Raw genomic sequence first — 125751 nt, 5'->3', positions numbered from 1 at the left:
GGAAGACTGCACTGCAATCTTTTTCTATGTGCTTATAATATGAAGGTTTGCAGAGACAATCTTTTGACATTTATCCAAAGACACCCTAAAATGGTGCCCCATGTTAAAGTGTACTTAGTGTGACAAAAAAACAAAAATCCTTCTGAGGCAGCAGAAGTGTATTAAATATACTGTTGTATATTATGATTGTATAATGCCAGTGTCAGAAACAGACTCCATGAGGGTGGTATGAGGGCCCGACGTCCACAGGTGGGGGTTGTGCTTACAGCCCAACACCGTGTAGGACGTTTGGCATTTGCCAGAGAACACCAAGATTGGCAAATTCGCCACTGGCGCCCTGTGCTCTTCACAGATGAAAGCAGGTTCACACTGAGCACATGTGACAGACGTGACAGAGTCTGGAGACGCCGTGGAGAACGTTCTGCTGCCTGCAACATCCTCCAGCATGACCGGTTTGGCGGTGGGTCAGTCATGGTGTGGGGTGGCATTTCTTTGAGGGGCCGCACAGCCTTCCATGTGCTCGCCAGAGGTAGCCTGACTGCCATTAGGTACCGAGATGAGATCCTCAGACCCCCTGTGAGACCATATGCTGGTGCGGTTGGCCCTGGGTTCCTCCTAATGCAAGACAATTCTAGACCTCATGTGGCTGGAGTGTGTCAGCAGTTCCTGCAAGAGGAAGGCATTGATGCTATGGACCGTTCCCCAGACCTGAATCCAATTGAGCACATCTGGGACATCATGTCTCGCTCCATCCACCAACGCCACGTTGCACCACAGACTGTCCAGGAGTTGGCGGATGCTTTAGTCCAGGTCTGGGAGGAGATCCCTCAGGAGACCATCCGCCACCTCATCAGGAGCATGTCCAGGCGTTGTAGGGAGGTCATACAGGCACGTGGAGGCCACACACACTACTGAGCCTCATTTTGACTTGTTTTAAGGACATTACATCAAAGTTGGATCAGCCTGTAGTGTGGTTTTCCACTTTAATTTTGAGTGTGACTCCAAATCCAGACCTCCATGGGTTGATAAATTTGATTTCCATTTTTGTTTGATTTTGTTGTCAGCACATTCAACTATGTAAAGAAAAAAGTATTTAATAAGAATATTTCATTCATTCAGATCTAGAATGTGTTATTTTACTGTTCCCTTTATTTTTTTGAGCAGTGTATATATCATTGAGTTAATAAAGCTGCATACAAACATGGTCTCTTTTTTGTTTTCTTGAGTAAGGCAGCGCCAAAATGCAGGGTGTTTCAGCCTAGCTCAGCACTTTCTGTGGTGGTGGGGCAAGCCAACAGAAAATACAGAGCTGGCTCAGTGTTGGCTCAGTGTTCTGTCATTCATGGAAACACTACGTCACCGCCCAGTCTAAGAGTAGAGCTGGAAAATTTAAGCCCCTTGGGTGCTGCCATAGAGTTACATTAGAAGTTCCCATCCAAGAAGGCTCGTCATTGGCCACAGATAAAATGAAGTCAAATCACGTTAAATCTACAGTAGCTTTGATTGGACTGATCATGTCAACATCATACTTTAAAAATCTTAGCTAGCAGTCATCATCATGAATCAAGTCGACAATCTACTGGCAAATCCTTTTTAATCGTTGTCATATGAAGAGAAATTATAGATAAATCGTATCGGTGCTCATCGGCCATTGGACATAAACATTACACAACAAGTTGGAAATCGCAAATTCAACAATGAGTGGTTTGGAAGGAATCAGTGGCTAACTGCAAGCATTGCAAAACAATCATTAGCCTGCTCTTCAATGGAGTGGCTGGGTGGTCCCAAGTCTTAGATTAAGGGTCTCTTTTCCTAGTTTAAAATGAAAACATTCAACATTGTCCATTCTGTCAACGAAGCAAGATTTTTGCGTGCTCAAAACAACTGTTAACTTGGAACTGCAAAATCTGACTTTAGTGAGTTCAAGACAACTGGGAACTTGGAACTGCAAAATCTGACTTTAGTGAGTTTTAGACAACTGGGAACTTGGGAAAATGAGCTACGACTGGGATAATACGTTTTGAACATTCATCCAACTCGGAATTGTAAATCGGGAACTCTGGCCTCTTTCTAGAGCTACTACCTGAAGATCACTGACGTCATCATGATTCAACCTTTTATCAGAATTCTTTTTTCAGAGTTCCCAGTTGTCTTGAAAGCACCATAAATCCAGAGAATGCCAGACTTTGATGACAAAGTTTGATGACAAAATTTGCCCACGAAGGCCCGCCTCACCACCTTCCTGTTCAAGTGAGCACAGCAGAACAAGATGAGTCCAAAAATGTATTGTATGCTGCTGCATAAATTATGTAATATGCCAAGGAGATATGTATACTATAGCTAAGAAAGTAATACTAGTGTATGTTGTGTAGTAAGCTGTTAATAGCCCATGTGCCTCACATTAATAATTTGGTCTATTTTCACCTCGCCTACTGTTCTGACTTGGTGGTGCACATGTAGCCTATAGCCTGTTTTTTAGAAATGTAATCATCGAGTATTGTAAGAGCTTTCATTATCTGCTTATATGCCCCCTTTATTTATTATATGGTTCTGACTTGGTTCTGTACATGGAGAACACTGTAAAACGGCCCATGTTCTGAATTCTGTGGCTGTATATTTCAAAAGTGCTGAACAAATAGTTATATTGACTATGTCTGTCTTAGCTCGCTCATTAATGGTCTTAATTGAAATTACAGATTGCCTCTTATCCACTTGTCGTTCCCTTATGCCATAGTTAGTACATCTCAATTGTCAGTAGAAACTACATTTGTTTAAGCAAGTCAGCCATATCAGCTATGTTTTTTGCCAGACAAGGTTCCGCTGATAGCCAGGTGTAGCAGCGGTAAGGTGTTGGGACTGCTGTTGGGACTCTGCTGTTGGGACAGCTTTATGTAGGCCCTAACAGTTTGTGGTCACCGTTTGTCACCGTTATAGTGCAATTAATGTATTGTTTAGTGTTGTGTTGTGTAGTCGCTTTGCTGGCATGCATCCCACATTTTTTTTTTTTTTTGCCCAACCAAGATTTACATGCTAAAATCGCCACTGCTCGTCTATCATATCTACTGGACAGTGGTAATGGCAGTTCAAACTTCAAACACACAATTTCCCTCGCATCACCCAGAAAAGCTATATCTTTAAGCACATGTCTGAGCATGCAGACAACAGCATCACTGTTCTCTGACACTGGCTTGATTAGTAGAAATTAGACAGACCGGTCCAGTCAGCAGGAAGAAAGATTCTAGCATGTCTAAAAGTGCTAGAGACAAGCACAGTCAGCAACTGAATTCGACTGGCTAAGGAGATGGAATAACACAATCATGCAAATGTTTTAAAGGCCCATTGCAGCCGTTTTTATTTGAATATTACATTTATTCTTGGGTAACAATTAAAACCCTTACTGTAATAGATTTCCATTATAATGGGAAAACATAGCTTTTTAGTAACCTCTACGGGATTGCTGACCCCCCACGTGACAGTTGAGCTAAGGTGCGCTAATGTGATTAGCATGAGGTTGTAAGTAAGAAGAACATTTCCCAGGACATAGACATGTCTGATATGGGCAGAAAGCTTAAATTCTTGTTAATCTAACTGCACTGTCCAATTTACAGTAGCTATTACAGTGAAAGAATACCATGCGCCTAAACTGGAATAATACATGTTGGCCTTTCTCTTGCACTTCAAAGATGATGGAAAAAAAAAAAAGAAGAAAAAAAAGGAACGTTTTTTTATTTACATTTTTTAATTATCTTTTACCAGATCTAATGTGCTATATTCTCCTACATTAATTTCACATTTCCACAAACTTCAAAGTGTTTCCTTTCAAATGGTATCAAGAATATGCATATCCTTGCTTCAGGTCGTGAGCTACAGGCAGTAAGTTTTGGTTAAGTCATTTTAGGCAAAAATTGAAAAGAAGGGTCAATAGGGTCAAGAATTTGAATAGGGTCTGCCTCTAGCAGATACCTTCTCACACCACAGACGCTGTGAGACATATTAGATGAGACAGAATGTCAGGATGTGGAAAGGTGTCAGAGAGGATGGTGCATTACTGCCACAAACAGCACGTGTGGTAAAATGACATTTAGAATTCGAAGCTACTAGCTAGCGGCACAGACGAAAGAGGTTAGTCTTTAAAAAAAATATTTTCTAAATATTTTCTAGCTAGCACTACTAGCTAGCCGGTAGACAGACACATGCACAAATAGTGTTCTACCTGTGCAGTGTACAGTGTACCTTTGCCCTTCCAGTCGGTGGAGGTATAATTTCCTCAAAAATGTATCTTTTTTTTAATGTACATTTTTGGACGTTGCTCTCGTCATTAAATTCTCATCTATACTTCAGAACCAAAAAAGTTGCGTGTCTTGATCATTGGCGAACAAATGGAGGGCACACATATCCAGATTTGTGACCCGAAATAACTACTTTCCTCCAGTTTTGCCTGGCAAAAAAAATAGTAGGCCTACATTTATATTATCCATATAAAATACAGTTTAGCAATCTAGGTAACACTTTCTTTTAAGAGGGTACTATTACAGTGTAATTACACTGTAACAAGTATCGTATTTAACTGTAATGACTCATAGCTACAATGTAATAACAACATGTACCTGGTAGTATTTGCGGTCTGTAATTACAGAAGTGTAACAACAAATACTTGTTACAAAAAGGGCAGGTTTTCCACTAAATTCACCAACTTAGTGTTTCGCTTCTTCTCAGCTGCATCCGATACATTAACAACTGTGACAAAGGTTTTGATCCCTTGTGGATGTGCTGGGTGTATGAGAGATTATAGTCTATGCTCAATAGGTTCTAATTACTTAACCATGAATGTGCACTAAAATGAAGTGTATCTTGAGGGGTACTTACTTGTAACTAATGTGTGCTCATACAGTACATTACCCATCCTGACAACCTGGCCCTCATTTTAAACCATGTGGAAGTGAAATCCAAGTGGGAAAATAAACACACTAGTACACCACAGAGTACATGTAATATCTGCATAAGTACAATGTACTGTAGGTGTTACACAGGATTTGGCTAGTTAGAGTGAGGTTTATCTTGAGGGGCACTTACTTGTAATTATAGTGTACCGATAGCCAGTGGTGAAAAAAGTACCCAATTGTCATATTTGAGTAAAAGTAAAGATACCTTAATAGAAAATGACTAAAGTAAAAGTGTAAGTCACCCAGTAAAATACTCCTTGAGTAAAAGTCTGAAGGTACTTGGTTATATTAAGTATAAAAAGTATAAATCATTTCACATTCCTTATATTAAGCAAACTAGACAGCACAAATCAAAAATATGAATAATATTATAGATAACCTGGGGCACACTCAGACATCATTTACAAACAAAGCATTTGTGCTTGGTGTGTCCGCAAGACAAGAGGCAGTTGGGATGACCAGGGATGTTCTCTTGATAAGTGTGTGAATTGGACCATTTTCCTGTCCTGCTAAGCATTCGAAATGTAATGAGTACTTAGGGAAACAATACATGTACTATGCTTTGAAATAGTGGCTTATTCCTCATCTGGGATGACACTTCTATTAGACCTGTTTTTGTAAACTCAACCAAGTTAACCCAGATGGTATGCTTTATTTGGGGGGCAAGTGCTAGCAACAACATTGGTAGGAGATATATTTTTAACAGTGCACATTCATGGTTAAGTAATTCGAGCCTATTCAGCATAGGCTATAATCTCTCAGACACCCAGCGCATCCACAACCCAACCTTTGTCACAGTTAATGAATGAGATGCAGCGGAGAAGGAACAAAAAAATAAGTTGGTGAATTTTGTGGAACTCTGCCCATTTGTAACAAGCATTCGTTGTTACACTTCTGTAATTACAGACTGCAATTGCTACCAGTTACATGTTATTACACTGTAACTATGAGTTATTACAGTTAATTACAATACTTGTTACAGTGTAATTACACATGTAAGTATTACCGCAATCAATCAAACTGCTGACTTATCTTTGCCAGAACAACAGGCTACCTGCTCATTTGATTAATCATTTTCATATTTCAGATAGGCCTAGTTTGGATGGCTACTGGCTATACAGTATGTCTAAAGATAAGCAGCTGTAACATCGCACCACCTTCAATATTATGGGATGAAGATGTAACATATTCTGGCAAATTTATTACAATATTTATGAGGAAGAACAGGGCTACTCGGCTGGCAACGAGCACTTTCCAGGCAGTCTGCCCTCCAGAGTGATGACGTGGTGCAGACAGAACATGCTTTCCAGGCAGGCTGCCCTCCAGAGTGATGACGTGGTGCAGACAGAACATGCTTTCCAGGCAGGCTGCCCTCCAGAGTGATGACATGGTGCAGACAGAACATGCTTTCCAGGCAGTCTGCCCTCCAGAGTGATGACATGGTGCAGACAGAACATGCTTTCCAGGCAGCTGCCCTCCAGAGTGATGACGTGGTGCAGACAGAACATGCTTTCCAGGCAGTCTGCCCTCCAGAGTGATGACATGGTGCAGACAGAACATGCTTTCCAGGCAGTCTGCCCTCCAGAGTGATGACATGGTGCAGACAGAACATGCTTTCCAGGCAGTCTGCCCTCCAGAGTGATGACATGGTGCAGACAGAACATGCTTTCCAGGCAGTCTGCCCTCCAGAGTGATGACATGGTGCAGACAGAACATGCTTTCCAGGCAGTCTGCCCTCCAGAGTGATGACATGGTGCAGACAGAACATGCTTTCCAGGCAGTCTGCCCTCCAGAGTGATGACATGGTGCAGACAGAACATGCTTTCCAGGCAGTCTGCCCTCCAGAGTGATGACATGGTGCAGACAGAACATGCTTTCCAGGCAGTCTGCCCTCCAGAGTGATGACATGGTGCAGACAGAACATGCTTTCCAACCGATCCGGCAACCTCTGCAAACGGTAGGCCGTATGATTCTGCTTTGGGCTCCAGAGAAGTGAGATTGTATATCCCTAGTTGATATTGGCTACTAACATGACTTCAGCTCCAAATTCAGGTGTAAAACGCAGTTTGTTTATGTAGCCTATCTTGCGTTTTCCAAATATATCATAGTTTATGGCTGTAATGATTTGCGCAGCGATTGTGTGTGCACACGTCCATCTGCGTGCACGGGGGTCGCAAGTTTTGTACCACTCCTTTTTGGGGGTTACGGATCAAACATTTTGAAAACCACTGGGGTACATGATAGTGGTAACAAATGGCATTGCTTTGGTGTCACGTATACTCCCTCTCCAGCCTCTAGGTCATCAGGCTGCTGATTATCCCGCACATCTGTCACCATCGTCTCGTGCACCTGCGCCTCATTACACTCACCTGGACTCCATCACCTCCTTGATTATCTTCCCTATATGTGTCACTCCCCTTGGTTCTTTCCCCAGGTGTTATTGACTCTGTTTCCTGTCAGTGCGTTGTTTGTGTTTCGTGTTTATTGTTTGGTGTATTCATTAAAACACTCCCTGAACCTGCTTCCCGACTCTCACCGCACTCGTTACAGAATAACACCTCTCCTAAGGGAAGCATCAAGGAGTGTTTTTGTGTGTGTCACAGTGTAAATGACGTCGGGTCTGGGAGCCACTACAGGCCCTCATGCCTCAGCCGGATCGCCAGGCTCCCCTGCCTCAGCAGGCTCATCTGACTTTCATGCCGGATTGCCAGGCTCCCCTGCTTCCACCTGCTCGTCAGGTTCTCATGCCTCAGCCGGATCGCCAGGCTCCCCTGCCTCAGCCGGTCTGTCAGGTTCCAGAGCCCCAGCCGACTCAACAGGTTCCCGCGCACCGCTTCAGCAGGGGTGACTGGTCCGCTCCTGATCCCCGGGTTCGTCCCCTTTGTCGGAGTCTTGCGGCGGGAGCCGCGCGTCGGGGAGGGCCTCTCGGTCATCAGGCTGCTGATTATCCCGCACACCTGTCACCATCGTCAAGCACACCAGCTCCTCATGACACTCACCTGGACTCCATCACCTCCTTGATTATCTTCCCTATATCTGTCACTCACCTTGTGTAACGTCTCGTCGGAACGCATGGACCAAAGCGCAGCGGTGTTCATGATATTTTATTTCTCAAAAAACACTCAAAAAATAACAAAGTGAAAAACAGAAACAGTTCTATCAGGTGCAGACACTAAACAGAAAATAACTATCCACAAAACACAACGGAAAAGGACGATTTATATATGATCCCCAATCAGAGACAAAGATAGACAGCTGCCTCTGATTGGGAACCACACAAACATAGAAATAAAGAAACTAGAATGCCCACCCTAGTCACACCCTGGCCTAACCAAAATAGAGAATAAAAGCCTCTCTATGGCCAAGGCGTGATACCTTGGTTCTTTCCTCAGGTGTTAATGAATCTGTTTTCTGTCGGTGCGTTGTTTGTGTTTCGTGTTTTGTTTATTCATTAAAACACTCACTCCCTGTACTTGCTTCCCAACTCTCAGTGCACTCGTTACATTTGGGTTGGAGATAGTAACGGTAGGCTACAGTATTTCTTACAATCTTCTGTTTTGACTGGAATTGTGTTGGTCATTGTTACTAATACACCCAAAGTTTACATACACCTTAGCCAAATACATTTAAACTCAGTTTTTCACAATTCCTGACATTTAATCAGAGTGACAAATCCCTGTCTTAGGTCAGTTAGGATCACCACTTTATTTTAAGAATGTCAAATGTCAAAATAATAGTAGAGAGAATGATTTATTTCAGCTTTTATTTCTTTCATCACATTCCCAGTGGGCCAGAAGTTTACATACACTCAATTAGTATTTGGTAGCATTGCCTTTAAATTGTTTAACTTGGGTTAAACGTTTTGGGTAGCCTTCCACAAGCTTCCCACAATAAGTTGGATACATTTTGGCCAATTCCTCCTGACAGAGCTGGTGTAATTGAGTCAGGTTTGTAGGCCTCCTTGCTCGCACACGCTTTTCAGTTTTGCCCACACATTTTCTATAGGATTGAGGTCAGGGCTTTGTGTTGGCCACTCCAATACCTTGACTTTGTCCTTAAGCCATTTTGCCACAACTTTGGAAGTATACTTGTGGTCATTGTCCATTTGGAAGACCCATTTGCGACCAAGCTTTAACTTCCTGACTGATGTCTTGAGATGTTGCTTCAATATATCCACATAATTGTTCCTCATGATGCCATCTATTTTGCGAATTGCACCAGTCCCTCCTGCAGCAAAGCACCCCCACAACCTGATGCTGCCACCCCCGTGCTTCACGGTTGAGACCAATTTGTAAGTCGCTCTGGATAAGAGCGTCTGCTAAATGACTTAAATGTAAATGTAGATGGTGTTCATCGGCTTGCAAGCCTCCCCCTTTTCCTCCAAGCATAACGATGGTCATTATGGCCAAACAGTTCTATTTTTGTTTCATCCGACCAGAGGACATTTCTCCAAAAAGTATGATCTTTGTCCCCATGTGCAGTTGCAAACCATAGTCTTGCTTTTTTATTGTGGTTTTGGAGCAGTGGCTTCTTCCTTGCTGACTGGCCTTTCAGGTTATGTTGATATAGAACTGGTTTTACTGTGGATATACATACCTTTGTACCTGTTTCCACCAGCATCTTCACAAGGTCCTTTGCTGTTGTTCTGGGATATATTTGCACTTTTCGCACCAAAGTGCCTTCATCTCTAGGAGACAGAACTCGTCTCCTTCCTGAACGGTATGACGGCTGCGTGGTCCTATGGTGTTAATACTTGCGTACTATTGTTTGTACAGATGAACGTGGTACCTTCAGGCGTTTAGAAATTGCTCCCAATGATGAACCAGACTTGTGGAAGTCTACCATTTTTTTCCTGAGGTCTTGGCTGATTTCTTTTGATTTTCCCATGATGTCAAGCAAAGAGGCACTGAGTTTGAAGGTAGGCAGTGAAATACATCCACAGGTACACCTCCAATTGACTCAAATGATGTCAATTAGCCTATCAGAAGCTTCTAAAGCCATGACATAATTTTCTGGAATTTTCCAAGCTATTTAAAGGCACAGTCAACTTAGTGTATGTAAACTTCTGACCCACTGGAATTGTGATACCGTGAAATAATCTGTCTGTAAACAATTTTTGGAAAAATGACTTGTGTCATGCACAAAGTAGATGTCCTAACCAACTTACAAAACTATAGTTTGTTAACAAGAAATTTGTAGAGTGGTTGAAAAACGAGTTTTAATGACTCCAACCTAAGTGTATGTCAACTTCCGACTTCAACTGTATGTGCGTTGCACACTGACGCAAGTTCAGAACATACCAACTGAGACACAAAAATACCACCTGCGATGCATGCACTTTGTGATTCGCAGACCAGGCGGCTTCAGCGAGCATAATCTGCAGCTGGATACTTCTCAAGAATTTTGCTAGAACTGTCTGGGAGTGGTCTGAATGGGAGGGGGAAACTGAAAACTAGCTGTTATTGGCAGAGAGGTTTAGAACTCTCTTTGTTATTGGTCTATTAACCAATTTACCGCATGGTGATGTGACCATGGAAAGGCGAAACTTCCGTCCATGCAAACCTGTTGATTAGAAGGTCCTGTGTAGATAGTATTTACATCCAGCAACTATCAGGAAATAACACTGATAAAAATACACTTTTTTTTTACAGTGCTAGTTTCATCAGCTGTTGTACAATATGATATAAAAAACTGGCAATTTTTTGTTGTTGATTGCACTGTGCCTTTAACAAACAAACAGTTCCTTCTCATAAAGTCTGTTTGGGTGCCGTCAATTGGAATTGACCTACTTAGAAATAAACTTGGTTTAATGTTCAGCCTCATCAGGCTTCTTATCTGACACTAAGCATTCAAACGAATAAGGCTTGGCTGCTCTTCAAGGGACGGACCACTCTCTCATATCCTAATAGTTACAGCGTAAATACACTTGGATTTTAGGATCAAAAGATGATCCACTGAATGAAGCCCAGTTGAGTGGTTCCCATGGCATTTCAAGTTATCTGACTACCGAGCAGCAAGCAATGTAACCACCGACATCCAATCACATTCATGACATGAGAATGCTAAACAACACAAGACAACAGATGAAATGCTTCACAGCCTTGGATCATTTCCATCCTTTCAACTGAATGCCACATGTTTCTTCTTATTCAACTTGCAAATGTTCCCCAGCTCAGTTGCAAATTTGCCCACAATTGTTGGAAGTCTATATTCAAACATTCTTCAAGGAAAATGACAAAATCCGCTGGCTGTCACAGTAAGTCTAGCTAAAAGATGACATTTAGCACATCGACGTGTAAGAATAATAGTGTATTTCTCTCACATGCATGTGATTAAGGAATGAAGCTTATAGAGATGCCAAATATACAATTATCCTCCTATTCTGATTGCACTCTTCTCTCTCATACTGCCTGAGAGGCTGCTTTCTGGGCCTGACTGCTACACTAAGTATAAGCTATTAGGTCATTTTGTTTCTGAGAGTTATAGTATGATGTTAGTTATAGTTAGTGTGATATCATGGCTGCAGTGCAAACAGATCAAAATAAATGGTACTGGACATTACAGGCACATCAGAATGAATTATAAAAAATGGTTCTGATTATGTGCAGTACACATAACCCTGAAGCATATAGGATGCTGAAGGCCCATTGCAATGGATATTTTTTAATTTTTAAAACATTTAACCTGGAAAATTAGTTAAGAACAAATTCTTATTTACCATGACGTCCTACCCCGGCTAAACCCTGACGACGCTGGACCAATAGTGCACTGCCCTATCGAACTCTTCAAACCAGGGACTGTAGTGATGCCTCTCGCACTGAGATGCAGTGCCTTAGACCACTGCGCCACTCGGGAGATATGTGTAAGACTAATAACAACCACCCCTCTGATTTATTCAGATTTTCCCAGGTGAATGATGAGATTCCTCTTTGTCGCTGGGAGTTATAGTATCTGACCTTTATATTGTACTTTTAAGCCAACAAAACCTTGTGACACGCAGAATTCCGTTTCGATTCAAGGACATGGTAATTATGCCTACAGGATGCTATTCTATACTTCATTTTGTTTTTAAGCATGAACACTGACCCACATGTGAGCACAGGGAGGATTATCAGACATCATACTATAAAAAAAAACGATGGAGGGATTTGAAATGAATGCCCCTAAAAAGACAACAGATCTCATGTCTCAGTCAAGCATGGTACAACGATCCCTGATAATGCCTAGACACAATACACAGCCTATCCTCTTCATGCCTCTTGGCACATAAGGTCTCAGAAACCGTCACACTTAGAAAACATAAAAGTAACAAATTATCATTCCTGCAGGATAAAATGGTTGATTATTTTTCTCAAACAAATCCATTAAAATAGGGCCCCCACTTTACAGGAGTTTATCAAAGTGTCTATCCATCAGCTTCTTCCATCCTATCTAAGCCACAGCTCCTCCCTCACCTGGTGGATTGGTGGGGTGGGGACGACTGATGGAGGTTCTGACACACCATTATAACCTGGGTGGAGAACAACAAATACAGGCCATTGATTTATAGTAATGCTGCAGTTAGATCAGGCCAGCTGCCCAGCTGCATCCATTTGTAATGGGAGAGCCTGCCGAGCTGCTGGGACAGAAATCCAGTTAGTAATGGTAATGGCATACTGTAAGAGACTCCCAGACGCTGTCACTGTTCTGGTGGAAAACCAGGAGTACAGTCTGGTCTGGAGATGGCCTTTCTATGAAACACATCCTTGTTGATTCCTAGCATGAGCTGTAGCTCAGAGGCCATATGTGTCAGAGTACGAGTGCGGATTGAAAAAGTTATATTTTCCTAAGTGAGCAGCTGACAAAAATGTGTTTACACACAGCAGTATGTCACCTAAGATGTTGTTTTGACTAGACAAAAACTGTGCAGAATTAAGCCATGCTATTTTCTCTACTGTCTCTTCATTTTGTCTCGAAAATAAAGTACATTTGTAGACAGGCATTTTAGAAAAACAGATTGTTTAACTGTACTAGCTCTGTCTCCTTGGGAATGACCTTTCTGTCATTTAGAGTACATGGTGAAAGGTGGATGGATTGAGAGATGAAAGCCTACTCATGGCAGATACCCACTGGCAGAGGTGTACCTGTCACGCCCTGACCTTAGAGAACTGTTTTATTTCTCTATTTGGTTAGGTCAGGGTGTGATGTGGGGTGGGCATTCTATGTTTTGTATTTCTGTGTGTTTGGCCGAGTGCGGTTCCCAATCAGAGGCAGCTGTCTATCGTTGTCTCTGATTGGGAATCATACTTAGGCAGCCTGTTTTGCCACCTTAGTTGTGGGTAGTTGTCTTTGTTAGTGGCCTGTATAGCCCTAGTAAGCTTCACGTTTGGTGTTTCTTGTTTTGTTGGCCACATTCTTAATAAAGAAAAATGTACGCTTACCACGCTGTACCTTGGTCCGGTTATTTCCCTGACGATGTTCGTGACAGTACCAGAGTTCTCAATGGGTTCATTCTATTTTGACAGAGCTTGGGACAGAGAGGATAAGTGAAAAGACAGACTCTTAGCCTGGATTGACTTTGTTCTGAAACATCTCCTTTTTCTATTAGTCAGAGAACAGGGACCTTTAGCTCTGCCTGGGTGAAATGCCAAAAAGCACTTACTGTATGATTCCCAAAATGTAGAGGAGCTTTCAGCGACCAGGTCAACTGGGTTCCATAACACAAACATACAGTATTATGTCAATGGATTACCTATTGGACAAAGAAAATGGTCAGAATATAAAAATAACACAATTCAAACCAGTGTATGATAGGTAATATACATAAAACATAATTCAGGAAAAGGAAAATTCAGGAAAATTCTCAGCAGCAAAAGAGTGATCAAATTAAGATCCTACATCTGTAGGTAATGGCTACAGTATGAGAACTGTTTTGGATATCGTTTCCATTTGATGGCCAAGTAGAACATATGCAGCGCACATCACACACAGTAATATCCTTTAACAACCATGACCAGACCCTATTTCCCTTCCCCACCTCACACAGTAATATCCATTAACAACCATGACCAGACCCTATTTCCCTTCCCCCCCCCCACACAGTAATATCCCTTAACAACCATGACCAGACCCTATTTCCCTTCCCCACCTCACACAGTAATATCCCTTAACAACCATGACCAGACCCTATTTCCCTTCCCCACCTCACACAGTAATATCCCTTAACAACCATGACCAGACCCTATTTCCCTTCCCCCCCCTCACACAGTAATATCCCTTAACAACCATGACCAGACCCTATTTCCCTTCCCCCCCTCACACAGTAATATCCCTTAACAACCATGACCAGACCCTATTTCCCTTCCCCCCCTCACACAGTAATATCCCTTAACAACCATGACCAGACCCTATTTCCCTTCCCCACCTCACACAGTAATATCCCTTAACAACTATGACCAGACCCTATTTCCCTTCCCCACCTCACACAGTAATATCCCTTAACAACCATGACCAGACCCTATTTCCCTTCCCCACCTCACACAGTAATATCCCTTAACAACCATGACCAGACCCTATTTCCCTTCCCCACCTCACACAGTAATATCCCTTAACAACCATGACCAGACCCTATTTCCCTTCCCCACCTCACACAGTAATATCCCTTAACAACCATGACCAGACCCTATTTCCCTTCCCCCCCCTCACACAGTAATATCCCTTAACAACCATGACCAGACCCTATTTCCCTTCCCCCCCTCACACAGTAATATCCCTTAACAACCATGACCAGACCCTATTTCCCTTCCCCCCCTCACACAGTAATATCCCTTAACAACCATGACCAGACCCTATTTCCCTTCCCCACCTCACACAGTAATATCCCTTAACAACCATGACCAGACCCTATTTCCCTTCCCCACCTCACACAGTAATATCCCTTAACAACCATGACCAGACCCTATTTCCCTTCCCCACCTCACACAGTAATATCCCTTAACAACCATGACCAGACCCTATTTCCCTTCCCCCCCCTCACACAGTAATATCCCTTAACAACCATGACCAGACCCTATTTCCCTTCCCCACCTCACACAGTAATATCCCTTAACAACTATGACCAGACCCTATTTCCCTTCCCCCCCAGCTCAGTCAGCAGAGCACCGTGTGATTCCATTAGTTCCATCTTTGTCCCACCCCCCACACATGCGGTGACCTCACCCATTGAGACCAGCATGTCCAGAGATACAACCTCTCTTATCATCACCCAGTGCCTGGGCTTGCCTCCGCTGTACCCGTGCCCCACCATACCCTGGTCTGCACATTATGCCCAGAATCTATTCTACCACGCCCATAAATCTGCTCCTTTTATTCCTTGTCCCCAACGCTCTAGGCGACCAGTTTTGATAGCCTTTAGCCGCACCCTCATCCTACTACTCCTCTGTTCCTCGGGTGATGTGGAGGTAAACCCAGGCCCTGCATGTAAACAGTCACCCTCGTTTGTTGACTTCTGTGATCGAAAAAGCCTTGGCCTCATGCATGTCAACATCAGAAGCCTCCTCCCTAAGTTTGCCTTACTCACCGCTTTAGCACACTCTGCCAACCCTGATGTCCTTGCCGTGTCTGAATCCTGGCTTAGGAAGGCCACCAAAAACTCTGAGATTTCCATACCCAACTATAACACTTTCCGTCAAGATAGAACTGCCAAAGGGGGAGGAGTTGCAATCTACTGCAGAGATAGCCTGCAAAGTTCTGTCATACTTTCCAAGTCTATGCCCAAACAGTTCGAACTTCTAATTTTAAAAATTAATCTCTCCAGAAATAAGTCTCTCACTGTTGCCGCCTGCTACCGACCCCCCTCAGCTCCCAGCTGTGCCCTGGACACCATCTGTGAATTGATCGCTCCCCATCTAGCTTCAGAGTTTGTTCTGTTAGGTGACCTAAACTGGGATATGCTTAACACCCCGGCAGTCCTACAATCTAAGCTTGATGCCCTCAATCTCACACAAATCATCAAGGAACCCACCAGGTACAACCCTAAATCCGTAAACATGGGCACCCTAATAGACATTATCCTGACCAACTTGCCCTCCAAATACACCTCTGCTGTCTTCAATCAAGATCTCAGCGATCACTTCCTCATTGCCTGTATCCGCCACGGGTCCACGGTCAAACAACCACCCTCATCACTGTCAAACGCTCCCTGAAACACTTCTGCGAGCAGGCATTTCTAATCGACCTGGCCCGGGTACCCTGGAAGGATATTGACCTCATCCCGTCAGTTGAGGATGCCTGGTCATTCTTTAAAAGTTACTTCCTCACCATATTAGACAAGCATGCTCCGTTCAAAAATGCAGAACCAAGAACAGATATAGCCCTTGGTTCACTCCAGACCTGACTGCCCTCGACCAGCACAAAAACATCCTGTGGCGAACTGCAATAGCATCGAAGAGCCCCCGTGATATGCAACTGTTCAGGGAAGTCAGGAACCAATACACGCAGTCAGTCAGGAAAGCAAAGGCCAGCTTTTTCAAGCAGAAATTTGCATCCTGTAGCTCTAACTCCAAAAAGTTCTGGGATACTGTAAAGTCCATGGAAAACAAGAGCACCTCCTCCCAGCTGCCCACTGCACTGAGGCTAGATAACACGGTCACCACTGATAAGTCCGTGATAATCGAAAACTTCAACAAACATTTCTCAATGGCTGGCCATGCCTTCCACCTGGCGACTCCAACCTTGGCCAACAGCCCCGCCCCCCCCCGCTGCTACTCGCCCAAGCCTCCCCAGCTTCTCCTTTACCCATATCCAGATAGCAGATGTTCTGAAAGAGCTGGAAAACCTGGACCCATACAAATCAGCCGGGCTTGACAATCTGGACCCCCTATTTCTGAAACTGTCCGCCGCCATTGTCGCACCCCCTATTACCAGCCTGTTCAACCTCTCCTTCGTAACCATCTGAGATCCCCAAGGATTGGAAAGCTGCCGCTGTCATCCCCCTCTTCAAAGGGGGAGACACCCTGGACCCAAACTGTTACAGACCTATATCCATCCTGCCCTGCCTAGCTAAGGTCTTCGAAAGCCAAGTCAACAAACAGATCACTGACCATCTCGAATCCCACCGTACCTTCTCCGCTGTGCAATCCGGTTTCCGAGCCGGTCACAGGTGCACCTCAGCCACGCTCAAGGTACTAAACGATATCATAACCGCCATCGATAAAAGACATTACTGTGCAGCCGTCTTCATCGACCTGGCCAAGGCTTTCGACTCTGTCAATCACCATATTCTTATCGGCAGACTCAATAGCCTCGGTTTTTCTAATGACTGCCTTGCCTGGTTCACCAACTACTTTGCAGACAGAGTTCAGTGTGTCAAATCGGAGGGCATGTTGTCCGGTCCTCTGGCAGTCTCTATGGGGGTACCACAGGGTTCAATTCTCGGGCCGACTCTTTTCTCTTTTCTCTATACATCAATGATGTTGCTCTTGCTGCGGGCGATTCCCTGATCCACCTCTACGCAGACGATACCATTCTGTATACTTCCGGCCCTTCCCTGGACACTGTGCTATCTAACCTCCAAACGAGCTTCAATGCCATACAACACTCCTTCCGTGGCCTCCAACTGCTCTTAAATGCTAGTAAAACCAAATGCATGCTTTTCAACCGTTCGCTGCCTGCACCCGCACGCCCGACTAGCATCACCACCCTGGACGGTTCCGACCTAGAATATGTGGACATCTATAAGTACCTAGGTGTCTGGCTAGACTGCAAACTCTCCTTCCAGACTCATATCAAACATCTCCAATCCAAAATCAAATCTAGAGTCGGCTTTCTATTCCGGAACAAAGCCTCCTTCACTCACGCCGCCAAACTTACCCTAGTAAAACTGACTATCCTACCGATCCTCGACTTCGGCGATGTCATCTACAAAATAGCTTCCAATACTCTACTCAGCAAACTGGATGCAGTTTATCACAGTGCCATCCGTTTTGTTACTAAAGCACCTTATACGACCCACCACTGCGACCTGTATGCCCTAGTCGGCTGGCCCTCGCTACATGTTCGTCGTCAGACCCACTGGCTCCAGGTCATCTACAAGGCTATGGTAGGTAAAGTGCCGCCTTATCTCAGTTCACTGGTCACGATAGCTACACCCACCCGTAGCACGCGCTCCAGCAGGTGTATCTCACTGATCATCCCTAAAGCCAAAACCTCATTTGGACGCCTTTCCTTCCAGTTCTCTGCTGCCTGCGACTGGAACGAATTGCAAAAATCTCTGAAGTTGGAGACTTTTATCTCCCTCAACAACTTTAAAAATCTGCTATCCGAGCAGCTAACCGATCGCTGCAGCTGTACATAGTCCATCTGTAAACTACCCACCCAATTTACCTACCTCACCCCCATACTGCTTTTATTTATTTACTTTTCTGCTCTTTTGCACACCAGTATCTCTTCTTGCACATGATCATCTGATGATTTATCACTCCAGTGTTAATCTGCTAAATTGTAATTATTTGATTTATTGCCGACCTCATGCCTTTTGCACACATTGTATATAGATTCTCTTTTTCCTACCATGTTATTGACTTGTTTATTGTTTACTCCATGTGTAACTCTGTGTTGTTGTCTGTTCACACTGCTATGCTTTATCTTGGCCAGGTCGCAGTTGCAAATGAGAACTTGTTCTCAACTAGCCTACCTGGTTAAATAAAGGTGAAATAAAAAATAAAATAAAAATTAGTGGAGCTGGAGCAACTGAGACACGCTGTAACAACAGGTTCTGGAGCAACTGAGACACGCTGTAACAACAGGTTCTGGAGCGACTGAGACACGCTGTAACAGGTTCTGGAGCGACTGAGACACGCTGTAACAACAGGTTCTGGAGCAACTGAGACACCCTGTGACAACAGGTTCTGGAGCAACTGAGACACGCTGTAACAACAGGTTCTGGAGCAACTGAGACACGCTGTAATAACAGGTTCTGGAGCAACTGAGACACGGTGTAACAGGGTCTGGAGCGACTGAGACACGTTGTAACAACAGGTTCTGGAGCAACTGAGACACGCTGTAACAACAGGTTCTGGAGCGACTGAGACACGCTGTAACAACAGGTTCTGGAGCAACTGAGACACGCTGTAACAACAGGTTCTGGAGCAACTGAGACACGCTGTAACAACAGGTTCTGGAGCAACTGAGACACGCTGTGACAACAGGTTCTGGAGCGACTGAGACACGCTGTAACAACAGGTTCTGGAGCAACTGAGACACGCTGTAACAACAGGTTCGGGAGCAACTGAGACACGATGTAACAACAGGTTCTGGAGCGACTGAGACACGCTGTAACAACAGGTTCTGGAGCGACTGAGACACGCTGTAACAGGTTCTGGAGCGACTGAGACACGCTGTAACAACAGGTTCTGGAGCAACTGAGACACTCTGTAACAACAGGTTCTGGAGCAACTGAGACACGCTGTGACAACAGGTTCTGGAGCAACTGAGACACGCTGTGACAACAGGTTCTGGAGCAACTGAGACACGCTGTAACAACAGGTTCTGGAGCAACTGAGACATGCTGTGACAACAGGTTCTGGAGCAACAGAGACACGCTGTAATAACAGGTTCTGGAGCAACTGAGTCACGCTGTAACAACAGGTTCTGGAGCAACTGAGACACGCTGTAGCAACAGGTTCTGGAGCAACTGAGACACGCTGTAATAACAGGTTCTGGAGCAACTGAGACACGCTGTAACAACAGGTTCTGGAGCAACTGAGACACGCTGTAACAACAGGTTCTGGAGCGACTGAGACACGCTGTAACAACAGGTTCTGGAGCGACTGAGACACGCTGTAACAGGTTCTGGAGCGACTGAGACACGCTGTGACAACAGGTTCTGGAGCAACTGAGACACGCTGTAACAACAGGTTCTGGAGCAACTGAGACACGCTGTGACAACAGGTTCTGGAGCAACTGAGACACGCTGTAAAAACAGGTTCTGGAGCAACTGAGTCACGCTGTAACAACAGGTTCTGGAGCAACTGAGACACGCTGTAGCAACAGGTTCTGGAGCAACTGAGACATGCTGTAATAACAGGTTCTGGAGCAACTGAGACACGCTGTAACAACAGGTTCTGGAGCAACTGAGACACGCTCTAACAACAGGTTCTGGAGCAACTGAGACACGCTGTAATAACAGGTTCTGGAGCAACTGAGACACGCTGTAACAGGGTCTGGAGCGACTGAGACACACTGTAACAACAGGTTCTGGAGCAACTGAGACACGCTGTAACAACAGGTTCTGGAGCAACTGAGACACGCTGTAACAACAGGTTCTGGAGCAACTGAGTCACGCTGTAACAACAGGTTCTGGAGCGACTGATACACGCTGTAACAACAGGTGCTGGAGCAACTGAGAAACACGCTGTGACAATAGGTTCTGGAGCAACTGAGACTCGCTGTGACAATAGGTTCTGGAGCAACTGAGACACGCTGTGACAATAGGTTCTGGAGCAACTGAGACACGCTGTAACAACAGGTTCTGGAGCGACTGAGACACGCTGTAACAACAGGTTCTGGAGCAACTGAGACTCGCTGTGACAACAGGTTCTGGAGCAACTGAGTCACGCTGAAACAATAGGTTCTGGAGCAACTGAGACACGCTGTAACAGGGTCTGGAGCGACTGAGACACGCTGTAACAGGGTCTGGAGCGAGTGAGACACGCTGTAACAGGTTCTGGAGCGACTGAGACACGCTGTAACAACAGGTTCTGGAGCAACCGAGACACGCTGTGACAACAGGTTCTGGAGCAACTGAGACACGCTGTAACAACAGGTTCTGGAGCAACTGAGACACGCTGTAATAACAGGTTTTGGAGCAACTGAGACACGCTGTAACAGGGTCTGGAGCGACTGAGACACGCTGTAACAACAGGTTCTGGAGCAACTGAGACACGCTCTAACAACAGGTTCTGGAGCAACTGAGACACGCTGTAACAGGTTCTGGAGCAACTGAGACACGCTGTAACAACAGGTTCTGGAGCGACTGAGACACGCTATAACAACAGGTTCTGGAGCAACTGAGACACGCTGTGACAATAGGTTCTGGAGCAACTGAGACACGCTGTGACAATAGGTTCTGGAGCAACTGAGACACGCTGTGACAATAGGTTCTGGAGCAACTGAGACACGCTGTAACAACAGGTTCTGGAGCAACTGAGACACGCTGTGACAACAGGTTCTGGAGCGACTGAGACACGCTGTAACAACAGGTTCTGGAGCAACTGAGACACGCTGTAACAACAGGTTCTGGAGCAACTGAGACACGCTGTAACAACAGGTTCTGGAGCGACTGAGACACGCTGTAACAACAGGTTCTGGAGCGACTGAGACACGCTGTAACAGGTTCTGGAGCGACTGAGACACGCTGTAACAACAGGTTCTGGAGCAACTGAGACACGCTGTAACAACAGGTTCTGGAGCAACTGAGACACGCTGTAAAAACAGGTTCTGGAGCAACTGAGACATTCTGTAATAACAGGTTCTGGAGCAACTGAGTTACGCTGTAACAACAGGTTCTGGAGCAACTGAGACACGCTGTAGCAACAGGTTCTGGAGCAACTGAGACACGCTGTAACAGGGTCTGGAGCGACTGAGACACACTGTAACAACAGGTTCTGGAGCAACTGAGACACGCTGTAACAACAGGTTCTGGAGCAACTGAGACACGCTGTAACAACAGGTTCTGGAGCAACTGAGTCACGCTGTAACAATAGGTTCTGGAGCAACTGAGACACGCTGTAACAACAGGTTCTGGAGCAACTGAGACACGCTGTAATAACAGGTTCTGGAGCAACTGAGTCACGCTGTAACAACAGGTTCTGGAGCAACTGAGACACGCTGTAACAATAGGTTCTGGAGCAACTGAGACACGCTGTAACAACAGGTTCTGGAGCGACTGAGACACGCTGTAACAACAGGTTCTGGAGCAACTGAGACACGCTGTGACAATAGGTTCTGGAGCAACTGAGACACGCTGTGACAATAGGTTCTGGAGCAACTGAGACACGCTGTGACAATAGGTTCTGGAGCAACTGAGACACGCTGTAACAACAGGTTCTGGAGCGACTGAGACACGCTGTAACAACAGGTTCTGGAGCAACTGAGACTCGCTGTGACAACAGGTTCTGGAGCAACTGAGTCACGCTGTAACAATAGGTTCTGGAGCAACTGAGACACGCTGTAACAGGGTCTGGAGCGACTGAGACACGCTGTAACAACAGGTTCTGGAGCGACTGAGACACGCTGTAACAACAGGTTCTGGAGCAACTGAGACACGCTCTAACAACAGGTTCTGGAGCAACTGAGACACGCTGTAACAGGTTCTGGAGCAACTGAGACACGCTGTAACAACAGGTTCTGGAGCGACTGAGACACGCTATAACAACAGGTTCTGGAGCAACTGAGACACGCTGTGACAATAGGTTCTGGAGCAACTGAGACACGCTGTGACAATAGGTTCTGGAGCAACTGAGACACGCTGTGACAATAGGTTCTGGAGCAACTGAGACACGCTGTAACAACAGGTTCTGGAGCAACTGAGACACGCTGTGACAACAGGTTCTGGAGCGACTGAGACACGCTGTAACAACAGGTTCTGGAGCAACTGAGACACGCTGTAACAACAGGTTCTGGAGCAACTGAGACACGCTGTAACAACAGGTTCTGGAGCGACTGAGACACGCTGTAACAACAGGTTCTGGAGCGACTGAGACACGCTGTAACAGGTTCTGGAGCGACTGAGACACGCTGTAACAACAGGTTCTGGAGCAACTGAGACACGCTGTAACAACAGGTTCTGGAGCAACTGAGACACGCTGTAAAAACAGGTTCTGGAGCAACTGAGACATTCTGTAATAACAGGTTCTGGAGCAACTGAGTTACGCTGTAACAACAGGTTCTGGAGCAACTGAGACACGCTGTAGCAACAGGTTCTGGAGCAACTGAGACACGCTGTAACAGGGTCTGGAGCGACTGAGACACACTGTAACAACAGGTTCTGGAGCAACTGAGACACGCTGTAACAACAGGTTCTGGAGCAACTGAGACACGCTGTAACAACAGGTTCTGGAGCAACTGAGTCACGCTGTAACAATAGGTTCTGGAGCAACTGAGACACGCTGTAACAACAGGTTCTGGAGCAACTGAGACACGCTGTAATAACAGGTTCTGGAGCAACTGAGTCACGCTGTAACAACAGGTTCTGGAGCAACTGAGACACGCTGTAACAATAGGTTCTGGAGCAACTGAGACACGCTGTAACAACAGGTTCTGGAGCGACTGAGACACGCTGTAACAACAGGTTCTGGAGCAACTGAGACACGCTGTGACAATAGGTTCTGGAGCAACTGAGACACGCTGTGACAATAGGTTCTGGAGCAACTGAGACACGCTGTGACAATAGGTTCTGGAGCAACTGAGACACGCTGTAACAACAGGTTCTGGAGCGACTGAGACACGCTGTAACAACAGGTTCTGGAGCAACTGAGACTCGCTGTGACAACAGGTTCTGGAGCAACTGAGTCACGCTGTAACAATAGGTTCTGGAGCAACTGAGACACGCTGTAACAGGGTCTGGAGCGACTGAGACACGCTGTAACAACAGGTTCTGGAGCGACTGAGACACGCTGTAACAACAGGTTCTGGAGCAACTGAGTCACGCTGTAACAATAGGTTCTGGAGCAACTGAGACACGCTGTAACAGGGTCTGGAGCGACTGAGACACGCTGTAACAGGGTCTGGAGCGACTGAGACACGCTGTAACAGGTTCTGGAGCGACTGAGACACGCTGTAATAACAGGTTCTGGAGCAACCGAGACACGCTGTGACAACAGGTTCTGGAGCAACTGAGACACGCTGTAACAACAGGTTCTGGAGCAACTGAGACACGCTGTAATAACAGGTTTTGGAGCAACTGAGACACGCTGTAACAACAGGTTCTGGAGCAACTGAGACACGCTCTAACAACAGGTTCTGGAGCAACTGAGACACGCTGTAACAGGTTCTGGAGCAACTGAGACACGCTGTAACAACAGGTTCTGGAGCGACTGAGACACGCTGTAACAACAGGTTCTGGAGCAACTGAGACACGCTGTGACAATAGGTTCTGGAGCAACTGAGACACGCTGTGACAATAGGTTCTGGAGCAACTGAGACACGCTGTGACAATAGGTTCTGGAGCAACTGAGACACGCTGTAACAACAGGTTCTGGAACGACTGAGACACGCTGTAACAACAGGTTCTGGAGCAACTGAGACACGCTGTGACAACAGGTTCTGGAGCAACTGAGTCACGCTGTAACAATAGGTTCTGGAGCAACTGAGGCACGCTGTAACAGGGTCTGGAGCGACTGAGACACGCTGTAACAGGTTCTGGAGCGACTGAGACACGCTGTAACAACAGGTTCTGGAGCAACCGAGACACGCTGTGACAACAGGTTCTGGAGCAACTGACACACGCTGTAACAACAGGTTCTGGAGCAACTGAGACACGCTGTAATAACAGGTTCTGGAGCAACTGAGACACGCTGTAACAGGGTCTGGAGCGACTGAGACACCCTGTAACAACAGGTTCTGGAGCAACTGAGACACGCTGTAACAACAGGTTCTGGAGCAACCGAGACACGCTGTGACAACAGGTTCTGGAGCAACTGAGACACGCTGTAACAACAGGTTCTGGAGGAACTGAGACACGCTGTAACAGGGTCTGGAGCGACTGAGACACGCTGTAACAACAGGTTCTGGAGCAACTGAGACACGCTCTAACAACAGGTTCTGGAGCAACTGAGACACGCTGTAACAGGTTCTGGAGCAACTGAGACACGCTGTAACAACAGGTTCTGGAGCGACTGAGACAGGCTGTAACAACAGGTTCTGGAGCAACTGAGACACGCTGTGACAATTGGTTCTGGAGCAACTGAGACACGCTGTGACAATAGGTTCTGGAGCAACTGAGACACGCTGTGACAATAGGTTCTGGAGCAACTGAGACACGCTGTAACAACAGGTTCTGGAGTGACTGAGACACGCTGTAACAACAGGTTCTGGAGCAACTGAGACACGCTGTGACAACAGGTTCTGGAGCAACTGAGACACGCTGTAACAGGGTCTGGAGCGACTGAGACACGCTGTAACAGGTTCTGGAGGGACTGAGACACGCTGTAACAACAGGTTCTGGAGCAACCGAGACACGCTGTGACAACAGGTTCTGGAGCAACTGAGACACGCTGTAATAACAGGTTCTGGAGCGACTGAGACACGCTGTAACAGGGTCTGGAGCGACTGAGACACGCTGTAACAACAGGTTCTGGAGCAACTGAGACACGTTGTAACAACAGGTTCTGGAGCGACTGAGACACGCTGTAACAACAGGTTCTGGAGCGACTGAGACACGCTGTAACAGGTTCTGGAGCGACTGAGACACGCTGTAACAACAGGTTCTGGAGCAACTGAGACACGCTGTAACAACAGGTTCTGGAGCAACTGAGACACGCTGTGACAACAGGTTCTGGAGCGACTGAGACACGCTGTAATAACAGGTTCTGGAGCAACTGAGACACGCTGTAACAACAGGTTCTGGAGCAACTGAGACACGCTGTAACAGGGTCTGGAGCGACTGAGACACACTGTAACAACAGGTTCTGGAGCAACTGAGACACGCTCTAACAACAGGTTCTGGAGCAACTGAGACACGCTGTAACAACAGGTTCTGGAGCAACTGAGTCACGCTGTAACAACAGGTTCTGGAGCAACTGAGACACGCTGTAACAATAGGTTCTGGAGCAACTGAGACACGCTGTAACAACAGGTTCTGGAGCAACTGAGACACGCTGTAACAACAGGTTCTGGAGCAACTGAGTCACGCTGTAACAACAGGTTCTGGAGCAACTGAGACACGCTGTAACAATAGGTTCTGGAGCAACTGAGACACGCTGTAACAGCAGGTTCTGGAGCAACTGAGACACGCTGCAACAGGTTCTGGAGCGACTGAGACACGCTGTAACAACAGGTTCTGGAGCAACCGAGACACGCTGTAACAACAGGTTCTGGAGCAACTGAGACACGCTGTAACAACAGGTTCTGGAGCAACTGAGACACGCTGTAACAGGGTCTGGAGCGACTGAGACACGCTGTAACAACAGGTTCTGGAGCAACTGAGACACGCTGTAACAACAGGTTCTGGAGCAACTGAGACACGCTGTAACAACAGGTTCTGGAGCAACTGAGACACGCTGTAATAACAGGTTCTGGAGCGACTGAGACACGCTGTAACAGGGTCTGGAGCGACTGAGACACGCTGTAACAACAGGTTCTGGAGCAACTGAGACACGCTGTAACAACAGGTTCTGGAGCAACTGAGTCACGCTGTAACAATAGGTTCTGGAGCAACTGAGACACGCTGTAACAGGGTCTGGAGCGGCTGAGACACGCTGTAACAACAGGTTCTGGAGCAACTGAGACACGCTGTAATAACAGGTTCTGGAGCAACTGAGACACGCTGTAACAACAGGTTCTGGAGCAACTGAGACACGCTGTGACAACAGGTTCTGGAGCAACTGAGACACGCTGTAATAACAGGTTCTGGAGCAACTGAGTCACGCTGTAACAACAGGTTCTGGAGCAACTGAGACACGCTGTAACAATAGGTTCTGGAGCAACTGAGACACGCTGTAACAACAGGTTCTGGAGCAACTGAGACACGCTGTAACAACAGGTTCTGGAGCAACTGAGTCACGCTGTAACAACAGGTTCTGGAGCAACTGAGACACGCTGTAACAATAGGTTCTGGAGCAACTGAGACACGCTGTAACAACAGGTTCTGGAGCAACTGAGACACGCTGTAACAGGGTCTGGAGCGACTGAGACACGCTGTAACAGGGTCTGGAGCAACTGAGACACGCTGTAACAACAGGTTCTGGAGCAACTGAGACACGCTGTGACAACAGGTTCTGGAGCAACTGAGACACGCTGTGACAACAGGTTCTGGAGCAACTGAGTCACGCTGTAACAACAGGTTCTGGAGCAACTGAGACACGCTGTAACAACAGGTTCTGGAGCAACTGAGACACGCTGTAACAGGTTCTGGAGCGACTGAGACACGCTGTAACAACAGGTTCTGGAGCGACTGAGACACGCTGTAACAGGGTCTGGAGCGACTGAGACACGCTGTAACAACAGGTTCTGGAGCAACTGAGACACGCTGTAACAACAGGTTCTGGAGCAACTGAGACACGCTGTAATAACAGGTTCTGGAGCGACTGAGACACGCTGTAACAGGGTCTGGAGCGACTGAGACACGCTGTAACAACAGGTTCTGGAGCAACTGAGACACGCTGTAACAACAGGTTCTGGAGCAACTGAGTCACGCTGTAACAATAGGTTCTGGAGCAACTGAGACACGCTGTAACAGGGTCTGGAGCGACTGAGACACGCTGTAACAACAGGTTCTGGAGCAACTGAGACACGCTGTAACAACAGGTTCTGGAGCAACTGAGACACGCTGTAACAACAGGTTCTGGAGCAACTGAGACACGCTGTAACAGGGTCTGGAGCGACTGAGACACGCTGTAACAACAGGTTCTGGAGCAACTGAGACACGCTGTAATAACAGGTTCTGGAGCAACTGAGACACGCTGTAACAACAGGTTCTGGAGCGACTGAGACACGCTGTAACAACAGGTTCTGGAGCAACTGAGTCACGCTGTAACAATAGGTTCTGGAGCAACTGAGACACGCTGTAATAACAGGTTCTGGAGCAACTGAGACACGCTGTAACAACAGGTTCTGGAGCAACTGAGACACGCTGTAACAATAGGTTCTGGAGCAACTGAGACACGCTGTAACAACAGGTTCTGGAGCAACTGAGACACGCTGTAACAGGGTCTGGAGCGACTGAGACACGCTGTAACAGGGTCTGGAGCAACTGAGACACGCTGTAACAACAGGTTCTGGAGCAACTGAGACACGCTGTGACAACAGGTTCTGGAGCAACTGAGACACGCTGTGACAACAGGTTCTGGAGCAACTGAGTCACGCTGTAACAACAGGTTCTGGAGCAACTGAGACACGCTGTAACAACAGGTTCTGGAGCAACTGAGACACGCTGTAACAGGTTCTGGAGCGACTGAGACACGCTGTAACAACAGGTTCTGGAGCGACTGAGACACGCTGTAACAGGGTCTGGAGCGACTGAGACACGCTGTAACAACAGGTTCTGGAGCAACTGAGACACGCTGTAACAACAGGTTCTGGAGCAACTGAGACACGCTGTAATAACAGGTTCTGGAGCGACTGAGACACGCTGTAACAGGGTCTGGAGCGACTGAGACACGCTGTAACAACAGGTTCTGGAGCAACTGAGACACGCTGTAACAACAGGTTCTGGAGCAACTGAGTCACGCTGTAACAATAGGTTCTGGAGCAACTGAGACACGCTGTAACAGGGTCTGGAGCGACTGAGACACGCTGTAACAACAGGTTCTGGAGCAACTGAGACACGCTGTAACAACAGGTTCTGGAGCAACTGAGACACGCTGTAACAACAGGTTCTGGAGCAACTGAGACACGCTGTAACAGGGTCTGGAGCGACTGAGACACGCTGTAACAACAGGTTCTGGAGCAACTGAGACACGCTGTAATAACAGGTTCTGGAGCAACTGAGACACGCTGTAACAACAGGTTCTGGAGCGACTGAGACACGCTGTAACAACAGGTTCTGGAGCAACTGAGTCACGCTGTAACAATAGGTTCTGGAGCAACTGAGACACGCTGTAATAACAGGTTCTGGAGCAACTGAGACACGCTGTAACAACAGGTTCTGGAGCAACTGAGACACGCTGTAACAGGGTCTGGAGCAACTGAGACACGCTGTAACAACAGGTTCTGGAAAAGTCAGTCACAACCACAAATGAGATTTGGAAATAAGATGTCACAAAAATACAGACACTTAAAACTGCAAGCCATGAACTTTTATTTTCATCATTATCCCTTTTTGTTTGTTTAATATACTTGAAAGAGGAGGGGGTTAAATTCTCATTGGAAGACAGGAGGGTAAAGATGTACAAATCAATGTCCTCGGTGAACAGAAATGTACAACATTACATAATCATACTAACTGATCAAAAACATAATCATTAAAAATAACTTACAAATTGATGGGGAAAGCGCATTTAAGGCAATCGCTAGTTGGCTGAGTTTGCTCCAAAACAGTGTCAATCATTCTCCTACAGTGTAATGTAAGAGAAGTGGGACATGTACAGGTATGTAATGGGATGCTTTGGGTTCCTAGGCCTCCAGATAGGGCCGGGTGCGGGGGCTAGCGTGGCTGGGTGAGAGGTTGGACAGGGACATGTAGTTATATTGCAGGACCAGGACATAGTCAGGGTGAAAGGAGAGAAGCAGAACCAGCAGGTAGACATTTCGTCAACTTTCTCCTATTTCAGTTGGGAGATGGGGGTGGTGGGTTAGGAAGGTTAGAACCAACCCCTGTGGTGTCCATGGTGCTGAAAGGGGTGTTAGTAAAATACAGTAGAGCAAAACGGCATGTCATTGCTGAAAGAGGTACCGTATTCCTTTTCGTTTTACAGTATTCCTGATCGCTTTGCTGAGAAGACAATGACCACAATCAGCCAGAGCTGTTTAGGATGCAGGTAGGTAGCTGGGACATAGTGTTTACTGTTCATTTAAAGGGAGTGGTAATCGTCATTCAGTATAAACCATGAAACTCCTGCTGGTAGGCTACAATTGACCATCTTGAAAGAGTACAAAAGAGAGGGAATGTGAAAGGAAAAAGGGTGGAGGAGAATATCGATATTTCAATTATTTTAAGTTCAGTACAATTGAGGAAATAAAGTTCATTTGCAGCTGTCACCACAATAAACAGAGTGTTTCATATGTTGGAGTATTTAGAAACGGCTGAGTAGTTCTACTGTTCAAGCTGCAGAGGAGAAAGAGGTCATATTCACAGAAAGAAGAAAAGAGACTACAGGAAATCATCAAGACACATGTACATATCAACAAATCTATATATTACACAGCCATATAGAGGGTCTTTTTTCTCTGTGGAAATCTTGGTACATGGGGATCGACTGGGACTTTTGGTTTATTAAAAAAGGAAAGGAAGGAGAACCAGAGACCTAATTCCATTCTGTCCGCTGGTTTAAAAAAGTACAGTTAAAGTCTACAAACAGAAACCTTGGTCTTCTGTTGAAAAGAAGATCTGGTGGGTCAGTGTGTGAGCACATAGTGGATCCTCTCTCCCGTACTTCTCTCTCTCTGCCATCACCTGAGCTGTTTCAGCTGGTCTGAGACCAGAGGAGACACATTATCCTGGGTGTCCCATGTCCTGTGTCTCCTGGTCACAGAACAGTCAGTCAGTCACCATCAGAACAGTCTGTCACAATCAGAACAGTCAGTCAGTCACCATCAGAACAGTCCGTCACGATCAGAACAGTCAGTCAGTCACCATCAGAACAGTCCGTCACAATCAGAACAGTCAGTCAGTCACCATCAGAACAGTCCGTCACAATCAGAACAGTCAGTCAGTCACCATCAGAACAGTCCGTCACAATCAGAACAGTCAGTCTGTCACCATCAGAACAGTCAGTCAGTCACCATCAGAATAGTCAGTCACCATCAGATCAGAGTCACCATCAGAACAGTCAGTCAGTTACCATCAGAACAGTCAGTCAGTCACCATCAGAATAGTTAGTCACCATCAGATCAGTCAGTCCGTCACCATCAGAACAGTCAGTCAGTCACCATCAGATCAGCCAGTTACCATCAGAACAGTCAGTCCGTCTCCATCAGAACAGTCAGTCAGTCACCATCAGATCAGCCAGTAACCATCAGAACAGTCAGTCCGTCACCATCAGAACAGTTAGTCACCATCAGAACAGTCAGTCAGTCACCATCAGAACAGAGTCACCATCAGAACAGTCAGTCAGTCACCATCAGAATAGTTAGTCAGTCACCATCAGAACAGAGTCACCATCAGAACAGTCAGTCAGTCACCATCAGATCAGAGTCACCATCAGAACAGTCAGTCAGTCACCATCAGATCAGCCAGTTACCATCAGAACAGTCAGTAACCATCAGATCAGAGTCACCATCAGAACTGTCAGTAACCATCAGATCAGAGTCACCATCAGAACAGTCAGTCACCATCAGAACAGTCTGTCACCATCAGATCAGTCAGTCAGTCACCATCAGAATAGTCAGTCACCATCAGATCAGAGTCACCATCAGAATAGTTAGTCACCATCAGATCAGTCAGTCAGTCACCATCAGAACAGTCAGTCAGTCACCATCAGATCAGTCGGTCACAATCAGATCAGTCAGTCACCTTTAGAACAGTCAGTCACCATCAGATCAGTCAGTCACCATCAGATCAGTCATTCAGTCACCATCAGATCAGTCATTCAGTCACCATCAGATCAGTCAGTCACCACACTCACAGGCCCTGATCATGTCTCGTCACTCCTGTGAAGGGGTGCATTCACACATAAGAGCGTCCGATCAGGTTTATAAGAGAGAGAGGGAGAGAGTTGGAAGGACTGTGGTCTGGTGAGGCCTGTTGATGTAGCCTACAGCAGTCTTTCCTGTCCTCTTCCGTGTATAGTCTGGGGGTAGTCTGGGGCTAGTCGGGGGGTACTCTGGGGGTAGTCTGGGGCTAGTCGGGGGGTACTCTGGGGGTAGTCGGGGGGTAGTCTGGGGATAGTCGGGGGGTACTCTGGGGGGGTACTCTGGGGGTAGTCGGGGGGTAGTCTGGGGGTAGCCGGTATGTAGTCAGGGTGTAGTCTTGGAGTAGATGGATGGTGTAGCGTTCCCCTGCATGGCAGAGATAAGATCTCCTAGACTTTGGTTTCCTTTATGTCTTAAAAAGTGGGTTGATGTGTGTGCATGCGTGTGTGTTTCCAGTATGTTTGTATCAGCGTGTACAGTGTATATGACTGTTTACACGTGTGTGTGTATGTGTGTGCGTGTTTTCCGACTGAGGGTTCTGTTCCAGTTATCCCACTGAGTTGAGAGAAGCTCCATGGTCCAGGGTTCAGTCCAGTGCAGCATACATTATGTATATCCCCAGAGTGAGGTCCCAAATCAAACAGGTGTGAATTCCCAGCCATGTCCGACACACAACAGTTCCATATCCACTCACTGTTACAATATGAGTCACAAAGTCGACTCTCTTCTCCCCAAAATAAAACCCACTGCAGTCACAAACACAATCTCCAGGTTTCCACGCTGTCTGCAAACAGAGAAGAAAGAGACAACGATAGAAGAGTGTGAGATCAATCCAACAATGGTAGTGTGTACATTACAGCATTATCCATACGGAGGACTAAGAAGTGGCCGAGCAGCCGGCAGACCAAACAAAGCTTACATGCCAAGAACACAACGTCCCAGTCTGACAAAGGTTAGCACTAAATAATGCTCTTCTTCATAACTGTGAAGGAAAAATGGGTTGGCTTCAATGGAAAGGAAAAGTATTAGTTACATATAGCATGATTCCCTAAACAATGGAACTTCATGAATCACAACTGTGGAAAGACACGTTGGCTACACTACAAAGACGATTTCACTCATGACTATCACCGGTCCTGATGGTCGCTAGGGAGATGAAGAACAACAGAGGGAACAGATGAGTGCAGAGAGGAAGATGAGAAAATTCTCTTGAGTTTAGTGACCAGGCCAGACTCACCTCTGCTGCAGGAGATGTCACAGACATCAAGGCCAAAGGATAAAGGCAAGAGAAAAGAATAAGAACAGAAACAAAAACTATAGAGTGAGAGAGAGAAAGAGAGAGAGTGAGTGAGACAGCGAGAGAGAAAGAGAGAGAGCGAGAGAGAAAAAGAGAGGAGAGAGTCGGAAAAACAGAAGACATGTTAGTTACAAGCAGAAACAGAGGATGCTTAAGAAACACTGTCCTACTAGGTGGGGAACTATCAATTAATCAATGAATTGAACTTCATTTAAATACAGAGAAATCTAGTCCTGATATGACTAGACTCTATGGTGTCAGAGCATTGCCATTACAGAACTACAGTAAAGAGCCATTCTGAGTCATGTACAACTTGGTTCATATACAACTTTTAATTTATTTTATATTTAACCTTTATTTAACTAGGCAAGTCAGTTAAGAACAAATTCTTATTCACAATGACAGCCTACCTAACAACACTGGGCCAATTGTGCTCTGCCCTATGGGACTCCCAATGACAGCCGGTTGTGATACCTGGAATCGAACCAGGGTCTGTAGTGACACCTTTAGCACTGAGAGACCACTGCACTACTCGGGAGCCACTCAGGACTTTAACTCTAACAGGGCCGAGGTCCTGACTATATGCGTTGACCTGACCAAACTGCACATCCCCCTCTGCAACAATGGAAGCAAAACTACTGGCCACGCCTCATTATGTTTGGTTCATTAACTAGTCAGTGATGTGGGGTTCAGCGGGACAGAGGTCTGCCTGATGCTTGACTGTAAGGATACTATAAGGAGAAGACAGACTGAATGTCAGTCAAGTGGAAAGCCTTAGGGATAACAACACATTATCTTTCATCTTTTAACAGGCCCGTTCAGGTCACAGAAGCATCACAGGGGCTGAGTTCCTATTTCCTATATAGTGCACTACTTTTAACTAGGGTCCATAGGACTAGATCGGAAATAGTATGGCATTTGGGACTTAGTCATAGTCAGTTTATAGCCAACAGGGAGGAGAGAGCAAAACCTGTGTGACGGTAAATAACTCTGACGGCCATCTTACCTTCTCCTCCAGATCCTTAATTTGTCTCCTCTGAATGTCTGTCTTATCCTCCAGGTCTCGGATTCTCTGAAAATATTGTTGTTCCCTTAGTGAGTATATTCAATCTATTCAACAGTAACATTGCATGCTATAGCGGAACTAACTTTATGCCAAGCCAACACAAATATGCTCCATAAATCTATATTTTACATACACTTTTGAATCACTGCTAGCAATATAAATAAACTTTACAACAAACGTTAAGAAAACATATATGTATTGTACAGTCAGGTAAACATCAGTATTACAGTTTTGGTGTATGGTGTATCAGGGTTTCCTTGGAGCATCTGCCTGTGGCATGGTTTATTGAAAAATGAAATGCTTTCTGTAAAACCATGGGTGAGACAGGTATGCTGACAGCTCTGCCCTTGGAGAAGCCTGGTAAGGGGTTCAGCAGCTGCGTCTGTGAGAGGCTGGCACATGATGCTGCTACCCTCTGGAGTGGATCAGCCAGTGTAAACTGTAAATCAATGGAACATCGCCCCCTACAGTAGCATTTAGGAACTGCAGCAGCGGCATCATCTTTGTTCCACGTTACAGTAAATTACAATTAGGGTTGAACAACCTCTTGTTCATTCCAGAAAACATATGCTGTATTCTGTTAAATGTTGTAACTGCTTAGAGTAACAATGTCTGCCTTGTCCTTGGTTTAACCACCATAGAATTAGAAATTAGAATACCTTGGTGTAACCACCATAGAATTAGAAATTAGAATACCTTGGTGTAACCATCATTGAATTAGAAATTAGAATACCTTGGTGTAACCACCATATAATTGGAATACCTTGGTGTAACCATCATTGAATTAGAAATTAGAATACCTTGGTGTAACCACCATAGAATTAGAAATTAGAATACCTTGGTGTAGACACCATAGAATTAGAAATTAGAATACCGAGGTGTAGCCACCATTGAATTAGAAATGAGAATATCTTGGTGTAACCACCATAGAATTAGAATACCTTGGTGTAATCATCATAAAATTAGAAATTAGAAAACCTTGGTGTAACCACCATAGAATTAGAATACCTTGGTGTAATCATCATAAAATTAGAAATTAGAATACCTTGGTGTAATCATCATAGAATTAGAAATTAGAATACCTTAGTGTAACCACCATAGAATTAGAAATTAGAATACCTTGGTGTAACCACCATATAATTAGAATTAGAATACCTTGGTGTAATCATCATAGAATTAGAAATTAGAATACCTTAGTGTAACCACCATAGAATTAGAAATTAGAATACCTTGGTGTAACCATCATTAAATTAGAAATTAGAATACCTTGGTGTAACCACCATACAATTAGAAATTAGAATACCCTGGTCTAACCAACAGTTATCGACCCTGTCTGTGTGACTAAGACGTGTCCACTAACACAAAGCTTCAGGGCTGAAGTCTCAGACAAGGCGACTCATAGAGAAAACATATTTTCATCTGCAAGTCCAACAGACTGTCCTCATCTGTTGAGTCATGTCTCATGTTGAGTCATCAAAGGGAGTGTACTCATAATACATTTGAATGGATAATGGGTTTGATTCCCACTGGCGCCACCCATGAAAATGTACATGTATGAATACACTGTAAGTGGCTTTGGACAAAAGCGTCAGCTGAATGGCATATATTGTGTGACTGTATATTGTACCTGATGGGCCTGGTGGAGCAGCTCCATCCTCTCAGCCAGAACCTGACAGTCGAACTCTCTGCTCTTCCTTAGCATCTGTCTGCGTAGCTTCTCCACGGACGTACGTAGCTCGTCCTTCTGCATGTCACTCAGAGGCTCGCCGTACCCAATCACCTTGTCCTGCTGCAGCGCGTTGTAAAGAGTAGCCTCCAGCTCCTGGATTTGCTGTGGGTGGAGGTTGAGAGGGTAATTAGCCAAAGTGATGATAATATAATGTATGTAGATAACCATCATCTACAAGTCGGTACTGGCTAGGGGGGAGGTGTATGCATTGCACACAACAATCTATGTTACACTTACAGTATGTTCAAAGTTCACAATGGTGTATTTAAAGGCAGGATGTTGAATGAGGGGGAATGCAGCAGTTACCGTGTAGGCCTGATCCAGGGCTGACTTCCTGTAGTCCAGCTCCTCCTCCAGATAGCCTTTCTGCTTGCAGAACATCTCCTGTGGGGGACAGTGCTCTCTGGTCAGTGTTTTGATCTCAATACTGTGACTGAAGAAGTCAGTACCATCCTCAACAGTCCCTAACATCACATCAACAGGTAGTGATACAGGATAGTGTTGTCTATACACCTTATAGTTATTTGAGCATCTCTTCCACACAAACATGATATATTACACAACATGTGCCAGGCTTGTAATACTGTAGGCAATATTCAGAGACACACTCGTCTGCTTCTGCGAGATAACAACATACAACAAACGTCCTGCTTATGTCACAGTTACAAAGCTGGAATAGTGGAAACATCTCAGCGATATTGACAAGACTGGGAGGAAACCAGGAACACAGGAGAGTGAATATCTTGTGCACATACACTCTTCATTTACGTCATTGAGCAGAGGCTCTTATCCAGAGCAACATACAGAAGCAATTAGTGTCAAGTGCCTTGCCCAAGGGCACATCGGCAGATTTTTCACCTAGTTGGCTCGGGGATTCAAACCAGCGACCTTTCAGTTAGTTACTGGCCCAACTATCTTAACCACTAGGCTACCTGCTGCCCATAAACCATATAAGCAGCAATATGACATTTTAATTTCATGAAACGCAGTAAAAACGACTCAAGCCAAGCTAGCGTGACGTGACAGTGAGTGAGGGATGTGAATGGAGAAGGAACTCACCATCTCTAGCTCCAGGTCAATCATCTTCTGATGCAGCGCTGCCTCTGTTCCCTCAATCTGTTGTATCCACTAGGGGGAGACAAAGACAGCACAATGCACAACAATGACTTTGATAAGTAACAGTGCTATATGAATGGCTATGACATTGCTTACAAGTAACTTTGAACTAAGCAACAATATTTGTTATGTATTGGCATACCTTTTCAGCAAGAGATAGGACAGTGCTAGCTTGAATAATGGCCACTTGCTCCTCATTTCGCAAGTTCTGAATAAATAAATAAAATATAAGGTAAAACAATCTTGATTTTTAATAATTTGGCAAAGAAGGAGTGATTGGAAAACATTGGCAAAACATCAGTAACAACATATTATAGAGCCCTTTCCAACAGACTTACCCCATTATCACCCAGAATGTCTAGGAGCTTGATCAGGTCAGGTACACAGACATCCTGGGAAAGGATTGAAATAAACAATCAGCATCCTATTTCACCTGACATTGTTTAGCAGGAAGACAAAATATCACGTGTTATTTAAAAAAGAACTGACTTTGCTGAAAAAATACTTTGCTGAGGAAAAATGTACTTGATACGATTGTGATGTGTTGTTGTCTCACATAGCTATCTTAAGATGAATCACTAACTAAGTAGCTAGGATAAGAGCGTCTGCTAAATGACTAAAATGTCAAATGTTACAACGCTATCAGATATTATTGAGATGGGTTATACCTTCACTCCTTCCTTCATACAGTAGATCTGTAGGGCGCTGACACCCTCGGAGAACGGATGCATGCGGAGATGATTAAACGGAGGGGACTTTCGCTCACGCTCCTACAGGAGGAAAATTACATTTATTTCATCAGTTAAAAGCATTGGTTAAAAGGATGGAACCGACTTGGTGAAAAATCTGGCGATGTGCCCTTTCGACAAGGCACTTAAGCCTAATTTGCTCCAGGGGTGCCATACTACTATGACTGACCCTGTAAAACAACACATTTCCCTGCACCTATCCGTTGTATGTGACAATAAAACATATACGGTACCAGTTAAAAGTTTGGACACACCTACTCATTCAAGGGTTTTTCTTTATTTTGAAAAGAAGCAAACAAATGCTCAGCATATGTGGGAACTCCTTCAAGACTATTGGAAAAGCCTTCCTCATGAAGCTGTTTGACAGAATGCCAAGACTGTGCAAAGCTGTCATCAAGGCAAAGGGTGGCTATTTTGAAGAATCTCAAAAATAACATGATTTGATTTGGTTAATACTTTTTTGGTTACTATATAATTCCATGTGTTATTTCATAGTTTTGATGTCTTCACTATTATTTTACAATGTATAAAATAGCAAAAATAAAGAAAAATCCTGGAATGAGTAGGTGTATCTACACTTTTGACTGGTCCTGTATATATATTTTTATGATTGGACAAAGAAGACTGTGGAGGGATTCAGTGCAGGGATTTTTTCTGTTGTTCTATTCTTTATCCAGTAGATGGAAGCACCATCCTTTTTGGGGGTGCAGTATCTGCACTGCAGAACAGAATAGACAAAGCCCTGTGTCCTGAGCCTGTCTCAGCCTGGCCAGGAAAAAAACTGCAATTGATTAGCATGTTGGCAGAAGCAGCAAGCAGTGCTGGGCTGGGCTGTAGGTCTTGGGGCAGGAATTATCATGCTCTGCACGGCCAAGGCCTAGATGTGCTCAGAACAGAGAAAATAGCCTGCACAGTGTTTGTGTGTGTGTGTGTGTGTGTGTGTGTTGGGGCTGAGAAACACTGAGCTGAGAAACTGTAACACTGAATACAGAGGTTGTCCAAACATGCCTGAAGTAAAGTGTATAATGTGTCCCTCTCTGTTCTTATCAATTTAGTAAAACATCTATTGATGGGAATATTACAAACCCATTATATACATTTATCTAGTCCACCACTGATCTTAGACAATTTTATTTAAGTAAACAGCTGTGATTCCATTCAAATGTACAGTATGCTTCATTAACCTGCCATAACCAGGCCCACCTCTAGTTCCAGTATTCTGAATTCCAGGAGCTCATTCTGGTCCTTGGAGTCTTGCAGCTCCTGTTGCTGTCGACCACATTTTGCATCTAACTTCTCCACCTGCAGAAGACCAGATGGATAGCAGGAAGGTCAGAGCCTGCCAGTTGCAATGGACTTCCATACCTCTGCAATATCAAGTGGTGCACAGTGAATGTTCAGATCCAAAATGGCTACCATGCATCACCCTTCTCGGAAGTGCACATTAGTGGAGGGCGAGGTGAGTTGACTTTACTGCAGAAAGTAAAGTGCTTCCATGTGATGATGAATGGTGTAAATGCAATACTATTATAATATCAATGATATCATAGAAGGACAGACCTTTTCCAGCAGCTCCTGATTCCTCCTGAAGAACAGCTGTTTCTCCTCTACCCACTTGGAGTCCTGCCAGAGGAGAACCCAGTTTCAATGAGGGAAACATTCTCTTCTGTTACTTATAACCATGGAATTAGAATGAGTGTACCAATGAGTTTACCAGTCTATTTCGCTGGTTACAACGTACTGATGAGGCTTGTCTTATGAAATATCTAACATCTATATATAATAACAATATATTATAACATTATATAATGTATATATGCTCCCGTAGATCGATATCATACACCGAGTGTACAAAACATTAGGAACATCTTCCTAATATTGAGTTGCACCCCCACCCTTTCGCCCTTAGAACAGCCTCAATTCGTCAGGGCATGGACTATACAAGGTGTCAAAAGCGTTCCACAGGAATGATGGCCCATGTTGAGTCTAACGCCTCTCACAGTTGTGTCAAGTTGGCTGAATGCCCTTTGGGTGGTGGACCATACTAGTGTAACGGATGTGAAATGGCTAGCTAGTTAGCAGGTACGCGCTAGTAGCGTTTCAATCAGTTACGTCACTTGCTCTGAAACCTAGATGTAAGTGTTGCCCCTTGCTCTGCAAGGGCCGTGGCTTTTGTGGAGCGATGGGTAACGACGCTTCGTGGGTGACTGTTGTTGATGTGTGCAGAGGGTCCCTGGTTCGCGCCCGTGTCGGGGCGAGGGGACGGTTTAAAGTTATACTGTTACACTTGGTACACACAGGAAAATGTGCAGCGTAGCAGTTCTTGACACAAACCGGTGTGCCTGGGACCTACTACCACACCCCGTTCAAAGGCACTTAAATATTTTGTCTTGCCCATTCACTCTCTGAATGGCACACATACACAATCCATGTCTCAAGTGTCTGAAAGCTTAAAAATCCTTCTTTAACCTGTCTCCTCCCTGTCTCCTCCCTTTCATCTTAAGAGTTAACAAGTGACATCAATAAGGGATTATAGCTTTCACCTGGATTCACCTGGTCAGTCTATGTCATGGAAAGAGCAGGTGTTCCTAACGTTTTGTACACTCAGTGTAGCTATCCCATTATGGATAGCATTTAAGTTTGTTAACTGATCTGACCAACAGTGTATGAAATACTAGCGTCAATCACAACCCTATTCAAAATTGTTATTCTCTGTTGTGGGGCAACCGAATCAATACCATTCATTGGCATTTCCTCTTGGTCACCAAGATGAATCACTATTAAACAGTCCAACACTCTTTTTTTCACAGCCCTGTTACATTTGGTACTTGTAGTAGGTAAATAATTGCAAATAATAACAAAGGTCACGTACAGATCAAGCCATCCATGCGACTGGGACATTGTGTATAGCCTTTCTCTATGTCGTAGGACCCATCCCAAATGGCAGCCGTTTCCCTTTATAGTGTTCTACGCTGACCAAACAGAGCCCTGGACTCTGGTCAAGAGTAGTACACGATATAGGAAACAAGGGTTCCATTTGGGAAGCAACCCATGTCTTAGTGTTGGTCTGTATTGGGAGTAATGTCATTGGTCTGTATTGGGTGTAATGTCATTGGTCTGTATTGGAGGTAATGGCATTGGTCTGTATTGGGTGTAATGTCATTGGTCTGTATTGGGGGTAATGTCATTGATCTGTATTGGGGGTAATGTCATTGGTCTGTATTGGGAGTAATGTCATTGGTCTGTATTGGGAGTAATGTCATTGGTCTGTATTGGGAGTAATGTCATTGGTCTGTATTGGGTGTAATGTCATTGGTCTGTATTGGGAGTAATGTCATTGGTCTGTATTGGGAGTAATGTCATTGGTCTGTATTGGGAGTAATGTCATTGGTCTGTATTGGGAGTAATGTCATTGGTCTGTATTGGGAGTAATGTCATTGGTCTGTATTGGGAGTAATGTCATTGGTCTGTATTGGGAGTAATGTCATTGGTCTGTATTGGGAGTAATGTCATTGGTCTGTATTGGGAGTATTGTCATTGGTCTGTATTGGGAGTAATGTCATTGGTCTGTATTGGAGGTAATGGCATTGGTCTGTATTGGGGTTAATGTCATTGGTCTGTATTGGGTGTAATGGCATATTACATTTACATTTTACATTTTAGTCATTTAGCAGACGCTCTTATCCAGAGCGACTTACAGTAGAGTGCATACATTTTATTACATTTTACATACTGAGACAAGGATATCCCTACCGGCCAAACCCTCCCTAACCCGGACGACGCTATGCCAATTGTGCGCCGTCTCACTGTATTGGGGGTAATGTCATTGGTCTGTATTGGGGGTAATGTTATTGGTCTGTATTGGGGTTAATGTCATTGGTCTGTATTGGAGGTAATGGCATTGGTCTGTATTGGGGTTAAGGTCATTGATCTGTATTGGGGTTAATGTCATTGGTCTGCATTGGGGGTAATGTCATTGATCTATATTGGGGGTAATGTCATTGATCTATATTGGGGGTAATGTCATTGATCTGTATTGGGGGTAATGTCATTGATCTGTATTGGGGGTAATGTCATTGATCTGTATTGGGGTAATGTCATTTACCTGTCCTTTGTGGGCGAGCTCCTTCTCCAGGTCTTCTATCTTGGCCTTGTACCTGAGAATGTCTGCATGTAGCTGCTCTTGAGCCTGGGACACACAACAGTATCCACATTAACATCATCCACTGGATACAGCTGAATGTGACTGGTTGGTGTTGTTTTAGAACGCGTGAGCAGTGCTGCAGTTGTACTGGGGTATAGGTTCTTAATATTTTGTACATTTAGTCTAGAATGCATATGCAGTCTTATCAGCATTTTACTGAATACAGAAACCAATCTGGCATGACCCCATCCCTATTGTCCCAGATGATACAAAATACAATCTTATGTGGGTGCTATTTTACTGAACATTAAAGCGTATATCAGCATGAGGTGAAACAGTGCCACTGTTCGCCTCAGCTCATTTTTTATTGTCTTTGTTTTGTTGATGAAACGGAGGAGGAGCATCCAGCATTGTGGTAAAATAATCATCTACAGTAGATAGTTTTCTGTTCTGTCGCTCGTGCAAATTATGTCTGAGGGGAAAAACAGTGTTCGCTGTTTGAAGTAACTACTTTGTTGTTGTAATATCACAACCGGACGAGGCAGTTTCACCAAGAACACATTCCAGCTTTAATGGCAGTGATATTTAACTGAATATTAATGGCAATGATATTTACGTTACATTTTTTTTGTGTGTTTTAATTTTATTTAACCTGGCAAGTTAGTTAAGAACAAATTCTTATTTACAATGACAGCCTACACAGGTAACATTAATGGCGGTGATATTTAAGTTAACATTAATGGCAGTGATATTTAAGTTAACATTAATGGCGGTGATATTTAAGTTAACATTAATGGCAGAGATGTTTAAGTTAACATTAATGGCAGTGATATTTAAGTTAACATTAATGGCAGTAATATTTTAGTTAACATTAATGGCAGTAATATTTAAATTAACATTAATGGCATATTTAAGTTAACATTAATGGCAGTGATATTTAAGTTAACATTAATGGCAGTGGCACTGTACCTTAGCTTCTATCTCAGCATCCAGAAGGCCTCCTTGATGTTCCTGCAGCAGGGCGTATGCCCTCTGTAAGGCCTGGTACTCTCTGGTCAGCTGCCTGAAGCGCAGCTCCGACTCCTCATTGACCAGTCCCTGTGACCATGAACAGACCCCAGGGTTAGAGAGAAGACATTGGGAGAAAAGCCAGGAAGTGTCACGCCTGCTCCCGCTCCCCCTCTCTGGCGCCAAACAGACCATCATTACGCACATTGTCACCATCGTTACGAGCATCAGCGTTTCATGGGACTCACCTGTACTCTATTACCTTATTGATTGCCTTCCCTATATCTGTCACTTCCTCAGTTTCTTCCCCGTGTCTGCATTAATGTTATGTTTTTCATGTCCAGATGCTGCCCTGTCCTGTTTCATGTCTGTTTATTACTTAAATGTTCACTCCCTGTACTTGCTTCTCGTCTCCAAGTGTCTGTCCTTACAGGAAGAGGAATTATGGATAGAGAGATTAGAAACACATTGGTTCAGGGAAAGTAGATGCTGATGTGCTGCTGGTGCTTGTGCAAAGGTTATTGATCACTTATCGTAAATAAAGTTCCTTCCCCACCCAGGGGCTGTGTCGATTTCCTGTGAAATGAACAGGTCTCACCTCATCCAGGTCTTCATCAGGAGTGGCTGGAGTGCGGTCCATGCGAAACGAAGCCACGGAGGACGTCTCTGAGTCCATGGATTCCTCATCGTATCCAAAGAAGGTGTCCACTACAATGTGTCTCTGTGTAGAGAGAGATCACAGGATTGTGGGGAAATAGATATTTCCCAAGGCAGATGAATGTATTATTGTACTGATCTTTTTTATTGTGTTGTCATGTGAAGAAAAAACTCTACCTTTATTGGTCTGTTGCTTCGTTTATGCCTCTTCTTCCGCAATAGTTTTTCCCTATCCTGAAACATATCGGGCATGTCGGAACAGTTAGAGCTATCCGGGAATTCTTGGGACCTCCCTACCATAAACCCTAACCTTAACCTTAACCCCTACCCTAAACCTAACCCTAACTATTACCCTTACCTAACCTTAACCATAACCCTAACCTTAACCCTTACCTTTTTAAATGTAAACTTCAATGGGGTGATGTCAGAGTTGGGACGTCCCAAGGACACCGTTTAGACTTTTCCATTTAAGAACTACCAACAAACAAACATACAACTTCAGCAACCATGGATACATTTCCTGAGATCAGCCAATTGTTTCTGTCAAAGAGCAAAAGAGTCAGATACTGTTTCCACCAGTTTTCCAGATACTGTGTTTCCACCAGTTCTCCAGATACTATGTGTCCACCAGTTCTCCAGATACTATGTTTCCACCAGTTCTCCAGATACTATGTTTCCACCAGTTCTCCAGATACTATGTGTCTACCAGTTCTCCAGATACTGTGTGTCCACCAGTTCCCCAGATACTATGTGTCCACCAGTTCTCCAGATACTGTGTGTCCACCAGTTCTCCAGATACTGTGTGTCTACCAGTTCTCCAGATAATGTGTCCACCAGTTCTCCAGATACTGTGTTTCCACCAGTTCTCCAGATACTGTGTTTCCACCAGTTCTCTAGATACTATGTGTCCACCAGTTCTCCAGATAATGTGTCCACCAGTTCTCCAGATACTATGTTTCCACCAGTTCTCCAGATAATGTGTCCACCAGTTCTCCAGATACTGTGTTTCCACCAGTTCTCCAGATACTGTATGTCCACCAGTTCTCCAGATACTGTGTGTCCACCAGTTCTCCAGATACTATGTGTCCACCAGTTCTCCAGATACTGTGTGTCCACCAGTTCTCCAGATACTGTGTGTCCACCAGTTCTCCAGATACTGTGTGTCCACCAGTTCTCCAGATACTGTGTGTCCACCAGTTCTCCAGATACTGTGTGTCCCCCAGTTCTCCAGATACTGTGTTTCCACCAGTTCTCCAGATACTGTGTGTCCACCAGTTCTCCAGATACTATGTTTCCACCAGTTCTCCAGATACTATGTGTCCACCAGTTCTCCAGATACTATGTGTCCACCAGTTCTCCAGATACTATGTGTCCACCAGTTCTCCAGATACTATGTTTCCACCAGTTCTCCAGATACTGTGTGTCCACCAGTTCTCTTGTGTTTTGTTTAGTCAGTACTAAAATTGTCTCCTGTGACATATTGTTAACACAAAGTAAATGCTAGATGGTCAGTGTACACAAGATTTGGTTCTGGGCTCCACAGAGATTAGTAAGTAAATCAACACCCTGGATCATTTTAGAAGTGGATGCCTATTTGTAAAATGTACTATTTGACTAAATGTATTTGTATGTTCTTTACATTGTAAATAAAACCTTGAATATCCCAAAATAAACTTTGTAAAAAAATATATACATTGGGGAACTCAAATTTGTAAAAGGAGAACTCACTCTTGTCAGCTCGTCAATCATGCTTTGTTGCTCCAGCACCTGCAGCTTGAGGAACTCAATTTCCTGGTCATCATGCGCCTGGTCCAGATCATTCAGAGACTTGCAGTTGGCTTTCTTCAGTGGCAGGTGGGAGCTGATCTTCTCCTTCTACAGAAACAAAAAAGACCTTTGTGAGTGGAACAAGTTGTAGTTGAGTTTAACAACACTCTATATTGCTCAGTATGGGCTCGTCATTAATAAAGTAGATTTGTGGTGGTTGTTAGGGCACTGAGGCCAAAGCTGCAAGATCATGGACTTCTAAATCCACAAGACTAATGCAGACTGTACTTTGATAAGGACTGTAATCATAGCCAATGTGTTGCAGACAGTCTTCATAAACACTGAGCTATTGAGGCATGCTTGTATTATTATTATTATTATTATTATTGTCATTTACAAAATAGCCCCCAACACTCTACTCAGACTACATCCAGTTTGCTATCACATTTGCCATCAATGCTCCATATAGGACACATCACTGCACTCTATAGTCCTCTGTAAACTGGTCATCCCTGTATGTGCCATCTGTTTACCACCAAAGCCCCATATTCTACCCACCACTGCGACCTGTATGCTCTCGCTGGCTGGCCCTCACTACATATCCGTCGCCAAACCCACTGGCTCCAGGTCATCTATAAGTCCTTGCTAGGTAAAGCCCCGCCTTATCTCAGCTCACTGGTCACAATAGCAACATCCACCCGTAGCAGGCGCTCCAGCAGGTATATTGCACTGGTCATCCCCAAAGCCAACACTTCCTTTGGCCGCCTTTCCTTCCAGTTCTCTGCTGCCAATGACTGGAATGAATTGCAAAAATCTCTGAAGCTGGAGTCTTATATCTCCCTCTCTAACTTTAAGCATCAGCTGTCAGAGCAGCTTACCGATCACTGTACCTGTACACAGCCAATCTGTAAATAGCACACCAAACTACCTCATCCCCAAATTATTACTTACCCTCTTGCACCCCAGTATCTCTACTTGCACATTCATCATCTGCACATATATCAGACAAGTATTACTGCTAAATTGTAATTATTTTTGCCTCTAGGGCCTATTTATTTCCTACCTCACTACTCTTCTACATTTGCACAAACTGTACATAGATTTTTCTATTTACCTTTTCTATTGTGTTATTGACTGTACGTTTGTTTATGTGTAACTCTGTGTTGTTGTTTTTGTCGCACTGCTATGCTTTATCTTGGCCAGGTCGCAGTTGTAAATTAGAACTCAACTGGCCTACCTGGTTAAATAAAGGTAAAATTAAAAAAATTAAAATTGTACTAAACTATTGGAGCCCTAATTGTGTTGAGATCTGTGCGATGATTCCACTCACTATAGAAATATAATTACTAGAATGGGGATTCCCAATTTAAGACAATGGTCTGTAGTTCTATTTCTATGCCACTCACCATCTCCAGGTTCTCCTTGGCCAGGCCTTTGAGTTTCTCTTCCATGCGCTGCAGGGTCTGGCTGAGGTCATCATTCCTCTTATTCAGCACCTTGTTCTTTTCCAGCATGGGCTTGCACTGCTTCTCAGACTCCCGCACACGCTTCAGCTGAGAGGGTGAGAGAGAGAGAAAAGAGAGAGAAAAGAGAGAAAGAGAGAGAGAAAATAGAGAGAGAGGAGACAGAAAGACAGACAGACAGACAGAGAGAGAAAAGAGAGAGCGAGAGGAAGAGAGAGGAGAGGGAGAGAGAGGAGACAGACAGAGTGAGATAGCGACAGGGAGCGATAGATGGCAATGAAGATAGAATAGAAGTGGAACCAAGGGAGATGGAGGCATGAAGAGTTTCGCTCAGTCCAGTGTGTCAACATGGCAGGGGTCTAGACTAGGTACTGTATTTGTAAATTATTTACAGGTGTTTTGCCGGGTGCATTCATTGTATGTTTAATGAATAGAGATTAAGGAGGATTGTTATCCTTCAGTGACAGAGGATCAAGGATGCATCCCAAATGGAACCCTATTGCCTACACCCTCTGGGCCCTGGTCAGAACTAAATAGGGAGCCATTTGGAATGCACCCAAGATGTGATACATTGCCAGGCTCTCTGCCAGGTAGGGAGAATTCAGAGTGACCAGATCATACCAGTTCATTCCTCTCATCCACCAGCAGTGAGTTGCGGTCCTCCAGCTTGCGGATGGTGGAGTTGAGGTCAGCCATGCGCCTCTGGTTCCTGCGCATGTCCTGGGTTGTTCAAACAGAACGCATGGCGTGTTACGACACACTACATTCACTATACCACAAAAATGCATTCGGGTGAATTATATGGATTATTGTGAATTATACACAAATGCATTATTGTGAATAGTTGTATAATATCAATTATTTCAATGACATACATGTTGGGGACAGATTTGTTAGGAAAATACAAATTTATAGGACATTTATTTCTGGAGTTTACTTATAAGGTAATTATTTACACATCTCTTTAGAAAAAAAAGACAAAGACAAATAGTTTTCTGTCATGTGGTGATTTTCAAGCAGACCATGACTAATCCAGAATGTGAGACTGCATTAAAACCTCACAGACTTCTTGACTGACCAGCAGGCTTCTTGACTGATCAGCAGGCTTCTTGACTGACCAGCAGGCTTCTTGACTGACCAGCAGGCTTCTTGACTGACCAGCAGGCTTCTTGACAGACCAGCAGGCTTCTTGACTGACCAGCATACTTCTTGACAGACCAGCAGGCTTCTTGACTGACCAGCAGGCTTCTTGACTGACCAGCATACTTCTTGACTGACCAGCAGGCTTCTTGACTGACCAGCAGGCTTCTTGACTGACCAGCATACTTCTTGACTGACCAGCAGGCTTCTTGACAGACCAGCAGGCTTCTTGACTGATCAGCAGGCTTCTTGACTGACCAGCAGGCTTCTTGACTGACCAGCAGGCTTCTTGACTGACCAGCAGGCTTCTTGACTGACCAGCATACTTCTTGACTGACCAGCAGGCTTCTTGACAGACCAGCAGGCTTCTTGACTGATCAGCAGGCTTCTTGACTGACCAGCAGGCTTCTTGACTGACCAGCAGGCTTCTTGACTGACCAGCTATCTTCAGATACAACGGCCTTCAGATCCCGTCATGTTACCGCATGTGGATGATGGTATTACAATTCCAGACTTATTTCATATTTTTCTGACCACTTGTTTATGTCATTTGTCTCAGGCTTTTTCCGCATAAACGACACAGGCTGCTTCTATACATAACCTATACAGTAGGCAATAGGTAATTGGAGTGTGGCAATTAGCTATACTGTACATAAATTAGCATAGGCCTATTTTACCTCTCATTATGGGTTAATTGTCCGATTAATTTCAAAGCCATTTATTTTGGAATGGTTTCATTATTACATTTCTATAATCTACAGGCTGCATTTGTACCATTTCCAGGTTCCCCTCTGCCTTTCTATGTCGTACCGGGCTGCCACAGTGTTCTGCCCCATCCCCAGCCCGTCCGGGGATCTCTCTCTTGGGGCTGCCCAGGTTACACTCTGCCTCCTTGACCAGGAACAGCTGGTCGTCCAGGGCATCCTTCTGCATCTGCAGCTTCTGCAGCAAGCCAATGGCATTCTCAAACTCCTTCTCCAGAGAGAAGATGGTGCGCTCTTTAGACTTGATCTCATCCACCTGAAGGAAGGAATAGGAAACAGGAAACTCGGTGACACAAAAAGACGGACAGGACAGACGGAACGACAGACATGTGCACAGTTCTAAGAGTATAATTTGAAGGTATGATGTATCATACTGTATGTGTCACACCCTGATCTGTTTAACCTGTCTTTTTGCTTGTCTCCACCTCTCTCCAGGTGTCGCTCATCTTCCCCATTATCCCCAGTGTATTTATACCTGTGTTCTCTGTTTGTATGTTGCCAGTTCGTTTTGTTCGTCAAGCCTACCAGCGTTTTCCCCTTGCTCCTGTCTTTTTCTAGTTCCTGTTTTCTAGTTTTCCTGGTTTTGACCATTCTGCCTGCCCTGACCCTGAGCCTGCCATCCTGTACCTTGTCACACCCTCCTGGATTATTGACCTCTGCCTGCCCTTGACCTGTCATTTTGCCTGCCCCCTGTTCTAGTAATAAACTTTTGTTACTTTGACACTGTCTGCATCTGGGTCTTCCCTGAAACGTGATAGTATATATCAAATTGTATCATGTGAAAGTCTGACTGGAAAGAACGTGACAGAGTCTGACCTTTGCCAAGGTAAAAGGGCTACTCCTTGCTAAATGATTGCTTTGGAACAAAGTCATAACCTTGGCAAAATTTGATTCGATGCCAACTAGCTTTGATAAGGATCATGATAATTAGCTACAAATGTAGGATCTTAATTTGATCACCTTGTTGCAGGAGAACCATGCAATGCAGAAAATGTAAAACTTGTAGTGTATCTGAGGTTAAAAAAGGCTTCTGAAGTTTGTAATTTCAGACTTGATTTTTCCTTATGAAGAATCAGCCCCTCTCCCCACAGGTGTGATTACTACCTCTGAGGGTTTAGAGCTTGAGGTAGTCACCTCATACAAGTACTTGGGAGTATGGCTAGATGGTATACTGTCCTTCTCTCAGCACATATCAAAGCTGCAGGCTAAAGTTAAATCTAGACTTGGTTTTGTCTATCGTAATCGCTCCTCTTTCACCCCAAACTAACCCTGATTCAGATGACCATCTTACCCATGCTAGATTACGGAGACATCATTTATAGAAAAGGTAGGTAAGGGTGCTCTCAAGTGGCTAGATGTTCTTTACCATTCGGCCATCAGATTTGCCATCAATGCTCCATATAGGACACATCACTGCACTCTATAGTCCTCTGTAAACTGGTCATCCCTGTATACCCGTCGCAAAACCCACTGGTTCATGCTTATTTATAAAACTCTCTTATGCCTCACTCCCCCCTATCTGAGATATCTACTGCAGCCCTCATCCTCCACATAAAACACCCATTCTGCCAGTCACATTCTGTTAAAGGTCCCCAAAGCGCACAAATCCCTGTGTCGCTCCTCTTTTCAGTTCGCTGCATCTAGCGACTGGAACGAGCTGCAACTAACACTTAAACTGGACAGTTTTATCTCAATCCCTTCATTCAGACTCAATCATGGACACTCTTACTGACAGTTGTGGCTGCTTTGCGTGATGTATTGTTGTCGCTACCTTCTTGCCCTTGGTGCTGTTGTCTGTACCCAATAATGTTTGTACCATGTTTTGTGCTGCTGCCATGTTGTGTTGCTACCATCTTGTTGTCATGTTATGTTGCTACCATGCTGTGTTGTCATGTGTTGCTGCCTTGCTATGTTGTTGTCTTAGGTCTCTCTTTAAGTAGTGTTGTGTTGTCACTCTTGTCGTGATGTGTGTTTTGTCCTATATTTATATATATTTAATATTTTTATTTTTAATCTCACCCCCGTCCCCACAGGAGGCCTTTTGCCTTTTGGTGGGCCATCATTGTAAATAAGAATTTGTTCTTAACTGACTTGCCTAGTTCAATAAAGGTTAAATAAATAAAAAAGAATGGAGCAATGAGAAAGAACAGCTACGGCTACATCTAGTGTTCAGCCAGACATGCATTCCGGAGATCAGACCATCTGCAAACCCTCAGCCAGTATTCACCAGTCTGCGGATGTCCCTCTCGCTGTCCCACTTGATCTTGGAAATCTGCTCTTGGTGAATCTGGTGCTCGGAGCGCAGGTCCCCAGCCTTCATCTTATCTGCTTGGATCATGGTGCTGAGCGCCTCGTCTGTCTGCTTCTTGGTCTGCTTGAGCTCGGAGATCTCCTGCAGCAGCTTGACCCTCTCCACGTCGAAGAAGCGTCGCGCCTCCTCTTTGGCCTCCAGGGTCAATGCTGTGCGCACCTTCTCTCCGCTGCCGTCCCGCATGGCACTCAGCGCCGCCTTGAGCCGCTGGTTCTCCTGGTCCTTGATCTTGGCGGTGCGGGCCTGCTCCTGCTCGTGCTGGCGGACCAGGTTCTCTCTGAGCGCCTGGAGCTCCTTCTGCTTCTCCTCGTGCCATTTGGCTCGCTGCTCTGTCAGCGTGGCCGTGTGCCGGTGCTGCTCCTGCTCCCGGATGCGCTTGCACTCCTGCACCTTCTCACGCTCCAACTTACTCACCTAGCCCCCGGGGAGAGAGGAATAGGAGACAAAGAGAACTGGGTTACACTACAAAGGCATGTCATAGAGAGAACTACATACAGCCCGGAGGCAATTCTCTTGATCTAGCACCGGTTAAGTTGATAAAGTGATTAACCCTAAAATCACCAACAGGGGTCAATTTTGACCCAAGGGGTAAAGAAATGTCATAATTTCAAATAGATCCTTCTTAAATTGTTGGACTTTGTCAAGCAACTCATTACCAACAAAAAGCATGTGCCATCTGCAGTTGAAGACACTGTTATACACTGAGTGTACAAAACATTAGGAACACATTCCTAATATTGATTGCAGCCCCACCCTTTCACCCTCAGAACAGCCTCAATTAGTCAGGGCATGGATTCTACAAGGGGTCAAAAGCATTCCACGGGGATACTGGACCATGTTGCCTCTAATGCTTCCCACAGTTGCGTCAAGTTGGCTGGATGTCCTTTGGATGGTGGACCATTTTTGATATACACGGGAAACTGTTGAGTGTGAAAAACCCAGCAGCATTGCCGTTCTTGACACAAACTGGTGCGCCTGGCACCTACTACCATACCCCATTCAAAGGCACTTAAATATTTTGTCTTGGCCATTTACCCTCTGAATGGCACACATACACAATCCATGTCTCAACTGTCTCAAGGCTTAAAAATCCTTCTTTAACCTGTCTCCTCCCCTTCATCTACACTGATTGAAGTGGATATAACAACTGACATCAATAAAGGATCATAGCTTTCACCTGGATTCACCTGGTCAGTTTATCTCATGGGAAGAGCAGGCATTCATAATGTTTTGTACACTCAGTGTAGGTGTATAAGAAGGGAAGATGTACATGTGATGTAGTGTTCCAACGTGGCCTACCTTGCATTTCTCTTGATGAAGTTCTATTTGAATGTCAGTCAGTTTGGACCTGAGATCTTCGTTAGCTGCCTGTAAAGCAGAGATGAGCGCTTCGGGCTTCTCGCCCTTAGTGCGTCCCTTCTTTGCCATTGAGTCAAATATTACAGCTGCTCCAATGCTTTCATTGAGACTTCATAGAAACGAACAGAGGCCCTCCTGTGGTTTCCAGTTCTTCCTCTTCCTCATGATCTTAGTAGACAGAAGAGCTGTGTGTAGAGAGGAATAAGATACATTTTAGACAACTGTCATTGAAGGATCAGGAAGATAATCTCAATTTAAGCGTTTACATACAGTGGCAAGAAAAAGTATATGAACCCTTTGGAATCATCTGGATTTCTGCATAAATTAGACCTGAGCTTCATCTAAGTCACAACAACAGACAAACACAGTCTGCTTAAACTAATAACACACAAATTATTGTATTTTTCTTGTCTATATTGAATACATAATTTAAACATTCACAGTGTAGGTTGGAAAAAGTATGTGAACCCCAAGGCTAATGACTTCTCCAAAAGCTAATTGGAGTCAGGTGTCAGCTAACCTGGAGTCCAATCATTGAGACGAGATTGGAGATGTTGGTTAAAGCTGCCCTGCCCTATAAAAAACATTCACAAAATGTGAGTTTGCTATTCACAAGAAGCATTGCCTGATGTGAACTATGCCTTGAACAAAAGACATCACAGAAGACCCAAGTTTAAGAATTGTTGACTTACATAAAGCTGGAAAGGGTTACAAAAGTATCTCTAAAAACCTTGATGTTCATCAGTCCACAGTAAGAAAAAGTGTCTATGAATGGAGAAAGTTCAGCACTGTTGCTACTCTCCCTAGGAGTGGCCGTCCTGCAAAGATGACTGCAAGAATACAGCGCAGAATGCTCAATGAGGTTAAGAAGAATCCTAGAGTGTCAGCTAAAGACTTTCAGAAATCTCTAGAAGATGCTAACATCTCTGTTGACGACTCTACAATACGTAAAACACTAAACAAGAATGGTATTCATGGGAGGACACAATGGAAGAAGCCACTGGTATCCAAAAAAAAACATTGCTGCACGTCTGAAGTTCGCAAAAGAGCATCTGGATGTTCCACAGCGCTACTGGCAAAATATTCTATGGACAGATTAAACTAAAGTTGAGTTGTTTGCAAAGAACACACAACTCTATGTGTGGTGAAAAAAAGGCACAGCACACCAACATCAAAACCTCATCCCAACTGTAAAGTATGGTGAAGGGAGCTGCTTTGTTGCCTCAGGGCCTGGACAGCTTGCAATTAACGACATAAAAATTAGTTTCCAAGTTTATCAAGACATTTTGCAGGAGAATGTAAGGCTATCTGTCCGCCAATTGAAGCTCGACAGAAGTTGGGTGATGCAACAGGACAACGACCCAAAACACAGAAGTAAATCAACAACAGAATGGATTCAACAGAAGAAAATACGCCTTCTGGAGTCCTAACCTCAACCCGATTGAGATGCTGTTGTGGCATGATCTCAAGAGAGCGGTTCACACCAGACATCCCAAGAATATTGCTGAACTGAAACAGTTTGTAAAGAGGAGTGGTCCAATATTCCTCCTGGCCGTTGTGCAGGTCTGATCCTCAACCTGGGTTGCACATTTTGGGGAATATTTAGAAGAGGAAACTTTTCGTGGGAAATAACGGGAATATATGGGAATTAACGGGAATATATGGGGATTAACCGAAATATATGCAAATAAATATTAATACCATTTAAATGTAGAAGTTTTTTGCATTGTATGTACAGTGGAAGTCGGAAGTCATTAAAACTCATTTTTCAACCACTTCACAAATGTCTTGTTAACAGACTATAGTTTTGGCAAGTAGGTTAGGACATCTACTTTCTGCATGACACAAGTAATTTTTCCAACAATTGTTTACAGACAGATTATTTCACTTATAATTCACTGTATCACAATTCCAGTGGGTCAGAAGTTTACATACACTAAGTTGACTGTGCCTTTAAACAGCTTGGAAAATTACAGAAATTGATGTCAGGGCTTTAGAAGCTTCTGATAGGCTAATTGACATCATTTGAGTCAATTGGAGGTGTACCTGTGGATGTATTTCAAGGCCTACCTTCAAACTCAGTGCCTCTTTGCTTGACATCATGGGAAAATAAAAATAAATCATCCTTGGGAGCGATTTCCAAACGCCTGAAGGTACCACGTTCATCTGTACAAATAATAGTACACAAGAATAAACACCATAGGACCACGCAGCCGTCATACCTCTCAGGAAGGAGACGCGTTCTGTCTCCTAGAGATGAACGTACTCTGGTGCAAAAAGTGCAAATCAATCCCTGAACAACAGCAAAGGACCTTGTGAAGATGCTGGAGGAAACAGGTACAAAAGTATCTATATCCACAGTAAAACGAGTCCACCATCAACATAACCTGAAAGGCCGCTCAGCAAGGAAGAAGCCACTGCTCCAAAACCACAATAAAAAAAAGCCAGACTATGGTTTGCAACTGCACATGGGGACAAAGATCGTACTTTTTGGAGAAATGTCCTCTGGTCTGATGAAACAAAAATAGAACTGTTTGGCCATAATGACTATCGTTATGTTTGGATGTTAAAAGGGGGATGCTTGCAAGCCGAGGAAACACCATCCCAACCGTGAAGCACGGGGTGGCAGCATCATGTTGTGGGGTGCTTTGCTGCAGGAGGGACTGGTGCACTTCACGAAATAGATGGCATCATGACGGAGGAAAATTATGTGGATATATTGAAGCAACATCTCAAGACATCAGTCAGGAAGTTAAAGCTTGGTCGCAAATGGGTCTTCAAATGGACAATGACCCCAAGCATACTTCCAAAGTTGTGGCACAATGGCATAAGGACAACAAAGTCAAGGTATTGGAGTGGCCATTGTGGGCAGAACAGAAAAGGCGTGTGCGAGCAAGGAGGCCGACAAATCTGACTCAGTTACACCAGCTCTGTCAGTAGAACTGGGCCAAAATTCTCCCAACTCATTGTGGGAAGCTTGTGGAAGGCTACCCGAAACGTTTGACCCAAGTTAAACAATTTAAAGGCAATTCTACCAAATACTAATTGAGTGTATGTAAACTTCTGACCCACTGGGAATGTGATGAAAGAAATAAAAGCTGAAATAAATCATTCTCTCCACTATTATTCTGGCATTTCACATTCTTAAAATAAAGTGGTGATCCTAACTTACCTAAGACAGGGAATTTTTACTAGGGTTAAATGTCAGGAATTGTGAAAAACTGAGTTTAAATGAATTTGGCTCAGGTTTATGTAAACTTCCGACTTCAACTGTATTTACCATATCATACGGAGACAGAAACATAAACCTTTTACCTTATCATAAGTAGACATAATTGCAAATGATTAAATCCTTCCAATAGAAATTTTTAAAAACTATTTAGTTATGAATTGAACTTTAATTAAATGAGTTGATTCTTCACATGGGATGGTTTCACTGAACACCAAAAGAAAAGGAATATTGAATGATCCCCAATGATCCATCGCATCTTCTAAAAACGTTTTCAACATACATCTGTAAAATGATAGTCTAGAAACTAAAGCTTTGGTTGTCTTCCTCTCAGGCTTCTCTGTCTTCTCCCTGGACCTCCTCAATGTCCACTTCTTGAACATCAGACTCTGAGGCCTCATCTTCACTGTCACTTTCCAACCTTGTTGAGGATGGCTCGTTGTAAGGCTCAAAAATCCTCAAATTTGCAGGGATGGCCACCAATTTTTCAACCCTTGTTTTGGTCAGCCTGTTGCATGCTTTGATGCGTGTGTTCCCAAACAAGGACCAGTTGGCTGATGTTTGTGGGATTTGGAGGATGATGGAGGCAACAGGGGAAAGAGCCTCAGATCCACAAAGTCCAGATAAAAATGTATGACCAATTTATATAGAAGTCCAGGGTTCACATACTTTTTCTGCCATTGTACATTGATTATTCAAGCATGATAGTAAAGCAATTAATTGCATGGTGCTAGTAGAGCCAGTATTGGCAGTAGCTATGGTTTAGGAGTGGCTCATTGAGTTAGACAAGTCAGGCCGCTGCATAGTGTGTAAACCTACGTGTAAAAATTGACCATGTTTTCAATTGACCAGGTTTTCATCCTCACAGATGCTGACTACAGATGGTACACATTGTAAGCCAGTGGTTTTCCAAATGTTACAACCCATTTCACAGATGCAGACCAGTGGACAGACAAATCATTGAACATCAGGATATGAAATATCCATTAAATTCACAACATCAAAGCAGGCCACGATACACTGGCAACTGTTTGAGGCAGTGTTGCCAGCAATGGTTGCTGCAACTATTTTACATAAAAAATTAGCAACTTTTTATTATGCTGGGAATCTTGATCAACAGCGCCACTAAGGGGACATTTTTGGGAATCCTCCAATCAGAGCGCCGATATTGGTCATGTGATCAGTGTGCTGTTCCAAAATATTTAGGAAAACATGGCAACCATTTTTGAAGAGAAAATCAACTCCCATGTTGGAGTTAAATGGGACAAACATGCTAATTTGCTAGCTAGCTAGCAATGTATATTTTACATTTAGTTTTTTAGTTTTTGATAGTGTTTTGAATGCTTAACTAGCTGGCTAGCTGGACGAATACCATTTAAACTTCCTAAATTAGAATTGGGAAGTGAAAAGTTATCTGAATCTAGTTATCCTTATGTCTGCATTGACTTGACAGGCACTAAGGTTGAGTGGATGCCCAGGGCAGGGACAACATCTATTTGTTGATTGCTTGTTAGCTGATAAATTCCAGTAGCCCACAGATGTGTCACTCAACATGCAACAACAAGCTATAGGAGAGATGAGTAAATAAATGGGGGAAATAGAGTTTTGAGTGTTGGGGAAGCTATGAAAACGTAGTTTAATTAATTACTTAATCATTGGAAGAAATTAAGCTACACTAAAGCTACCTTTAAGAAAAATATTGTTCAAGCCTCCCGAGTGGCGCAACAGTCTAAGGAACTGCATCGCAACGGGCTGTGATCGGGAGTCCCATAGGGCGGTGCACAATTGGCCCAGCGTTGTCCGAGTTATTGGAGGGTTTGGCCGGGGGGGGGGTTTACTTGGCTCATCATGCTCTAGCGACTCCTTGTGGTGGTCCGGGCGCCTGCATTGCTGACCCCGGCAGTCAATTGAACAGTGTTTCCTCTGACACATTAGCGCAGGTGGCTTCCGGGTTAAGCGGGCGGGTGTTAAGAAGCACGGTTTGGCATTTCAGAGGTTTGGCATTTCAGAGGACACACGTACCGAGCCTGTTGAGGAGTTGCAGCGATGAGACAAGATCGAAATTGGGGAGAAAAAGGGATAAAAATATATATATATATATATATATATATATATATATATATATATATATATATATATATATATATATAAATATATATATATATATATATATATAAACTCAGCAAATAAATAAACGTCCTCTCACTGTCAACTATGTTTATTTTCAGCAAACTTAACATGTGTGAACATAACAAGATTCAACAACTGAGACATAAACTGAACAAGTTCCACAGACATGTGTCCAACAGAAATTGAATAATGTGTCCCTGAACAAAGTGGGGGTCAAAATCTAAAGTAACAGTCAGTATCTGGTGTGGCCATGCACAGAACGAGCAGTATGGCTGGTGGCATTGTCATGCTGGAGGGTCATGTCAAGATGAGCCTGCAGGAAGGGTACCACATGAGGGAGGAGGATGTCTTCCCTGTAACGCACAGCTTTGAGATTGCCTGAAATGACAACAAGCTCAGTCCGATGATGCTGTGACACACCGCCCCCAACACTCAAAACTCTATAATGGTGGAATACTTATTTTCCACCATAATTTGCAAATAAATTCATTAAAAATCCTACAATGTATTTTTCTGGATTTTTTCCCCTCATTTTTGTCTGTCATAGTTGAAGTATACCTATGATGAAAATTACAGGCCTCTCTCATCTTTTTAAGTGGGAGAACTTGCACAATTGGTGGCTGACTAAATACTTTTTTGCCCCACTGTATATGTTGCTCATTGCTCATCATTGCTCCAGTGTCTCATACCCCACTCAGTTGCCAGCTAAATTGCTTGGGCAATATTGACAAAAAAAATGTGCAGTGGATCATCAAATCAAATCAAATGTATTTATTTATATAGCCCTTCTTACATCAGCTGATATCTCAAAGTGCTGTACAGAAACCCAGCCTAAAACCCCAAACAGCAAGCAATGCAGGTGTAGAAGCACGGTGGCTAGGAAAAACTCCTAGAAAGGCCAAAACGTAGGAAGAAACCTAGAGAGGAACCAGGCTATGAGGGGTGGCCAGTCCTCTTCTGGCTGTGCCGGGTGGAGATTATAACAGAACATGGCCAAGATGTTCAAATGTTCATAAATGACCAGCATGGTCAAATAATAATAATCACAGTAGTTGTCGAGGGTGCAACAGGTTAGCACCTCATTAGCTTTAGAGGGTAATGTTATGAACAATCACTGCTGAAACAAACAGTTTTTCTAACTGTACTAATGTCCTACTCATCCCAATTTGAAGTACTGTGCACATATTACTGTATACATGTTGTTAGGTAAGAGAAAGGGTTTTGTTGGCGGGTGTTAGAGTAGAGCTTGGGGGAGGCATAGCCACAGCACCCCCTGAAAAATCAGACATTATATAATTTAAAAAATTATCATTTAGTTTTTTTCTTCACAAAAGTAGTGCAGTGGGCCTTTACTAATCCTGTACTAGTGGACCGATATAGCTGTCTGTAGCGCGGACAAAAAAAATAATCGCAGCATCCCCACCCCCAAACACCTTCCTATGGGTATAGGGGGAAGGGCAGAATACAGTGGGGCACAGCATTGTGCTGCTGTGTGTTTGCATAAGGAGATATGCCAGTGGTCTGATATGATTGGCTGAGGCTAAAGACCATGGCAGAGGGAGATGTTGGAGTTTGGAGGCAGTCCTGGGCATCCATTGAAAGAATGGCCAAGCGTAACCTAGCAACATGTTTGTGAACTACAGCTATCTCCTACGCACATCAAGCCAAGGAGAGAAGACAGAAGAACCTCCCCCACATCAGGAGAAATATTAAAGACAGCCTCTGACTCACTAGCAGCAATCTCTCTTTGTTAAGGAGGTGGAGAATCCCTCTCATACTTTTTAGGACGCTTTATTGACAGATTAGAAATAGTGAGAGAGAGGTGAAGAGACACAGTGATTGAATCCCACTCTTCAACGGGGAGTCACAAATGTTACCACTAGACCACGGCCCCGAACTTAGCAGCAGTCTCTTACAAAGACTGTAGAACCCATGCTCTGTAATTTCAGCCACTGTTCACACACACACTGCTATAGCTTCCTTGAATAAAAGATCCTCATTATCAGAGGCAGTGTGACATATAACAATGATTTAAACATCACACTAAGATTTCAGATGAAGATAGTAGAGTCATGTTTCTTCCACCTGCGCTTATCAGTCGCTAGGCTTTTTAAGTGCTTTCACTTAAAGTGTTGCTTCAGTGTTGCTTGTGGTCGCTGTCCATGGACCATGGGTGCTTTTTAGAAATAGGCTACAGTTCATATCTTTTTTTGGCAGAGTGTGAATATGCAGACGAAATCGCAAGAGAATACGGCTCATCCACCATTCAAAAGAAAAGCAACATAAACGACCCTCTGGAGTCTTTATGACCTTTCTCATAGCAAGTTAGTCTGGTATGGCTCTTTCTGGTCTGGACCATTTGATCCTACAAGAAAAATGAAGACATGGCTAGGATAACTGTGGGTCCATGCCACATCAGAACGGCAAAAGGCCTAATGCAATCTAATTGCATGAGGGGAGTCTTCCTAGATGTTGTGTCTGAAACCATGAAGAAATCTTAATTCTGAATACAATGTGGTATACATCAGGGGTGCAGCTTTGGTTTTAGCAGTGGGGGGGGGGGACAGACAGATAAACACTCCAAATAGCCTATACGACTGCTCAGATGCGTCCGCATGGTCCTAAAGCACACCGTTGCCTCGTTTTGTACCACATTCCAATCATAAAACTGGGGGGGGGGGGGGGACAAAAATGTGTGGGGGGGGGGGGGGGGGCATGGCCGGAAATTGTGAATAAGAGTGAATAAGTAAATTCAGAGCATTTGTCTCTTGGATCGTTTAGAGCGCACACTGGACGCTCTGGCCAAGGAGTAGGGTTGATCTGAGAATTCTGACATCACATCGGCAGTCAAGCACCCAAAATAACTGGCTAAAGTTGGCTAGCTTGCTATCTACTTCCAGATACAAATGAGAGAACATCTCACTCTGACCATTTTACTCACCCTAGCAGAGCTGGTTAGGCTGTTTTCATGTTGTCTAGAGCGTTGGTGATTGTAACTGTGCTGCTGGCAAGGATTTAATTACGTTTTTTAATTTTTTAATTTTTTGCTCGTTTTTTGCTGTTGAATATGACACCGGTCATATTCAATGGGCGCGTTCGTAAATTCATCTGTTATTCTGTGCTCTGGCACACTCAGACAAAAATACTCTGAAATCAGAGTAGATAGCCAGAGTGAATTTAAGAATGCACCCATAGATTCATGGGCACTCTGTTTCTTCATAGCACTTCTGGATGAGGGCAGGAAAGCAATGGACATGAGTGATGAACAGGTTACTCACAGAGCATAGTGACACTGAACAGACCTCTCCTACCTAACAAACTCATGATAGTGGAAAATCACAGAGAACTGGTCTCATTCTATACTGAAATGTAAAACTAATGCAATGACGCTCAACAAAATGGTATTGAAATGAATGCTGACAGACACTACAATGTCCAATTGTACTGTGGCTGGAAAATGACTGTCTGTGAAGGGCTGTCTGGCTTCAATGCCCTCAGTGACAGTCTTATACAAACTCCAGATTTACCTTTTATTTTAAATAATTTATTTTGTATTTAACCTTTATTTAACTATATTTAACACATCAACATTTATAACATTTACATAATACACATTTGGTGTAATTAAATAACATGGGTTTGGTCACATCGACTACTGAATTGAAAACGATTTATAGGTTTTTAGGTAACAATCAATATCACAACAATGTGTGAAAATGTGTTAGCCTAAGCTATTCCACAATAAAACACTAAAAACTAAGGAAAGAGGAAATAAATTCTACAGACATTTGTGCTAGTCAAAGGCCTGCTCAACTCTTGGGACTGGCCGTCTTTGAATCTGACAGATTCCTTCAGTGTAGCTGGTCCTGTGGTGTTATGTGTTGTGATGATGGGGATGGTGGTCATGGTGTGTGTGCTTGTGTTCGTTCGCTTGTACGCCTAAGAATGTGTGTGTGTGACATGGTGAAGTGGTAATGAGAACAGTGGTGGTGGTGGTGGTGGTGGGAGTAGCATGAGGTTTGATCAGGGGTGTCCTAAATGCTCTAAATCCCGTAATACTCCTCTGGAGCTTGCACAAGTACCCCTTCGTGTCGTCACGCCAATTGAGATGTAAGGGCCAGGCTTTTCAGGCAGTGCCCGGAGGGCCTGCTGCTGTCTGTTAAGCACCAGAAGACATGGAACATGGCTCAGGCAGACACTCCCCCCTTCACCCCATCCCAATACCCTCGTCCTCCTCCTCAAAAAGTAAAATTAACCCATGCAGGGGGTGGGGGGAGTGCTTTCATGGCAGTCTTTGATAAGGAAAGCTCATTAGGATTGGACGGGAGGGTAGAGGGGTTACATCCACTCAAAGGACCCTCAGATCACAGTAGCACAGGGCAACCAGGCCTTACTAAAAGATGTTGAGTGTCTGCCGTATCCTCGTTTGGAACCTCTCTAGAGGAATCAACACTTTGTGTTTACTAGAAATAGACACCAACACATCAAGCACCAATTCAATTTGATAAGCGCTGGTTTGAAGAATAGAATGGAATCTAATTTTATAAGAGCAGTTAACTCAAGTGAAGTTTTTGTCATTTTTGTGCAAAAATAGTTTTTCATCGTGATTAGTCTGAAATCGTTCAAAATTCACTGAAAACATCCAAAATAAATCATCTATACGGCCAAAAACAACAATGCGATGTCAAAAAATTGACATTGAGGTTAAAGATAGTTTGCTTTACCTGATTTTGCTATCCATTACTGATTTTGCTATCCATTAAATATTTTGCTATCCATTACTGATTTTGCTATCCATTAAATATTTTGCTATCCATTACTGATTTTGCTATCCATTAAATATTTTGCTATCCATTACTGATTTTGCTATCCATTACTGATTTTGCTATCCATTACTGATTTTGCTAACCATTATGTCAATATTCTTGTTGCTTTTTGTATCGTTTTTTGTAAATTACAGCTCAATTTGAGCAAATTCAGAATTAATCGTGATTAATCACAGCAAATCCTGCAATTAACTCGATAATTTGTTTTTATTGTTTGACAGATCAAAATTGTATACAGTACAGGGCAAAAGTCTACTTTGTTTAGGTCTACCTATTATGTCATTGTGGCAATGGTAGTGTTATTAGAGTGTTTTGTGTAACATCATTTGTTATTAGGCCTCCCGGGTGGCGCAGTGGTACTGCATCTCAGTGCAAGCTGTGCCACCAGAGACTCTGGGTTCGCGCCCAGGCTCTGTCGTAGCCGGCTGTGACCGGGAGGTCCGTGGGGCGACGCACAATTGGCCTGTCCGGGTTAGGGAGGGTTTGGCCGGTAGGGATATCCTTGTCTCATCGTGCACTAGCGACTCCTGTGGCGGGCCGGGCACAGTGCACGCTAACCAGGTCGCCAGGTGCATGGTGTTTCCTCCGACACATTGGTGCAGCTGGCTTCCGGGTTGGAGGCGCGCTGTGTTAAGAAGCAGTGCGGCTTGGTTGGGTTGTGTTTCGGAGGACGCATGGCTTTCGACCTTCGTCTCTTTCACATCCGTTACACTCACCCCCCTTTCAACCTCCTCCTTTTCCGCAGCAACCAGTGATCCGGGTCAACAGTATAACTTTAAACCGTCCCCTCGCCCCGACACGAGCGCGAACCAGGGACCCTCTGCACACATCAACAACTGACACCCACGAAGCGTCGTTACCCATCGCTCCACAAAAGCCGCGGCCCTTGCAGAGCAAGGGGCAACCCTACTTAATGTCTCAGAGCAAGTGACGTAACTGATTGAAATGCTACTAGCGCGCACCCGCTAACTAGCTAGCCATTTCACATCCGTTACACATGGCTTTCGACCTTCGTCTCTCCCGAGCCCGTATGGGAGTTGTAGTGATGAGACAAGATAGTAACTACTAACAATTGGATACCACGAAATTGGGGAGAAAAGGGAAAAAAATTAAAATCATAATAATAATAATTTGTTATTAGAGTATTTTGTTTAGCTGTGCTGTTTTGTTTGGATGACATCCAGGCTCTTTGGTAACACTACCGGGCTATGTAACAACAGGAAGCATTGTGTAATCCACAGAAGGTCAGAGATTACAGAAACCTTCAACAAACATAACAGCAACACCTCATATGAAACTGCCCATCCTGTGTAAAAAAATAACCCTTACGTCAAAACACAGTTTTTAACTTTTAGTACACACACTCTGAGCAGGTACAGTATATCTTTCAGCCTGTCCACTGCTCCAAATGTACCCCCTTCCTCCTGTCTCTCTCTACTTGCCTCCCAGTCCTCCTACCTCCCTTCCTGCCTCCCAGTACTCTTACTTCCCTCCCGCCCTCTCAGTTCTTATCCCTCTCTCCCTGTCTCCCAGCCTTCCTACCTCCTTCCCTCTTTCCTCCCTCCCTGCCTTACAAACCCAGTTGTGTGGAGGATAGCCTTAATAATTCATCTGGAAGGAGGAGTTATGGCATCAGAGTTGTCCTGTTCTCTCCAACACAACAATGAGCTGTACAGTACCACTGTTAAATACGCCACAGTGGAAGCGCTCTTCACTATGGATGAACTGAGGATGAGACATGATAATAAGGCCTAAGCCTCAACTTGCCCTAGGTATCAAATACAATTGTACAAGATTTCCTTTATGGTATTGGAAAATGACTGGCATGCTGAAGAGTAGATTATATATACTGCAATTGTCCTGTACTGCAAAGCTATTATTATTTCTTAGAATACACCTTTTGTCTCACCAACCTGAAGATATAATATAATAACATTATTTGTCCTGTTAAAGTATTTGAATGATTACAGGAACCAGTACTGGTCGAGTACATTTTCAGGTGAATCACTGTAGATGTTGAACATAATATAATGTTCCTAGAAGCCTATTTATATTTATTCATTTAAACTGAGTTCATCTTTCATACTTAATTAAAGAACATTCATACATCATTACTTATTGTTGATATCATTTCAAGGGATTGATAGCAGTTCATATGACTTTGGTCCTGGAATTTAGCTGGCAAGAAGCTGTCTATGGAAATTGCTAGTTAATAACTTCAACCAACTATTTAGTCAGCCTTTTTTTTGTTGCCAAGGTTGTATTCAATGTTTTCCCTGCACCAGAGTCAGAATCAGGGCCACTGGCTTCAAATTGTACTGAGGGATTGGACATTCAACATTATTTTTAGTGGACCTCATAGAAATCAATCTATATAGTTGTTAAACCATAAATATTCCCCATGGACTGGTCCATGCTGTGACCAAGACCTGGCACATGTTGGGATGATGGTGGGTACTACTACAGCCCATGCACTAGCAGACTACAACTGGACACAGCTGTCTCTCCTGTTACACAACACTATACATGAGCACTAATGCGGTATTAACCCAGAAACTGCCCATGTTAGAGGGATGCTGCGGTAGACTGCAATCGGCCAGAACCAGGGGCGGGGTAAAATTAAGCTGTAGGCTACATATAAATATGATTATTGACCCGTTCCACTTTTGGTGCTGGGACATAATCCAATGCTTTTTTTTTCATATACATGGGTTTTGTCCCAATTATTTATCCTTCCTCCCAAAGTGTGCACTTGTTCACATATCCTCTCTGACTTAAAAGGAATGACTGGTAAAATAAATACAGTGGAAACTCCCACCTGCCCATGCCTCCACCAAACCAAAGTTTTTAGATTTATGGAAAGAAGTGAATAAGTGCACACTTCAGGAGAAATTAGATATTATTGGGACACACACAGTATAACTTTTATACATTGAGTATACAAAACATTAGGAACACCTTCCTAATATTGAGTTGCACCCTCTTTTGCACTCTGAACAGCCTCAATTCGCCGGAGAATGGACTCTACAAGGTGTTGAAAGCATTCCACAGGGATGCTGGCCAATGTTGACTCCAATGCTTCCCACAGTAGGTAATGCTTCCCCAAGGCTAATGGACACTGAGAAAGTGGAGAAGGCAGTGAGGTTCCCGCGACCAGAGTGGCCCGTTTCCCAGCCGCTCTGATGCATGGATTCCTATGCTGTTGAAGTAGAGGGGGCACACAAAGCACACTGGCATCATGGCCCACTTTATAGTCTCCACGGAGACATCAAACCTGTGTTGCTACCGGATTCTCCAGACGCTGCTTAGCCGCTGCCCGCCAGTCATAAAGAAAGATGTTCTGTGTTAGCATGCCCTTTTACTGATTTCCATCTCTAGTGGAAATTGTTGCCAGTGTGTTACATTGTGTTGGGTACTAATGTCATGTTTGTTTTTGGTAGATTTCTAAGCACCATTGCTGTTTGATGCCAGTTCATTTGTGGCAATAATTAGTAAATGCTACTCCTAGCCTCAGGACTTCCATTTAGCAAATTGCTACAAATGTCTTTCTGTCTATTCGCAAGGCTTTGGCACATGTCCAATTTCATCTTCCGCTCAAAACAAATACAAGGTTCGCTGTATTTGCCAATGCATAACTTTTTCAGATTGCATGTTGCTGGAATGTAATTCACTCCTAATGCCAGGCCTAGACAGCTCGGATTTTGGTTTGTTCCAAATTGCCCCTGTCGTGCTATGCCCATGTAATTTCCAGACAGGGAGGGAATACAACATTTTGTGTCACATTTCTTAAGAGAATTAGGGTTATGCAATCTTTGCAGATGGTGCAGTTGGGCAGTTCCAGTTCCAGTTTCAGTGCTGGCTATGCCAGAGGATCTGATTCCAGTGCTGGCTATGCCAGAGGATCTGATTCCAGTGCTGGCTATGCCAGAGGATCTGATTCCAGTGCTGGCTATGCCAGAGGATCTGATTCCAGTGCTGGCTATGCCAGAGGATCTGATTCCAGTGCTGGCTATGCCAGAGGACCTGATTCCAGTGCTGGCTATGCCAGAGAACCTGATTCCAGTGCTGGCTATGCCAGAGGACCTGATTCCAGTGCTGGCTATGCCAGAGAACCTGATTCCAGTGCTGGCTATGCCAGAGGATCTGATTCCAGTGCTGGCTATGCCAAAGGACCTGATTCCAGTGCTGGCTATGCCAGAGGATCTGATTCCAGTGCTGGCTATGCCAGAGGATCTGATTCCAGTGCTGGCTATGCCAGAGGATCTGATTCCAGTGCTGGCTATGCCAGAGGATCTGATTCCAGTGCTGGCTATGCCAGAGGACCTGATTCCAGTGCTGGCTATGCCAGAGGACCTGATTCCAGTGCTGGCTATGCCAGAGGACCTGATTCCAGTGCTGGCTATGCCAGAGGACCTGATTCCAGTGCTGGCTATGCCAGAGGACCTGATTCCAGTGCTGGCTATGCCAGAGGACCTGAGGTTTAATCACTCTGCATGGCAGTGAAAGTTATCCTTCCTGACTGGACATAGATCTTTCTATTTTTCTTTTATTTTGTGCTATTGACTAGGTTTGTTTATGTGTAACTCTGTGTTGTTGTTTTTGTCACACTGCTATGCTTTATCTTGGCCAGGTCGCAGTTGTAAATGAGAACTTGTTCTCAACTGGCCTACCTGGTTAAATAAAGGTGAAATAAAAATAATAATAATAATAAATAGCAAAAACCAAGCCATTAGGTTGAAGGAATTGTGTCGAGGCACAATCCCCATCATGCCGTGGGGATGTTTTTCAACAGCAGGTACTGGGAGACTAGTCAAGATCAAGGGAAAGTTGAACAGTACAAAGTACAGAGCTATCCTTGATGAAAACCTGCTCCAGAGCGCTCAGGACCTCAGACTGGGGCAAAGTTACACCTCCAACCGGAGAACGACCCTAAGCACATAGCCAAGACAATGCAAGAGTGGCTTCAGGAAAAGTCTCTGAATGTCCTTGAGTGGCCTAGCCAGAGCCCGGACTTGAACCCAATCGAACATCTCTGGAGAGACCTGAAAATAGCTGTGTCGCAACGCTCCCCATTCAACCTGACTGAGTTTGAGAGGATCTGCAGAGAAGAATGGGAGAAACTCCCCAAACACAGGTGTGCCAAGCTTGTAGCGTCATACCCAAGAAGACTCAAGGCTGTAATCGCCGTCAAATGTACTTCAACAAAGTACTGAGTAGGGGTCTGAATACTTACAGTTCCAGTCAAAAGTTTGGACACACCTAATCATTTCAGGGTTTGTCTTTATTTTCACTATTTTCTACATTGTAGAATAATAGTGAAGACATAAAAACTATGAAATAACACATATGGAATCATGTAGTAACCAAAAAAGTGTTAAACAAATCAAAATATATTTTAGATTTTAGATTCTTCAAAGTAGCCACCCTTTGCCTTGATGACAGCTTTGCACACTCTTGGCATCTCTCAACCAGCTTCATGAGGTAGTCACCTGGAATGCATTTCAATGAACAGGTGTGCCTTGTTAAAAGTTAATTTGACAAATTACCAAACGTAGAGGACAAGTATTTGACAGTCAGAAAACCAAAGCTTTTAGTTGTTTTAACTTACCAAAGTTTGTAACCTGGATGCCTTAATATTTTAAACTCTGTCAACTGTATGATTGTAACACGTGATATTATTCCAATGAGTTTCACCCCCAAAATAAATTGAAGTAATTTTCAGTTGCTTTAGTTTGTTTGACTTCTTGGTTGTGAATTTCTAAGTTGAGTAACCATATAGATCTTAGCTGATTCAACTTGATTTCATAAGTTAAGACAATTTGATATGTTGTAGTTATCTAAAGTGATTTTTTTGTCAACACAACTGATATGTTGCTTCAGTTGATCTGACTTTATTGTTGTGAATTTCTAAGTTGAGAAAACACATCGTTTTTTGCTAAATCAACTTGATTTAATACGTTTTCACATTTTGAGTGTGTTGAAGTCAATTCAACTTAAAACATTTTGTTAACTCATCAAATTTAGTTGACATGGGCAAGTAGAATGATTAATTTTGACTGAATCTCAATAAATGTTTTAAAGTGCAGGCAATGGCATCTAGCATTTAATACCAGCACCCCTCTGGTTGAAAGCTCACTTCCCAACAGATGTTTTGCATCGGACCCGGGATTCGAAATGGCAACCCTCCAGTTGCTGGCTCTCCTCTCTAACCGCTAGTCTACCTGCCAATAACCCAATAACTGCCAATGGTTTGTAATAATACATCTAGGCCTCCATGCATGCCCTCTGGTAGGCCTACCTTGTCATATTGGTGTGTTGTGTGTAAATAGTTGACACAGTTATTATAAGCGTCTTCATTCAGATTAGAGAAATAAGCAAGAAAAATATTTGGTTTTAAGTTTTGCAGTTAGATGGTGTTTTTTTATGGTAACTAATTGTTATTATGGCTATTACACACTATGTTGAATATGGGCCTATGTGCTGGCCTATGAATATCAAACACAACAATAAGCATACCAGATGGCCCGGGACAGGTAAATGATGGCGACAACAGCACTAAGTGTTAGCAATATGCTATTGCTAGTGAAAAATAGCAATTCACAGCTGGTTTTTCAACAACCGATGAGGATTTATCCAACATATGTCCATTGGCAGATATCAGTTACAGTAACTAACAGAAAGACAGGTGTTGCAGACGCGTCGTCTAAATTCATCGTTTAAAATGGCCCTGACCATAACATGCCAGCCAGCAGCAATTTCCTCGTAATATTTGAAGGGCTGCATCTGTATGCGTCCTAATGCACAGGCCAAGATTGTTACTTCCCGACCATACAGTTCTTTCCGACCGTCACAAACCTCAGTGCTTCCGACAGATACGTTTAAATACTTAACAATTATCTAATACATTCATTGTGAAATGCATAAGATGACATATGTCTAATAATAGATTGACGCAATGCAATGTCCTGACAGACGCTTGACGATAACGACAGTAATAACACAAATATGACGCTTGCTCTTCCTGAGAATTCCTATCAACCTGCTGTAAAAACATATCTCTCTCCTATCGCTCTCTCTTATTTATAGCTGGTCCAACATTTAAAATAACAACTTAACATTTCAATAGAAACTAAGCGTTCTTACCGTGTAATTAATCTCCACAATGTATTAAGGCCTAAGGTTTTTATACCCGTCCCCATGGCCCTTGGTTTTTTCTCCGCTACTGATCAGCATCAGCAGCCTTACAATGAATCGAGAGCGATGATGCTACGAGACCCCGCCCTCCTTCCCGTACAGCGAGAACGAGCTCCCCGACTTCAGCACCCGGGAACTGCAGTGTCTGTAACTCCACCATTTATAAACTCCGGTTCTGTGGGCTACTTGCCATACCCGAAGAGAAGGCTTGTACACAAGATATACACGGACCTAGTCTCAGTTTCTTTCTTCTTTACCTCCTCTCTATCCCCCGTTCACGGGAACGGTGTCAACCACTCATAGACAAAAGGATGACAAGCAGCCAGAAGCTCTTTCGTCGCAGTGGAGTCAGCCATCACTGTCTATTTCAGATAGGGCGTTAGGCAAATAAACAATGTAAATGGCAAGGCTAGGCCATTTATTGAGGATGAAGACACAGCCTTCCGTTCACTACATAGATAGCCTAGTAGGCCTGCTTGGCCACACAAAATAAATATCCCACCTACCTGTAAAATATAATATGCTAAAAGTGACTAAAAGTTACTTTTAAAAATGTAACAACATAAATCAATCAGTGTCATAGTTACATGTAGATGCCCACTGGGTACACACTGGTTGAATCAAAGTTGTTTCCACGTCATTGTTGAACCAAGGTGGAACAGACATTGAATTGAAGTCTGTGCCCAGTGGGTGGTATGCTGCTATTCTGCTAAAAACATAATTCTGGGAACATGTGAGAGTTTTCCCCTACAATGATGAACTAAATATGACATTGATTTAGTAATGATTCACAAGAAGTCGTGATGGGTTATGTGGCCTAGTCAGGACACAGATGTAGCCTACAGTACTTTATGCTCCTCAACATCCCACTGGGCACAGACATCAATTCAACGTCTATTCCACGTTGGTTCAGTTATTTAATTCAACAGGCACTCGCACATCTGAGCTATCTTTTTTGCAGGTGCATGGTAACAGTTGAATAAAATGAGAAAAATAGGAACTTGATAGTATCACTGCTTTTCAAGCTCTGACGAAGGCTGTGATGCCGATACGTAAAGCTTATAAAAGAGCAGTGATACTATTAAGCGCAGTGTGCTGGTTCCTTCTTTTTTGTCATTTTATTCAGTTGTTTATTTGAAATGATGTGTAAACAATGTTGAAAAATGTAAAAATGTCCAAAAAATGTAAACATAGTAAAGCACTGTCAATACCACCAATCAGCATCTGTAATAATGAGGATATGGGTTGATTCGTCAGTGACTGTAACACTACAGAGGAAGAGTTCAACAGACCCCCAATGACAACGGACTGCCACCCCATGGCAGCTTTCTGAACAGCTAATAGTCCACTCCAATTAGGCTGCAGGAAATGTGAAATCTCACATATTACCAGTGCTTGATTTGGGAGTCTTTTTTCAAGTCAGTCCATTAGACTATGTTCCAAATGACATTATGCTATAGAGACTTCTTATTATTCACTGTTAATGGTTCATACACTTTTTGACTGATGTAATTTCATGACTTTTCCATGACTTCCCATGACTTTTAAACAAATTTCCATGACCAATAATTGGTGGTGTCTCTATGTAGCCTACATGAAAATGCCCGGATAAATGTGGTATTGATGCGAGAAGGCTGCTGGTCTACTATCTCCTGCCATTGTGCCCTCGATCAAGGCACTTAACCCCCTACAAAGTAAAATAACTGCACTGTTAGGCTACTGCATAAAACACGTGGTCAATCCTCCATCTGGAGAGCTACTGGGAGTGCAGGCTTTTGATCCAACCCTGAAACACCCAAGTCGTCTGCCTATCAAGGTCCTGCTGAGCAGCTGATGTTTAGGCTATAATGTGTGTATGAGCGGGAACCCAATTACAAATATTGGGTTCTATGTGCATGTATATAGCCTACTATAATATATATTCCCTGTGTTATAGACAGGATGCCCCTCCCCCCACCTTTAAGTTTTTATTTCCTTTGCCATTTTTCTTTTGTTGAGAGGGGGGTTACAGGTACAATTTTCATGACAATACACACTTAGTTTATACTCTTCCCTTTTTTGTGTCCTGCATAAAATAATTGTCTACATTTGCTTGAATTAATAACATTTTTCAATTGACATTGTGTATGTTGCTTCAAGGGCCTTTGCCTCCTATGATAAGTGAATAAACAAACACAAGATTAGATGTACAAATGCATATATTATATCAAGAGCCCCGAAAAAAGAGCAAATGGAACACATAAATGTGATGATGTAAAACAATGTTACTAATAAAACAACTGAACCCACCATGCAAGTGATCCATAAACTGATTCCCACCCTGGTGCAAAAGTTTGTCCTCATTTGTGGGTTTCTTGGGGTTTGGAGTGGATTTCCGGGACTGCAGCTACATACAGCGCCTTCAGAAAGTATTCACAGCCCTTGACTTTTTCCACATTTACTTGTGTTAAAGCCTGAATTTTTCACTGGCCTACACACAATTCCCCATAATGTCAAAGTGGAATTATGTTTTTCCAGATTTTTACCAATTAATAAAAAATGAAATGTCTTCAGTCAATGTATTCAACCCCTTTGTTATGGCAAGCCTGTCATGTCCTGACCATAGAGAGCCCTTATTTTCTATGGTAGAGTAGGTCAGGGTGTGACTGGGGGGTTTTCTAGTTATTATTTTCTATGTGGGGTTCTAGTTTAGTTTTTCTATGTTGGTGTTTGGTATGATTCCTAATTAGAGGCAGCTGGCTATCGTTGTCTCTAATTGGGGATCATATTTAAGTAGCATTTTTTCCACCTGTGTTTTATGGGATATTGTTTTGAGTTAGTGCACGTAGCAACTCTGTAGTCAAGGTTAGTTTTTTGTTTATTTGTTTTTGTCTTTGCTAAGTTTCACTTTCTAATAAATTATGTGGAACTCAACATCCGCTGTGCCTTGGTCCGATAATTATTACGACGATCGTGACAAAGCCTGAATACGTTCAGGAGTAAAAATGCGCTTAACAAGTCATATTAAGTTGCCTTGACTCACTCTGTGTGCACTAATAGTGTTAAATAACATATTTTTTTAATGACTGCCTCATCTCTGTACGCCACACATACAATTATCTGTAAGGTCCCTCAGTCGAGCAGTGAATTTCAAACACAGATTCAACCACAAACACCAGGGAGGTTTTCCAATGCCTCGCAAAGAAGGGCACCTATTGGTAGATGGGTAAAAAAAATGAAAAACCAGACATTGAATATCCATTTGCGCATGGTGAAGATATTAATAACACTTTGGATAGTGTATCAATTCACCCAGTCACTACAAAGATACAGGTGTCCTTCCTAACTCAGTTGCTGGAGAGGAAGGAAACAACTCAGGGATTTCACCATGACGCCAATGGTGACTTTAAAACAATTACAGAGTTGTGGACACACTCTTTATAGACGGATAGCTCTTCCGAGACAGCTCCATAACACCATGGCTGTACTAAATTCTACGGGGACATCAGGTGACAGAAAAAAATTACGGGGACTGTAAAAATATCTGAACACTAATTTGAAATGCTCACACGTGCACACAATTACACTGGTGCTCTTCCATGCCGTCCCTAGGAGGGGTGCGTCACTTGAGTGCGTTGAGTCACTGACGTGATCTTCCTGTACGGGTTGGCGCCCCCCCTTGGGTTGTGCCGTGGCGGAGATCTTTGTGGGCTATACTTGGCCTTGTCTCAGGATGGTACGTTGGTGGTTAAAGATATCACTCTAGTGGTGTGGGGTCTTTGCTTTGGCAAAGTAGCTGGGGGTTTTATCCTACCTGTTTGGTCCTGTCCGGGGGTATCTTTGGACAGGGCCACAGTGTCTCCCGACCCCTCCTGTCTCAGCCTCCAGTATTTATGCTGCAGTAGTTTGCGTCGGGGGGCTAGGGTCAGTCTGTTATATCTGGACTATTTCTCCTGTCTTATCCGGTGTCCTGTGTGAATTTAAGTATGCTCTCTCTACTTCTCTCTCTCTTTCTCTCTCTCGGAGGACCTGAGGCCTAGGACCATGCCTGGCCTGATGACTCCTTGCTGTCCCCAGTCCACCTGGCCGTGCTGCTGCTCCAGTTTCAACTGTTCTGCCTGTGACTACAGAACCTTGACCTGTTCACTGGACGTGCTACGTGTCCCAGACCTGCTGTTTTCAACTCTCTAGAGACAGCAGGAGCGGTAGAGATTATGATCGGCTATGAAAAGCCAACTGACATTTACTCCTGAGGTGCTGACCTGTTGCACCCTCGACGACCACTGTGATTATTATTATTTGGCCCTGCTGGTCATCTATGAACATTTGAACATCTTGGCCATGTTCTGTTATAATCTCCACCCGGCACAGCCAGAAGAGGACTAGCCACCACTCATAGCCTGGTTCCTCTCTAGGTTTCTTCCTAGGTTCTGGCCTTTATAGGGAGTTTTTCCTAGCCACTGTGCTTCTACACCTGCATTGCTTGTTGTTTGGGGTTTTAGGCTGTGTTTCTGTACAGCACTTTGTGACATCAGCTGATGTAAGAATGGCTTTATAAATACATTTGATTGATTGGTATCAGCAACATACACTACATGACCAAACGTATGTGGACACCTTAGCTAATGTCAAAGTCAATATAGCTAATAGAATTAACACCTTAATAAACCTGCTACAATCATGCAGTACAGTGTAAGGTCAGCAAGCAGCTTAGCAGTTACACTGGCGGGCCCCGGTGGCAATAAATTAATAAAACCAAAAGCTTACCACTGTAGCGTTAATTTCCCTTCACTGGAACTAAGGGGCCTAGCTTGAACCATGAAAAACAGCCCCAGACTATTATTCCTCCTCCACCAAACTTTACAGTTGGCACTATGCATTAGGGCAGGTAGCGTTCTCCTGGCATTGGCCAAACCCAGATTCGTCCGTCGGACTGCCAGATGGTGAAGTGTGATTGATGACAAAACAAAGTAGCCTTCAGACCTGTGGAAGTTTTCTCTTTCAGGGTCCAGCTCCAACTGACAGGTTGAATACCATGTGCCTTTGTTTTATTTTTGAAGGGGTAAGGGGGTGATTCTATCAACCAATCAGACCTGTATGTAAATATATTCAAATTTATATCACCACGCCAACACAGTCAGACTGAACATTTCAGTGGCCCAAGGAGGCTCACTGAGATTTAGTAGACAAAGTGATAATTGAAAAATAAAATGAAAAGGACTGAATTGGGGCATTAATAAAAGACACTGTTTCTTGTGGTTCACATTTTCCATATTAAAAAAATGTCACAATCATACGGTGTAATAATTTAAGCAGTCTGTAAATACAAATGTAGTGGACAGAAAACAGTAAGTTCTCATAGGGTTGTGCTGTCAGCATGTGATTATGCATGTCATTTAAAAAAAAAAGAATAATGCAAAACAAACAACAAGTAAACAAAACAAGAAATTAGAGCCTTTAACGCCATATACCCACAGTATATTCACATATCCACCTCCTTTTATCTGCATAGGTACTGAAGAGCCAAGACTCAACTCATTGTTAAAAGCCAGAATGGATACCACAGTAGGTGTGTGTGTGTGTGTGTGAGTGTGAGTGTGAGTGTGAGTGTGAGTGTGAGAGAGAGAGAGAGAGAGAGAGATCAATAAAATGTTCAGGCACTGTAGGTAGAGTGTACACCTCCAGTCTGAGGTCAGTGGTGAGAGGTTCGGTTCAGTCCACTTCTGTCAGGCCACATGGCCTCCTAAACTCTTGACCTCGCTCATGGATCCATTTGTTGGACACTGGCAACACAGAGAAATATGAAATGTCAGTGCCAATCTCAATTCTCTCCAATGTGTGAGACTAAGGGCTCGGTTAAAACCTACTACTAACAGAAAGACTCAAAGCTTAAAGTTTTATTGTCACATGCACGATTACAGTGAAATTCCTTTCTTGCAAACTCTTTTCCCAACAATGCAGTAATCAATGTATGGTACTATAAAGTAAAGTAAAACTAAAACACACGATAAATAGATATAAGAACAGAGTTAGCTAACCAAGCAAACCAGATGACAGGTTTCAATACAACCTCACCAGATAAAATGAATGCTAGCTCATGTTAATGCTAACAAGTAGGCTTGTTTCAACTTTGATTTGCAAGCTAATGTTAGCTAACGTTAGCTAGCTATCATTCGAGGGCTGACTGTTCTCATAAAAGTGTATTGTGTAGTGCAAAAATAAATGAAGGATTCATCTATAGTGGTAATTCGTGTCATGTCTGACTACTGCAGTACTGCTTGTCATTGTGATAGCTAACAGTCAGCAACAAGCCCAGACAACCTAGCTAAACGTGGTGTCAGCAACCAGCGGTGATCAGCTGGCAGTTGCTTAGTAAAACTGGGCTGTGAAACTGGGCTCCGACCCAGCTCGAATTTAGCCCTAATTTGACCTTAATTCAAAGTGCCAGTGGAAATGGGGTTAAGGGCTCTGTTGAAACCTACTACTACCAGGAAGACTCCACTCACAGGTAAAGGCTTCCTATTATCAAAGTAAGTGTATGTGCCATCAGAAGTTTGTGAACAAAAACACTGCCGTAACATTGCTATGAAGGTTTGATTGCAGCCTACATGAGGGATATAATAGAGAAACACAAGGAAGACTGACTAGGAAGTAGTCAAAGAAACACATCAAATGACTGACACCAATAAACAGACTGAGATTAGAGAGGCTGTTTGTGTGTTAAGATTAAACTCTCCATCGGACTCACCCCATTTACTTCCTACTAACACAGGACAGGCCGCGTGTCTGGTCCTGTAGTCTCCCTCTCCACTCCTAAAGAGGTTGTACCAGAAGACTGCAGTTCCCTGTGGACACACATTGAGAAGACATACCCTGTTCAGTACATGTAAGTCACCACTGCATCAACGTAATGGCTCACTATAAGATAGTGTGGGCCCTCTCAACCAAGGCTAACATTGTATGATGGCTAAGGCTAGGAGATTTCTCTGACCGTGTGACCTGACCAATAGTTTTTCCTGGCCCCTAGTGCTGAGGGCTGTGCTTGAGAGCAGTTAAATTGTTTATATCTCACCTTTTTGGGATAGATAGCTGCTCCAAAGTCTGGGAACACAGTGGCTCCTCCAGCTTCAACATCACTCATCTGTCAGGGAAAAGACTGCCTTGTGAGCTGGCTTCACTAATACACTGAAGTACTCCAGCTAATACCATTTATTGTAGCCTACTTCTCTAAGGGATGTGTTCTGTATTTACATTCAACAATTTTATGTAACAGATGTAATCATACAAATTATAGTTTCCATGTTGTAAAAAAAATGTATCTGTAGCAATCCTAAAGATTACTGAAGATCTGAAGAAGGGTTTTGAAAGTCTTGAAGTCTTGAAACTATGACAACATTGTTTAATAACACTAAACATAACACCAAATCCATAATAACCAGTCATTCAACTAGACAGACGTGCAGTATAAAAAGTAGTCATCCAAAAGCGCTGTAGTTCTGCAAAGCATGGCATTCTACATCTATTTACACACTCACATCATATTTACAGTATTAGCATGGACCAATAAATGAGATAGCATGTTATGGTGTACTGTAGGGCAGGGGTGGGCAATTCCAGTCCTTGAGGGCCTGATTGCGTACAACACTGAAATTAACTGACAGACTCCAACGGTCAATTTACAGTGTTTGACAAACTTTTTTCCCACCACCATCTACTGTAGCAATGTTAGTGGCCGTGTCCGAATACCCATATTTGCATCCTAAATAGTAGGCCGTTTGGGTATGCGAAAAAATGAAGTTTAATAGTATGCAGTATTTTGAAATTCGAATATACAGTATACTATAAACGCCCGGATATCGTACTCATTTCGGCTTTGACAACAGCTGATCGATTATATAAATCAACGAATAGTGGGAAACAACGCAATCGCAGATGATGCATTCTCAGAGCTTTTAAACCAAATACTAAACCATCTTTTGATTTCTGAATCTGTCAGCACCAGGGATTCGGGATGTGGTTGCGTTATAGATGTCATGTTAATACGCCCTTTTGATAAGGAACATACAGTATGGATTGTTTTAGTTTTGTAGGCTAGGGTACCTATTTAATGATTTAATTTATGGATCAAGCCGTAGCAGCCATTTTGATCTCTTTCCCAATTATCTGTCACGCCCTGACCTTAGAGTTCCTTATTATTTTCTATGTTTGGTTAGGTCAGGGTGTGACTCGGGTGGGAAAGTCTATGTTTTCTATCTCTTTGTTTTTGGCCGTGTGTGGTTCCCAATCAGAGGCAGCTGTCTATCGTTGTCTCTGATTGGGGATCATATATTAGTTGTTATTTTCCTTTTGGGTTTTGTGGGATCTTGTTTTCTGTTTCGTGTTTTCTGCCTGACAGAACTGTGCCCTTTCGTTTTCACGTTTGTTATTTTGTTTGAGTGTTTTTGAAATAAAAGAATCATGAACACTTTCCACACTGCGCTTTGGTCCACTCTTCCTACCACCAACGAGAGCCATAACATTATCAGTGCTTTAGTTTATTATGTTGTTGTCCAGTGGTTGTGAATTTGCGATGCATCGGAATGCCTAAGTTTTTCTGTGCAATAGCCAATTTGATTTGAACATTTGAAAAGTTTTGGTGTGTGTCCTAGGCAATTTGATATAATGTTACAGCACTTTGGCTTCACTAATACATATGTTGAAATGGAACCAAGTTTCTGTCTTCAGTTCTTTTTAAATAGAATAGATGGGCAGTATATGGACTACTGTGGTAAATTGCCCCTACCCTGACTACAGCCCTCACCCTATCACCAACCACCATCCCCTGTCCAATCCCCCTCCAGCAGAGGCAGGACTCCAGCTCATTCACCATCTTTAAATACCCACACTTGTCACTAATCAGTGTGGCAGACCTAACCCTTTCAGTTTGCAAGTGTTTTGTTACAACACACCTTTTCTCTTGTAACCCTTTCCTTTGTGTATTTTGGATGTTTATGACCAAGTCATTTTGTTATTATTTCTTAATTTATACTATAATTTGATTTTGTACATTTACTGTATGATATATTCGTTTCCTTTAAGCATTTACTCATGTTTAAACCTATTGTGTACGTTTCTTCACCGTAATATTAATTTAATGTTATTGAGATTCATGTGTATATTTGTTTATCTTATTTATGTGAATCACTACCATGTATGTTTTTGTTACCTAGTTAACTATCCTTGTTAACCATCCCATTCTTACATACTCAACCTTATCCATCTTCATGATCTTCAATAATTCAACTGAAATAATAAACTGGGCAACAGCCCTTGGAACATCAAACTACGCCGCAACAACCACACTGTAAATGAGCTACAGGCATTTTTTTTCACACATCTCCATAAATCCATATGCTAAAAGAACACGCACTAAAACACCCAAGTCTTCTAATGCATGCATCCAGTGTATTTCCCCTATCCGGCACAGTGCCCAGCATCATGCAACATACTGTTGAACACTTCCTGCGGAACGAGGGAGAGCTCGGTTTCTTGTTTTGTAAAGTTTGTTGTTTTGAAAGTGTATTGAAAAGTTTCTTAGTAGCTAGTTAACTTTTTAGTTTGGATCCTGTGACACATTTGGCATCAGTTGCTGGGACTGCTACTCTCTGTTCAGTGATCCTGCTGACCAGGCCGAGTCTGAGGCGCTATTTGGCGTCGGCTAAATGGCTATCAAGCTAGAGGGTTTCTTGAGGGCTTGAATGAAGCCTGCGACGCGGTTAGCCATTGTGGCTGGGTCCGCGGATTGTCCCGGGTTTGTGGCTGTCTAGATCCCTGCTGTTTGTTGTGTTCAATCTTTCCTGTGACCTGCCCTGTCTGGAACTGCGAGGAGTAACAACATAACCTACGTTGCTAGCTACCATGACAAAGACCAAAGCCGGCGGGAGTACCGTTGAGGACAGTGGTGTCTCTCTATCACAGGTGAATGATCTTTTAAACGAACAAAAAGAGTTCTACAAGCAGTTGTTACAACAACAAGACAATAGCTTCAAGTGTTTTGTCCAAATAGTCATGAATTCTACTAATAAAAGAATGGACGACCTGACCAGAGAGGTCCAGGACCTGAAGAACAGTTTGTAGTTTTCTAAGGGTCTGCTTGATAAGTTGAAACAGGAGAACAGCAATCTTTAAGTAATTGAGAGAGGACATCCGTTCTGTGTGTGAATCCATGATAATAATTACGGATACATCTCGAGGGACAATCAAGGCGGAACAACATGGTTGTGGATGTAATTTCAGAATCTCCACATGAGACCTGGACAGTCTGAGGACAAAGTGAGGGAAATGATCTCTGAGAAATTGAAGATGGACCACCGACTGGAAGACGCCCACAGGACTGGAAAACCCACCACCAGCCCAGGTGACAGGCCAGGCCGATAGTGATCAAGTTCAAGGTTCAAGGACAAGGTAGCTGTTCTGGAAAGAGCCATGAACTTGAGAGGAATGTATATCTTCCTCAACGAGGACTATCCTAAAGCTGTGTGCCAGAAGAGGAAAGAACTGATCCCAGCCATGAAAGCTGCCAGAGCGCGTGGGGACATTACTTACATCCACTATGACAGGCTCATCTTCCACCCTCCCTCCCAGAAGCTTTTTTTCTCATGCTTTGTATGTTCTTTTCCATGTTATGTCTATCTCTGATAAGCTACCCAGGAAATGGCTGAAAATAGCCCATATTAATATATGTAGCCTTAGAAATAAGGTTGATGAAATCAATAACTTGCTAACATCAGATAACATTCATATACTAGCCATTTCTGAGACTTAGATACAGCAGTAGCAATACAAGGATATAACATCTATAGAAGAGACAGAAATGGTTATGGGGGAGGTGTTGCTGTATATATGCAGAGCCATATCCCTGTAATGCTAAGAGAATATCTTATGTCAAGTGTTATGGTTGCAGGTTCACTTGGCACATCTAAAGCCTTTTCTTTTGGGGTGTTTCTATAGGCCACCAAGTGCTAACAGTCTATCTAAATAATATGTCTGAAATGTTTGATAGTGTACGTGATGTAAACAGAGAGGTATACTTTCTTGGGGACCTGAAAATTGACTGGTTTTCATCAAGCTGTCCATCAAGCTGTCCTGGGGTGGCAGGTAGCCTAGTGATTAGAGCGTTGGGCTAGTAACCAAAAGGGTGGTGGATCGAATCCCTTGAGCTGACAAGGTAAAAATCTGTCGTTCTGCCCCTGAACAAGGCAGTTAACCCACTGTTCCTAGGCTGTCATTGTAAATAACAATTGTTCTTAACTGACTTGCCTGGTAAAAAAAAAAAAAAAAGAGGAAGCTTATCACTCTAACCAATGCCTATAATCTGGTTCAGGTTATTAATCAACCTACCAGGGTGTTTACAAACACTACAGGAACAAGCTCATCCACATGTATCGATCACATTTTTACTAATACTGTAGAACTTTGTTCTGAATTTGTATCTGTACCCATTGGATGCAGTGATCACAATATTGTGGCTATATCCAAGAAAGCCAAAGTTTCAAAAGCTGGGCCTAAAATAGTGTATAAGAGATCATACAGAATATTTAGCTGTTACTCTTATGTGAATGTTAAAAATATTTGTTGGTCTGATGTGATTAATAAGGAGCACAAACACTGCACTTGATGAATTTATGAAATTGCTTCTTACAATTATTGATAAACATGGACCTGTTAAGAAAATGACTCTTAGAACTGTTAAGGTTCCATGGATAGATGAGGAATTGAAAAACTGTATGGTTGAAAGAGATGGGGCAAAAAGAGTGGCTAATAAGTCTGGCTGCACATCTGACTAGCTGACTTAATGCAAATTGAGAAATTATGTGACTAATCATCAACATGTATTGATCACATTTTTACTAACGCTGCAGATATTTGCTTTAAAGCGGTATCCAAATCTATAGGATGTAGTGATCACAATATAATAGCCATATCTAGGAAAACCATAGTGCCAAAGTCTGGGCCTAATATAGTGTATAAGATGTCATACAATAAGTTTTGTAGTGATTCATATGTTGATGATGTAAAGAATATTTGTTGGTCTGCGGTGTGTAATGAGGAGCAACCAGAAGCTGCACTTAATGCATTTATGAAACTACTTATTCCAGTTACTTATAGCACGCACCCATTAAGAAAATGATTGTAAAAACTATTAAATGCCCTTGGATTGATGAGGAATTGAAAAATTGTATGGTTGGGAAGGAAAAGGGTATGGCAATTAAGTCTGGCAGCCCAACTGATTAGCAAACGTACTGCAAATTAAGAAACCATGTGACTAAACTAAATAAAAATAAACTACACTATGAAACAAAGATAAATTATATAAATAATGATAGTAAAAAGCTTAGGGGCACCTTTAATGACATTTTGGGGGAAAAAGCCAACTCGGCTCCTTCATTTATTGAATCAGATGGCTCATTCATCAAAAAGCCCACTGATATTGCAAACTACTTTAATGACTTTTTCATTGGCAAGATAAGCAAACTTAGGGATGACATACCAGCAACAAACGCTGACACTACACATCCATGTATATTGGACCAAATTATGAAAGACAAGAATTGTACTTTTGAATTCCGTAAAGTCAGTGTGGAAGAGGTGAAAAAATTATTGTTATCTATCAACCAGCCACCAGGGTCTGACAATCTAGATGGAAAATTACTGCAGATAATAGCAGATGATATTTGCTTCTCCTATTTGCCACATCTTTAATTTAAGCCTACTAGAGAGCGTGTGCCCTCAGGCCTGGAGGGAAGCTAAAGTCATTCTGCTACCCAAGAATAGTAAAGCCCCGTTTACTGGCTCAAATAGCCGACCAATCAGCCTTAGTAAAATTCTGGAAAAAATTGTGTTTGACCAGATACAATGCTATTTCACAGTAAAGAAATTGACAACAGAATTCCAGCATGCTTATAGGGAAGGACACTCAACAAGCACAGCACTTACATAAATGACTGATGATTGGCTGAGAGAAATTGATGATAGAATGATTGTGGGGAATGTCCTGTTAGACTTCAGTGCAGCTTTTGACATTATTGATCATAGCCTACTGCTGGAAAAACATATGTGTTATGGCTTCACACCCCCTGCTATAATGTGGATAAAGAGTTACTTGTCTAACAGAACACAGAGGGTGTTTTTTTAATGGAAGCCTCTCAAATATAATCCAGTTAGAATCAGGAATTCCCCAGGGTAGCTGTATAGGTCCCTTGCTTTTTTCAATTTTTTACTAACGACATGCCACTAAAGCCACAGTTTCCATGTATGCGGATGACTCAACACTATACACGTCAGCTACTACAGCGACTGAAATGACTGCAACTCAACAAAGAGCTGCAGTTAGTTTCAGAGTGGGTGGCAAGGAATAAGTTAGCCCTAAATATTTCTAAAACTAAAAGCATTGTATTTGGAACAAAACACTCACTAAACCCTAAACCTCAACTAAATCTTGCAATAAATAATGTGGAAATTGAGCAAGTTCAGATGACTAAACTGCTTGGCGTAACACTAGATTGTAAACTGTCAGGGTCAAAACATATTGATGCAGTAGTAGCTAAGATGGGGAGAAGTCTGTCTATAATAAAGTGATGCTCTACCTTCTTAACAACACTATCAACAAGGCAGGTCCTACAGGAAAATTGCAATTGGTTCAGAACAGGGCAGCAGGGCTGGCCCTTTAATGTACATAGAGAACTAATGTTAATTATATGCATGTCAATCTCTTCTGGCTGAAAGTGGAGGAGAGATTGACTTCATCACAACTTTTATTTATGAAAGGTATTGACATGTTGAATGCACCGAGCTGTCTGTCTAAACTACTGGCACACAGCTCGGACACCCATGCATACCCCACAAGACATGCCACCAGAGGTCTCTTCACAGTCCCCAAGTCCAGAACAGACTATGGGAGGCACACAGTACTACATAGAGCCATGACTACATGGAACTCTATTCCACATCAAGTTACTGACGCAAGCAGTAAAATTAGATTTAAAGAACAGATAAAAAATAAATAAAAAAACACCACACAGCGGGGACTGTGAAGCAACACAAACATTGGCACAGACACATGCACACACACACACACACATATGATAACATATGCACTATATATACACATGGATTTAGTAATGTAAATATGTGGTAGTGGTGGAGTAGTGGCCTGAGGGCACACAGTGTGTTGTGAAATCTGTGAATGTATTGTAATGTTTTAAAATTGTATAAACTGCCTTAATTTTGCTGGACCCCAGGAAGAGTAGCTGCTGCTTTGGCTAATGGGGATCCATAATAAATAAAAATACAAACTCAATGACAAAAAAGAAGAAACTATATTATTAAGCCAAGATCAATGATATTAAGAATGTTGGAAAACTTCAAATGAAATGATGGGCAGAAAGACACTAAAACACTAATAATGAGTTAGAATTTTGTAAAGTTACTGTGGAAAGATGATTGTTAATGATCAATAATGACAAACCTCCTGGCATTGACAACTTAGAGGGAAAGCTACTGATGGTAGGATGCAGTCTTGGATGGTAGCTGACTCTATAACCACTCTTATCTGTCATATCTTTAATCTGGGCCTAGAAGAAAGTATTTGACCTCAGGCCTGGAGGGAAGCCAAAGTAATTCCGCTACCCAAGAGTGGTAAAGCGGCCTTTACTGGTTCTAACAGCAGACCTTTAAGCTTGCTGCCAGCTCTTAGCAAACTGTTGGGAAGAATTGTGTTTGACCAAATACAGACTTTCAGAATGCTTATAGAGAAGGGTACTCAACATATACTGTACTTACATAAATTACTGATGATTGTTTGAAAGAAATTGATAATAAGATTATGAGAGCTCTACTGTTAGATTTCAGTGCAGCCTTTGAGATTATTGACCAAACGTATGTGTTATGGCTTTTCAACCGCTGCCATATCGTGGATTCAGAGCTATCTATCTAATAGAACTCAAAGGGTTTTCTTTAATGGAAGCTTCTCTAATGCCAAACACGTAAAGTGTGGTGTACCCCCGGGCAGATCTCTATGCCCTGTACTCTTTTCTATTTTTACTAATAATCTGCCTCTGGCATTAAACAAAACGTGTGTCCATGTATGCTGATGATTCAACCATATACGCATCAGCAACCACAGCTAATGAAGTCACTGAAACCCTTAACAAAGAGTTGCAGTCTGTTTTGGAATGGGTGGCCAGTAATAAACTGGTCCTGAACATCTCTAAAACTAAGAGCATTGCATTTGGTACAAATCATTCCCTAAGTTCTAGACCTCAGCTGAATCTGGTAATGAATGTTGTGGCTGTTGATCAAGTAGAGGATACTAAATTACTTGGCGTTACCTTAGATTGTAAACTGTCATGGTCAAAACATATAGATTCAATGGTTGTAAATATGGGGAGTCTGTCCGTAATAAAGAGATGCTCTGCTTTTTTAACACCACATTCCAAAAAGCAAGTCCTGCAGGCTCTAGTTTTGTCTTATCTTCATTATTGTCCAGTCGTGTGGTCGAGTGCTGCAAGGACAGACCTAGTTAAGCTGCAGCTGGCCCAGAACAGAGCAGCACATCTTGCTGTTCATTGTAATCAGAGGGCTGATATAAATACTATACATGTCAGTCTTTCTTGGCTAAGAGTTGAAGAGAGATTGACTGCATCACTATCTTTTTATTAGAAACATTGTTGAAAATCCCAAATGATTTGCATAGTCAACTTACACACAGCTCTGACACACACACTTACCCACAAACATGCCACCAGGGGTCTTTTCACAGTCCCCAAATCCAGGACAAATTCAAGAAAGTGTACAGTATTATATAGAGCCCTTATGGTATGGAACTCTGTTCCATCTCATATTGCTCAAATGAACAGAAAACCTGGTTTCAAAAAACAGATAAATTAACACCTCGTGGCACAACGCCTCTCCCCTATTTGACCTTGATAGTTTGTGTATGTATTGGTATTGATATGTAGGCTACGTGTGCCTTTAAAAATTAAAAAAGTTTAATTGATGTAGTTCTGTCCTTGAGCTTTTCTTGTCTATTAATGTTCTTTATTATGTCATGTTTCATGTTTTGTGTGGAAACCCAGGAAGAATAGCTGCTGCTTTTTGGGACATCATCTCTGTGTTTTAATGGACACCACCATGATAGCCCTAACTCAAACCAGCAGTTATAGCAAGATCAAGTATGTTTACCACCACAACTCCGATCAGTTTTTTACACTACGGTATAGTTGGCTGTGATAGTCTGGCTATAATGTGATAGTCTGGCTATAAACAGCCTGAGTAGGCCTATAACTCAATTTCTATTTTTTTCAGAGTTTAGAGAAAATAACTATTATCAGGCTGGTTAATGCGATGCATGTCTGTTGAATTTGAAAAAAATACACCCGCACTCAGTTCCGCCCCACCTACTCAGCCTGTCAGGAGTCGCTACTGCATTGCGGCCGTGGAATGCTGTATACTTTTCACTAACCGGTATATGATAAATAGTATGCGACGATGAGTACATAGTATGCAGTTTAAGTATGTAGCACACTAATATGTGTATTCGGACATGGCCAGTGATTTTATGAGTATGCGGTAACATTGATTGACATTCCATGTTTCTCAACCATTTGAAGTCCAATATTGAAATGGAGGTCATGGATCTGCGAAAAACAATTATGCAAAACAGAGAGCCACAAAGAAGAATCTAAGGGCTCTATTCAATCTGTTAAGGTAACTGCCGATTGAGCCGACATATGCAGCATTCAACGTGAATGCTGTCTCCGCTAAAGCGGGAACATTGCCTTTAAATTTCCGTCACGCTGTAATGTTGAATAGAGCCCTAAATTAGTAGCTGCTACTGTAAATTGACAGCAGCAACTGGATTCCCATACTTACGTAATTTAAAAAAGTAGCCACACGATTTCCAGTGCCTAATGTTTTGAAAGCATCAGGTTCCTCTTTCTATGAAGTAAAACACAAGTTGAATACACACAGAGACATGTACTTACGTAGTTCAGGAAGGTAGCAAGTCTATTTCCATCGACCATGATGTCCTGAGGACGCTGCAACAAATATTTATAACTTTTAACCCAGACTAAAATGGCTGTAGGATCCCGCCATTAAAGAAATCCTTTGTAACCAAATTTATTGTTAATATCTGTTTGACTGAATGTGGTTATTGAAAATCATTGGGATAAATTGACAAATTTCAAATTTCACAAAAATATGAGTAACAATTTAATATTTAGTATATTAAATATAATCTACTATTGAATCCTTTGATTATAGATTAGATTAACTGGATATATTTTCATATAGTCCAATTGCTACACTTCAACTGGGTGCCGCTAAGAAACAGTAGAGCCACTGTCTACCACTGGGTTGAGGACCTGAGCATCTTGCGTGCAGTCTGAAATCTTCCTGACGGAAGAAACATACTCACTGAATATAAAACCTGAGGTCCCCAAGGCTCAAAATGCAATCTTCATCATGCTGTGATCTGCATGCCAACAACTTCAAACCAGCTTCTGACGGTGTGTTGAATGTTTTTTTTTTGCACGATTCACTATTTCTTCTCAAATAAGTTAAACTTGAGAACTTTTTGGTGTGTACACATGTATTTGTTTACACGTGTATAAAATCTAAACTTAAATTGAGATTTTTCACTTCAATGTAAAAAAATGGCCTGGACTAAATTTGACAAAATTCAAATGAATTTGGTTGGAGGTAAGGATTCTTGTTTATGATGTTGTTTATCTCCCCTGTGGTAGGTTGCAGGTGCCTACAGGGTAAAAATAGCCATTCAACCAGTTTTGAATAGAGAAAACAGAACATTCTGCTCCGTTGCACTCCATTGTAAAATGCAAGGCTGCCAATATATCTGTACATACTGTTTCTAACTAGTCTTCCTCTACTAGGAATATGTCCTCTGAGTTGTTCTCCTTCTAGGAATATGCTCTTGGGGTTATGGACGTGGTTGAACTGTGACTCAACCCGTCATCTAGGTCTCCTTTGGCAATCTGCCATATAAGAATTCAGGGCCCCTCTTGGATACACACCACTCTATCTGTGCCACAAATGACACTGTATTCCCTTTACTCTATAGTGCACTACTTAAGGAATAGGTTGCCATTTGGGACGCAGCCTCTAGCAGTAGGTGAGAGCCAGAATCCCCCTAATTTTACAGGTCCACATTGACCTTAGACACTGTCTTGCATGTTGACAGCTAAATGTGCAGCGCTAATTTATTTTTAGGTCAACATATATTGTCATTGTAATGGAGAAAAACAACATAAGCAAGTGGCGTGTGGCTACACGTGTGAAAACGTACTTCTCTATAGATCACAGCAGGATAAACGATTACATGACTGTTGCATCCCTTCCCACTTTAGTCCCCGTCTAGAGGTTACCCTTACCCTGGAGAAATCAAAATGTGGCTCGTATTGTCCTCCGACCCCATAGTTAGCAATCTGTTTAGTGAGACAAAGAGTAGAAGCTAAGTTATTGGACAACCTCTGGGCCTCGTTTTTCAGAAGTTAACTGATCGGATTTCTTGAATCGGATAGGATTAAAGTCATAGAAATAGAATTAACAGAACGGGCGTCCCCATTCAAGTCAATGATACGCCTGTTCTATTCATTCTATTTCTATGCATTTAATCAAATCGGATCAGATAACTTTTGAAAAAATGGGAGCCTGAAGTTTACAACGACTCACACAAAACCGGATGACTGTTAAATGATCAGCTAAGTTTCACAAAGTGAAGAGGGGTATTCTAACATGATGCCCAATGTTGATATGAGTGTAACAGGTAGACTACAGTATACGCTTGTCTAACAGGACTATATGTATAGTTATCTATGTCTACCAGGTAGGCTCATTGCCGCAGGAAGTAGGGATGCTGAGGGGATTGCAGCACCATCTGATAAATTGAAATTAACGCCCCTGTCCCCCCCTCCCACGGCCATGGGTAGACTGTATGTATGTGATCGGTACCTGGAGTAATTCGGCAGTCTGCGTTGTCAGACCTGTGATGTCCTCTATCCTTTGGTTGACGCGTTCAATAACAGGGTCCTCTTCCCCCTCCAGCCACGCACTGAAGGACAAGACATCCACTGACTCAACCCAACAACATGACTCATTCATCTAGAGATGAGGCATGAATAAACATGATCTACATAATGACTCACCTTTTGGATACCCTGTAGTTTGCTGTGGTCAGAATGCCTGTTATGGGGTCTCTAACAGTAGCTCTTGCAAGCTATACAAAGACATACAGTATAAATTAATATTGACACCATTGTGTGTTTCTGAGACATTCTCTCTCTTATGATAAGATGTTTCAATACTACCACTGAGACATACGGTATAGTATTCCATTTACTAATAGAGACAATCTAAGGTTATAGTGGAACTGGCCCAGTTTGGCTGCTCCTCTCACCCTGGGCTTGGCCAGCTCCTTGATCTTCTCTATCTCCTGGTCTGACAGAGCGTTGAGGTAGCGGACGATGTGTGGGCTGTCCCACTCATCCTCCTCCTTCATGGGCTGGAGCAGCAGACGAGGGTTCCTGTTCCCGTCATGGTAGCGGCAGTACAGCCGGCTGCGCCTCTCAGTGGTCTGGATGGGGTGGAGAGTGGAATGGGTTGGGAGTGTGAGTTAAAGTGGAATTCACATCTCCTCTTCAAAACCCCGTTAAAGTTACCTCACATCTCCTCTCCAGTGCTTAATTTGTACATTCGGAGGTGCCGGAACGAAAAGGGAGATGAGAGAGGTGTGACCTGGGGGGTCCTGAGGTACCGGAACACCAGAAGAAACAAGAACTTTATAATAGAACATTGCATGCCTAGGGTGTAAGCCTAGAGTCTGAGAAAAATTGGGCCGTTTATTAATGCATTTTATGCACTTCTACAAATGTTAAATAATTGGAAACTTTAGCTGAATCTTTTTTAATAGAAATTATCGAAATGACAGGCTACTTTCACACTGACAAACTGAGAATCTGAGATAAAAACGTCCTTGTCTTGAATCCATCTGTAGCCTAGACCTAGCCTAGGTGTGTGGAGACACACATAATGTTCAATATGAGGAGGAAATTATAGTCCTAAAAAAGCTTTCCAGTTTCATTGACTCACCGAATGATACGTAGCTCACTCACCGGCGATGGCCGATGCGCTCGTGCCTAAAGCTTATATCGCTCTTGTTTAACTTTCGAAAACAATGCTCTTCACTCAATAGGCCTATTTGGAAGTTGATAACTATCTACAGTCAGATTAGTCATCTCTTTTCAGCAGGAACCATTTGCTTTCCAACTTGTGTTTTTGTATTCTACATACTGCAAAAGGCTTGTTTTGGCTGTATGCTGTTCACTGGCAGATGTGATTCCTGACTGTAGACTGTTACACACAATCTACAGATAAAAATAAAAATACTTTAAAGTACGACTTTAGTAGTTTTTGGGGGTATCTGTACTTTACTTTATTATTTCCCTTCTTTACAACTTTTACATCACTACATTCCTAAAGAGAACAATGTACTTTTTACTCCATACATTTTCCCTGACACCCAAAAGTATTTTTTACATTTTGAATGCTTAGCATTCAATGGTCCAATTCACACACTTATCAAGCGAACATCCCTGGTCTTTCCTATTGCTTCTGATCTGGTGGACTCACTAAACACACATGCTATATTTGTAAAATATGTCTAAGTGTTGGAGTGTGGCCCTGGCTATCCCTAAATAAAAAAGAAAATTATGCCGTCTGGTTTGCTTAATATAAGGAATTTGAAATGATTTATACTTTTACTTTTGATACTTAAGTATATTTTAGCAATTACATTTACTTTTGATACTTAAGTATATTTAAAACCAAATACTTTTAGACTTTTACTAAAGTAGTATTTTACTGGGTGACTCACTTTTACTTGAGTCATTTTCTATGAAGGTATCTTAACTTTTACTCAAGTATGACAATTGGGTACTTTTTACACCACTGACTCCAGCACTCCTTCTGCAACTACAGTGGCTTGCGAAAGTATTCATCCCCCCTTGGCATTTTTCCCATTTTGTTGCCTTACAACCTGGAATTAAAATAGATTTTTTGGGGGTTTGTATCATTTGATTTACACAACATGCCTACCACTTTGAAGATGCAAAATATGTTTTATTGTGAAACAAACAAGATATAAGACAAAAAAAAACTGAAAACTTGAGTGTGCATAACTATTCACCCCCCCAAAGGCAATACTTTGTAGAGCCACCTTTTGCAGCAATTACAGCTGCAAGTCTCTTGGGGTATGTCTCTATAAGCTTGGCACGTCTGGCCACTGGGATTTTTGCCCATTCTTCAAGGAAGAACTGCTCCAGCTCCTTCAAGTTGGATGGGTCGTACAGCAATCTTTAAGTCATATCACAGATTCTCAATTCATTCCAAGACATTTAAATGTTTCCCCTTGAACCACGCGAGTGTTGCTTTAGCAGTATGCTTAGGGTCATTGTCCTGCTGGAAGGTGAACCTCCGTCCCAGTCTCAAATCTCTGGAAGACTGAAACAGGTTTCCCCTCAAGATTTTCCCTGTATTTAGCGCCATCATTCCTTCAATTCTGACCAGTTTCCCAGTCCCTGCCGATGAAAAACATCCCAACAGCATGATGCTGCCACCACCATGCTTCACTGTGGGGATTGTATTCTCGGGGTGATGAGAGGTGTTGGGTTTGCGCCAGACATAGCGTTTCCTTGATGGCCAAAAAGCTCCATTTTAGGCTCATCTGACCAGAGTACCTTCTTCCATATGTTTGGTAAGTCTGCCACATGCCTTTTGGCAAACATCCAAACGTGTTTGCTTATTTTTTTCTTTAAGCAATGGATTTTTTTCTGGCCACTCTTCTGTAAAGCCCAGCTCTGTGGAGTGTGTGGCTTAAAGTGGTCCTATGAACAGATGCTCCATAGCGGAGATTGGAGTTTTGCAGCTCCTTCAGGGTTATCTTTGGTCTCTTTGTTTCCTCTCTGATTAATGCCCTCTTTGCTTGAACTGTGAGTTTTGGTGGGCGGCCCTCTCTTGGCAGGTTTGTTGTGGTGCCATATTCTTTCAATTTTTAATAATGGATTTAATGGTGCTCCGTGGGATGTTTAAAGTTTCAGATTTTTTTTTATAACCCAACTCTGATCGGTATTTCTCCACAACTTTGTCCCTGACCTGTTTGGATAGCTCCTTGGTCTTCATGGTGTCCCTTGCTTAGTGGTGTTGCAGACTCTGGGGCCTTTCAGAACAGGTATACTGAGATCATGTGACAGATCATGTGACACTTAGATTGTGCACAGGTGGACTTTATTTAACTAATTATGTGACTTCTGACAGTAATTGGTTGCATATCTTATTTAGTGGCTTGATAGGAAAGGGGGTGAATACATATGCACGCTCCACTTTTCCATTTTGAATTTTTTTTGAATTTTTTGAAACAAGTTCTTTTTTTCATTCCATTTCACCAATTTGGATTATTTTGTGTATGTCCATTACATGAAATCCAAATAAAAATCCCTTTAAATTACAGGTTGTAATGCAACAAAATAGGAAAAACGCCAAGAGGGATGAATACTTTTGCAAGGCACTGTATGTTTCTACTTGTATTTGCATTTATTATGGTTCCCATTAGCTGTTGCCAAAGCAGCAGCTACTCTTCCTGGGGTCCAGCAAAATGAAGGCAGTTTATACAATTTTAAAAACATTACAATACATTTACAGATTTCACAACACACTGTGTGCCCTCAGGCCCCTACTGGACCACATATATATAGTACTAAATCCATGTGTATGTATAGTGCATATGTTATTGTGTGTGTGTGTGTGTGTGTGTGTGTGTGTGTGTGTGTGTGTGTGTGTGTGTGTGTGTGTGTGTGTGTGTGTGTGTGTGTGTGTGTGTGTGTGTGTGTGTGTGTATGTGTGTGTATGTGTCTGTGCCAATGTGTTGCTTCACAGTCCCCGCTGTTCCAAAAGGTGTTTTTTTAATCTGTTTTTTAAATCTAATTTTACTGCTGGCATGAATTACTTGATGTGGAATAGAGTTCCATGTAGTCATGGCTCTATGTAGTACTGTGTGCCTCCCATAGTCTGTTCTGGACTTGGGGACTGTGAAGAGACCTCTGGTGGCATGTCTTGTGGGGTATGCATGGGTGTCAGAGCTGTGTGCTCGGTGCATTCCACTTGTCAATACCTCTCATAAATACAATTAGTGATGAAGTCAATCTCTCTTCCACTTTCAGCCAGGAGAGATTGACATGCATATAATTAATATTAGTTCTCTGTGTACATCCAAGTTCCAGCCGTGCTGCCCTGTTCTGAGCCAATTGCAATTTTTCTAAGTCCTTTTTTGTGGCACCTGACCACACGACTGAACAGTAGCCAAGGTGTGACAACACTAGGGCCAGTAGGACCTGCCTTGTTGATAGTGTTGTTAAGAAGGCAGAGCATCACTTTATTATAGACAGACTTCTCCCCATCTTAGCTACTACTGCATCAATACGTTTTGACCATGACAGTTTACAATCTAGTGTTACTCCAAGCAGTTTAGTCATCTCAACTTGCTCAATTTCCACATTATTTATTACAAGATTTAGTTGAGGTTTAGGGTTTAGTGAGTGTTTTGTTCCAAATACAATGCTTTAAGCTTTAAAATACTTAGGGCTAACTCATTCCTTGCCACCCACTCTGAAACTAACTGCAGCTCTTTGTTGAGTGTTGCAGTCATTTCAGTCGCTGTAGTAGCTGACGTGTGTAGTGTTGAGTCATCCGCATACATAGACACTCTGGCTTTAAAGTTAGTGGCATGTCATTAGTAAAAATTGAAAAAAGCAAGGGGCCTAAACAGCTACCCTGGAGAATTCCTGATTCTAACTGGATTATATTTGAGAGGCTTCCATTAAAGAACACCCTCTATGTTTTGTTAGACAAGTAACTCTTTATCCACAGGGGGTGTAAAGCCATAACACATACGTTTTTCCATCAGCAGACTATGATCGATAATGTCAAAAGCTGCACTGAAGTCTAACAAGACAGCCCCCACAATCATTTTATCATCAATGTCTCTCAGCTAATCATCAGTCATTTGTGTAAGTGCTGTGCTTGTTGAGTGTCCTTCCCTATAAGCATGCTGGAATTCTGTTTCTTTACTGTGAAATAGCATTGTATCTGGTCAATCACAGGTTTACTAAGGGTTGATGAAGATGCAAAGGTGGAGAGATGAATGTTGCAGGCTCATGTCTATCAGAGCAGAGAGATATCATAGAAAGGGAATCTCATTCCAGTTCTGTGAGAGATACAGGCGCACGCTTTTCTTACCACAGCAACGGTCACGCGTTGGTCTATAGGCTACAATGTTGCTCAAACCATGAATCAATTTTTAGAATATCAGGTACGTTTTCACATTATGTTTTTTAGGGGACAGGAGAATTAAAGAGGAGGCAACTTGAATTAACCCTGATTGCTTTTTTGGAAATTTGTACAATGCACATAGTGAAAATTATTTTTCATACCACGAGAGGTACCAGGTCCTGGAAAATGGCACCACCCGGACAGTTTATTCATCATGGCCCTCTCTCTAGATTGACATTATCAAGGCATAGCCATACAGATTGTAAATCTAACTTTTGGCCATTACCCCTAACCAACTGTCATAGGAGAGTCTTAGACAATTGGTCTCTTACCATTTTGACTCCCTCTCCCCTGCACAGGGCCTCGTAGATCTCCCTTTCAGGCAGGTAGTCATTGGGTCTCTTGTAGGTCCCCAGCTGGATGGGCTCCTCTGTGGCTGGCTCCTGGCCCTCCTGGTTCAGCTCGTTCAGCTGCTTGGACAGCAGCTTCTCAAAGTAACGCAGGTTTCCTCCTGCCCTCTGGTGGCTAGAGTCTGTAAGTACACCACAGGTCATGCAGTTACGCAGACTAACAGGACATGGGGAATATGAGGGAAATATATTAGAATCAGAATTAATTAATTGTGTGATTGCACAATTCGACAATGTGTAACTCTCATCATTGGTTTGAGTGAAAAACAACTGTCTCTCTCCTACATGCTACTAAAACATGTTTGTTTTTTTCAAGGATAAGAAATGCTGACATTGAATGTCTGAAATAAGATGCCCTCTTGTGGTCTTTAGAGTCAGTCAACTGCAGTTATTTCATAATTGCCATTACGTGTTATGAGATGAGAGGCAAGACTAGGGATTATATGGCAACATTGCATTCAGAAAGTATTCAGACCCCTTGACTTTTTCCACATTTTGTTACATTACAGCCTTATTCTAAAATTGATTGAATAGTTTTTTGCTCATCAATCTGTAGATACCCCACAATACCCCATAATGACAAAGCAAAAAAACTGAAATATTACATTTACTTAAGTATTCAGACCCTTTACTCAGTAAAGACCCTTTGCTCAGTACTTGTCTTGGCTATGTGCTTAGGGTCGTTGTCTTGTTGGAAGATTAACCTTCACCCCAGTCTGAGGTCCTGAGCGCTCTGGAATGGGTTTTCATCAAGGATCTCTCTGTCAATGTTCCGTTCATCTTTCCTTACTAGTCTCCTAGTCCCTGTCGCTGAAAAACATCCCCACAGTACGATGCTGCCACCACCATGTTTCACCATAGGGATGGTGCCAGGTTTCCTCCAGACATGACACTTGGCATTCAGGCCAAAGAGTTCAATCTTGGTTTCGTCAGAACAGAGAATCTTGTTTCTCATGGTCTGAGAGTCCATTAGGTGCCTTTTGGCAAACTCCAAGCAGGCTGTCATGTGCCTTTTACTGAGGAGTGGCTTCCGTCTGGCCACTCTACCATAAAGGCCTGATTGGTGGAGTGCTGCAGAGAGGGTTGTCCCTCTCGAAGGTTTTCCAATCTCCACAGAGGAACTCTGGAGCTCTGTCAGAGTGATCATCGGGTTCTTGGTCACCTCCCTGACCAAGGCCCTTCTCCCCCGATTGCTCATTTTGGCCGGGCGGCTAGCTCTAGGAAGAATCTTAGTGGTTCCAAACTTCTTGCATTTGAAGAATGATGGAGGCCACTGTGTTCTTGTGGACCTTCAATACTGCAGAAATGTTTTGGTACCCTTCCCCAGATCTGTGGCTCGACACAATCGATTCTCGGAGCTCTACGGACAATTCCTTCGACCTCATGGCTTGGTTTTTGCTCTGACATGCACTTTTAACTGTGGGACCTTATATAGACAGTTGTGTGCCTTTCCAAATCATGTCCAATCAATTGAATTTACCATAGGTGGACTCCAATCAAGTTGTAGAAACATCTCAAGGATGATCAATGGAAACAGGACGCACCTGAGCTCAATTTGGAGTCTCATAGAAAAGCGTCTGAATGCTTATGCAAATAAGGTATTTCTGTTTTTTATGCAAACATAAAAAAAAAAACTGTTTTTGATTTGTCATTATGGGGTATTTGTCACGACTTCTTCCGAAGTCGGTCCCTCTCCTTGTTCGGGCTGCGTTCGGCGGTCGATGTCACCGGTCTTCTAGCCATCCTCGATCCACCTTTCATTTTCCATTTGTTTTGTCTTGTCTTCCCACACACCTGGTTTCAATACCATCATTACATGTTGTGTATTCAACCCTCTGTTCCCCCCATGTCCTTGTCCGGAATTGTTTATTGTAGTGCTTGTGCACGTTATGCTGGTGTGTAATGGGTTTTGTTTACCCATTGATTTATAGTTCTGTTTATGGTGGTTTTGTTAATTAAACTGCGCCGTTGGAAATCAGTTTTTGCTCTCCTGCGCCTGACTGACTTCTCTGCCGCCAGTACGCACCCCCTACAGTATTGTGTGTAGATTGATGAGGAAAAAAATGAATTTAATCAATTTTAGAATAAGGCTGTAACGTAACAAAATGTGGAAAAAGTGAAGGGGTCTGAACACTTTCCTAATGCACTGTATTTTAGTTAGGTCAGTTACAGTTACCTTGACAAAAAACAATCTACTGACAACTCCCTACTATGGTATTTCCATTAATTTACTTCAAACGCTTTAAAGGGTTAAAAGTAGCCCTTTTTCAGCCACTTATCCTGCACTTTTCCTGCCACAAACACAAAAAACATACCAAATCTAGGGATAACTACACGGCAATATGTTATTCTAGCTAACTACAGTAGCTAATGTTACTCTTTTAAATCTGATTCTTTCCTTGGTAAATATGACAGCGCTGGTAGATTTTCCTAGTTGTTCGCCTCCGGGTTTGGTCCATTTAACTTCACATTCAAACAAAGTAACCAGATCGCCATAATTGCAGCCTTCAACACACAACATCACTGATGCAGTTCAAAATAGTAAACCATGACCACTCTCTTGGTTACACCCTGGAACTATGGAAGATGTATATGAGAGTTGGTGAGATGGTGATTATGTGAGAATGCATGAGAATATTAGATTATGTGAGGAATCTGTGTGAGAGAGTGAGAGTATACATAATTGATATAGTGAGAAATTGTGACAGAGAGTGAGAGTAAAAGAGATTGAGATAGTGAGAATATGAGCGAGAGAGTGAGAGTATAAGTAATTGACATAGTGAGAAATTGTGACAGAGAGTGAGAGTAAAAGAGATTGAGATAGTGAGAATATGTGAGAGAGAGTGAGAGTATAAGAGATGGAGATAGTGACATTGTGTGAGAGAGAGTGAGAGTATAAGAGGTTGAAATTGAGAGAGTGAGAGAGAAAGACATCTCCCGTGTTCTCAAACACCCCTAAAAATAAGCTCCTGGATATGAAACAAGTTCTGAAGATGTTTCAGTGGAATGTCGCGTGTGTGTCCTACCGATGGCCACTAGGCGGCGTGTCAGCTCGATGGCGCGGGACAGGTCTCCCATCTGGTAGACGGAGTAGCTGAGATAGTCCAGGACATCGGCCTTGGACACCACGTGCTCCTCCTCTGCATCCATCTGCCTGAGGGCCTGCTGCATCCACAGCACTGCGTGGTAGTAGTCTGCCTCATTGTAAGCTGTCTTCCCCATGTCATAACAGTCATCCACCGTCAGGATGGCGTTGTGGTGCATCCCTGCAGTTATAGTATAGTATAGTTAGGGTTGCAAAATTCCAGTAACTTTCCCAAAATTACCAGGTTTTCCAGAAGTCCCAGTTGGAAGATTCCTGGAATCAGGAGGGAATTAGCAGGAAATCTGTGAATCCTCCAAACAGGATTTCTGCAAAGTATTGGAATTTGGGGAAATGTTGCCACCCTTAGTATAGTGTAGTACAGTATAGTATTAATGCACCATTCTGTTCTTAGCACTTCATAACAACTTCCATGAATAAGACTGTCTATAACCAGTTTATGAACTGTTTATGAGGTTTACTCCATAAAATTGCTCCATAAATCCATAATGGTGCTGTGATACTGTAGATTATGTTTCTATTGCAGCAATACGAGGGTCATATCAAAACACTTTGCTTTGCAACCTTTTTCTGACAGAGTTGTCAGACTTGGTGGGGTAGAATACTAAGATAGGATGTACATTTGTCATAAAAAAAATATATACACAGTGAATGTGTGGCCAAAGCATCTGCTCTTGGTGTCAAGGCTGTTCTGTTTTAGCTTGCATTTCTGGAGAGGTTAGACATCTGTCTGGAAGAAATAGAAACCACTCTGCAGTAGCACTTAGCTTGTTCGAAGCGTTCTGGAAGGGCCAGGTTGAGATACGCTCAGCTCACACACTGTGATAACACATATGGAGGCTTCTAGAATCTTCCTTGGCAGCGTTGGAGCGATTTTATCTGTGTCTGCAGGGAGTCAGAGAGAGAATAACAACACTCCTTTTTTACCTGGCAGTTTGCCCCTGGCGAAACTCTCAGAGTCCAGTTTGTACGTGTCCTGGAGACGCATCAGTGCCTTGGCAGCACCCTTCTCATCCTCCTGGTCAGGGAAGTACTGCCTGTGTACTGTCATGTTGGAGATAAACTCTGAAGAGGGACCACAGTGATACATACACAGAGTGAAACAGTTAAATATTTTTCAAGTCTTGTGAGTCATCGAAAGCTTTGTCCCAAGTACCACTCTATTCATTTTATAGTGGACTACTTTTGATCAGGGCATATTTGAGCAAATTGACCAGGGCACATAAATAATAAATTGACCGACGTCGGTTCAATTATTTGAATTCCATTTTCTTCCTTTTTTCCCTGTGAGCTCGATGCTCAGTTTCTGTAGAAATAAATCAGATCAAGCCTGAACTGTGCGATGTAGTAGGGAGTTGTAGTTTCAAACAGGCCAATATTCTACATAGTTTAGAGCTGAAAACACGATAATTAACTACAATGACCATAATCCATTGCATGCCCGCTTAATTGTCCGTTCTGTGTGGAGTAGACACGGAGACAGAGAGAAGAGAGAATGTGCGAGAGGGATAGAAAGCAGTTGCTTCGCGAGGTATCTCTACCTGAAAATATATGATCTAAGTGATTAATAGTTGGTATTCAGCAATCATAAAAGTATGCCTTATTTACTTAAAAAAACTACTGAAATTGTAATTTTGTCAGACAGCATAGGCAGCAGCTCTATAGAGATGAGATGATGACTTGGAATAAAGTCATCAAATAAAACAAATATTTTATTAAAGTAAAGTCATATGAATAAATGATGGTTAATAAGTGATAAGCAGTAATGGGCAGTCACTATCATCACGGGACTTTTATAATTGTTTTATTCTATGTTGTTAGAAAATTCCCCCCACATAACGCATAGTGCCTTTACTGTCTAAAAAAAATACTGAAATCAAAAACAGTAATAATTTTAAGTAAATTCGAAATGAAACCGAACCGACCTCAAACAGCACTAATCGCTCAGCAATAATAGGGTGCCATTTGGGACGCATTCAAATAGTCAAAGGCACCAAGCACAGAACATCTGCAGTGGAGTTGCCTGGTGTGCAATGATATAATGTGTGATCTAGTGTGTGAGGTTCAGATAACTAGAGAATGTCAACTGTGATTCAAGTCACGTATAGCAATGGCTCTCAAACCTCTCCTCAGGGACCCCCAGACATTTCAATATTTTGTTGATTCACCTGATTCACCTAATCAAGGGTTTGCTGATTAGTCGACAAGTTGAATCAGGTGTGCTAGCTCTGGAATATATAAAATACATGGAACGGCTGGGGGTCACTGAGGAGAGGTTTGAGAACCACTGACGTATAGGCTAAGGGAGACTAGCTGATATAGTAACGGTATCTACAGGTATTTTTGTTGCCTCTAGCGATGGTTAGATAACAAACACACAGAGTGTGTTACGATCCAGCCCTAATATCAACAAATACACTGGACCTTCCATTTAGCCTCCTTCCAGACATCTGACAACACCAAGTTGGTGGGTCCACATTTACACACAGTTGCATGGCTGTGCATACAGCATGCAAAGACAAACATATAGGTAAGACAGAAGACAATTACACACACACACATGCACACACTGAAGACGTGAACAATGTAAACAGATACAGTTACAGCTGCACAGCCAGTGTTCTCTCTCAGCTCCACTCTACTCTGCAGATGTGGGGTTGGAGCATGATGGATCACAATTGGCCCCACACCCCTTTCTCCACAAGCCTCCACACACCCAAACAGAGAGAAGCTATATAGAAGCTGTAACCTCTCCCTCCCTCCATCCCTATCGTACCGTCTGAAGGGTCCTGCAGCACCAGGCTCTCCAGTTCGGACCACTCCGTGTTGAGTCTCTTCATCAGCTTGTAGGCGTTAACGGGGTGGGCCAGGTAGCCCTCCGGGTCTAAAGTGGAGGCACGCGTCAGCACGTCCAGCTTGTTGGCCCAGCTACAGCACATGGAGGGAAAGAGTCAGGTTCAGTCTAGTAGAAAAGTATCTCCAGTCGTGCTACAATCCGATCATTGATCATCTCTCAAACTGACCTATTCCATCTGTCAGTTAGGCATATTCTGGCAAATGAACATCATTGGAAAAAAAGGCTAAAAGGATTCTATGGTTACAGATTCTATGGTTACAGAGTCTATGGTTACAGAGTCTATGGTTACAGATTCTATGGTTACAGATTGTAGTGTTCACCTTTTCACAGCATGTAGTTTGGACTCCTCTGCTTTGATGTATTCTTTCAAGGACTGAACCAACTCCTTCTCTGTGTATATCAGGTCTGTCATTTGACCTAATAGAAGGTTTAAGGAAAAAAAGCAATTCTGTGAAGTTGAAAACTGAAGATGACCCATTCAATATCCTGAATCTTTTGTGTTAGAACTGTGTAATACACCTATGTTATAAACGTGTTAGGCAACCAGGTCGAGTCATTTCCCATGATCATCATTTCCTGAGAGAAAGTGGATGCAGAATGTGCTTCGGTTTAATGGTCCGTGAAATATTTAAGCTATTTTCTGAACAGTTTCCTACACAGACTTTAGTAAGTGAAAACGCAAAAAAATGCTCAACACGTAGCCTCCTCTGCTGAGATTGTATAGTATTATGTGTCCAACCACGCCGCATTCTAAATACCCATGTGTCTTTGAGGTAAGGGGGCGTGGATGCCACTGTATGCAGAAAACAATTCCATAGCAACGCTGGACAGTTTGGTGTGAGCTCAATGCGGTTGCCAGGAGGAGAGGGAAACAGCTTCACGGCACATTTGTATCTTAGTCTAATGGCTGCCAAACTAAGCAAAGTAAAGTAAATTACTACTTCAACTAACACTATACAGGCTGCTGGTGCTACTTGGAGTGAAATTAAGTTCAAAATGTTATTTCAGAAATTTGACTGAATAAGAACAACTTCTACTTGCTTAGTTACTAATATTTGTTGTATTGAGAAAATATGTTAATAAGGCTGCTTTAAACGATGTAAACTCTCCTAAGCTTTGTCTGACGCAGGCGCTTCCTTCCGTTGTCAGCTTTGCTGCTTTTATGTGGGTCAGATGTGAGAAGAGTTCAGGGACTTAGAAAATGTGTTCGAGATTTAAAAACATATTGACTTGCCATGTTCTTATGCTATCTGAGTGACTCAAACATTATAACAAAATCAATGTGGGTCCCATGCCATGACAAAATACTCCTAAATGCATCATCTTTGGCATTTTAGATTCTCCCTGACTGTCTAGCTTTAATTTGGTGATTGTTAGTTCTCAAAGATTCTTTATTTAAATACTATATAGGTCCATTATCTTTTCTGCATACTTTATATCTGCTTTAAGTTGTTTAAGTTTACACTTAAAAAGTTGTATTATTATTTGATTTTATTGTTTGGACTTAGGTGGTCAGAAAAAACATTTAGGCAGCCCACTCAATACTTTTCTACACAAAAAAAACCTGATGTCATGTCATACATATAAGGGTAATGCTATAGGCCTACTTATAGATTTGTAGTGGTAAAGGCATACAGTACAAAGGCGTAATGGTATAGGTATACAGTACATATAGGCTTACCTATAGAGGTGAAGACTTCAGCCTGTACGCTCCAGCAGCAGCAGACCAGGGCCAGGGAGAAGAGGGACGGGTATTTTCTCATTGTACTGGTAGACAAGACCTGCAATGACATCACACAATCACCTCAGTCAGTCATTCAATTCAATGTTATGTATGCCCTCAGGGGCAATTAAGAAAGGCAAGTCAGTTAGTCAATCAGGCATATCCTTCATTATCCACACAACAAATTACATTAGGCTTTCAGAGATGCAATATGAGATTTTTTTTAACTGGCAATGTTTCGATTATTTGAAAGTTGTCTGTGCAATAATGCTGTGTTTATAGTTTCCAACAGGCCTTTTCCTATTATGTGAGCCATTACTGGCCAGTTGTTACTTGGTAGGCCCTGTGCTGTCTGGCGTCTTGTCATCTGAGTCTAAAATGGCTGCAAAACCAAGGGCCTTCATTGGGGCTGGCCCACCACGTGCCTAATGAGAAAGGATGACTAATAGAGTGAATCTCAAAAGAATTTGCCTTGACTCATCATATCCGCTCTCCTCGCCTCCTAAAACACATCAGAGGGAATCTAGTAGAGCTTCGGAGTAGAAGACTGCTAAAAGGTCTGGTTACCAACTACAGTATGTCTGGAACTTGGGTTCATGGGGTCATGGGGTTAGGGAACAGGCAGAGTGTACTAGACGGCTGCTTCATTTGCTTCCCTAATGGTTAAGAAGCCCAAAAACCTGTCTGGCTCACAAATACAGAGGAATTACTTGGTTGAAAGAAGTACTGATTCGACCAAAGACAAAACAACATTTTCCACTTTCTCTCTCCTATATAAAACCCCAAATACTGTTGACATAGACACACACAAGACATACTTCAGAGAGAGAGAGATAGAGTTTACAGTGAGGTTATACGGGGTGTGAAGCAGCATTGTGAAGAGTGTTTCTAAACTCTCTCCAGCTGCTTCACCATATCATTTCTCATTTATGACTGTTTACTGACAGTCTAATAAATCACAGCTCACGCCACACTGTCTGGACCCCTTTCTTCTCCTTAATCCAGCTCTAATTTGGCATTACCACCAACAACAACGTCTAGTAAAATACAGTGTGATATCTAATTGTCAAACAGAGCTCATGAATCTGAAACATGCTAAAGGTGTTCCATGGAGAGGGGAAAAAAACTAGCTTAATCAATAACTGTTTGTGTCTAGTTTTGATTGAACAGTGAAAGCTATGACAACGGATTTAAAATTCTTAAATATTTGTGACTAGTCCTACATTATGCTTCCAATTGTTTATTACTATGCTATACTTTTAAAAGTGAAACACTGAAAAAGGAGGGCAGAATTGATAGATTTATACATATGCCATCATTTTGCAAATCATAGTTTTCATCAAAATTATACCAATCCATTGAGTCTTTCCAGATGATGAGTCCAATAATCATTTGGGTGATGTTATGAGCAGAGGGAGAGGAGGAGGAGGAGCAGAGATGGCTTCTAGCTAAAGCCTTCGGAAAGTAATTTGACCCTGAGCCTGCCTGCCGTTCTGTACGGTTGGCTCTGTTGCTGTAATAAACATTGTTACTTTGACACAGTCTGCATCTGGGTCTTACCTTATCCTGATATATATAAGGTCCCACAGTTGACAGTGCATGTCAGAGCAAAAACCATGCCAGGAGGTCGACAGGATTGTGTTGAAGCACAGATCTGGGGAAGGGTACCAAAACATTTCTGCAGCATTGAAGGTCCACAAGAACACAGTGGCCTCCATCATTCTTAAATGGAAGATGTTTGGAACCTCCTAAACTCTTCCCAGAGCTGGCCACCCGGCCAAATTGAGCAACCGGGGGAGAAGGGCCTTGGTCAGAGAGGTGACCACGACCCTGATGGTCACTCTGACAGAGCTCTAGAGTTCCTCTGTGGAGATGGGAGAACCTTCCAGAAGGACAACCATCTCTGCAGCACTCGACCAATCAGGCCTTTATGGTAGAGTGGCCAGTCGGAAGCCACTCCTCAGTAAAAAGGCACATTACAGCCCACTTGGAGTTTGCCAAAAGGCACCTAAAGACTCTCAGACATTGAGAAACGAGATTCTCTGTTCTGACGAAACCAAGATTTAAAAATATATATATATATATATTTAACCTTTATTTAACTAGGCAAGTCAGTTAAGAACAAGTTCTTAAGATTGAGGTCTTAGCCTGAATAACAAGGACATCTGGAGGAAACCTGGCACCATCCCTACAGTGAAACATGGTGGTGGCAGCATCATGCTGTGGGGATGTTTTTCAGCAGCAGGGACTGGAAGACTAGTCAGGATCGAGGCAAAGATGAACGGATCAAATTACACAGAGATCCTTGATGGAAACTTGCTCCAGAGCGCTCAGACTAGGGTGAAGGTTCACCTTCCAACAGGACAACGACCCTAAGCACACAGCCAAGACAATGCGGAAGTGGCTTCGGGAAAAGTCTCTGAATGTCCTTGAGTGGCCCGAAAGAGCCCGGACTTGAACCCAATCGAACATCTCTGGAGAGACCTGAAAATGGCTGTGCACGTTGGCTCCCCATCCAACCTGACAGAGCTTGAGAGGATCTGCAGAAAAGAATGGGAGAAACTCCCCAAATACCGGTGTGCCAAGCTTTTAGCATCATACCCAAGAAGACTCGATGCTGTAATCACTGCCAAAGGTGCATCAACAAAGTACTGAGCAAAGAGTCTGAATACTTATGTAACTGTGATATTTCTGTTTATAATTTTTTATTAGCAAACATTTCTAAAAACCTGTTTGTGCTTTGTCATTATGGGGTATTGTGTGTAGATTGATGAGGGGAAAAAACAATTGAATACATTTTAGAATAAGGCTGTAACATAACAAAATGTGGAAAGTCAAGGGATCTGAATACTTTCCAAAGACACTGTATATCTGTGATATAGGTTGTATCACATCCGGCTGTGATTGGGAGTCCCATAGAGCGGAGCACAATTGGCCCAGTGTCGTCTGGGTTTGGCCGGGGTATACTGTCATTGTAAATAAGAATTTGTTCTTAACTGTTCTTGCCTAGTTAAATAAAGGTTAAATTAAATAAATAATGACTAAATATCGGCATGGGTAAGTTTTGTCCCCCCCAAAAAACGGGATTGGTATCGGACCCCCAAAAAAAACATATCAGTAGGGCTCTAATTTATATACCAATCTAGCTACTGACTGTACATTATATTTATGTTTGCTTAACATTGACCAGAGGCTGGGATAAACTCACAGTGAAACTGTTGTTGTGTAAAAATAGATATTTTCTAGTTAATCTGGATAAATGATCTGATCAAGCATAAACACACACACCCTCCCCAGGTTGAGAACATGCTGAGACAACCCACCCAAGCCTCAGACTTCACCTTTCCAGATATCTGTCATTTCCTAACATTAACTCATTACTCACACAACACTGCTAAAACATACATCCCACAACACCTTTCACCTCAGGAGTAGTATTCCCTCAAATATTTTGGGGCGCTGAGCAAATTTCCGGTCTGCTGAGCGCAAACTTCAACGTTGTGAAAATTCTGTGCGTTTACTGTGAAAACTGAGGCTGTACCCCCTTTACATTACTGTATCAGACAGTGGTCAAGCAGGTTACTGTGGATGATGATAATGTAGACCTACCAGAGTGGCCTACCATCAAAAACAATGGAGAAAATGCATCCCTTAACATGGAAATAGCTGTTCAATCATTCAGCCTAAAGCAGCAGCCAACGTGTGGTGTTCAATGTAGTTCTACATCCCATGAGACTGAAAAAAACATGCAGGGCTGTTTATACACTTCCCATACCATTATTACAGAGAATCAGACAAATCATGCTACCCTGCCTATTGGCTACTTAGCTGATTCAAACCCGTCTCAAAAGTCAACACTGCCCCTTTAAGACAGAAAAAAGGTCTTTACCCTACTCGCCTTTCAAAGTTGTCTAGAAGTGTACACGTTTTGTGCTCTTGTAAGAAGCAATCACTCCCCCATTGCTGACTGCAAATTATCTATAACTGGGCTAATTACTCACAAACTAGCAAAGGATATGAACAAATGTGCACACATGGCTACATGCAGCTATCGCTTTGATATCTAAACAAATCAAATCAAATTGTATTTGTCACATGCGCCAAATACAACAGTGAAATGCTTACTTACAAGCCCTTAGCCAACGATGCAGTTTTAAGAAAATAGCTAAAAAATATAAATTTATAAAAAAAGTAAGAGATAAGAAAAACAAATAATTAAAGAGTAGCAGTGAATAACAATAGCGGGGCTATATACAGGGGTACCGGTACAGAGTCAATGTGCGGGGGCACCGGTGTCGAGATAATTGAAATAATTATGTACATGCAGGTAGGGTTGTTAAAGTGGCTATGCATAGATAATAACAGAGAGCAGTAGCAGTGTGTTTGTGTGTGGGGGGGGGGGGGTGCAAATAGTCTGGGTAGCCATTTGATTAGCCTCAAGCACATCTACTCACGACCGCTCATACAGTCCAGTTCAAAGTGAATTCCACAGATCCATATGGCAATGGTCTATTTGCATATAGGCGTGCTGCAGCTCTGATTGGTTATAGTGCACCGGTCTGTGTAGAGTACGGGCCTGAGTCGTGCCTGTCAATGCAATAGAAACCTACTCCGATGGGTTTGCATACTAAGTCTTGCATAGTTGTTTCGGGCACGTTGCATTGAAAGTGGCTAAAATTGCATTGATTTGATCACAATTCCCACAGTAAAGCAAACGTTGATAGTGTTACTTGTCACGCCCTAACCTTAGAGAGCCTTTTATTCTCAAATTTGGTTAGGTCGGGGTGTGACATGGGTGGGTACTCTAGTTTTATTATTTCTATGTTGGCCTGGTATGGTTCCCAATCAGAGGCAGCTGTCTATCGTTTTCTCTGATTGGGAATCATATTTAGGCAGCCTTTTCCCACTGGGTTTTTGTGGGATCTTGTTTGTGTATCGTTGCCTTGAGCACTGCATAGCTTCACGTTCGTTTTGTTCGTTATTGTTTTTTGCCGCTTCACGTAATAATGATGAACCCAAACCACGCTGCATTTTAATACGATTCTTACAACAACGCTCGTGACAGTTACCTATGGGGGAAAAGTTGAATATTGTTATTCTCTGCGCTGGCTGATAATTCTTCTGGATGGCAGTCTCCAGGGAGCTGCACGCCCCCGCACAGCTTAGAGGGAACAGGAGGCCAACCCGCTCACTCCCTTCCATCTCGTCAGCACACTGGTCAAAAATGTTTGCTAGGTGTTACTTGAGTTGAAAGGAGGAGATGTGTCCAAGAACAGAACTCTGAACCATTCCAGAGCTGTATTGGCTACCGAGTGACCTCTTCAATATGTATGATGAGCTGAGATCCAGTAAGTTTGATAAGTGTCCAGAGTTGACACAAGTTCAGGGCTAAGTGATTAAGATCCTCAATACATTCCAGGTCTTACTGTAACTGTTTGTTGTTTGTCAGCCTGAGCAATCTTTGACGTGAGCTCCACAATGAACTGCAAAGCATCCAATCAAGGACGCAGCAACACTGTCCAGCATTCAGCCTCATGTTGTCACTGCTAGCTCACCTCTATTTTGGCATTTCTCTGGATATCTGTTTATACAGTTTGACTCAAGCAGTGCAGGCACTCATTACACAAACTTGATCTAGCACCAAGCTCCCTCCTGGCTGTGTACACATATGGGCTCAAATAATTCCGGTGTTATATTGCAGTAACATTTACAGTTTGACATTTACATTTAGTTACACCACACACAGACATAAGCACACGCACACGCACACGCACTCACACACTCACATGCTCCCACAAGTAATGCTGTTCTTTAAACAGAATATTGAGATGTAAACCTACATTGTAGTAGAGTCTCTGTACACAGATAATGACATTGCAAATGAGATATGTCCCTCGCAAGTTTCTTCCCCCAATTAAATCGAATTTGTTTCTGGGGAATGATGACTTTGTTCCTTCGTCTTATTTGAGCAGTTCTCTCCGACAGTAGGGCTATAGAGGAGTAAATGACGTCAATGACGACTTTACTGAGTCTGATGGATTTTAGAGCAGAAAGGGTTCAAATCAGTCTGAAAATGTGTAGACATTTTCTTATTTCTCAAACGGATTGTTTTGGGATGTTTGCTTCTTAGTTTTCTCAGTTCTGTAACCTGCAAGGCTGCTTGCCATATCTGCAGCCAGAATGCACAAAGATGTACTAAAAGTAAGAGGTTCCACCTCGGGCAATATCAAATATGAATTGTAGTACTGTTATAACTAGGCGACTTAGCCTATTGCGGATCTTTCCATTGTTTCCCTGTTAAACAGATACATTGGATACGTGTATATTTGATTCACGGATCAAAGTTAAGTATCCAATAACCCTCCCCAGCATAAGGACAAAAATAACCCAGACCGGCTGTCTCAACGTCTGGAAATCACATCTTCTTGCTACTTCAAGCCGTTACAATGCCAGTGACGTAAGCCAAGACACCGACTTTTCTAGAAATCCCCGTCACTGGAACACTTCTGGGTCTCGTGAATGTAAATTGTTTTTCAAATCTCTCTATATTTTTTTTATGTTGAGAGAAAGATGTATATGTAATGTTATAAATACATATAGCTTATCTACCCCTCAAAAACATGAAGTTATAATGGCATTCTGCAATATTGGCTAAAACTTTTACAACTTTCTCTGTAAATCATGTTACATGTTTGCTGCATTATGCTACAGTTGCCAAACGAATTCGCAAAAGCGAGCAATTCACGATTTCATTAAATAATTCGGCAGAAATCCCAAGAATGTCCCATAAAACGGGGCAGTTGTTATTGACAACCATACACAGCATGTTCAAGTAATAACATGATGCGCGCCTCTGTGTGGATATTACATATTAGATCAAGTAAGATATCATGACAGTATGCATTTGGAACATTAAAATGTATATGAAATCTTACCGTTTCTTTCCCTTGTAATTGCAAGACTATCCTATACCTTTAACAGCAACAGAACATATATTCAAGACCGCCCGGGATAGGTGATTAGCACGAGTATTCTGAAAGCAGCACAAATGATGACGTCAGTTTTATGTGGTAATGACACCTTCAAAATAAAACGCCCTCATTTCAAAACAGTGCAACTCATTCAGATTATATGGAATTTTTATACATTTTTATGAGGGCTTTTTTAATCAATGGCCACAGGGGTGGTGGAGAACGAAGTGCTGCTGGGTATGTATGACACAGTCCCCCTCCAAAAATAACTCTATTTGGTTAGTAGAGACCCTACTGAGTATTTCCCACCCTACTTTAGCTGAGACAGGTAGAATAGTTTTCTCTTTACAAGCCAATAAGCATCAGTAATCTGTATTAACACCTTTACGCAGCACAAGAGAACCATTTAAGTTTTGCAGACTCTATTGAGTAATTCAAATACCATATATTTGTAAGTGTATTTAAAAGAAAATATCAACTACACAATAGCTTTCAACATACCAGTATTTGTGTAAACGTTCAAGTAAATGCTGGTATAAATACAATATATATTTTTAAATACGTCAATTTATCCTTTTAATCTTTTAAATGTGTTTTCAATGCTGTGAAAACCCGTTGTACTACACTAGAGTGCAAAACAATTGTGATATTACAAAGTTTAACATGTCTTTGCAGGGGGACTCTTGTTTTTTTTATATCGTCCACGATCGTGCTGCGAGCATAATATCCTGCTGCTAGGAGAACGGTAGTGTGACTAGCAGAGATGTTTTCCCCTGCCACGTACAGAACCTCCTCTCATCCGTAGAGAAGGTCAAAGACCTCCTACAAAATGCGCACATCATTCTGGGACCTTTCAACCCCACCGGTGGTATTAGCATTAATCAGACTAGGTATAGTTGACTACTGATGACAAACCGTAATAGAAGGGCTGTGGATACCATGACACACTTAATGCAAGGAAGGTCCTTATTACCAAAATTATACATTATAAGAAGGTAGCATACCTACAACCTAGCGCACAAAATGACGCCATCTGTGGAATGGTCCAAATTCCTTCTTGTAGGCTACTTTCCAGCACATGTCTGAAGCCAGCTTAACTGGAATGTTATGTAAATAATGAGTTGGTTCGAGCCGTTCGACACGTCTTGGAAGAGAAAATACATTTTGGGATATAGACTAGGCTACAGATGCAACCAACATTCATTCTGTTGTCTGGACTGAAGGTAATTACGGTAATATAATACATGCCCATCTGCACGTTTACACAGTCCAGTTTTTTTTTCTAAAGCACGAAAGTTCTACATCTTTCTGGAAACTCAAGACATTTCACCAGAACTCCTGCTTCACCCGGCCTAGTTTGCATTTTAGTCCTGTAAAGTGCCAATCTTTTAAGTAATTTGGTTATTCATGATTAATTGCTGACCACTCAGGAATGAAGTTAACAATTAGGCTACAAAGAACTGATTCCGATTTTGAGGTCAGTTTTGTGCATGCAGCTACAGCCTGTATGCCTACAATACAGCCTGTATGCCTACAAGCAACAAGCCTATTGATACATTTTGAATGAAAACCATAAAGGAAAATGCAACACTGTTGCATATAATCTGTCTAACTATAAATTGCGTACAAACTAGTAGACTCTTTCCATACTCATTATATTGACATTAGACCTTATACATCAGTAAATAGGTCTATATGTTAATATTAATTACAAGAGCCTGTAATCATCTAGTAATCTTGAGCAATAGCCCTTACGCATGTATGTTTATTTAATTCATCATTAAATGAACTACATTATAATGTTTATAGAAAGATTATTTGAAAGGAGACTCAAATTAAGTGTTGCCAAGCTTAGGGTTATTGCGCAGGTTAGGTTATTTCCTTATAAACACTTACTTGGGATGAATAAATGGCTCTGGATAAGAGTGTCTGCTAAATTACTCAAATGTGAATGTAATGAATATGTCATTTAAATCTGAATTTAAAGATGTGTTGTCTCCTGAACTACTTATAACCCTTGAAAAAGGGTTGTTGTCAAATACTATCCTTATTTATGGATACTTTAAACTCCACTTTTTGGTGAGTATATTGTATTTTCATTATTTTCTACTTTATGAACCACAGTATTGTTTCTGAACGTAAATCAACTCTTCAACAGTTCACCATTGAATTGAGGGGTCATGCTCCGTTTTTGAGAGAAATCAAAGATCATCCCGTATATTGACAAGATAGCCGAGTGACCGCTCTAAGAATGGAAATACATGTCCCGGGTCAAAGTTATTGAATGCAGGCGAGATCAGGTGGGACCATTCTAGCCAATGAGAGGGCAGATACAGGTGTGAACAACAGTCACAACTAAGTAATTTTTCTCAAATCAAATTGTATTTGTCACAAATTTGCACCAAATACAAGAGGTGTACATGTTACCATGAAATGCTTACTTACGAGCCCTTTCAAACAATGCAGAGTTAAAAAGTGTGTGTGTCAGTGGAGGCTGCTGAGGGGAGGACAGCTCATAATAATGGCTGGAATGGAATAGCGTCAAACACATGGAAAACAAGTTACCTTCGATCCACAGAGGCAAAAAGGACAATGTCGGAGTTTAATTCAATAAGACAAAAGCTGTGAAATGGAGAGTTGAAAATAAAGAGAAGGGAGGGACAGAAAAGGAATGTTTGTGGTAAAAGAGGATGATAGCAGTGCCGACCGACTATGTTATGTGTGATGATAGTGAGGTACTATACAAATTGCATTTTCTCCCTGGTCCTTAAACATCTTTGCTCCTTGAAAGAAGCAGAGATCCCTAACTAGATTGAATCATTCATTCTATCGATTTATGACATTATTCTGGTGAGCAAGGGTTTGTTTAGTCTTCTAGGGCCACATATAATGACAGAAGATTAGCTGCATGTTTCTAATTATAGACAAGTTGACTAACAAATAACTTACCAAAATGTTGGAAATTAAAAGCAGAAAAAATTATTATATACATACACACACGGACATACATACATACATACATACATACATATATATATATATATATATATATATATATATATATATATACACATACATACATACATACATACATACATACATACATATATAGTTGAAGTCAGAAGTTTACATACACCACCTTTAAACTCAGTTTTTCACAATTCCTAACATTTAATCTGAGTAAAAATTCCTTGTTTTAGGTCAGTTAGGATCACCACTTTTTATTTTAAGAATGTGAAATGTTAGAATAATAGTAGAGAGAACTAATTATTTCAGCTTTTATTTCTTTCATCACATTCCCAGTGGGTCAGAAGTTTACATACACTCAATTAGTATTTGGTAGCATTGCCTTTAAATTGTTTATCTTGGGTCAAACGTTTTGGGTAGCCTTCCACAAGCTTCCCACAATAAGTTGGGTACATTTTGGCCCATTCCTCCTGAAAGAGCTGGTGGAACTGAGTCAGGTTAGTTGGCCTCCTTGCTCGCACACACTTTTTCAGGTCTGCCCACAAATTCTCTATAGGATTGAGGTCAGGGCTTTGTGATGGCCACTCCAATACCTTGACTTTGTTATCCTTAAGCCATTTTGCCACAACTTTGTAAGCATGCTTGGGGTCATTGTCCATTTGGAAGACCCATTTGCGACCCAGCTTTAACTTCCTGACTGATGTCTTGAGATGTTGCTTCAATATATCCACATAATTTTCCTGCCTCATGATGCCATCTATTTTGTGAAGTGCACCAGTCCCTCCTGCAGCAAAGCACCCCCTCAACATGATGATGCCACCACCGTGCTTCACGGTTGGGATGGTGTTCTTCGGCTTGCAAGCCTCCCCCTTTTTCCTCCAAACATAACGATGGTCATTATGGCCAAACAGTTCTATTTTTATTTCATCAGACCAGAGGAAATTTCTCAAAAAAGTACTATCTTTGTCCCCATGGGCAGTTGCAAACCGTAGTCTGGCTTTTCATATGGAGGTTTTGGAGCAGTGGCTTCATCCTTGCTGAGTGGCCTTTCAGGTTATGTTGATATGGGACTTGTACCATGGTGTTTATACTTGCGTACTATTGTTTGTACAGATGAACGTGGTACCTTCAGGCGTTTGGAAATTGCTCCCAAGGATGAACCAGACTTGTTGAGGTCTACAATTTCTTTTCTGATGTTTTGGCTGATTTCTTTTGATAATCCCATGATGTCAAGCAAAGAGGCACTGAGTTAGAAGGTTGGCCTTGAAATACATCCACAGGTACACCTCCAAATGATGTCAATTAGCCTATCAGAAGCTTCTAAAGCCATGACATAATTTTCTGGAATTTTCCAAGCTGTTTAAAGGCACAGTCAATTTAGTGTATGTAAACTTCTGACCCACTGGAATTGTTATACAGTGCATTATAAGTGAAATAATCTGTCTGTAAACAATTGTTGGAAAAGTACAAAGCACAAAGTAGATGTCCTAACTGACTTGCCAAAACTATAGTTTGTTAACAAGAAATTTGTGAAGCGGTTGAAAAACAAGTTTTAACGTCTCCAACCTAAGTGTATGTAAACTTGCGATGTGTTCCAGCGCGTCAGTGTACAATGCACATACAATTGAAGTCGGAAGTTTAAGTCCAACTTAGGTTGGAGTCATTAAAATTAGTTTTTCAACCACTTCACAAATGTACACATATACACACACACTAGTGAAAATGCACTGTAGGCTACAGTCAGAGAGAGTGTCATGATTTTTCCACAGGGAGTGCAGGAATTTATATATATATATATATATATATATATATATATATATATATATATATATATATATATATATATACATACATATATATTAACAAACTATGGTTTTGGCAAGTCGGTTAGGACATCTACTTTGTGCATTCCTGCACCCCCTGTCGAAAAATTATTACACTGTCTCTGACTGTTGGCCCACGCACCACTTGTGTGTGTGTGTATATGTTTAGCCCAGTGAGTGTGCACAGAGTCAGTGCAACAAAGGATCAAGGCAATAGTCCGCGTAGCCATTCGATTAACTGTTCAACAGTCTTATGGCTTGGGGTAGAAGCTGTTCAGGTGCCTTTTGGTCCCAGACTTGGTGCTCCAGTACTGCTTGCCACGCAGTAGTAGAGTGAACAGTCTGTGGCTTGGGTGGCTGGGGTCTTTGACAATTTTCTGGGCCTTCCTCTGGCAGGTATAGAGGTCCTGGATGGCAGGGAGCTCAGCCCAAGTGATGTACTGGGCCATCCACACCACCCTCTGTAGGGCCTTGCGATCAAGGGCGGTGCAGTTGCCATACAAGCGATGATGTAGCCGGTCAAGATGCTCTCAGTGGTGCAGCCGTAGAACATTTATTTTTTTATCTTTATTGAACTAGGCAAGTAAGTTAAGACAAATTCTTATTTACAATGACAGTCTACACCAGCCAAACCCAGACAATGCTGGGCCAATTGTGCGCAGCCCTATGGGACTCCCAATCACAGCTGGTTGTGATAGAGCCTGGAATTGAACCAGGGTGTCTGTAATGACACCTCCAGCACTGAGATGCAGTTCCGTAGACTGCTGCGCCACTCTAGAGCCTAGGTTCCATGCTGCATCTTTTCAACCTCCTGGAGGGGAAGAGGAGCTGTCCAATATAGTCTTTTATTTTGCTCTGTTTGCTTCCGTTTGGTTCTTAAACGGTAAACGGTTTCCATAATGAATACACCTCTGGTTAGATACAAGGCTGCATTATTCAGTTACATCCATTGGGTGTCAGCAATGGTCTTTGTGTGAGAAAAGAATACTGTTCTGAAATGGTCATGTCTCAAATAAAGGACCATGTTCTTTCCTTATTGTACCTTGGCCCTACAGGGCCTCTATACAGGTATCATAATAGGCAACTAAACATTGATTATCAGGTTTATCTTATTATTACATATCGTATCATTGTAATACCATTGAAGATACTAAGGTCAGCAGATGTCACCCTCTACAGAACTTTCTGAACTCTGAACTCCATCAAATGGCAGAGTAAAGCTTTCCATCATAGAATTGGTTTATCACTTGTAGTTGTTTATCATGTGCGACGTAGGCTATAATATGTATGTTTTGTAGTCTGGGTCAGTTTGATTGTATGAATATTCCGATATTTTGCTATTGTTTATTTACGTAAGGCCTCACCTCTCTTTCACCTTTCTCATTGTGACGCTACACGAGGAATCACATCTTGTTGACTCAAACAGGTGTGTCATTTATACTTAGCTACTAAACACAAAGGTATTCAGTCACCTCAGTTGGTTTTAAAGAATAACATGCCATTGGGTGTATTTTACACCTTGGCAGAGGCTCTGAAAGCTCTCACTGAGACAGTGATTTAGTAATTACGTGTAAAGCGGCAAATGCATGGTATGAGACCAAAGACAATAGTCCGCTATGGTCCTCTGTAGCTCCGTTGTTAGAGCATGGTGTTTGCAACACTAGACTCGTGGGTTCATTTCCTGGGACCACCCATATGTAAAATGCCTGCATGCATGACTAAGTTGCTTTGGATGAAAGCATATATTAAATGGTGCAGTGGTCCTATGGCACTGCATCTCAGTGAAAGAGGTGTCACTACAGTCCCTGGTTTAATTCTAGGCTTTATCACATAGGGTGGTGCACGTTTGGCCAGTTATTGTAAATAAAAATTTAACTTAACTGACTTGCCAAGCTAAATAAAGTTTACATTTAAAAATATATGTTACTTTATAATATATGTTACTGTATAATATTTATAGATTGTAGAATGTATATAGTATGTTCCATCATCTGACACTCTGATGACTATGTACTAAATATGTTGGTGGCTTTGTCTACTCGGCATCAGGTAGCTGAGTATTGTGCATATAGTGGCAGAATTGCTCGAAAAACCGTCATTCCTTCTACCCATTTACTTAAGTTAACTCTAATCAACTTTTATCAGTCATCTGAAGGTACTGTACTTGAAGGTATACCTTTACTACTCCAGAACCATTTCTCCAGAGCTGATCGTTCTGCCTGGCTTCCAGAACACAGAACATGACAGAGAAACAAAAGACAGGGAACAGGAGATTTAGGCTGGGGGAATTAGTGTGTCCAGCCGCCCAGCCAAGGAATGACTCAAGGGCAATCTCTCAACGAGAGGGATCAGGTTACAAGCTGTGTCTGTCATTACAGCTCTTTCTCCAACAATAGAGCAAATAGTATTTTTGTTGAGGTTAAGCTGGTAGATCATTTCAATCAGTTGGTGACATCACTCTGGCAGAGAAATTAAGTATGATTGCGTTTATTTAGTGAGCAGGCTTTTCTGATCCTGATGCTATATCTGGAGTACTTACGCACTATTTGTGCATATGTGTGTGTGTGTGTGTGTGTGTGTGTGTGTGTGTGTGTGTGTGTGTGTGTGTGTGTGTGTGTGTGTGTGTGTGTGTGTGTGTGTGTGTGTGTGTGTGTGTCGCTTGAGTACGCACCCATGCAAATCTATTAGTGTGTGTGTCAGTGATGGCCCTGTCACTCAAGCATCCCTTACTGTTTAACATATCACGTTGTCTTTTGTGTATTTTGTATTCTTCTGTAATATTTTATGGACACGCTGCTATTTCCCTGTTTTGCCTTCTTGCAAGGTCGCCCTCACAAAATAGTTTTTTTAACCTCAATGGGTTTAACCTGGTTAAATAAATGTTGAATTAAATTAAAATTAAAATAAAAAGTTATGGCTTCACGACCCTGTCACTCAAGCATCCCTTACTGTTTAACATATCACTAAGTTATGGCTTCACTAATATTGACTCAGTTCTTTCCTGAAAGGATAAGTAGCCAAGCCAGATGGACAAGCAGGTTGCCACCCATTACAGTGGTAAAATACAGGTGAAAACAAGGGAGAGGCTTTTCCTTATGTAACCGATGTGAAATGGCTAGCTAGTTAGCGGTGGTGCGTGCTAATAGCGTTTAAATCGGGTGACGTCACTCGCTCTGAGACCTGAAGTAGTTGTTCCCCTTGCTTTGCAAGGGCCGTGGCTTTTGTGGCGCGATGGGTAACGATGCTTCGAGGGTGGCTGTTGTTGATGTGTGCAGAGGGTCCCTGGTTCGAGCCCAATTAAGAGCGAGGGACGGAAGCTAAACTGTTACACTTAGACCAAAATAGCCACTGAGTACTGACCCAGGTCAGAGAGGGACCTCTCAGTAGGGAGTAGCTCTCAGCACCAAGCCCCTGATTCAAAGGCCTCTAATGAAAGTGTTCTGTAGGTCCTATCTGGTTTATAGTGGCACAGAACATAGGCAAGGAACCCAAGAATAAGAAGAATATAAGGATGAAATATAACGAGACTCCATCTCTGGGGGGATAAATGTCCACTATACGTCAGTACAGATGTAGCATCTTCGATTGATTATGTTGCTGAGAATTTTCCTGCCTGGCAGGAAATGCAAAATTGTAGTGTATTTGAGTTTTAAAAAGGCTTCTAAAGTTTGTCATTTCCATTGGAAAATTCAGACTTGATTTGCCCCAACAAAAAATGTATCAACCTCTACAAAAATGTCCATTAATTATAATCCACATAATATTTTACATTTCCTGTTACTGCAGGATTATTTTCCTGCTGTGGCAAACTGGCTCAAATTATGATCCTACATATCTACCACACAAGGACTGGAAATCACCCTTCTGGCATTCCCAGAAATTCCCACAGCAATAAAAACAGTGAATGAGAAAGACAGATTGACAGACACTGCTGCAGAACTGCTTTTCAATCCGGCTAGCGTATGGCTAATGCCACAACTCAGCTGAAGGAGCTCTCCTCTTTGAGATCTGAAATCAGGTCAAGCAATTGCCTATACAATGTTAAGCCCAGAGCCCACAAAATACAGTTTTAAGCGTCTCTAGGTTTGGGACAGGCTCTTTTATCATCAAATTACATCTATGGTACACTATATGACCAAAGGTATGTGGACACCTGCTTGTCGAACATCTCAGTCCAAAATCATGGGCATTAAAATGGAGTTGGTCCCCCTTTTGCTTCTGTAACAGAAGGCTTTCCACTAGATGTTGGAACATTGCTACTGGGACAAGAGCATTAGTGAGATCATTCCAATTCATCCCAAAGGTGTTCGATGGGGTTGAGGTCAGGGCACTGTGCAGGCCAGTCAAGTTCTTCCACACTGATCTCAACAAACCATTTCTGTATGGACCTCACTTTTTGTACAGGAGCATTGTCTTGCTGAAACAGGAAAGGGCCTTCCCCAAACTGTTGTCATAAAGTTGGAAGCACACAGAATCGTCTAGAATGTCATAATATGCTGTAGCGTTAAGAATTTCCATCACTGGAACTAAGGGGCCGAGCACGAACCGTGAAAACCAGCCTCAGACCATTATTCCTCCTCCACCAAACTTCACAGTTGGCACTATACATTCGGGCAGGTAGAGTTCCGCCAAACCCAGATTTGTCCATCGGACTGCCAGATAGTGAAGCTTGATTCATCACTCCAGAGAACTCGTTTCCGCTGCTCCAGAGCCTAATGGGGACGAGCTTTACACCACTCCAGCCGACGCTTGGCATTGTGCATAGTGATCTTAGTGACTAGTCATAGTGACTGCTCGGCCATTGAAACCCATTTCATGAAGCTCCTGACGAACAGTTATTGTGCTGATGCTTCTTCCAGAGGCAGTTTGGAACTCGGTAGTGAGTGTTGTAACCCGAGCACAAGCGATTTTTATGCACTACACGCTTCAGCATTCGGCGGTCCAGTTCTGTGAGTTTGTGTGGTCTAACACTTCGCAGCTGAGCTGTTATTGCTCCTCGACCTTTCCACTTCACAATAACAACACTTACACTTGACCGGGGCAGCTCTAGCAAGGCAGAAATTTTACTAACTTGTTGAAAAGATGGCATCCTATGACAGTACCATGTTGAAAGTTACTGAGCTCTTCAGTAAGGTCATTCTACTGCTAATGTTTTTCTATGTAGATTGCATGGCTCTGTGCTCGATTTTATACACCTGTCAGCAATGGGTGTGGGTGAAATAGCTGAATCCACTAATTTGAAGGGGTCCACATACGTTTGTATATATAGTGTATATGGCTATTCTCATTTGGAAAGGGTGCTTGACTAGCAACACTCAGGGTGTAATATAAATATATAGAGGAGAGGAGGCATGGGCAGTGTTTCAAAGAGCAGCTTAAAGAGGGAATCCAGACCCCCAGGTCTTCTGTGCATTTCACTCTAAATCCTATTTGACCACATAAGACCAGAAACCATGAATCTCTAACCACGGCCTGTTACAAAAAGCCAACGTAGTTCCTTCCTGAGTGAACAATTCCACCACTCAGCACAAAATCCCTGAGGCCTGCAACTCAAAACAAATATGCAATTGTAATACGTTAATTGACAGGCCAATTGTGCGATACCCAAGCCTGCACACCACACATCAAAGGAAAATAAACATTTCTGAGTTATTGTTTAGGACTTTTGTTTCATTGGCTATCTAATATGAAACACACCAAGACATGTTATGTTGGTAAAGTGTGTAAAGTACCTGAAGAAATAAGCAGAATATAATGGAAAACATGTGTGCATCCATAATTACATTTCCTTTGCATGGCAGTAGTGGAGTATTGCACAGAAATTGAAGTATTGCATTTCACCAAAGGGTTAGATGAGGACGGGACAGTGGACTGATTGTTGAAGCTCATCTGTTTGGAACTCTGAAGTTGGCCATAAAAGGTTGTTAAGGACGTCTCTCACCGAGGATCAACTCACTGATGTTCCTTGACAGAGGTATGCAGCTTAACGAGAAGGAAACAGCAGATAGTCTGGAAGTAATTATGCAAAGAAGGTAAGGCATTATCCTGCAAACTCCCCCTAAAGCCACAACATACTTTCCATTCCTTAAGTCTGGGGACGTCAATAAGGGTCAGAGCTAGATTCCCTTCCATCACTCAAAGGTATGTGGACACATGCTTGTTGATCATCTCATTCCAAAATCATGGGCATTAATATGGAGTTGGTCCCCCTTTGCTGCTATAACAGCCTCCACTCTTCTGGGAAGGCTTTCCACTAGATGCTGGAACATTGCTGCGTGGACTTGCTTCCATTCAGCCACAAGAGCATTAGTGAGGTCGGGCACTGATGTTGAGCGATTAGGCTTGGCTCGCAGTCGGCGTTCCAATTAATCCCAAAAGTGTTCGATGGGGTTGAGGTCAGGGCTCTGTGCAGACCAGTCAAGTTCTTCCACACCTTCCTCGACAAACCATTTCTGTGTGGACCTCGCTTTGTGCACAGGGATATTGTCATGCTGAAACAGGAAAGGGCCTTCCCCAAACTGTTTACACAAAGTTGGAAGCACAGAATCATCTAGAATGTCTTTGCATGCTGTAGCATTAGGATTTCTCATCACTGGAACTAAGGGGCCTAGCCCGAATGCCCCAGACCATTATTCCTCCTCCACCAAACTTCAGAGTTGGCACTATACATTGGGGCAGGTAGCGTTCTCCTGGCATCTGCCAAACCAAGATTCATCCATCGGACTGCCAGATGGTGAAGCATGTTTCATCACTCCAGAGAACGTGTTTCCATTGCGCCAGAATCCAATGCCGGCGAGGTTTACACCACTCCAACAGATGCTTGGCATTGCGCATAGTGATCTTCGGCTCGTGAGCAGATGCTTGGCCATAAAAACCTATTTCATGAAGAGTCCTATGAACAGTTCCTGTGCTGACATTGCTTCCAAAGGCAGTTTAGAACTCGGTAGTGAGTGTTGCAAGCGAGGACAGACAATTTTTATATGCTACGCGCTTCAGCACTTGTGGTCCCGTTCTGTTAGATTGTTTTGCCTACCACTTCACAGCTGAGCCGTTGTTGCTCCTAGATGTTTCCATTTCACAATAACAGCACTTACAGTTGCCCGGGACAGCTGTAGCAGGGCTGAAATTTGTGAACTGACTTGTTGGAATCAAATCAAATCAAACTTTATTTGCCACACAACCCGAATACAACAAGTGTAGACTTAACCGTGAAATGCTTACTTACAAGCCCTTAACCAACAGTGCAGTTCAAGAAGAAGAAAATATTTACCAAGTAGGCTGAAATAAAAAGTAATAATAAAAAGTAACATAATAAGAATAACAATAACGAGGCTATATACAGGGGGCACCGGTACCGAGTCAGTGTGCAGTGATTCAGGCTAGTTGAGGTAATCTGTACATGTAGGTGGGGGCGAAGTTGTCACGACTTCCGCCGAAGTCGGCTCCTCTCCTTGTTCGGGTGGCGTTCGGCGATAGACGTCACCGGCATTCTAGCCATTGCCGCTCCATTTTTCATATGTCCATTTGTTTTGTCTTGTTCCATACACACCTGGTTTTCATTCCCCAATCAATCTACATGTATTTATTCCTCTGTTCCCCATCATGTCTTTGTGTGTAATTGTTCATTGTTAATGGTGTATGTTCACACACGATACTTTTATAGTTTATGTTCCGTGTTTTTGGGCACTTATGTCATTTTTTGTGCCTATTGTTGAACGGAATAAAACTGTGCCTGTTTACTCTACTCTGTTCTCCTGCACCTGACTTCGCCTCCCTTACACAGCATTAACAGAAGTGACTACGCATAGGTAACAAACAAACAGTGAGTAGCAGCAGTGTACAGTGGGGGGGGGGGGATAACTGTAAATTGTCCAGTGGCAATTTTGATGAGTGGTTCAGCAGTCTAATGGCTTGGGGGTTGAAGCTGTTGAGGAGCCTTTTGTTCCGAGACTTGGCGCTCCGGTACAGCTTGCCGTGCGGTAGCAGAGAAAACAGTCTATAGCTTGGGTGACTAGAGTCTGACAATTTTATGGGCTTTCCTCTGACACCGCCTATTATATAGGTCCTGGATGGCAGGAAGCTTGGCCCCAGTGATGTACTGTGCTGTTCGCACTACCCTCTGTAGCGCCTTACGGTCAGATGCCGAGCAGTTGCCATACCAGGTGGTGATGCAACAGGTCAGGATGCTCTTGATGGTGCAGCTGTAGAGGCTTTTGAGGATCTGGGGACCCATGCCAAATCTTTTCAGTCTCCTGAGGGGGAAAAGGTTTTTGTCGTGCCCTCTTCACGACTGTCTTGGTATGTTTAGACCATGATAGTTCATTGGTGATGTGAACACCAAGGAACTTGAAACTCTCGACCCGCTCCACTACAGCCCCGTTGATGTTAATGGGGCCTGTTCGGACCGCCTTTTCCTGTAGTCCACGATCAGCTCCTTTGTTTTGCTCACATTGAGGGAGAGGTTGTTGTCCTGGCACCACACCGCCAGTTTTCTAACCTCCCTATAGGCCGTCTCATCGTTGACACCCTGTTGTGTCGTCAGCAAACTTAATGATGGTGTTGGAGTCATGTTTGGCCACGCAGTCGTGAGTGAACAGGGAATACAGGAGGGGACTAAGTACACACCGCTGAGGGGCCACAGTGTTAAGGATCAATGTGGCAGACGTGTTGTTACCTACTCTTACCACCTGGGGGCGGCCCGTCAGGAAGTCCAGGATCCCATTGCAGAGGGAGGTGTTTAGTCCCAGAGTCCTTATCTTAGTGATGAGCTTCATGAGCACTATGGTGTTGAATGCTGAGCTGTAGTCGATGAACAGCATTCTCACATAGGTGTTCCTTTTGTCCAGGTGAGAAAGGGCGGTGTGGAGTGTGATTGAGATTGCGTAATCTGTGGATCTGTTGGGGCGGTATGCGAATTGGAGTGGGTCTAGGCTGTCCGGGAGTATGCTGTTGATGTGAGCCATGACCAGCCTTTCAAAACACTTCATGGCTATCGATGTGAGTGCCACGGAGCGGTAATCATTTAGGCAGGTTACCTTTGCTTCCTTGGGCACAGGGACTATGGTGGTCTGCTTAAAACATGTAGGTATTACAGACTCAATCAGGGAGAGGTTGAAAATCCTCGTCCTGGTAATCCGTCTGGCCCTGCGGCTTTGTGAATGTTGACCTGTTTAAAGGTTTTGTTCACATCGGCTACCGAGAGCGTTATCACACTGTCATCCAGAACAGCTGGTGCTCTCATGCATGCTTCGGTGTTGCTTGCCTCGAAGCGAGCATAAAAGGCATTTAGCTCGTCTGGTAGGCTCGCGTCACTGGGCAGCTCGCGTCTGGGTTTCCCTTTGTAGTCCATAATAGTTTTCAAGCCCTGCCACATCCGACAAGCGTCAGAGCCGGTGTAGTAGGATTCAATCTTAATCCTGTATTGATGCTTTGCTTGTTTGATGGTTCGTCTGAGGGCATAGCGGGATTTCTTATAAGCGACCGGATTAATCTCCCGCTCCTCGAAGCGGTAGCTCGAGCATTTAGCTCGATGCGGATGTTGCCTGTAATCCATGGCTTCTGGTTGGGATATGTGCGTACGGTCACTGTGGGGATGACGTCATCGATGCACTTATTGATGAAGCCGATGACTGAGGTGGTGTATTCCTCAATGCTATTGGATGATTCCCGGAACATATTCTAGTCTGTGCTAGCAAAATAGTCCTTTAGTGTAGCATCCACGTCATTGAGCGAGTCACTGGTACTTCCTGCTTTAGTTTTTGCTGGTAAGCAGGAATCAGGAGGATAGAATTGTGGTCAGATTTGCCAAATGGAGGGTGGGGGAGAGCTTTGAATGCACCTCTGTGTGTGGAGTAAAGGTGGTCTAGGATAATTTTTCCCCTGGTTGCACATGTGACATGCTGGTAAAAATTTGGTAAAACTGAATGCCACCGGAAAGGTGGCATCCTATGACGGTAACACATTGAAAGTCACTGAGCTCTTCGCTACGGGCCATTCTACTACCAATGTTTGTCTATGGAGATTGCACGGCTGTGTGCTCGATTCTATACACCTGTCAGCAACGGGTGTGGCTGAAATAGTCTAATCCACTAATTTGAAGGGGTATCCAAATAATTTTGGCCGTGTAGTGTACCTTTAGTCTGTCCCAAATGGCACACTATTCCCTACATAGTGTGCTACTTTCGACCAGACCCTATAAGGTCCTTCCTGGGAGAGGTAGAACAAAGGCTTGGGCATAGGTAGGAGGAATACCTCTTCATGGGGAGAGCTAGACCAAATGCTTGGGAATAGGTAGGAGGAATGCCTCTTCCTGGGGAGAGCTAGTATTGACCGTTGCTCCTCGGCTGGAGCCTGACCTCTGTTATTTGAGGATAGAGATGGGCACTAGGATAAACAGACAGATGGCAATTTTTTCAGCCTCTTCTTTCAAACTTTTTTTCAAACTGTCTGACAGTAGGCCAGGGATTTCACAGATGGTTTTCAAAATATATCTGGGAGAAAACAAACTGTGCTAAATTCCCCTCCATCAGTCAAAGATACCTTTAGGTGGCCTAAATGCCATCCTATTCTGTATATAGTGTGTTACTTTTAACCAGACCCCCATGGGTCCTGTTCAAAAGTAGTGCACTACATAATGAATAGAGTGCCATTTGGGACAAAGTCTCTGAGTAGTTCTTCCACCCATACCCCAAAACAGGGCAGAAAGGAACCAACAAACATTAGACAAGCTGAGTGCCAGCAAGCAAACAAACCCTTAGGGTCTGGAGAGCATCAGTGAAAGGCTAGTTGCTCATAGTGGACAACGTGTGGGGGATAGATGTCTGAATGATGGGTATCGATTGCCAAAACCACAATAAACATCAGTGTCTCTGCTTTGTTTCTCTGTCATCCACTTTTCTCTATTTAGATATGTACCTTCTTGTGGTAGCCTGCAGAACACAACCCACTGTGCACAAACTGGTTGAATCAATGTAATTTGTCAAAGTATTGTGACGTGGAATCTACGTGGAAAATACAGTGGCTTTGAAAAAAGTCAAAACTTTAGTTTTCAGGGTGAAATTTCAACCACAGGATTATTTCATCATTGTAACGAATTTTCAACATTGACAAATCTTGTATAAAATATGTTGAATTTGTACCTTTGAAACAACATCAGATCTCTAACATTATATCCACTATCAGAAGAAAAAAACTATAGGCTGGGCAGCACCTCCTACTGGAGAGTTCTACAGCTATGAATTTGGTTTCCCATGCAGGGTTCTAACAATGCCCAACCCTACTTAGCTTTGATATCTGTCACTGACTACTACACTAATGTGCTTACGTGAGATTGATTCTTGAGCAATCTCTTAATAATATTTACTGTTGATAGTGAAGTCATTGCAAAGGGCAGGTTTAGCAGAACAAATGAAATGTGACCATACCATATCACATCAATGAGATTATTTAGGACTACATAGCATTTAAAAAAAACAAGTTTAACTAGGCAAGTCAGTTAAGAACAAATTCTTAATTACAACGACAGCCTATGAACAGTGGGTTACCTGCCTTGTTCATGGGCTTAACAACAGACTTTTCCCTTGTCAGCTCTGGGATTTTACCTAGCAACCTTTTGGTTACTGGCCCAACACTCTAACCACTAGGCTACTGGTAGCCAAACTTTGGTTTGCAAAGTCATCAACAGCTATTGTTTCAATTATACCCAGTGTTGATGTCACGTTCCTGACCTGTTTTCTGTTTTGTATGTGTTTAGTTGGTCAGGACGTGAGCTGGGTGGGAATTCTATGTTGTGTGTCTAGTTTGTCTGTTTCTATGTCAGCCTAGTGTGGGTTCTCAATCAGAGACAGATGGTAGTCGTTGTCTCTGATTGAGACTCATATATAGGAGGCTTGTTTTGTGTTGGGATTTTGTGGGTGTTTGTTACCTGTCTCTGTGTTTGTGTTCTGCACCAGATAGGTCTGTATCGGTTTTGCACATTTGTTATTTTGTAGGTTGTTTGTAGTGTTTCACTTGTGTTTGTATTAAACATGTTTAACACTAGCTGCGCTGCATTTTGGTCCTCTCCTTCACCCCTGGAAGAAAACCATTACAGAAACACCCACCAAACCCGGACCAAGCAGCGTGGCAACGGGCAGCAGCAACAGCAGCAGCAGTACAAG

General features: G+C 42.8%; 2 protein-coding genes across 6 annotated transcripts; both read right to left on the bottom strand.

Annotated features, from left to right (window-relative positions):
* Positions 1-28921: 28921 nt before the first annotated feature.
* jakmip2 (janus kinase and microtubule interacting protein 2) lies at positions 28922-69703 on the bottom strand. 2 transcript variants are annotated; one of them, XM_055941971.1, is made up of 22 exons: positions 69329-69703; positions 51941-52185; positions 50558-51055; positions 48377-48586; positions 47048-47146; positions 46370-46516; positions 44925-45071; positions 43374-43430; positions 43138-43260; positions 42501-42629; positions 41493-41576; positions 38948-39010; positions 38591-38689; positions 37307-37408; positions 36977-37030; positions 36781-36846; positions 36582-36650; positions 35829-35906; positions 35421-35624; positions 33734-33799; positions 32668-32744; positions 28922-32214 (listed from the first exon to the last, which is right to left on the bottom strand). In XM_055941971.1, the coding sequence occupies exons 2-21, from the start codon at positions 52067-52069 to the stop codon at positions 32694-32696; spliced, it is 2475 nt and encodes an 824-aa protein (XP_055797946.1). In that variant the 5' UTR covers positions 52070-52185; positions 69329-69703; the 3' UTR covers positions 28922-32214; positions 32668-32693. The 2 variants fall into 2 exon arrangements, with proteins under 2 accessions (XP_055797946.1, XP_055797945.1); XM_055941970.1 differs by having other exon boundaries at positions 48341-48586; positions 69329-69701.
* Positions 69704-74452: 4749 nt separating this feature from the next.
* LOC129868206 (prolyl 4-hydroxylase subunit alpha-2-like) lies at positions 74453-108862 on the bottom strand. 4 transcript variants are annotated; one of them, XM_055941967.1, is made up of 15 exons: positions 108768-108862; positions 101791-101890; positions 100430-100526; positions 100029-100180; positions 98180-98317; positions 97176-97415; positions 94072-94271; positions 88815-88991; positions 88564-88634; positions 88370-88469; positions 87790-87843; positions 86383-86436; positions 76431-76499; positions 76107-76203; positions 74453-75141 (listed from the first exon to the last, which is right to left on the bottom strand). In XM_055941967.1, exons 2-15 carry the CDS (start codon positions 101870-101872, stop codon positions 75071-75073), a joined length of 1602 nt encoding a protein of 533 aa, XP_055797942.1. In that variant the 5' UTR covers positions 101873-101890; positions 108768-108862; the 3' UTR covers positions 74453-75070. The 4 variants fall into 4 exon arrangements, with proteins under 4 accessions (XP_055797942.1, XP_055797941.1, XP_055797944.1 ...); XM_055941966.1 differs by lacking the exon at positions 86383-86436 and adding an exon at positions 86270-86335; XM_055941969.1 differs by lacking the exon at positions 87790-87843.
* Positions 108863-125751: the final 16889 nt, after the last annotated feature.

Source organism: Salvelinus fontinalis, chromosome 13 (assembly GCF_029448725.1).
Source record: "Salvelinus fontinalis isolate EN_2023a chromosome 13, ASM2944872v1, whole genome shotgun sequence".
In the NCBI taxonomy this organism is placed as follows: Eukaryota; Metazoa; Chordata; class Actinopteri; order Salmoniformes; family Salmonidae; genus Salvelinus; species Salvelinus fontinalis.
Note: the sequence above shows the minus strand (reverse complement) of the source record. Positions and strands in the feature narration are given on the sequence as shown.

Excerpts from the sequence above, each read along its gene's own strand:
- jakmip2 (XM_055941970.1), bottom strand. The coding sequence starts at position 52,069 with ATGGCAAAGAAGGGACGCACTAAGGGCGAGAAGCCCGAAGCGCTCATC. Across the intron at positions 41,577-42,500 it reads ATGCTGAGATAGAAGCTAAG|GCTCAAGAGCAGCTACATGC; the intron begins GTACAGTGCCAC and ends TGTGTGTCCCAG. Across the intron at positions 36,651-36,780 it reads TCCTATCTCTTGCTGAAAAG|TGGATACAACAGATTGAGGG; the intron begins GTATGCCAATAC and ends GTCTCCCCCTAG.
- LOC129868206 (XM_055941966.1), bottom strand. The coding sequence starts at position 101,872 with ATGAGAAAATACCCGTCCCTCTTCTCCCTGGCCCTGGTCTGCTGCTGC. Across the intron at positions 94,272-97,175 it reads ACGCCGCCTAGTGGCCATCG|ACTCTAGCCACCAGAGGGCA; the intron begins GTAGGACACACA and ends GTGTACTTACAG. Across the intron at positions 88,470-88,563 it reads AACTACAGGGTATCCAAAAG|TGCGTGGCTGGAGGGGGAAG; the intron begins GTGAGTCATTAT and ends CTTGTCCTTCAG.